At 42.3% G+C, this 127,911-nt stretch overlaps 2 protein-coding genes and 1 long non-coding RNA gene across 13 annotated transcripts; 2 read left to right on the top strand and 1 right to left on the bottom strand.

The window, feature by feature from the left end:
* Positions 1–16,300: 16,300 nt before the first annotated feature.
* Positions 16,301–49,690, bottom strand: LOC117310331 (uncharacterized). Of its 2 annotated transcripts, XR_012329418.1 has the most exons (5): positions 49,535–49,690; positions 34,778–34,892; positions 26,071–26,260; positions 18,225–18,333; positions 16,301–16,546 (listed from the first exon to the last, which is right to left on the bottom strand). It is a non-coding gene; the product is annotated as an uncharacterized lncRNA (long non-coding RNA). The 2 variants fall into 2 exon arrangements; XR_004524502.2 differs by lacking the exon at positions 26,071–26,260 and having other exon boundaries at positions 16,303–16,546.
* A 26,965-nt stretch (positions 49,691–76,655) lies between these two features.
* On the top strand, positions 76,656–84,410 carry TCEANC (transcription elongation factor A N-terminal and central domain containing). Of its 5 annotated transcripts, none has more exons than XM_073798969.1 (3): positions 76,656–76,780; positions 79,454–79,531; positions 83,314–84,410. In XM_073798969.1, exon 3 carries the CDS (start codon positions 83,324–83,326, stop codon positions 84,380–84,382), a length of 1,059 nt encoding a protein of 352 aa, XP_073655070.1. In that variant the 5' UTR covers positions 76,656–76,780; positions 79,454–79,531; positions 83,314–83,323; the 3' UTR covers positions 84,383–84,410. The 5 variants fall into 5 exon arrangements, with proteins under 5 accessions (XP_073655070.1, XP_073655068.1, XP_019781137.1 ...); XM_073798967.1 differs by having other exon boundaries at positions 83,207–84,410; XM_019925578.3 differs by lacking the exon at positions 79,454–79,531 and having other exon boundaries at positions 83,207–84,410.
* RAB9A (RAB9A, member RAS oncogene family) lies at positions 76,665–127,619 on the top strand. 6 transcript variants are annotated; one of them, XM_073798970.1, is made up of 6 exons: positions 76,665–76,780; positions 91,281–91,444; positions 104,965–105,076; positions 122,477–122,569; positions 123,300–123,404; positions 126,505–127,619. In XM_073798970.1, the coding sequence occupies exon 6, from the start codon at positions 126,536–126,538 to the stop codon at positions 127,139–127,141; it is 606 nt and encodes a 201-aa protein (XP_073655071.1). In that variant the 5' UTR covers positions 76,665–76,780; positions 91,281–91,444; positions 104,965–105,076; positions 122,477–122,569; positions 123,300–123,404; positions 126,505–126,535; the 3' UTR covers positions 127,142–127,619. The 6 variants fall into 6 exon arrangements, with proteins under 6 accessions (XP_073655071.1, XP_033704983.1, XP_019781143.1 ...); XM_033849092.2 differs by lacking the exon at positions 123,300–123,404 and adding an exon at positions 123,221–123,248; XM_019925584.3 differs by lacking the exons at positions 76,665–76,780; positions 91,281–91,444; positions 104,965–105,076 and adding an exon at positions 110,287–110,459.
* The last annotated feature ends 292 nt before the right edge of the window (positions 127,620–127,911 follow it).

Here is a 127,911-nt window from a genome sequence, read left to right as displayed (position 1 = left end):
GGAACACAGGGCACTGAAATTCACGAAACTTAAGAGCTGAAAATATCTATCGTTGAAAATGTCTTGAGGTAAGTCACCGAAAAGGACTTGTAAGCAAGGGAGAATGGCAGGAAAGGGATTTGAAGAGGTAGAAAGGACTCGCCATTAAAGCACAAGAAAAGGGGCTGAACATCGCCAGCGATGCAGTTGGCCAAAAAGGGCGTATGCGTTTTTTCTGAATATATTCAAGAAAAGGGCATACGCCCTTTTTAGCCAACCAAGCAGGTGGGCACTGGAAATCAACACTACAAAAGGTATCACTTCGCATCAGTCAGAAGAGCCATCCTCATAAAGTGTAAACACTAGAAATGCAGGACAGGGCGAGGAGCAAAGGGAGCCCTGTGAGGCTGATAGTGGAAATGTAAATTGCCAACGGCCACTCTGGAGAAGTGTATTGTGTTTACTAAATCATCTAAAAAATGAGCTACAGAGCATAGGGCACTTGCACTCATGGGCGTATATCTTGGGAAAAACAAAAATCGACAGGACACTGGCACCCCAACATTTACCGCCTGTCTGTTTAAAAGAGCCTCGACTTGGATATAACCTAAATGTCCCTGGAAGGAAAAAATGGATAAAAGAGATGTGGTACTTATGTAGAGTGGAATATTAGCCCAGAAATTAATGAAATGAGTCCAGTTGCAACAACTCCAAAGGAGTTACGTACGATCATTCTAAGTGACATACATCATAAAGAAAAAGACACATATCATAAGATATCACTTAAATGTGGAATCAAAAATGGCTACACATGAAATAAATTTTAAAAGATAAACATAGTCAAATATGTAGAAAACACACATAAGGCTGCTAAAGGAGAAGGGTAGGGAGGGGTGAGGCATTATCCAGGAGGTTGAAATTAGCAAATATACCGTTCCAAATACCAAATTGATAATCGAAAAGGCCTATACGGTACCTCAAAGAATGGTACTCAGCACAATCAAGTCACCGGAAAAGAATATATATGACTGGTAAGAGTCTGAAGAAGAATTTATTGATGTCTCTCTATACGTTAATCAAGTGGATGTACAGCAGCAAGAAACAGACCACTGAAAATCAGCTGTAACCAATATAATAATAAATTTTAAAAAAGAGAGTGAGACAGAAAAATTCTTACAACTTTTGCTCAGGGGCTGTTAATCAACATGGATTGAATACATATAGACGCACAGCAGGATGAGACATAAGGCTGGAAACTGATCGCGCTAAGAGAATTAGTGAGGTTGGGTGAGGAAATGCAGACCCTTTAAAGTAATACTGCCTGGTACCCATTGCATGGGTCCCAAATCTGCAGGTTCAAGGGCACTGCCTACAGGTAAAACATGCATGGGAAACCCAGAGGACTGTACACCGTGTGAACGGGAAAGGTGTCTAAAATGCACCTCATTTTTCATCTCCTGGTGTTCAGGTTCACCATTCCACCCACTTTACTAAAATTCTCCCCACTAGGAGAATCAGCACCTTTAACCTCCTGTTTCGCACAGTTTGCAATTTGTGCAGAGGATGAACGGGAAGAGGGGGAAACTATGAGACACCAGCTATGGGTGTTTCGACAGGCACATGTCAGTCAAATTTCCCATTGGGAACAAGAATTAACCAAAGGCTCAACCTGCCGGCCCGAAACCAGAATAGGGCCTGAAACAATCCTGCAGTTTTGCAGCCAGCTCAAAAAAAGAGCGAGTTGAAAAATGCAGCTCATGGGCAGCGCAATTCACAAAACTGCAGAGTTATAAATGACACCTAACGACCAAAAATATATTGAGGTAAGACAACGAAGAGGCTCTGAATGCAAGGCAGAATTTCAGGAAACCGATTTCAAGAGTTAGATTGGTCTAGCTATTAAAGCACATGAAAAGCGTCAGAACTTCGACAATGATGCAGTTGGCCAATAAGGGCGTATGCGTTTTTTCCTGAATATATTCAGGAAAAAACGCATACGCCCTTTTTGGCCAACCAAGCAAGCGGGCAATGCAAATCCGCACAATAAAGAAGTCTCACTTACCACCAGTCAAAAGGGCCATCCGAAAAAAGTGTAAAAACCAGAAATGCAGGACAGGCCATAGAGAACAGGGAGCCTTATTATGGGGATGTGCGTGGTGTAAATTACCGAGAGCCACTCTGGAAAAGTGGATGGTGTTTCCAAAAACATTTAAAAAACAGAGCGACAGAGCATAGGGCACTTCCACTCATGGGCGAATATCTTGGGAAGACTAAAAATCAACAAGACAAAGGCAACCCAAAGTTTAGGGCTGCTGTGTTTACAAGAACCTCGATTTCGGCTGACCTTAAATATTCCAGGAAAGAAAACAATGGATAAAGAAGTTGTGGTACTTATGTACAATGGAATATCACTCAGCCATGAAATCAATGTCATAAGGCCAGCAGCAGCATAATGAGTGGATTTACGTCCGATGATTCTAAGTGAAATAAGTCACACAGAAAAAGAAACTTATCATAAGATATCACTTTTAGAAGGAATGTAAACATCGCTACACATGAACTAAATTACAAAACAAAGCAGAGTCACATTTAGAAAACACACTTATGCCTGCTTAAGTGCAAAGGTGAGGTGGGGTGATGCTTAACACAAGAGTTTGAAATTAGCACAGATACCGTTATATGCATCAAATATGTAATAGACAAGACCTACTCCTTGCTCAATGAACTAGATTCAACACCCCCCCTTCACCAAAGAAGAATATATCTGACTAGTAAGAATCTTAAAACCTATGTATCGATATGTCGCCGTAGGGGAATCAAGTGTGTGTAGAGCGGCATAAACACAGCAGTGAAACTCAGCTAAACCCCATTATAAAAATAAATTTCAACCACAGACACAAAGACAGTGAAAGAGAGAGAAATTCTTACAAAATGCGTTCAGGGGCTGTGATGCAAACCGGACTGACCACATCTCATCCAACCACAGCTGGATGAGACATAAGGCTGGACACTCTTATGGCTGAGACGATTGGTAGGGTTGGGTGAGCAAAGGCAGACCCTTTAAAGTAATTCTGCGTGCTACGCATTCCATGGGTCCCAACTCTCCAGGTGTAAGGGAATCTTCCTACAGCTAAAACACGCATGGGAAACCCAGAGGATGGTACACCGTGTGATCTGGAAAGGTTTCTAAAACGCACCTCATTTTTTAATCTCCTGGTGCTCGGGCTCGCCATTCCAGCTGCTTTACTAACAATCTCTTCACTTGAATAATCAGCGCCTTTAACCTACTGTTTTCCACAGTTTGCAATTTGTCCGGAGGATAAACGGGAAGAGGGGGAACCAATGAGAGACTAGCTGTAGGTGTTTGGAGGGGCACATGTCACTGTAATTTCCCATCAGGAAGAAGAATGAACCAAAGGCTCAGCCTCCCACTTCAGAACCAGAATAGGGCCTGAAGCAATCCTGCTGTTTTGCGGCCACCTAACAAAATGCGAGTTGAAAAATGGAGCTCAGGGGCACTGCAGTTCACAAACCTGCAGAGTTATTAAAGGACAACTATCGTCCAAAAATATATTGAGGTAAGGCAACGAAGAGTATTTGAAACCAAGGCAGAATTTCAGGGAACAGATTTCAAGAGGGAGATTGGAGTCACCTTTAAAGCACATGAAAAGCGTAAGAATTTCGACAATGATGCAGTTCGCCAAAAAGGGCGTATGCGTTTTTTCCTGAATATATTCAGGGAAAAACGCATTCACACGTTTTGGCCAACCAAGCAAGTAGGCATTGCAAATCTTCACTACAAAGAAGTCTCACTTCCCACCGGTCCAAAGGGCCATCAGAAAAAAGTGTTAAACCCAGAAAGGCAGGACAGGCCATGGCAAACAGGGAGCCTCGTTACACTGATGGACGGGATGTAAACTGTCAACAGCCACTCTGGAGAAGTGTATGGTGTTTCCTAAAACATCTGAAAAACAGAGCTACAGATCAAAGGGCACTTCGACTCATGGGCGTATATCTTGGGAAAACTAAAAATCAACAAGACACAGCCACCCCAAAGTTTAGGGCTGCTCTGCGTACAAGAACCTCAACTTCGGTACACCTTAAATATCCCAGGAAAGAAAAAAATGGATAAAGAAGTTGTGGTACTTATGTACAATGGAATATCACTCAGCCATGAAATCAATGTCATAGGGCCAGCAGCAGCATAATGAGTGGATTTAGGCACGATGATTCTAAGTGAAATAAGTCACACAGAAAAAGAAACTTATCATATCACTTATAGAGGGAAAGTAAATATGGCTACACATGAGCTGAATTACAAAACAGAACTGAGTCACACATTTAGTAAACGCACTTATGCCTGCTTAACGGGAAAGGAGAGATGGGGTGATGCATAAAACCAGAGTTTGAAATTACCACAGATAGCGTTCCATAAACCAAATATGTAATAGAAAAGACCTGCTCCTTGCTCAATGAACTGGACTCAACACCCCCTATTCACCGCAGAGGAATATATCTGACTAGTAAGAATCTTAAAACCTATGTATTGATATGGCTCCATAAGGGAAACAAGTGTGTGTAGAGCAGCATAAACACAGCAGTGAAAATCAGCTAAACTCCATTATAAAAATAAATTTCAAAAACAAAACACAAAGACAGCGAAAGAGAGAGAAATTCTTACAAAATTCGTTCAGGGGCTGTGATGCACCCAGGATTGACCATATCTACAACCACAGCTGGATGATACATAAGGCTGGACAGTAGGGGCTGAGAGGATTGGTGAGGTTGGGTGAGCAAATGCAGACCATTTAAAGTAATACTGCGTGTTACCCATTCCATGGGTCCCAACTCTCCAGGTTTAAGGGAATCTTCCTACAGCTAAAACATGCATGGGAAAACCAGAGATGGTGCACCGTGTGATGGGGAAATGTTTCTAAAACACACCTCAATTTTCCTGTCCTGGTACTCGGGTTAGCCATTCCAACCACTTTACTAACAATCTCCCCTTTGGAGAGTCAGCACCTTTACCTCCTGTTTCGCACACTCTGCAATTAGTGCGGAAGATGAACCGGATGAGGGGGAACCAATGAGAGAATAGCTGTAGGTGTTTGGACGGGCACACGTCACTCTAATATCCCATAAGGAAGAAGAATTAACCAAAGCCTCAGCCTGCTGCCCGGGAACCAGAATAAGGCCTGAAGCAATCCTGCGGCTTTGCGGCCAGCTCACAAAAAAGCGAGTTGAAAAATGGAGCTCAGGGTCACTGCAATTCACAAACCTGCAGAGTTATAAAGGACAACTATTGTCGAAAAATATATTCAGGTAAGGCAAAGAAGGGAATTTGAAACCAAGGCAGAATTCCACGAAACAGGTTTGAAGACATAGATTGGAGTCTCCTTTAAAGCACATGAAAAGCGGCAGAACTTCGACAATGATGCAGTTGGCCAAAAAGGGCGTATGCGTTTTTTTCCTGAATATATTCAGGAAAAAACGCATACGCCCTTTTTGGCCAACCCGGCAAGCGGGCAATGCAAATCTGCACAACAAAGAAGTCTCTCTTCCCACCGGTCCAAAGGGCCATGCGAAAAAAGTGTAAAAACCAGAGAGGCAGGACAGGCCATGGAGAACAGGAAGCCTTGTTACCCTGATGGGCGGGATGTAAATTGCCAACAGCCACTCTGGAGAAGTGTTTGGTGTTTCCTGAAACATGTAAAAACCAGAGCTACAAAGCATAGGACACTTCCACTCATGCGCATATATCATGGAAAAACTAAAAATGAACAAGACACAGACACCCCAATGTTTAGGGCTGCTCTGTTTACAAAATCCTCGACTTCGGTACACCTTAAATAGCCCAGAAAAGAGAAAAATGGATAAAGAAGTTTCGGTACTTATGTACAATGGAATATCACTCAGCCATGAAATCAGTGTCATCGGGCCAGTAGCAGCATAATGAGTGGATTTAGGTGATGATCCTAAGTGAAAGAAGTAACACAGAAAAAGAAACTTATCATAAGATATCACTTACAGAGGGAATGTAAACATGGCTACACATGAACTGAATTACAAAACAGAACAGAGTCACACATTTAGAAAACACACTTATGCCTGCTTCAGGGGAAAGGTGAGGTGGGGTGATGCATAAAACCAGAGTTTGAAATTAGCACAGATACCGTTCCATAAACCAAATATGTAATAGTGAACACCTACTCATTGCTCTATGAACTGGACTCAACACACCCTATTCACCACCGAGGAATATATATGACTATTAAAAATCTTAAAAAGTATTTATTGATATCTCTCTGTACGTGAATCAAGTGGGTGTAATGCGGCATAAACACAGTGGAAATCAGCTAAACCCCATCATAAAAATAAATATATTCAGGAAAAACGCATACGCTCTTTTTGGCCATGCAAACAAGCGCCAAATGCAAATCAGCACTACAAAGAAGTCTCACTTCACATTCGTCAAAAGGGCCATCCTGGAAAAGTGTAAAACCAGAAATGCAGCACAGGCCATGGAGAAAAGGGAGCCTTGTTACGCTGATGGGAGGGATGTAAATAGCCAAGGCCACTCTGGAGAAGTGTATGGTGTTTCCAAAACATCTAAAATGCAGAGCTACAGAGCCTAGGGCACTTCCACTCTTGGGCGTATATCTTGGGAAAACCAAACATCGACAGGACACAGGCACCGCTACGTTTAGTGTTACTCTGTTTAGAAATGACTTGGGTACAACTTACATGTCCTTGGAAGTAAAAAATGGATAAAGAAGATGTGGTACTTATGTACAATGGGATATTACTGAGCAATTAAATCAGCGAAATAAGGCCAGTTGCAGCAACTCGTGGAGTCTGAGGTACGATCATTCTATGTGACATAAGTCAGACATAAAAAGAGACTTATCATAAGGTATCACTTATAGATGGTATCTAAAAATGGCTACACATGAACTCAATTACAAAACAGAAACAGAGTCACACATTTAGAAAACACACTTATGGCTGCTAAAGGAGAATGGTGGGGTGGGGTGATGCATAAATGAGGAGGTTGGAATTAGCATAGATACAGTTCCATAAACAAAATAGGTAATCGACAGGACCTACTGTATAGCTCAAAGAGCTGGACTCAGCACACTGTTGTCACCGGAAAAGGACATATAAGACGGGTAAGAATCTGTAAAAGAATTTATTGATGTCTCTCTTTAAGTGAATCAAGTGGATAGATGTAGAGCAGGAAGAGAGACAGTATTGAAAATCAGCCATACCCCATTATAAAATTAAATAACAAGAACAAAAAAAAAGACAGTGAGAGAGAGAGAAATTCTTACAAAATTTGTTCAAGGGCTGTGATGCAACCTGGACTGAACACATCTAGACACACAGCTGGATGGGACGTAAGGCTCTACACTCGTGGTTCTGAGAGGCTTGGTGAGGATGGGACAGCAAATGCAGCACTTTTAGAGTAATACTGCCTGGCCCCCATTCCATGGGTCCCATATCTCCAGGTGCAGGGGACCCTTCCTACAGCTAAAACATGAATGGGACATCCAGAGGATGGTACACCATCTGTTCGGGAAGAATTTGGGAAAGTCACCTCATCTCCACTTCTTCTGGTATTCGGGTGCCCCAGCTCCTTTCCTTAGAGTCTCCCCACTTTGGGAAGGCAGCACACTCAAGAGCCGGTTTTGCACAGCTTGGAATTTTCCATGTGAAGAAGGGGAATGGGGGGATGGAATGAGACACAAGCCCTAGATGTTTGGACAGGCATATGCCACTCTAGTTTCCTAATCTGGAAGAATTTCCCTATCCTTCAGGTGCCCCAGTAACCGGAATAGGTCTGTAGAAATCCTGCCCCTTTGTGGCTGCTTCCCTAAACAAGTTGAAAACTGGTGCTCAGGGGCACTGCAATTCACAAACATGCAGGGTTGTAATTGACACCTCTAATGGAGTCATTTCTTGAGCCAAGTATTCCTAAAGGCCTTGTAAGCAAGGCAGAATTGCAGGAAAGGGATTTCAAGAGGTAGTTTGCACTCGCCATTAAAGCACATGAAAAGCTGCTGAACATCGCCAATGATGCAGTTTGCCAAAAAGGCTGTATGCGTTATTCCTTAATATATTCAGGAAAAACCCTTACTCCATTTTTGGCCAACAAAACAGGCGGGCAATGTAAATTAATACTACAAAGAGGTATCACTTCCACCAGTCAGAATGGCCAAGCTCACAAAGTGTAAAACCTGAAATGCAGGACAGGGCGTCGAGAAAAGGGGACCCTGACAAGCTGATGGTGGGAATGTAAATTGCTAACAGCCACTGTGGAGAAGTGGGTGGTGATTCCTTAAAAGTCTCAAAAACAGAGCTTCAGAGCATATGGCGCTTCCACTCCTGGGCCTGTATCTTGGAAAAAACATAAATTGACAGGACCCAGGCACTCCGAAATTTATGCAGCCCTGTTTACAAGAGCCTGTACTTGGAAGCTACCTAAACGTCCTTGGAAGGAAGACTGGATGAAGAAACTATGGTAGATATGTACAATGGAATATTACTCAGCCATGAAATGAATGGAATAAGGCCATTTGCAGCCACTTGGAAGGACATAGATACATTCATACTAAGTGTCATAAATCAGACAATGATAAATATCATATGATATTACTTATCGGTGGAATCTAACAATTGATACAAAGGTACGATCTTACAACACAGAAACAGAGTCCCAGACTTAGAACACAAACTTATGGTTACCAAACTGGAAAGGTGTGTTGAAGGCATAAATCATGAGGTTGGAGTTAGTATATACATACTTACAGAGAGAAAACTTGTAATCAACATGGACCTGCTGTAGAGCACTTGGAACTCTTCTCAACACCCTTTAGTAACCTCCATGGAAAAATAATTCCAGAAAGAATATATAGTCATCTCTGTATAAGTGAATCATGTTGGTGTATATCAAAAACGAACACAACATGGTAAATCAACTAAACTCCATTATAAATTTAAAATTGAATTATAGAAAAGAAAAATGATCACTAAATTCGTTTAGTCTCAGTTAACGTGCTAGTGTCACATCCCTGGACACAGACTCAATTTGGTCCCAAGGCTGGACTGTTGTGGGCCTGAGGACCTCGGGAGGATATGCCAGCTAATTCGACCCCTTGAACATGTAGTACCTGGTCCCCTCTGCATGGGATCACAATCTCCAGATCTAAGTGTTCCCTCATACTACTAAACTAACGCTCTGACACCCAAAGGATGGTGGACTCTCTGGGCTGGATGACATTTGGAAAATCACCTGGTCTCAACATATCCTGGTGTTTGGGTTCCGACCTCCCGACTCCTTCGTTAGGGTCATCCCACTCTACAAGACAGCACCCTCAACAGGTGATTTTGCAGGGGTTTACACTTGTTCGGGGGATGAAGGGTAAGGAGGAAGAATGAATGGGACAGAAGCCCTTACATGTTTGGTCAGGCACATTCCACTCTAATTTAAAACCCAGGAACAGGACTTTCCCTACATCTAAGGTTGTGTCAGTAACCAGAGAGGGACAGTAGAAATCCTGCCGCCTTCTGTTTTTCCCATAACAACAATTCTAAAACTGGACCTTATAGGCACTTCATATTCACAATGCCTGGGGAGCTGTAAATGACAACAGCCCTCAAGAAATGTCTTGGGGTAGGTAATCGAAATAGACTTCAAAACAAGGCAACCTTTCAATAACCCTTTTTCAAGGGGTAAATTTTACTCACACTGTTCAAAAAAAAAAGCACATATGAAGATGCTCACCGTTGCTTTATGTTAGACAAATGCAAATCAGATGTACAAAGAAGTATCACCTGGAACCACTCAGAATAGCCATCCTCACAATGTCTAGAAACAAGAAATGCTTCAGAGGGTGTGGAAAAAAGAGAAACCTACTACTTATTATTATTATTTTTTTAATCTGCGTTGGGTCTTCGTTGCTGCATGCGGCTTTTCTATAGTTGCAGCAAGCGGGGTTTACTCATCGTTGTGGTACACAGCCTTCCGTGTGCAGTGGCTTCTCTTGTTGTGGAGCACAGGCTCTAGGCACACAGGCTTCAGTAGTTGTGGCACGTGAGCTCAGTAGTTGTGGCTCGTGGGCTCTAGAGCGCAGACTCAGTAGTTGTGGCACACAGGCTTAGTTGCTCTGAGGCGTGTGGGATCTTCCTGGGCCAGGGCTCGAACCTGTGTCCCCTGCACTGGCAGGCGGATTCTTAACCACTGTGCCACCAATACTACGTTACTGGGGGCAATGCCAATTGGTAACAGCCACTATGGGGCACAGAATGGAGGTTACCAGATTAAGGGGAGGTAGGAGGGATAAACTGGAAATTGGGATTGACATATACACACCACTATATATAAAAGAGGTAACAAATAAGGGCCTACTGTATAGCACAGGGAACTCTACTCAATACTGTGTAATGACCTGTATGGGAAAGGAATGCAAAAAGGACTGGATATATGTATAACTGCTTCACTCTGCTGTGCAGCAGAAAGTAACACAACATCGTAAATCAACCATACTCCAAAAAAATTGAAATGAAATGAAATAAAATAAAATAGAGCTACCAGATGATCCAGCAAGTTCACTCCTGTGTGCATATCTGGAGGAAAGCATAAATCGAAAAGACACATCTTCCCCAATGTTCACTGCAACACTCTTTACAATAGCGAAGACATGGAAGCAACCAAAATGTCCATCAACATATGAATATAGGTAAAGAATATGTGATACATATATATAATGGAATATGACTCAGCCATAAAATAGAATAAAATAATGCCAATTGCAGTAACATGGATGGACCTAGAGATGATTGTACTAAGTGAAGTAAGTCAGACACAGTAAGACAAATATTGTATGATATCACTTCTAGGTGGAACTTAAAAATTGATACAAATGAACTAACTTACAAAACAGAGGCAGACTCACAGACTTGGAACACAAACTTATGGTTACCAAAGGGGAAAGGTCGGGGGGCAGGGATAAATCAGGAACTTGGGGGAAACATACGAATACTACTATATATAACGTAGATAAGCAACAAGGACCTACTGTATAGCACAGGGAACTCTACTCAATATTCTGGGAATACCTTTATCAGAAAAGAATCTGAAAAAGAATGAATATATGCATATGTGTAACTGAATCACTTGCTGTGCAGTTGAAATGAACACAACATTGTAAATCAACTATACTCCAAGAAAATTTAAATTACAAAATAAAGAAAATCGCCTATATTTCAAAAGATAAAAAGAATTCCCACATATTTTTATGGCTTGATAGCTTACTTTTTTAGTGCTCAATATTATCCCATTCCCAGAATATATTAATACTATATCATTTCATTCACCTATTGGAGGACACCTTAGTTTCATTCACACTTTGGCAATATTGAATTAGGTGCTATAAATATCCATATGCAGGTTTTCGTCTGGAATATGTTTTAAACTACTTTCAGTAAATATCCATGAGAACACTTGCCGGATTATACAGTAAGGGAATGTTCAATATTATAGCAAGTGTCAATCAGACTACCAAAGTAGCTGTATTATTTTTCATTTCCACCAATAACACATGACATTTCCTATTGTTCCACATCCCTTACAGAATTTGTTCTTGTCATTGTTCACATTTTAGCCATTCTAATGGCTAAAATTGTATGTAAATGTATTGTTAATTTGCTTTTTGATGGCAGCATGTAATCTGAATTATTCTTCTGTATACTTATATGCATAGTGTCTATTTTCTTTGGTGAGGTGTCCGTAAAGTATATTGGTCCACATTTTATTTAGGCTGCTTTCATTTTTTTCTACCCAATCTGTATTTGTTTTATTTATTTTCGTGCCTTATTGCATTAGCAAGGACGTGGAGTAAAATATGGAAAAGGAGTCATGAAAGGGAACATCCTTGCTTTTACCTGAACTTAGTGGAAAAGCTTCATGTTTTTGATCATTAATCATGATGTAAGATAAACGTTTCCTGTAGATCTTTGTTATCAACTTGAGAAAGCTCCAGTCTATTTCTTTAACTGAGAGTTTTTATGAAGAATGGGTGTTAGATTTTTTCAAAGGTCTTCTGAATCTATTGATATGCTAATGATTGACTTTAGAGTGTTTATATGATGGATATAATTATTTGATTTTAGAATGTTGAACCAGCCTTGCATACCTGGGATTATTCCCTCTCATTCATGATATAAAATTCTCTCAAAATATTGTTGGATTCGATTTGTTAATATTTTGTTGAGGATTTTTGCATTGATGTTCCTGAGAGATATTGGTCCGTTTTCTTTACTACTCATATGTTCCTCTAAGTTTGGATGTTGTGGATTTAGTATCAGACATTCATTTGGGGGAGATTCTCAGTCATTTTTAAAAAATATTTTCTGTTCTTTGTTATCTTTATTCTCCTCCTGCCATACCCATTATGTATAGGTCACAGCATTTTCATTGTTCCACAATTATTGATTACTCTGTTCTGTTGATTTCTTTCCTGCCCATTTTCTCTTTTCTTTTGAGATTTAAAGGTTTCTCTTGATATGCCTTCAAGCTCACAGCTGTTTCTCCTCAGCCAGCTCTTTGACTGCTAAAACGAAATACGGGAGACTTGGTATTTTATAAACAACAGAATATTTTTGTTTTCTCGTAATTGCTGAGGCTGAAAAGTTCAAGAACAAGTTACCAGGGGCGTCGCTGGTGGCGCAGTGGTTAAGAATCTGCCTACCAATAAAGTGGACACGGGTTCGAGCCCTGGTCCTGGAATATCCCACATGCCATGGAACAACTAAGCCCGTGCACCACAAATACTGAGCCTGTACTCTAGAGACCACAGGCCACAACTACTGAGCTCGTGTGCCACAACTACTGAAACCCGCACGCCTAGAGCCCATGTTCTGCAACAAGAGAAGCCACCCAATGAGAAGCCCGCACACAGCAACAAAGACCCAACACAGCCAAAAAATTAATTAATTAATTAATTTTAAAAAAAGAACAAGTTGCCAGCTGACTTAGTGTCTGGTGAGGGACCAATATCTGGTTCATAACGTGGGTCTTCTCGCTCGGCAATGAAATCATGTGATGGGCATGAGATCTTCTGTGTGCTACATTTATTAGGTCACTAATCCCATGTTTGAGGTGTCTGGCCTCATGACCTAATCACCTCCCAAAAGCCCCACCTGCTAATACCATCAACATGGGAGCTGGGTTTCAAAATTTTAAAATTAGAGGTACAAAATGTTTACACCATAACAGGGACCACAGAGTTCACTGATTTTTCCTTTCATGTTAAAGGTTTGCACATTTATATTTATTATATAGTCCCAAAACCCTTGTTGTTTTTTTTAAGATTCTTTTCCCGTATATGCCAGTACACACCATTGAGTAGAGTTACCTGTGCTATAAAGCAGGTCCTTATCAATACTTATCTATTGTATATATACTAGTGTGTATAGGTCAGTCCCAATCTCCCAATTTATCCCTTCCCCACTTATCCCCTGGTAACCATAAGTTTGTTTTCTATATCCATGACTCTATTTCTGTTGTGTAAATTAGTTCATTTGTACCTTTTTTTTCCTTTTTAGATTCCTCATATAAGCAATATCAAATGATATCTGTCTTTCTGTGTCTGACTTGCTTCACTCAGTATAACAATCTCTAGGTCCATCCATGTTGCTACAAAACCTTTAATTGTTAAGGATAACTCTCAATTTTTTCCAGTATCATCAGCAATTCTTTCTGGCAGACATTTGATAACACTTTTTAAACAGGGATATTGAGACCAAGGCTCCTGACCTGCAAACAAACAAAACATCATTTATATAGTGAAAACTTTGCACGTCAAAGGATGAAAGCACTTGGTCTAAATCCCTTTGCACCCACTGCTGACAGAGGGCAGAGGAGTTTGACTCACTAATCTTCCTTACGTGCACTTCTTCCTAATGGGGTATTCCATCTAAAACTTATAAGAAGCGGGAATGCATCATGGAACACACCAATCTCTACTACAGATTCTGAAGCAGAAAAAAAACAAAAACAAAAACATGATGAATCCATCCAAAGGGTTCTGTCCACATTGTTACAATAGTTTCCCTGGCACTGTGAACCCTTTTCAAACCCTATCACTTGAACCTACTTTCATTTTTTTTCAGCAAAAATAATGCTAATCTGCAGTCACACACTCCAGTAATATTACACTATCCCTTGTGCAAGGATGTAGGGATTCGAGGAGCTATGGGAGGCTATCATGAGAGGTTGCCTAGAGTAATTAGGACATTTCATTTAATGTTGGCTCTACTCCCTAAGATGTCTGCTGTCCTCTTCTTTTTGTAGCTACTAGCATTGAGAAAGTGAGCAAGATAAGGCCCTTCTCTTTTACTGCCCATGAATGTAGCTGTGATTAACCCCACAGACCTTGGTGCTTCCAGAATCCCCTGAACCTACTGACCCTCCATGCATGGCATGACATAGATAAGGATGGTGATGTGTATACTTGTATAGAACATGCTATAAAATTTTTGACTCTTCCCTTCCTCATAATTCCAAAGAATAGATTTCTTTGGATTTCTGCTTAATGCTACTGGAGTTGGTACATAAGTTGAGGGAGGTATCAGGGCACACCAAAAGAGAAGGTATCTGCACAGAAAATACAAGCAGGTACATTTCTGTGTAGTTTCAGCAGCTCATTTCCTATATCAACCATGGTGACAGGTTGAGCCTTCCTCTTTCTACTAGTAGTACAGCAAACATAAAGGATATTTAGGCTGCTTGTTTTATCCCCACCTCTCTCAATTGATCTGCATTCACATATAGGACAATGAAGGGTCCTTTCTACCATCTTAACCAATACTTGAGAACCAGAAAATGTCCAGATTTTTCCAGGGATTATTTTCATATTCCCCAATCAGGCATATGAAGGGATCTTACCTATTGTGTTTGATGAAGTCATATCTCTGATGGCATCCCATCATCAACAAAACTGGACAGAAATTTGAAGGGTCTTAGATTTACCATATTTGAAATTCCAATATTTTAGCCTGACACGTTTTTGGATTTTAGAAAAAAATATTTTAAATGAGACAAAAAATCATTTTTATGACACAAAAAGACAGCAATAGTTTTATATTTTTATCTGTTCCACTTGCACACAAAAGTCTCATGGGGTTATGTAAGGCAGTCCTTTTGGGTGCTGTGCTTGGTGCAAATATGGATTAAAGCTTAGGAATCTTGGGCTTCCCTGGTGGCGCAGTGGTTGATGCAGGGGACACGGGTTCGTGCCCCGGTCTGGGAAGATCCCACATGCCGCGGAGCGGCTGGGCCCGTGAGCCATGGCCGCTGAGCCTGCGCGTCCAGAGCCTGTGCTCCGCAACGGGAGAGGCCACAGCAGTGAGAGGCCCGCGTACCGCAAAAAAAAAAAAAAAAAAAAAAAAAAAAAAAAAAAAAAAAAAGCTTAGGAATCTTAAGCTACAGTCACCTGAAACTTTTAAAGTAGGATGCAAGCAATCCTGTCCAACATTTGAACAGAGCAAGACACTGTCTTTATTTTATTTGTCAGGTAATTAATCTGTCTTTTTCCCCAAGGAGAGAAACAACTGACATCTTCCATCAATGTGTTGTACAAAAATCTTTGAACACAGAGTGCAAGCAGAGGCTGATACAAGATGTGAAAAATAAAATGAGAGACCCTTGTGGCATTTTCTCCTAACTTATTGCAATCTCCCATTTAAAATGTGGGAATAATCAACCTTCTGAGGAAAAAGGCCCAAGGAAGGTTTCTGCTTCTGTGGAATAATGGGATTGCTAAAGATTTCAGGAGGCAAGACGAATTAGTGAGAATGACCATGAGAAATCAGAGAAAAGTCAGACCCATGGATGAAGTGATGTTTACCTCTATGAATCAATGAGAAGTAGGAGCAAATGAAAAGAAAGCTGAATACAACATTTTCTGAATAAATGTAACCTTTCAGCTGTCACAGAAAAATTAATACTCACTATGATACAACATATTTAGTTTAGAAAGTTAACTTAAATTTAAAGATTAATAATTAGATTTATTGAAGAAACGAAAACATATTTGTGATTTAGAATAAATAATGTGTTCTGCTACAGATAAGAAGACTACATAAATAAATAGAAATAAGACTAAATAAATAAATAAATAGGAAAATAACAAATTAGATGTTATTAAAAACTGACACTCATCTAAAGAAAGAGAAGGAGAGACAGAAAGAGAGAAGAACTCATAGCAAGCATATATTAAAAACTCCTCAATAAGAAGTCTTCAGATGTTAAAAAAAAAGAAGTCTTCAATAAGAAGATAATGTAATAGCAAATATGGGGAAAATATACCAAAAGGTATTTCCAAAAAGAGAGTACAGAATGTTAAGTAAACATATCAAAAGATGCTTGGCTTCTTAGTAGTCAATTAAATGCAAAAAAAGTGATACATTTAATTATCACTTACCAACCAGAAAGTTCAAATGAAAATGACAGGTATTATCAGGTTTGACGAGAATGTATATAATCCTTGAATCTCATTCACTGCTGCTGAGGATGAAAAATCATACAAATGAGTGAAGTAAGTCAGAAAGAGAAAGACAAATACTGTATGCTAACACATATATATGGAATTTAACAAAAAAAAACTGTCATGAAGAACCTAGGGGTAAGACAGGAATAAAGACACAGACCTACTAGAGAATGGACTTGACGATATGGGGAGGGGAAAGGGTAAGCTGTGACAAAGCGAGAGAGTGGCATGGACATATATACACTACCAAACGTAAAATAGATAGCTAGTGGGAAGCAGCCACATAGCACAGGGAGATCAGCTCGGTGCTTTGTGACCACCTAGAGGGGTGGGATGGGGAGGGTGGGAGGGAGGGAGATGCAAGAGGGAAGAGATATGGGAACACATGTATATGTATAACTGATTCGCTTTGTTATAAAGCAGAAACTAACACACCATTGTGAAGCAATTATACTCCAATAAAGATGTAAAAAAAAAGAAAAAGAAAAATCATACACGTTTTGAAAATATTTAGAAATATCTAAAAAGATAAACACATGAAAGCTATGACTCGAAAATTTTACTACTACATGTATACTGAACAATAATTTATACACACACCACCAAAGCTCAAGTTCTAGAATTTTTATACCCATGCTATTCTCAACAGGCACAAACTGAAAATCACTCATATTGTAATACAAATTGGAATAAATTAATTGTTAAATATTTACACTATGGAATCCTATGCAACAGTGGCAATGCATGATCACAACAGGAAACCATATAGACATATTCACAAGCAACATAAAATAAAAAAGCCCAATCCAAAAGTGATTTTACTGTGCCATAACATTTATATAAACTACAAAATACAGGTAACATGATCTTTTTGTTAGATACAAGAACAATATTAAACCTTAAGGGGAGTCACTAGAGTGGGATCAGGGGGCCTCTGAGTATCTGGCAATTTTCTGTGTCTTTATCTAGAAGCTATGTATAGAGTGTATTCAGATTCTGAATTTTCTGAAATTTGTCATTTCCTTACAAACCATGCATGTTTTTAGTTGTTTTTTATACATAACAAAAAGTAAAAACGATATACTAGGGAAGGTAATTATATTAGCACTTTAATATCCATGCTTTTCAAGGTGGAACTGAAAGGTATTAAATACTTGACATTGTGATTACTTCTTAAAAGGTGAAAATTTGAGATTAATAAATAAGACATAACTCTTCATATATAATCCTCAAACAGGAGGGGTAGAAAGGAGTATTATTTTTTTTTAATTAATACAGAATTGTTAAGATAGAAAATAATGAAAACAGACTAGGTTTAAAAAAGAGCACACTGGACTTCCCTGGTGGCACAGTGGGTAAGAATTTGCCTGCCAATGCAGGGGACAGGGGTTCAATCCCTGGTCTGGGAAGATCCCACATGCCGCAGAGCAACTAAGCCCGTGTGCCACAACTACTGAGCCTGCGCTCTAGAGCCAGCAAGCAACAACTATTGAGCCTGCATGACACAACTACTGAAGCCCATGCACCTAGAGCCCATACTCCACAACAAGAGAAACGACCACAAGGAGAAGCCCGTGCACCACAACGATGAGTAACCCCTGCTTGAAACAACTAGAGAAACCTTGTGCAGCAACAAAGACCCAATGCAATGAAAAATAAATAAAATTAAATCTTTTGACTTCTGAGATGACTCACTCACGTGGCTGTAGGTAAGAGGCCTCAGTTCCTTGCCACATGGATCTCTCCTTAGGGCTGCCTGAGTGTCCTCATGACATGGTAGCTGGCTTACCCCAGGATGAGTGATCTAGCAGAAACCAAAGCAGAAGCTGCAATGTCTTTCATAACTTTGGAAGCTGCACTTTGTCATTTCTGCAATTTCTTATTAGTTAAACAGTCAGCCCTTTTCAAGTGTGAGGAGCCACACAGGTACATGAAGACTGGGAGATAATTAGGGGATAATTAGGGCCATCTTGGAGACTGGCTTCCAAAGTGGCTGACTAGCCAAACACTGAATTTTGTTTTCTTCACTTCTGTAGAGAAAATGGTCAGTGAATCTCATTGGTGGTCTTTCAGATGTACCAAAGCTACCTCTTGCTCTCACCCCCAGCCGTGTGGCTGACAGGGTCTTGGTGCTCCAGCCGGGTGTCAGGCCTGTGCCTCTGAGTTGGGAGAGCCGAGTTCAGGTCATTGGTCTACCAGAGACCTCTGGCACCTTGTAATATCAAATAGTGAAAGCCTCCCAGAGACATCCGTCTCAACGCTAAGACCCAGCTCCACTCAGAGACGAGCAAGATCCAGTGCTGGATATCCCATGCCAAACAACTAGCAAGACAGGAATGCAGGCCCACCCATTAGCAGAGAGGCTGCCTAAAATCATAATAATGCCACAGACACTCCAAAACACACCACCGGATGCAGACCTGTCAACCAGAAAGACAAGATCCAGACACACCCACCAGAACACAGGCACCAGTCCCCTCCACCAGAAAGCCTACACAACCCACTAAACCAACCTCAGCCACTGGGGGCAGACACCAAAAACAACGGGAACTACGAATCTGCGGCCTGCGAAAAGGAGACCCCAAACACCGTCCCCAAAGCCAAATATGACAGAGGAACACACAGCAGGTGAAGGAGCAAGGTAAGATCCCACCAGAACAAACAAACGTAGAGGAAATAGGCAGTCTACCGGAAAAAGAATTCAGAGTAATGATATTAAAGATGATCCCAAATCTTGGAACTGGAATGGAGACTATACAAGAAACGTTTAACAAGGACGTAGAAGAACTAAAGAGCAAAGCAAACAAACAATGACGAACAACACAATAAATGGAATTTAAAATGCTCTAGAAGGAAACAATAGCAGAATAATTGAGGCAGAAGAATGGATAAATGACCTGTAAGACAAAATAGTGGAAATAACTACTGCAGAGCAGAATAAAGAAAAAAGAATGAAAAGAATTGAGGACAATCTGAGACACCTCTGGGACAACATTAAACATACCAATATTCGAATATAGGGGTCCCAGAAGTAGAAGAGAAAAAGAAAGAGACTGAGAAAATATTTGAAGAGATAATAGTTGAAAACTTCCCTAATATGGGAAAGGATATCATTAATCAAGTCCAGGAAGTGCAGAGAGTCCCATACAAGATACACCCAAGGAGAAACATGCCAAAACATATATTACTTAAACTATCAAAAATTAAATACAAAGAAAAAATATTAAAATCACCAAGGGAAAAACAACAAATAACATACAAGGGAATCCCCAAAAGATTAACGGCTGATCTTTCAGCAGAAACTCTGCAAGCCAGAAGGGACTGGCAGAACATATTTAAAGTGATGAAAGGGGAAAAGCTACAACCAAGATTACTCGACCCAGCAAGGATCTCATTCAGATTTGACAGAGAAATTAAAACCTTTACAGACAAGCAAAAGCTAAGAGAATTCAGCACCACCAAACCAGCTTTACAACAAACGCTAAAGGAACTTCTCTAGGCAGGAAACACAAGAGAAGGAAAAGATGTACAATAACAAACCCAAAACAATTAAGAAAATGGTAATAAGAACATACATATCAATAATTACCTTAAATGTAAATGGATTAAATGCTCCAACCAAAAGACACAGACTGGCTGAATGGATCCAAAAACATGACCAGCATATACGCGGTCTACAAGAGACCCACTTCAGACCTAGAGACACATACAGACTGAAAGATAGGGGATGGAAAAAGATATTCCATGCAAATGGAAATCAAAAAAAAGCTAGAGTAGCAATTCTCATATCAGACAAAAAAGACTTTAAAATAAAGACTATTACCGGAGACAAAGAAGGACACTACATTATGATCAAGGGATCAATCCAAGAAGAAGATATAACAATTGTAAATATTTATGCACCCAACACAGGAGCTCCTCAATACATAAGGCAAATGCTAACAGCCATAAAAGGGGAAATCGACAGTAACACAATCATAGTAGGGGACTTTAGCACCCCTCTTTCACCAATGAACTGATCATCCAAAATGAAAATAAATAAAGAAACACAAGCTTTAAATAATACATTAAACAAGATGGACTTAATTGATATTTATAGGACATTCCATCCAAAACCAACAGAATACACTTTATCTCAAGTGCTCGTGGAATATTCTCCAGGATAGATCATATCCTGGGTCACAAAAAAAGCCTTGGTAAATTTACGAAAATTGAAATCGTATCAAGTATCTTTTCTGACCACAATGCCATCAGAATAGATATCAATTACAGGAAAAGATCTGTAAAAAATACAAACACATGGACGCTAAACAATACACTACTTAATAACCAAGACGTCACTGAAGAAATCAAAGAGGAAATTTAAAAAATACCTAGAAACAAATGACAATGAAGACCCAAAACCTATGGGATGCAGAAAAAGCAGTTCTAAGAGGGAGGTTTATAGCACTACAATCCTACCTCAAGAAACAAGAAACATCTCAAATAAACAAGCTAACCTTACACCGAAAGCAATTAGAGAAAGAAAGAAAAAAAAAAAACAAAGTCAGCAGAGGAAAGAAATCATAAAGATCAGATCAGAAATAAATGAAAAAGAAGTGAATGAATCAACAGCAAAGATCAAAAAAACTAAAAGTTTGTTCTCTAAGAAGATAAACAAAATTGATAAACCATTAGCCAGACTCATCAAGAAAAAAAGGAAGGCTCAAATCAATAGAATTACAAATAAAAAAGGAGAAGTAACAACTGACACTGCAGAAATACAAAGGACCATGAGAGATTACTGCAAGCAACAATATGCCAATAAAATGGACAACCTGGAAGAAATGGACAAATTCTTAGAAAAGCACAAGCTTCCAAGACTGAACCAGGAAGAAATAGAAACTATAAACAAACCAATCCAAAGCACTGAAATTGAGACTGTGATTAAAAATCTTCCAACAAACAAAAGCCCAGGACCAGATGGCTTAACAGGCAAATTCTATCAAACATTTAGAGAAGAGTTAACACCTATCCTTCTCAAACTCTTCCAAAATATAGCAGAGGGAGGAACTCTCCCAAACTTATTCTATGAGACCACCGTCTCCCTGATACCAAAACCAGACAAAGATGTCACAAAGAAAGAAAACTACAGGCCAATATCACTGATGAACACAGATGCAAAAATCCACAGCAAAAGACTAGCAAACAGAATCCAACAGCACATTAACAGGATCATACACACCAAGATAAAATGGGATTTATCACAGGGATGCAAGGATTCTTCAATATATGCAAATCAGTGTGATACACCATATTAAAAAACTGAAGGATAAAAACGATATGGTCATCTCAAGAGATGCATAAAATGCTTTAGACAATATTAAACACCCATTTATGATTAAAAAAAACCTCCAGAGAGTAGGCATAGAGGGAACTTTCCTCAACATAATAAAGGCCATATATGACAAACCCACAGCCAACATCGTTCTCAATGGTGAAAAAGTGAAACCATTTCCACCAAGATCAGGAACAAGACAAGGTTGCCCACTCTCACCACTATGATTCAACACACTTTTGGAATTTTTAGCTACAGCAACCAGAGAAGAAAAAGAAATAAAGGGAATCCAAATCGGAAAAGAAGAAGTTAAGCTCTCACTGTTTGCAGATGACATGATACTATACATAGAGAATCTTAAAGATGCTACCAGTAACCTATTAGAGTTAATCAATGAATCTGGTAAGGTTGCAGCACACAAAATAAATGTACAGTTATCACTTTCATCCCTATACACTAAAGATGAAAAATCTGAAAGAGAAATTAAGGAAACACTCCCATTTACCACTGCAACAAAAAGAATAAAATACCTAGGAATAACCCTGCCTAAGGAGACAAAAGTAGTTTACTCAACAAACTATAAGACACTGATTAAAGAAATCAAAGATGACACAAACAGAGAGATATACCATGTGCTTGGATTGGAAGAATCAACATTGTGGAAATGACTATACTACCCAAAGCAATCTACAGATTCAATGCAATCCCTATCAAACTACCAATGGCATTTTTCAGAGAACTGCACCAAAAAATTTCACAATTTGTATGGAAACACAAAAGACCCCGAACAGCCAAAGCAATCTTGAGAAGAAAAACAGAGCTGGAGGAAGCAGGCTCCCTGACTTCAGACAATACTACAAAACTACAGTACTCAAGACAGTATGGTACTGGCACAAAAACAGAAATATAGAGCAATGGAACATGAGGGAAAGCCCAGAGATAAACCCATACACATATGGTCACATTATTTATGATAAAGGAGGCAAGAATATACAATGGAGAAATCACAGCCTCTTCAATAAATGGTGCTGGTAAAACTGGGCAGCTACAGGTAAAAGAATGAAATTAGAAAATTCCCTAACACCATACACAAAAATAAACTCAAAATTGATTAAAGACCTAAATGTAAGGCCAGACACTATAAAACTCTTAGAGGAAAACATAGGCAGAACACTCTATGACATCAATCACAGCAAGATCCTTTTTTTTTTTTTTTTTTTTTTGCAGTACGCGGGCCTCTCACTGTTGTGGCCTCTCCCATTGCAGTGCACAGGCTCTGGACGCGCAGGCTCAGCAGCCATGGCTCACAGGCCTAGCTGCTCCGTGGCATGTGGGATCTTCCCAGACCGGGGCACGAACCTGTGTCCCCTGCATCGGCAGGCGGACTCTCAACCACTGCGCCACCAGGGAAGCCTGCAAGATCCTTTTTGACCCACCTCCTAGAGAAATGGAAATAAAAACAAAAATAAACAAATAAGACCTAATGAGACTTAAAAGCTTTTGCACAGCAAAGGAAAACGTAAACAAGACGAAAAGGCAACCCTCAGAATGGGAGAAAATATTTGCCAACGAAGCAACTGACAAAGGATTAATCTCCAAACTTTACAAGCAGCCCATGCAGATCAATATCAAAAAAACAAACAACCCAATCCATAAATGGGCAGAAGACCTAAACAGACATTTCTCCAAAGAAGATATACAGTTTGCCAACAAACACATGAAAGAATGCTCAACATCACTGATCATTAGAGAAACGCAAATCAAAATTACAATGAGGTATCACCACACACAGGTAAGAATGGCCATCATCAAAAAAATCTACAAACAATAAATGCTGCAGAGGTGTGGAGAAAAGGGAACCCTCTTGCACCGTTGGTGGGAGTGTAAATTGATACAGCCACTATTGAGAACAGTATGGAGGTTCCTTAAAAACCTAAAAATAGAACTACCACTACCATATGACACAGCAATCCCACTACTGGGCATATACCTGCAGAAAACCATAATTCAAAAAGAGTCATGTTCCACAATGTTCACTGCAGCTCTATTTGCAATAGCCAGGACATAGAAGCAATCTAAGTGTCCATCAACTGATGACTGGATAAAGAAGATGCTGCACATCTTCAATATAAAATGGAATATTACTCAGCCATAAAAAGAAATAAAATTGAGTTATTTGTAGTGAGGTGGATGGACCTAGAATCTGTCATACAGAGTGAGGTAAGTCAGAAAGAGAAAAACAAATACTGTATGCTAACACATATATATGGAATCTAAACAAAAAGAAAAAAAATGGTTTGGAAGAACCTAGGGGCAGGACAGGAATAAAGACATAGACATAGAGAATGGACTTGAGGACATGGGGAGGGAGAAGGGTAAGCTGGGATGAAGTGAGAGAGTGGCATGGACTTATATACACTACCAAATGTAAAATAGATGGCTAGTAAGAAACTGCTGCATAGCACAGGGAGATCAGTTCAGTGCTTTGTGACCACTTAGAGCGGTGGGAGAGGGAGGGTGGGAGGGAGATGCAAGAGGGAGAAGATATGGGGATATATGTGTATGTATAGCTTGTTCACTTTGTTATAAAGCAGAAACTAACACACCATAGTAAAGCAATTATAGTCCAATAAGATGATATAAATAAATAAATAAATAAATAAATAATTTATGCCCCCCCAATTAACTCTTTTTAAAAAATAAATAAATAAAAAACAGCACTCGATAACATGGTAACTCTAAACCTAAGTATTTTCAGTACTATAGTAAATGTAACTGGATTAATATCTCCTATTAAAGTGTAATTTTTTATATTACGTGCAACTAAATTTTTTTCACAATATACAGGTAAAATAAAAGAATTACGTTAGAAAGGAGAAAACATTCCATGTATTTTAAAACAATAAGCATATAATATCATGCTTATAATAAGCATATAAAAAGCATATATAATATCATATAATATATAAGCATATAATACCATGCTTATAATAAGCATATAATAAGCATCTTAGATAAAATAGTCTTTAAGTTCAGAACAATTTGTCATTATTGTAATTAGTATTATTATCCCAATTTGTGAAAAATATCTCAATACATTTTCTATTTGAAAAAATATTTTAATATTTTTTTCTTCACTCTTTTGTGGTCTAATACATGGTAAGTATTTAGGTGCTAACATAACCTAAAAATATATGTGGTTTTTTTTACAGCCAAACAAAACTGAATCAAGAAGAAATAGATAACTTGAACATACTGATCACTAAAAGCAAAATAGAATCTGTAATTAAAAAGAACTCCCTACCAACAAAAGTCCAGTATCAGATGGTTTCACAGGCAAATTCTTCCAAATATACAAAGCAAAACTTACACTGATTCTTCTCAAACTCTTCGAAAAGATTGAAGAGTAAAGAATACTTCCAAAGACATTCTATGAAGCCACCATCACCCTGATATCAAAAACAGATGGGGGGGACTTCCCTGGTGGCACAGTGGTTAAGAATCCGTCTGACAATGCAGGGGACATAGGTTCGAGCCCAGGTCTGGGAAGATCCCACATGCCGCGGAGCAACTAAGCCTGTGTGCCACAACTACTGAGCCTGCGCTCTACAGCCCAGGAGCCACAACTACTGAGCCTGATAGCCACAACTGCTGAAGCCCGTGCACCTAGAGCCCATGCTCTGCAACAAAAGCAAAGCAATGGACACCCAATCCATCCAAAAATAAAGAAAGAAATCTACTGAAACAAACAAACAAACAAACAAAATACAGATGGGGACTTTTCTAGTTGTCCAGTAGTTAAGATTTCGCCTTCCACTGCGGGGGGGGCAGGTTCAATCCCTCATGGTGGAGCTAAGATCCCACATGCCTCACAAACAAGAAACCAAAACATAAAACAGAAGGAATGTTGGAACAAATTCATTAAAGACTTAAAAAACCAACACAGAGAGAAAGACACTACCAAAATAAGAAAATTGCAGACCAATATCTTTGATAAATATAGATGCAAAAATTCTCAACTGAATATTAGAAAACCGAATCTGACAACACATAAGAGGATCATACACCATGACCAAATTTGATTCACCCCAGTGTCACAAAGTTGTTTCAACATATGCAAATCAACCAACATGATACACCCCATCAACAAAGGAAAAACACAAAACAAATGATCATCTCAATAGATGCCGGAAAAGCACATCCATTGATGATAAAAACACTTACCAGGGCTCCCCTGGTGGCGCAGTGATTGAGAGTCCGCCTGCCAATGCAGGGGACACAGGATCGTGCCCCGGTCCGGGAAGATCCCACATGCCGCAGAGTGGCTGGGCCCGTGAGCCATGGCCACTGAGCCTGTGCGTCCAGAGCCTGTGCTCCGCAACGGGAGAGGTCACTACAGTGAGAGGCCCACGTACTGCAAAAAGGAAAAAAAAAAACTTACCAAAGTGGGTATAGAGGAAACATATCTCAACATAATAAAAGCTATTTATGACAAACCCACAACCAATATAATACTCAATGTTCATAGGCTGAAAGCCTTCCCCCTAAAATCTGGAAGAAGACAAGGATGCCCACTCTCACCTCTTCTCTTCAACATAGTACTGGAAGTCCTAGCCACAACAATCAGACAAGAAAAAGAAATAAAATCTAACCACATTGGAAGGGAAGAGGTAAAGTTGTCATTGTATGTAGATGACATGATAATATATATAAAGGAAACCCTAAAAGTTCCAACCAAAAACTACTAGAACTGATAAACAAATTCAGCAAAGTAGCAGGACACAAGATTAACATACATAAATTGGTTGCATTTCTTGGTTTTTCTTTTTTTTTAAATTTATTTTGGCTGCATTGGGTCTTCATTGCTGTGCACGGGCTTTCTCTAGTTGTGGCCAGTGGGGGCTAGTCTTCGTTGTGGTGCGCAGGCTTCTCATTGCAGTGGCTTCTCTTGTTGCGGAGCATGGGCTCTAGGCATGCGGGCTTAAGTAGTTGTGGCACATGGGCTCAGTACTTGTGGCTCACGGGTTCTAGTGTGCAGGCTAAGTACTTGTGGCACACAGGTCTAGTTGCTCCACGGCATGTGAGATCTTCCTGCACCAGAGCACAAACCTATGCCCCCTGTATTGGCAGGCGGATTCTCAACCATGGAGCCACCAGGGAAGTCCCTGGATGCATTTCTTTACACTAACAATGAAATATCAGAAAGGAAATGTAAACAAGCAATCCTTTTTAAAATGGCATCAAGAAAATAAAATACTTAGGAAAAAACCTCACCAAGGAGGTGAAAGACTTATATGTTGAGAACTACAAAACATTAGTAAAGGAAACTGAAGATGATCCAGAGAAATGGAAAGACATCCCATGCTCTTGGATGGGAAGAATTAAAACTGTTAAAGTGGCTATACTACCCAAAGCAATCTACAGATTTAATGTGATTCCTGTCAAATTGCCCATGACACTTTCCCCAGAACTAGAACAAATAATCCTAAAATATATCTGGAACCATAAAAAGTCAGAACTGTCAACACAATCCTGAGGAAAAAGAACAAAGCAGGAGGCATAACCCTCCTAAACTTCAGACAATACTACAAAGTTACAGTAATCAAAACCGCATGGTATTGGCACAGAAAGAGATACATGGATCAATGGAATGGAATAGAGAGCCCAGAAATAAACCCACACACCTATGGTCAATTAACCTTCGACAAAGGAGGCAAGAATATACAATGGGGAAAAGACAGTCTCTTCAGCAAGTGGTGTTTTGAAAGTTGGACAGCCGTATTCAAATCAGTGAAGTCAGAACATACCCTCACACCATACACAGAAATAAACTCAAAACGGTTTACATGCTTAAATATAACATAGGACACCTTAAAACTCCTAGAAGAGAACATAAGCAAAACATTCTCTGACATAAATCATACCACAGTTTTCCTAGGTAGTTCTCCCTAGGCAGTACAAATACAGTAAGTCACCTACATAAGCACCTTCAAGTTGCAAACTTTCAAAGATGCAAACGTCCATTTGCATGTCCAATTCGCATGTAAGTTAGTTCACGTGTCTGGCATACATTGTCACGTGCGTTCATCCTCTATAAGTGGTTGCGCTTTTGTGTTCTTTATAGTACTGTATAGAGTACAGTAGTACAGTACCTTTATTTCAAGCCCAAGATGTCTGGAAGCAAGCGTAAAAGCAGTGGTGATGTAGCTGGTACTGTTAAGAAGGGCCACGCGATAACGATGGAAACAAAAGTGAAAGTAATTAAGAGAGTGGAGCGAGGCAAAAAGATGTTAGACATCGCTCATTCTTATAACATGAATCATTCTATCGTTGTCACGAATCTACAGAACAAGGACAAGATCATGGAACATGTGAAGTCTGCCGTACTGATGATGCTGACAAAACACTGAAGAAGCATGGAAAAGTGATGGAGGAGATGGAGAAACTTCTCAGTGTGCAGATGCAGGATCAACGTTAGTGCTGAGTCCTGCTCAGCTTGATGCTGATTCAAGAGAAAGCTAAAAGCCTTCATGAAGACTTGAAGAAGAAACACGGGAAAGAATCAGAGGGCACATCTTTTAATGCCAGCCATGGCTGGTTTCATCGGTTCAAGGCTAGAGCCAACCTTCATAATGTAAAAGTAAGTGGAGAGGCAGCAAGGGCAGATAGGGTAGCTGTCCGGGAACTCCCGGAAACACTCTGAGAAATTATTGATGATGGTGTGTATTTACCCAACCAGGTTTTTAATGTGGATGAGACCCAACTGTACTGGAAGAGGATGCCAGACCGAAGTTACATCAGTAAGGAGGAAAAGTTGATGCTGGGCTGTAAAGCAGCAAAGGACAGTCTAACTGTTGTTTGGTGGCAATGCTTCCGGTGAATTGAAGCTGAAGCCTCTCTTAGTTTATCATTCAGAGAACCCGAGAACCCTTAAACACATAGCCAAGGGCTCTCTTCCTGTTGCGTGGAAGCATAACCCCATATCCTGGATTACACAGGCCACGTTCCAGGACTGGTTTTGCCACCACTTTATCCCAGATGTAGAGAAATATTGCGTGGAGGAGGACGTTCCAGCAAAACATTCTTTTGCTGCTCGACAATGCTCTGGGCCACACCCCATCCATGGATGACTTTCATCCCAACGTCAAAGTAGTGCATCTGTCACTGAATACTACGTTGCTCATCCAACCTATGGACCAGGGAGTTAGAGCGACTTTCAAGAAATATTATTTATGTCACACTTTTTGTCAGGCAGTAAAGGTAAGTGACAAATCAGTAACAACCTAGGGACAACTTTGGAAGGACTATAACATCTACAAGACCATAAAAACATTGAGTTTGCATGGTGTGAAGGTATAGTGGTCACCATGAATGGGGTTTGGAAGAACCTTTGCCCACAGTTCATGATTTTTTTGGATTTGAGAAGGTAGATCAGAAGTCTGAAGAGATTTTCAGCAATGTAGTGACCCTCAGCGAGAAGCTGGAGCTAGATCTGCAAGAGGACGATTTCATTGAATTCCTTGCTGTGCAACATGAGGAGCTTACTGATGGAATTGGAGGCCCAGAGAAAGGATGAAGAGGGACAGGAGGAAGAAGTAACTGAAGAACTTAAGAGATTCACGACACAGAAAATGGCAAGGGAATCGTCTTTATTTGAGGAAGCACTGTTAGTTTTTGAGGCACAGGACCCGAACCTAGAATGGTACCCAAAGGTGGCAGCAGCCATTCAGAATGCAATCCAGTGCTACCTTGTCATCTATGATGAGAAAAAAAGAGCTACGACCCAGACATCAATGGACCATTTTTTCAAGAGGGTACATAGAATTAAATCCAGCGAGGAACCAGAACTTGCGCCATCAACGTCAGGTATGAGTGAAATGGCAGCTTGCCCTCTGTCTCCTACTGCTGATAACCCTTCACCTCTACCTTCTCCCACCTCCTCTCCCTCCTCTAATCAGCAACTCTTCTCGCCTGTTCCCTCGATGCCAGCCTGAGTATCCCAGCTGTTGTACTGTATTACTGTACTTTTCAAGTTACTGTACTGTAAGACTAAAACTGTTTTCTTTATTTTTGTGTTTGTTTTTTAAGTATCGTTTGTGTGAAGAGTATTATAAACCTATTACGGTACAATACCATATAGCCGACTGTGTAAGATGGGTACCTAGGCTAAGTTTGTTGCACTTACAAACAAACTGGACTTACAAATGCACTCTTGGAACAGAACTTGTTCATATATAGGTGACTTACTGTAAAAGCAAAAAAGAAACAGGAACTAGTCAAACTTATAAGCTGTTGCACAGCAAAGGAAACCATAATCAAAATGAAAATACAACCTATGGACTGGGAGAAAATATTAGCAAATGATGAGACTGACAAGGGCTTAATTTCCAAACTTCACAAACAGCTCATACAACTCAATAACAAAATAACAAATAACTCAATGGAAAAATGGGTAGAAAACCTAAAGAAACATTTCTCCAAAGAAGACATACAGATAGCCAATAGACACATGAAAAGATGCTCATCATCACTAATTATTAGAGAAATGCAAATCCAAATTACAATGAGGTATCACTTCACACTGATCAGAATGGCCATCATTAAAAAAATCTACAATTAACAAATGCTGGATGGGGTATGGAGAAAAGGGAACCCTTCTACACTGTTGGTGGCCATGTAAGTTGATGCAGCCACTATGGAAAACACTATGGAGGTTCCTCAAAAAAACTATAAAGAGAGTTGCCATATGATCTAGCAATCCCACTTGTGGACATATATCTAGACAAAACTATAATTCAAAAAGATATATAAAACCCTATGTTCATTGCAGCAGTATTTATAATAGCCAAGACATGGAAACAAGCTAAATGTTCATTGAAAAATGAATGTATAAAGAAGGTGTGGTATATGTATACAATAGATATTACTCAGACATAAATAAAGAATGAAATAATGCCATTTGCAGCAACATGGATGGACCTAGAGATAATGATACTAAGTGAAGTAAGTCAGAAAGAGAAAGACAAATACCATATGATATCACTTATATGTGGAATCGAAAACAGGCCACAAATAAACATGTCAGTGAAACAGAAACAAACACACAGATATAGAAAACAGAGCTGTGGTTGCCAAGAAGAGAGGGATGGAAAGATTGGGAGTTTTGGAATAGCAGAAGCAAACTATTCTACATAGGATAAACAAACCACGAAGACCTACTGTATAGCGGAGGAAACTATATTCAATATCCTGTGATAAACCATAATGGAAAAGACTATACATATATATATATATATATATATATATATATATATATATATATATATATATAACTGAATCACTTTGCTGCACAGCAGAAATTAATACAACAATGTATAAAGGCTGCAGAGGGTGTGGAGAAAAGGGAACCCTCCTGCACTGTTGGTGGGAATGTAAACTGATACAGCCACTATGGAGAACAGTATGGAGGTTCCTTAAAGCTAAAAATAGAACTACCATATGACCCAGCAATCCCACTACTGGGCATTTACCCTGAGAAAACCATAATTCAAAAAGATACTTGTACCACAATGTTCACTGTAGCACTTTTTACAATAGCCAGGACATAGAAGCAACCTAAGTGTCCATCAAGAGATGAATATATAAATCAGATGTGGCCCATATATACAATGGAGTATTACTCAGACATAAAAAGGAACAAAACTGTGTTATTTGTAGTGAGGTGGTTGGACCTAGAGTCTGTCATACAGAGTGAAGTAAGTCAGAAAGAGAAAAACAAATACTGTACGTGAACACATATATATGGAATCTAGAAAAATGGTACTGACGAACCTAGTGACAGGGCAGGAATAAAGACACAGATGTAGAGAACGGACTTAAGGACAGAGAGCAAAAGGGGAGACAGGGACGTAGTGAGAGAGTAGCACTGACATATATACACTACCAAATGTAAAAGAGCTAGTGGTAAGCTGCCGCATAGCACAGGGAGATCAGCTCAGTGCTTTATGTCCCCCACAGGGGTGGGATAGGGAGTGTGGGAGGGAGCCTCAGGAGGGGGGGATATGGGGATATATGTATACATATAGGTGATTCACTTTGCTGTAAAGCAGAAACTAATACAGTGTTATAAAGCAATTATACTCCAATATACATGTATTAAAAAAACCCCACAACATTGTAAATCAACTACACTGGAAAATATTTCTTAAGTGCAAAAGATTTTTTGAATATAAGTTTTATTGTGTGTGTGTACCACAGGTTCAATATATATGAATTATGTCAAGTTGATTACATTGTTTTTCAAAATAAAGAATTTTTGATATTCTACATCAGCTTCATTATATAAATGCAGAAAAACTATATTATTTTTTTCTAAAGTTCAGACATAACCATTTTGCTCATTCAGTATACTATAAACCACTAACTGTTAAAAAGGGATTCGTGACCTCTTCCTTCCAAAGAAATATTTCTGCACTCACACAAGTTTAATAGAATATTCCACCATGAACTGACTTCCCACCTTAGAGCCACCAGATTTGCATCCTGAAATCTCTTTCTTGCAAAAATGTCCAATTACCATCCTAGCATTACAGAAAAGAAATGCTTTTTTCCAGATCTCAAATTCCATACAATTTTATCAAGACATCATGTATTTTTTTTCACAGACACAGACTGTATTTTATTTTTACAACAGATAAATCAACTGACACCAAGCACTGTAAATGGATGACCACAACAAAAGCAACAATGACTGCAATTACCAAACATGAAACACACTCACACTATGTCATAATATTGACATTCAGTCCAGGAATCCTCCACTGTAAGAGCTCCTTTACTTTGCAGTGAAAGGCATCATGTGTTTTTAAATTATCAGAACTCACCTGAGATCTTCAAAAATCAACAAAAACATAATTTTGTGTTCTCTTTCATTTATTCTGGTTCTAAGTGGTCATTTCTAAACGAAAGTATTTAAGTATGCTAACGTCATCTTATAACATCATATTTCAAATGACTACTGTCTCTCCAAAGATGAAATATGAGGAACTCATAATTAGGCTCTCCAAAGTACTACGCTCTGAATCTGTATTACCCTTCTGCTGAACTCCACACTGTTCATTATTCTCTGAGAATATTCTTTTTTCTTGTATGGCCATCACATGCTCTTTCATTTCATGAAGTGTTTTCCTACAATTTTATGCCTAGTTTATTTCTGAGAATATGCATTATTTCTGATTGATATTTATAGACACAAAGACTTCTCTATAATTCCCTGTGAGTTTCAAGAACTTCTTTTTTTTTAATACCTAGATTCTGAAGCTCTCCACAAAGCATTACTAAAATTGCATTTACATATGTATCTACATATTAATCACACATTAATGCATTTACAATTGTATTATGATTTATTGCTAATTTCGGAGCATAAATGTAGCTGTCTTATTTACCACCCTCTTGGAAATCACTTTAATATTTGCACTTAGGACTTGAAAGAGAATGGACAAATAAAAACCTGAAGAATACAATTTATATATTTCTCATAAAATTAGGTGATTATCTAACCTTTATCCAGAAAAAGGAAGAGCCCAGATACTCTGTAGGCATGATACTCGAGAATGTGTGGTGTTCCAGCAGGAAACCATCCAGTAATCCATGTGGCAGTGTTTACCTGTGACCAGCTGGGATAAGTGACCTATGCATTCCTTACATGCAACATATCAGGAGTGGAAAAAGGGAATTTGTCAGTTGTGGCAATAAGTATAATGAAGATTTGTAGCAGGTCATGCTCATATATTCAACACAGGTACAATCAAAATTTTGCTCAATTCTGGTAGATCTAAGTCTCTATCTGTTACCTTGTCTTTAACGAGGAAATGTCAGAACTGACTTACAAAAAAAAAGTGTTTTGTTTGTTTGTTTTAATTACAGTCACGGTGAGTAAGACACAGCTCAGAACAGCTAATATGACTTAGTGATTCTCTCATCAGGAAATACAGGTTCTACTTCCCTGTTTATTCTCCACATCCTGTAGTAAGTTAAGTTTCAATGAAAGATAAATCTACAGGGCGAAAAATAAAAGGAAACTTTCATGTGTTGATAAGATCATTCTGACAGGTTTTACCACGTATGTCAGTGTTTCTGGCGATGGACACAAGCCAGAGCTCCCTACTCTGACATTTTCACCGACGTCATTCCCCTTGATCCTCAATTTGAAAGTGGATAAATATGTTTTCTATGTTTTCTTCTTTAAGAAATTAAATAATGAATGCTTTCTAGACATGATCCTCTAATGATTTTCAGTCAGTGGTCATCAACAGAGGAAAAACACAGAATCTCATACCCACAGAAAGGTGACATTCAGTCAGGTAAGAAAATTCTCCCCGAAATCAGAGTTTCATCTTTAACATGCAATCAGAGGCTTTCACAGGTTCTTTATCACTCTGCACTCAGCCCTACCATATGGGATTGGCTCTAAGAATCTCACATCAGATGACTGACAAATATGTCACAGTACACTGATCTGGTACCAGATCCTGCCTCTCTAATTGCAATATTCTAGGATATTTCCTGGAGCCCTCTACTCTATACAGGTATACTTCCAAGTAGAAACAGAAGCCTTGATTCTCACTGGGACCCCTGCTCTGTCCAAGCAACCTCTCTAGAAATATGATGTTCCAATCTCTCCTGATTAGAACATTTCAAGGTCTCTTCCTGTGCTAATTTACTAAAGGTAAAAGAGAAACAAGAAAAAGCAAATTATGCAGGGAGAAATATATAAGATTCCTTTACTTAATGTATTTATCTGATATACCCAAATATTGAGAAATATAGATTCATTTCATAATGGTCAAGGAAAGAGGAGGAGGAACCTCCATGCCAACAGTATATATAAAATGGAATCAATATTGCATAAGCTCCAGCTTAAGCTTACCTACGAGGTACTAACTCTTCTCATAAAGAAGCAATAACTCTCCATCATTTGAAGCACACTGAGGACTCAAACAGCTGGACACTGAGGGTGTAGTCTCCTTACTAGAATTCTGTACCTGCAACACAGAGCAATGAAATATTCCCAAAGAATTATTAAGGATGAGGTGGGGAGCCGAAATAAGAAAGATGAATTCATAGTCTGCCCTACCATCTGTTCTGCGGGATATTACCACCATCGTGGCCCAATATGACCTTCCCACTTTTCTCTGGGCCTCCCTACTTTCCACCTCCATCCTCTCATTATATCTTACCTACACTTGGAAACGACTCTAGTTTTTCCACTTATCTTTATCAACAAATAATCCAAAGAGCAACTTTGTATATAACACCTTAGAAACCTCAGGTCTGACTCAGTAATACGTGACCTCCAAAGTCCAAAGTTTTCCTAATTCCCTTTATTATTTCTTTTCTAATTTCTATGTACTTACACTCTCTGGACATCCACTGTTCTCAGGTTCGTCTTCCCTGCAAAATCTGTCAACCTAGACATAGACTGAAGTACCACCCTTTAATTATCTCCTAGGGAATCCAGTTTTTAAAAATGCCTCAGCAAGCCTTATGGACTTTGTTAAAGACTCCTTAAGATAACCCATGGGAGATAGCAGTACACCCACAGATATCTATTTAATACACTCTCAGAGTAACTTTTAATTTTTTTTATAAATTCTCTTCTGGCCAATGAAGACTCTCGCCTCTTCTTATAAATATGCAGTGTCTTACCCTTCTGACTACTCTCAGCTCCATCCCAGATCCACTCCCTGTCCTGATATTACATTCTTTCCCAATTTTTTATGTTGGTAAAATCAAATAACATAAAATATAACATGTTAATTATTATAAAGTGCACCATTCAGTGATATTAAATACATTCATATTATTGGGCAGCCAATATCACCCTTTACTTTCTAATTCTTTTCTATCTTTTAAAACTGTAACTCAATATCCTTTAAACATAACTTTCCTTTTTGTTTCATAACCACATGAAAAGCATCATTACCCTCTCAATTTCTATGGTTGTGACTACACTAAGTACCCCATATAATTGAAATAAGTAGTTGTATTGTTATGACTTATTAAATGTCACAAAAATGGCATTTTTGGTAGCTTAATTTCCTCAAGATCCCTCCATGTTGTAGCATATTCCTAGATCTTTTCCTTCTTAAGACTGAAAAATATTGTATTATATGCGTATACCACATTTTGTTTATCCAGGAACTAGTGGATGAACACTTTGGTTGCTTTCATATTTTAACTATTGTGATTATTACTGCTATAAATATTGAAGTACAAATATTTCTTTAAGACCCTGATTTCAATTCCTTTGGGTACACCTCATAGTACAATTCCTGGATCATGTAGTAATTCTATTTTTCAATATCTGAAAACTTGCCATACTCTTTTGCAAAGCAGCTGTATCATTCTACATTCCCACTGACAGAGCACAATGCTTCCAACTCCCTCACATCCTCACCAATACTTGTTTTCTGCTTGTGTATGTGTCTGTGTGCTTGTGTGTGTGTGCATGCACACAAATATATAAACATGCATTTAGTGATATGGAGCATCTATTCAAGTGCTTAGTCATTTGTACATCTTTCTGAAGAACCATCTATTCAAGTCTTTTATCCATTTTTGAATCAGGGTGTTTGCTTTTTGTTGAGTTGTAGGAGTTCTCTGTATATTCTGAATAGAAATCTCTTCTCAGATAGATGGCTTTCAAATATTTTCTCCTATCTTGTGGGTTGCCATTTTATTCTGTTTACATTTCTTTGATACACATTTTTTTAAATTATGTACTGCAAATTGTTTATTTTTTTGTTAGCTGTACCTTTGTTGCTCCTTCATTTCACATTGAGGAAAACAGTGCCAAATCCAATGTCATGAAGCTCTTGTCCTGTGTCTTCTTCTAAGACTTTTTATTTTATTAGGTCTTATATTTAGTTTCTTAATACGTTTCCATTAATTTTTGCATATGATGTTAGGTAAGGGTCCATCTTCCTTCTTTTGCATGTTGACAACAAGACTTCTCAGCACCATTTGTTGAAAATACTATCCTTTCTACTTTGAAAAGTCTTGGCAACTTGTCAAAAATCATTTGGCCATATATCAGGGTTTATTTCTGGGTGTTCTATTCTATTTTATTAGCCTTGAATAAGGGAGAAAATAGTATAACCTATCCAGGTTGATGAAGAACATAAAGAAAGACCAGGACTGAGAATTAGGAGGGCAATACAAAACAGCAGGGAGTAAAAGACAGTGTGAGAGAAGAGCTTGTATTTGCATGTTCATGGAAATATGATCATGTTTAACCACTAAATGTTTGAACAATACGGTAAATGTGCTAGCAAGAAATATAACACTTACCCATCTCTGGGAAATATACTATGGGCATAAAGATAAAATACACACAAATATATTAAAAAGGGAAGGGTTTTCATGGTGTGAGAATATGGTGGGATTTGAAATACAATTTACTTCTGTTCTACCATTGTCTCTAAAATTTATCAAAGTGTATATACAAGCAATTCCAATTCTGGTAATGTGCTTGACAGGTTTATATATGAACTTCAGCAGACCAGTAAATGTACATTCATAGGAGGACTGTTCCCTAATCCAGAAAACACAACACAAAGACTGGAAAGACTAGAGTTCACTTTGTCAACACACATACAGATGCAGTGATGGTGAACGGTCCAAAAACAGAAGGTGAGCATGGGTGCAAGAGGTTAATCCCCAGGCTGGGGTCGGGTGCAGAGTTTGAGGGTAACACAGGTAGAAAAGGCTTTTGTCCTATCCTGGATTTTTGAGGTATGGAAATTCACAGGTCACTACCTTCATTTCAAAATGAATGAATTCACTATTCAATTTTTTAAAACAGGAGAAGTAAACATGAGTGATAATAAATTTCAAACTGTCGCTAATCAAATAAGATACTAAGAAAAATTAAATAATATGATTTAAGAATGAAGTGGAGAGATTGTCCAAGATGGGAGCATTCAAACACCCAGAGCTTGATGCCTCTCATGGGCACACCAAAGTCACAATTGTTTACAGAACAGCAATTGATGAAAAAGGCCGGGACCTAACATAAAAGATGTTTTAGAGCTAAAGATATAAGGAAGGCACCTCAGCAAGACAAGAAGGAAGGGCAAAATCTCAACAGAGTCAAGACCCATACCACGAGGTGGGTGGCCCATAAATGGGAGAATAATTACAATTTCTGAGGTGCTCCCAGGTAGCAAGGGGTATGAACAGAACATCAGGCTCCCAAGCCCAGGGATCCTGTACTGGAAAGAAGGGTTCCTAGAAAGTTGGGCTTTGAAGACCAGTAGTGCTTATTTTCCAGAGAGCCAGAGGGTTGTGGGAAATAGAGATTCCGCACTTAAAAGATGCTCACAGGGCTTCCCGGGTGGCGCAGTGGTTGAGAGTCCGCCTGCTGATGCAGGGGACACGGGTTCGTGCCCCGGTCCGGGAGGATCCCACATGCCACGGGGCGGCTGGGCCTGTGAGCCACGGCTGCTGAGCCTGCGCGTCACGAGCCTGTGCTCCACAACAGAAGAGACCACAACAGTGAGAGGCCACGCGTACCGCAAAAAAGAAGAAAAAAAGATGCTCACAAAATCCCACATGACCCGATAATCAGAACAGAAGCAGTCATTTGAAAGGATCCTGGGTCACACCTACCTCCTGATCTTGGAGAGTCTCCCAGGGAGGCAAGAGGCAACTACAGCACAGCCTCAGGGACATAGACACTGGCAGCAGCCATCTGGGGGAGCTCCTTCTACCTCGTGGCCACTGGTACCAGCAAGCATAATTTCCGAATCCTCCCTCTATCTTTTTAGCCTCAGGACCTAACCCTACCCATTTCCACCGGACCATAGACACAAGTACTAGGATGCTGCAGGCCAAGCAACTAACTGAGCAGGGGCATAGCCCCAACCACCAGCAAACAGGCTGCCTTCAGACCCTCTCAATGCACAGCTGCCCCTGGACATGGTCCGAGCCACCAAAAGCCCCAGGACCAGCCTCCACACCTCAGTGGGCAGGCACCAGCCCCAGAGTCCCTGGCCCCTCTGACAAGTGAGCCTGCTCTGGACTTGGAATCTGCCTCACCGTTGGCAGGTGATTACTGCACAGGGACTGGATGGAGCTTGGACTTACCCAACAGCAAACCTGTTCTAGCAGTGGGATCAGCCTCCTACACCAACAGGCACGCACCAGCTCCAGGAATACCACAGCCCAGCAGCCTGTGTGACCAGAACACTCACCTGCAGGCCAGAAGCAGCCATGGACTCAGCTGGGTCCTGACCCTGACCATCAGAATGCCAAGACAAGACTCGGGATACCGAAGACCCTGCAGATAGCTGTGTCAGGGACAGTGATCCAACACCAACACTGCAACTCCTGGGCCCTGCAGCCAGAACTCAGGACCTGTGTCTTCCTCCCAGTAGCCATCATAGCCGCAGGACCAGTGACTGGGAACTAGTCCTGATATCACCTGGACTGCAATTCTACCCATAAGTGAACCAGCACTAGATTTGGTGTCCCCCAGCGCTGTGCAGCCAGCTGCCTTATGATTTAGCCTCACCAAGCAGCACAGACAGCCTCCATACAAGGCAGAGCCAGGCAAACAAGCACTCTGGGGGCAGCCAAGCCTACCAGACCACCCACAGTAGTCAGCCCACCACAACAGAAGAGCCCAAGCAGTCCACATAGGGGGTACACCTGGAACATATAATTCTAGTGACCAGGGGACAGTGGGCCGCTGGGACACATAGGACCTCTCCTACAAAAGGCCACTTCTCCAAAGTCAGGAAATGTAACGAACCTACTACATACATAGCAATAAAAACAGTAAGTTAGGAAAAATGAGGTGACACAGAAACACGATCCAAATGAAGGAACAAGAAAAGAACTCAGAAGAAGATCTAAGTGAAGTGGAGATAGGCAATCTCCTCAACAAAGAGTTCAAGGTAATCACTATAAAGATGATCAAAGAACTCAGGAGAAGAACTGACAACCAGAGCAAGAAGTTAATTTTTTTTAAAAAAAAAGAGACCATTAAAGAACAACAAAACAGAGGTGAGGAATACAATAACTGAAATGGAAATTACACTAAAAGAAAACTACTGTAGACTAAATGATACAGAGGAATGAATCAGAAAACTGAAGGACAGAGTACTGGCAATCACTGAAGATGAACGGTAAAACAGTAGATTAAAATGAAATGAGGAAAGTTGAACAGACTTGTGAAACAACATCAAGTGTACTAATATTTGCATTATACTGGTCCCAGAAGCAAAAAGGAAAGAGAAAGCAGTGTAGAACATACCTGAAGACATAAAAGCTGAAAACTTTCCTAACCTGGGAAAGAAAACAGACATCCAAGTCCAGTAAACACAGTAAGGCCAAAACAGGATCAACCCAAAGAGGACCACACCAAGACTCACTGTAATTAAAATGGCAAAAAAATAAAGATAAAAAGACACTATTAAACGGAGCAAAGGAAAAGCAACAAGTTACAAACATGGGAACTTGCATAAAGTTATCAGCTGACTTCTCAGGATAACCTCTGCATGCCAGAAGGGAGTGGCATGGTATATTTAAAGTCATGAAAGGGGAAAATCTATAACCAAAAATACTCTACGCAACAAGTCTCTCCTTCAGATTTGATGGTGAGATCTAAAGTTTTACAGAGAAGCAAAACTAAAAGAGATCAGCATCGCCAAACCAGCTTTATGAGAAATCTTAAAGGGGATTTTCTCAGTGAAAAAGAAAAGGCCACGACTGAAACATAAAAATTAGGAAAGGAAACTTACTAAAGGAAAAACCTCATTGGATAAGACAAATATTCAACAAAGGCAGTAAATCAACCATGTACACAGCTAGTAGGAAGGATGAAAGAAAACACTAATAAAATCATCTATATTCACAATAAGAAGTTAAGGGACACACAAAACAAGTAGATGTAAAATATAAGGTCAAATTCAGTAACTGTGGGGGAGGAGAGTAACAATGCAGATTTGTTAGTGTCCATGTGAAATTAAGAGCTCAGCAACTTAAATAATCACACACACACACACAACTGAAAGAAATCCAAACATAATATTAAAGATAGTCCCCACATCACAGATGAAGAGAATAAAAGGGGAAGAAAGGAACACTGAAGAAATTAAAGAGGGATTCTAAAAATACCCACGACAAATGAAAATGAACACACAATGATCCAAAATCTATGGGACACAGCCAGTGCAGTTCACAGGGGGAAGTTAAGTGATACAAGCTTATTCTTAGGAAACAAGAAAAATATCAAATAAACAACCTAACATTACACCTGAAGGAATTAGAAAAAGAAGAAAAAACAAAACTCAAAGCTGTCAGAAAGAAAAAAATTAAGAAAACAATACCATATGCAATCACACCAAAAAGAATAAGATACCTAGGAACAAACACACCTAAGCAGGTAAAAGTCATGTACTCAGAAATCTATCAGCCATTGGTGAAAGAAGTTGAAGGCAACAGAAAAAGATGGGAAAATATAGCAGGTGCATGGACTGGAAGAATTAATACTGTTAAAATAACCATACTACCAAAGACAATCTACAGATTTAATGCAATCCCTCTCATAATACTAAAGCATTTTCACAGAACTTGAAAAAGTAATTTTAAAATTTGTATAGAAACACAAAGACCCCAAATAGCCAAACAATCTTGAGAAAGAACAGAGCTGGAGGCATCACGCACCTTGACTTCAGATTATACTGCAAAGCGACAGTAATCAAAGAGAATCGGACCGGAGCAAAAACAGGACACAAAGATCACTGGAATAGGATAGAGATCCCAGAAAGAAGCCCACACACTTATATTTAATTGATTTATGACAAAGTAGGCAATATGGAGAAAAAACTGTCTCTTCAATCAGTGGTACTGGGAAAACTGGTCAGCTACATGGAAAAGAAGAAAATTAGAGTATTTTAGCACACCATATATAAAATAAACGCAAAACTGAATAAAGACCTAAATGTAGGACCATAAAACCCCTAGAGGAAAATACAGAACATTCTTCAACATAAATGATAGCAACAGTTTTAGGTTCAGTCTACTAAGGCAAATGAAACAAAAGCAAAAATAAACAAATGGGACTTCACTACACTTAAAAGATTTTGCACAGCAAAGGAAACCAAAGACAAAATGAAAAGACAACCTGCTGAAGGAGACAATATTTGCACATGATAAGAGGTTAACACCAAAAAGATGACCAAGCAAGGGTTCATATCTCAACTACAGAAATAGCACATACAACTCAATATCAGAACAACACCCAAAATCTTTTTTTAAAAAATGAGAACACCTAAATAGACATTTTTCCAAGGAAAAAATACAGAGAGACAGCCAGAACTCACAAAGATGCTAAACATAGCTAATCGGCAATAAAATGCAAACCAAAACAATGAGATATATCACCTCAGTCTTGTCAGAATGGCTGTCATCAAAAAGGTCACAAATAACAAATGTTAGTGAGGATGTGGAGAAAGGGAAACTCTTGTACGCTCTTGATGTGAATGTGAAGTAGTGCAGCTACTGTGGAAAGAAGAATGGAGGTTCCACAAAAAACTAAAAATAGAACTACCATAACATCCAGCAATTTCACTCTTGGGTATATCAGAAGAAAACAAAAACACTATTGCAAAAAAATAACTGCACACCAATGTTCATAACAGTGTTATTTGCCATAGCCGAGATATAGAGTCAAACTAAGTGGTCATCAATAGGTTAGGGGATAAAAAAGATTTTTTATGATGACTTCAGCAAAAAATGAAATTTGCAAGAACATGGATGGACTTGGAGGGTATTATGCTTAGCAAAATAAGCCGCAGAGAAAACAAGCCTGGTAGGTTATCACTTACACGTGGCATCTAAAAAATTGAATACAACAACAAAAACAACAAAACAGACTCACACATTAAAGAAAAAACTAGTGGTTACCAGCAGGGAGACACAGGGTGGAGGAGCAAAATAGTGATAGGTGATTCTGAGGAAGAATCCACTATGTATAAAATCAATAATCTACAGTGACGTACTGTATAGCATGGGGAATAGAGCCACTCTTTTATAATAAGTATAAATGGAGAACAACCTAAACATTTATGAATCACTATGTTGTATCTCTGAAACTAATATAATAATGTAAATTAACTAGAGATCAATAAAATATAAAGTAAGAAACAATAAAGGGGAGACACTGATTACTAGATAGAAATCAATTAAATAAACACAAGTTTTGGAAATCAAGGAATTAAAAAACAACATGTAAGACACAACATTGGCATTTAAAGTGTACGATCTATTCATTTAAGTGGTGAAAAATGGTACCCATTCTCACAATTTTGTATATCTAGGATAAATTATTATCTACAAAAACATGTTAACAAATATTCACTCAAAAAGAAAGAGAAAATTTGGATTAACCCATTTTAGTATACACATTTAATATCAAAGTCTCTATGTAACATTGATTTGAATAAGTTCTGTTAGCCACTTCTAGTTTCTTTGTGATGTAAAATCTTTTAAAGCATAAAAATCAGCCTTTCTACGTTATTCCATTAGACATACATAGAAGTTAAAAGTAATGAGAAGACAACAATCAACCAGGAAGGTGAATTTACTGAGAAACAGTCACTCGTTCTCCCTCCTCCTTTTCTTTTCCTCCTTTTCCAGGTCTCTTTCGGTTCCAATCAAGAGAAGTCTTGAGAATTCTGAGAATATTTCTTTGAGGGCTTCAAATCACCATACCTACATCCTCTGCCACAACTACACACACGGGAACAAAAATAAACCTCTGCTATCTACTCATGTAGGAGGGATTCGTGCAAAATAAACTCCTACATGGAGACCAAGAGGTGAGTTTTCTACCTGTTCTTCATAATGTCCTTCCATTATAGTAAATCCCACACATTACGAGGCAGAAGGGGTTATGTGAACTCTTCCTTGAAGTCAAAAAACTTGCATTCATTTCAAGTACCTGGTGATCATAGGGTACAGCCAGGGAAGGTGCCATCCCCCTTGGGGGGAGGGCGGTGAATGGGCTCCCGCAACCATGCACCTCCTGATGTACAGATTCTGGAGAAACAAAGGGCGGTCACACCGCAGACAGCCTGTCAGGCTGTCGGGCCACTGGGCAACCCCACCAGCCTGGAAGTGCCCCATCAGTTGCTGACAGCAAAACTCTGTCCCCCCTGTGAAGCCAGGCAATTTGGGCCAGAGAGTCAGAGGAGACGGGTAATCAACTCCTCCTCTCTGCTCACCTCCTTGGGGTTACAGCAACCCCATCCCCAATCCCAACTCTGATCCTGGAGTGCCAAAGTGGGAGTGCAGGTGGGCTCTGCCGGTGCTTCAGCGCCCTCTGGGAAGCCCCCTAGTTTGAATATGATTTGAGTTTGATCCTGTGAAACCATCAGAATCTCCCACCAGAGATAAATTAGGAGATTCTGGCCTTTATTAGCACGCACGGTGAACACGGTTGTCCCGGCTGTATTTTCCAGCCCTCCTATTTTACCCACCTACTTTTAACCACCTTCCTCCCTGTGAGTACCTTTGACCAACCCTGAGCTCAGACTCCTGACCTATTACAGTGACTTTGTCAGTCTTTCTTTAAAAATGGACAGGTAGGGCTTCCCTGGTGGCGCAGTGGTTGAGAGTCCGCCTGCCGACGCGGGTTCATGCCCGGTCTGGGAAGATCCCACATGCCGCGGAGCAGCTGGGCCCGTGAGCCATGGCCGCTGAGCCTGCGCGTCCAGAGCCTGTGCTCCGCAACGGGAGAGGCTGCAACAGTGAGAGGCCCGCTTAACACACACACACACACACACACACACACACACACACACACACACACACACACACACACACACACACACACACACACACACACACACACACAAAATTAGGACAGGTAATAAAATGAATTTCACCTAGAAGCAGCAGCTCAGTAAGGGAAATAAAACCATCAGAAGTTATCTCATCACAGCTACAGCCATCCAGGGCTCTGTCTTATCTGCTGGGGCACAAGAATGGGACCTTCCTAAACTTGAAGGGCATCCAAACAAATAAGTAAAGGTGTCGCTCACCTCTGGCTCTTGGAGGGATTGCTAGGCAGTCTACCCAGGGTATACTAACTGCAAAACACTGTCATGGTTTTGAAACACCTATGTTCCAGGAAAGCTTTTTGGGGTGCATGGGGAAGGTTTCTTTTTGACATCAAGCAAAAAATAAATCACCAAGCTCTTTGAGCACAGGGGTTCTTAAGAGGGAAGTAGAAAGAAGGAATGGACAGAAAAGACGATCTCCTCTGAGGTGAAGGTAGTTTTCCCAAAAGAGTAGGATTTAGGCTCAGTTTAAGGAGAACACTTTTAAATAGCTGGGACAGCTCCAAACTGCAGTTTAGGGAACGAGAGCTTCAAAAGAACAGTGCTTTAAAAGTCCTGGCATTGCAGCAAGAGGATGAAGAGTTGGTTTTGCATAGTTTTGAACACAGGAGTAAAGAAGCAGAGGCATCTCTGACTAAAAGGCCCAGAGATCCTATGGCATCAATGGGTCAGTTGCAGGGGGCAGGGGTTGTGGGGGGCGATATTTCTCTCTCAACGTTTCCCAGGGCAGCCACCCCTCCCTACCCCACCCCCCTACTCCCTTCACCCTTCCTCCCTCCACTGTTGGGTCCCCAGGGACAGCACTTCTTAAGCTGGAGCACTCAGGCACCATCTCTGCAGTCTGGATTCTTCCTGGAGCCTGGCAAGTTCTGGGACAGAAAGCCAGGTCTGCAAGGCCGCTGGGGTGCAGTCGGACCTGGAGGCCTGGAGGGGAACTGGAGTCCTGTAGCCCACCCACGTCTTTGAAGCCGAGGGAGGAACACGTCCTCCTAACAGTACTTCTCATGGCTCAGCGTGCTCCCCACCCGATGGTGATCCATAATCACTTGAGGCAGCAAGGACTGCCTCTAACTGGCCCCCTCGATTCCGCCTTAAGGGTCTTCGCACATATGTGAGAGCGCAGGCCCCAGATCTCTTTAGTCAGCTGAGGCCAGTGCTGCCAGGGTCCCTCCGGTCCCATCCCCCAGCCCCTCCCTCTGGGACTGTATCTAATAGAAGAAAGAGCACAGAGGAATTGGATGAATCAAGGGACCTGGGAGCCTGGGTATGAGTTTGAAGACCGAGAACCTAAGGCACAATTACATATTATTGGAGACTCTTGTGGGGTGTGTGGGGGGAGGTTTGGAGGCTGAGAGGCTGAGTCGACCTGGTGAGTGCAGCCCCAGGACACCACACAGCCCCGCCCCCTTTCCTTGCCATCAGACAAGGGGTGCCGCAACTCCAGCCGGGACTCTGCACTTCCCCCTCCCTGATTCTCCTCCAGAAGAGCAGGCGGCCCCCCTCTGAGGGCAGCAGCAAGACAACGCACCAAGTCCCCCTGCACTAAGGCGCTACTGGAAGCTCTTCCTGAACAGCAGTGCTGGCTTGGAGCGAACCCGTGCACCGCCAAAGTTGGTCTCGTCCTGCAGCTGAGGGACGCAGGCTTTAAGTCAGCTGCCCTGGCTTTAAATCAATCAGCCCCCCCCTTTAAGTCAGGTGACCCGAGTTTAAATCACTGTCTGCCCCTCAAGACTGCAACTTCAAAAGTTGGGAACTTCACTTCGATCCCAGCAGCTCACATAGCTGAACGCACACTGCAGTCACCCCCAAGCCTGGCTTAGAGGCAGGATATAAGGTAAGGGGATGGGCGTGCACTCATGGTGATGAGGGTGTACTTCATGTACCAGAAGGGTCTAGGTACTCTGGGGTACAGCGAGCAGTGCACGATACAGCACCTCCCTGGCAAAGCTGTTGATGCACAGGGAGAGCAGGCACACCCAGGCATGCAGAGGTTCCAGGGCGGGAGCTGGGGCACAGCCAGCCGGGATGGTGTGAAAGCGGAGGATCTGAGCCTTCTTGAGAAAGGCAGACACAGAGGATGGATGAGAAACAAAGACCGGATGAAATATGGATTTGAAAAACACACCCTGCTCTTGAAATTGGGGTGGGGAGGCACCCCAGATTTGAGTCTTCTTACTCCCCAGTACCTAGTGCTTTGGCCTTTGCCCAATTACTTATAAAATTACTGATAACATCTAACCCATAGAATACTGCATTTGTAGTGGTATTGCGTGTTAATGTTTCTATAGTGGAATAATCTTTTCTACAAGAAAAATGTACACTATCTGAAATAAATTAAAACCCCTCTTTATAAAGTACTATATCGGACTTCCCTGGTGGCACAGTGGTTAAGAATCTGCCTGCCAATGCAGGGGACATGGGTTTGAGCCCTGGTCAGGGAAGCTCCCACATGCCGCGGAGCAGCTATGCCCATGCACCACAACTACTGAGCCTGAAGGCCACAACTACTGAAGCCCGCGCGCCTAGAGCTGGTGCTCCACAACAAGCGCAACAAGAGAAGCCACCGCAATGAGAAGCCCACGCACCGCAACAAAGAGTAGCCCCCGCTCGCCACAACTAGAGAAAGCCCGCGCATAGCAACGAAGACCCAACACAGCCAAAAATTAATTAATTAATTAATTGTTTTTAAAAAGTACTATATCCTTCTGTACAACTTCTCTGGGAAGAACAGAGAGATGGCGTGGGAGAGTGAGAAAGACCAATATTTAGTGCACATCTCTCATGCAGGTGCTCTGCTGGCTCAGATACACTTATCCCCACTTTACAAAGGAGGAAATAAGCTCAGAGAGGTTTAGTAATTTTCCCAAAGCCAAACAGCTATTGAGTGGCAGAACCAAGATCTGAACCAAGTCTGTTACCTTGAAAGCCTAAGTCCTCATCACAACAAAACTCAATTAATATTTACATTTATAGAATTACATTGCAAACTGGGGAGTTCTTGGCACAATCCTGAATAAGAGTGAGAAAGAAAGAAACAGCATTGTTCCTGCAGTCAACCAAAATTTTTGGAGCAGCTGCTAGATACCTGGCCCTTTTTGGGGTTCAGCAGTGATCACGACAGGAAGAGTCCTGCTTTCATGAACCATGTAGTGGGGAGGAGAGACAGCTGCAACTTGGGTGAGGGATTTCACCTTGCTGGCCCTCTGTTTTCTCATCTGGAAAATGGGACAGGTGTTCCTCATTTTGTGGGATTGTCCAGCCCTCACATTCTCTGATTCCATAAGAAGCATTTGTTTTCCTGTTTCTTTAAAATTCATTCAGGCCATGAGCCGTGATGAATGTTGTTAGCTGCTCCCCAAATCACACTATTCCCACCCTTTTCCTGTGATCAGGTCTTTCCTGAAACATGACTCACAATCAGTCAAGTCACAGAACCTAAGCGGCAACCAGCAGAAAAATTCCAACCCTTGCTTCTCAGGAGCTCTGCGGTCTACCTGCCAGGTAAACTTAACTCACCTGGCACAAGGTGGCCATCCCTGGTTTCACAACAACATGATCTCAGGCACAAACCTCCTTGTTTTTCCATTTTGTCTTTAAGTTACTTGTTGAAACAACTGTACAAATATGACAAAGATATAAAATCAGGCATCTTCTGCCCCCAGTGCCTACTAATAAATGATTTTCTGCCACTTTAATGATAAAGGTAGAACATTTCAACATTCTGCTGCCCTTATTATTAGTCATTTTTGTTGATATTTCTATTGAACACATCTTTCAATATTTTAACAATGGAACATTTATTTAGGTTGTTCCTGATCCAGCCTTCAGTGGTAAAGGTTTTGTTGTTATATTTCTACTATGTTTCCTTTAAAAATCATTATCCTATTTAAATGGATTAAGTCAATTCTATAGGCATTTATTTTATGATTTTGATGAAATTAATACATAGAGGGCAGTAGTACAAGTTGATTGGACTTGAGAACCTCTATTAGCACAGTTAAGTATAAATATTACCTATATGTAAACCAAAGTACATGCTGAGTGAGATTCTCTGACACTTTTTCACTCTCTGCCCCTCGAGCCTGTGAGAAATGGAATATTTCTTGCCATCTCAGTAAACAAAGGACGTCCCAGTCGTCAGCACTTGCAGCCCTCCAGTGTGAGCCGCGGGCCCTACGGAACTCAGGATATGCAAATACAGAATGCAGGCCCCAGAGAGCTGAGGTGCAAATGAAAGGAAGGATTTCAGTGAGCCCAGACTCTGGCATCTTCGCATACAAAGAAAAGCGCTACATTCCTCACGTTGGGAGAGCTGGTTTTCCTTAGTTAAAAATCACCTTTTGATGTTCCCCATTACCTGCGCCAGGCCCCTGCCCAGTCCCCTCCCCCCCCCCCCCCACGGTACTTTAGCTCAGGAAAGAAGGAGCGCAGAGGGACTTGGCTGAATAAGGGGCCTGCGAGCCTCGGGAGGAGATTTCAGCCGCTTTCCCCGCAGTCGGGAGGAGGGGCACTGACGCTGCAGCCGGACCCTGCGCCTCCCTTGCCCCGTTTCCCCTCAGGACGCTCAGGCCGACCCCCTCCCCACGCCCCCCAGGCCCCGCGAGCCAGGCCGAGGGCAGGGGGGAGAGGAGGGACCGAAGTTCCCCGGGACCAGACACTGGGGGCCGCTCTTTCTGCACAGCAGCGGCGGGTGGCAGCGAACCCCTGCCCCTCAGAAGCTGGTCTTGCGCTGCCGCCCGGGCACCGGACCAGGCGGAGGGTCGACGCCCACTTACCCGTCCCGCCGTCTGTCGTGGCTTCGGCCGCCGGGGCCCCTCCAGAGCTGGTAGCCTCAGTGAGGCCGCCCTCCCCTCGGCCTCCGGGGCAGTTCCGTGACGGCGGAGGGAAGAGACCCCGAGCCGGCAGTTCAAGCTCGGAGTTCAAGCTCTACGGAAACGCGGGCTCCGTTCTAGGCGCAGGAGGTGGGACCGCTCTGCCCCGAGGCCTTCTGGGAGGGAGGGGGCGGCGGGGGAAGAAGCCGCCAGGAGCGCAGGGCCCCAGCGGGGGTCCTGGATGGGCCGCCCGGCCTGGGGGCCCCGCCCACTGTGACCGCAGCCCAGGCCTTTTTCCTGGAATCCTACACAAAACAGTTAGAAAGATACACGGTCTAGAGTAAATATTCACAAATGATTGTTGCTGCTGTGCTTCCTATTCTATTAAAGGTGTAAAATCCATAAAACACTTTAAGTTCAAAGTTAACTATGAATTTTTACCTGACCTTATTATGTCTCTGTTATTCCCAATTGTGGTTAATGAATCAGAGACTGTGGCATCACTAGTTAAAAATGAGCTTCCTAAAAAAATAGAACTCAGGCCCACCGGACCTACTGAATCACAATCTGCACTTTTACAATCTCCCCAGTGTACTTGTGTACCCATGGATAGTTGAAAGGCTCATTTCTACCTCGACATGTCTTTTCTGTCTGAGAAATACACAGATTTTATCCAGTTTGATATAAATAAAACACTCAAAAATGCATATGCCTGTGTTGAAACCATCATTTTATCATTTCTTTTCCAGATAAGTATAGTCTCTATACTGGTTTTGTGGATCACATGCCATACTCTTTTCTTGTAGTTAGAAATAAGATAGAGAAACTTACTTTGTAAAAAAAAAAAAAATATATATATATATATATATATATATATATATGTAGATAATTGAAGACACTCTTCTAAATTAAAACCAGTTCTCTTAACTTGCTGTTTTCTTCTTGGGTCACATCATGAACTCTTCCCGTGGCCACACGGCATGTGTACTTTTAATTTCAGGGACTGCTGACATACCAGGATATGGCCATAGGTTTCTCTCAAGAGGAGAGAGAATGCCTGGCCCAAGATCAATGGGAATTGTACAGGGATGTGATGTTGGAGAAGTATAGGAACCTGCTCTCCTTGGGTGAGGATACCTTCCTTCCAGAATTCCTTATCCACCCACAGGATAAGCTACAGAACCCATAAGCTACATATGCATCCAACAAATATTTCCTAAAACAATCCAGCACATCAATACTACTTATAATGGCTATTATCATTAATCTAATATACTCTGGTCAAAGAACACAAAGAATAACAAAAATCTTTAATCCAGCAGCATCCACCCTCATGAAAATCGCTCTTGTCACAAAAGTAGGACTTTCCCCATTTCACTTCTGAGCGTCTGAAGTAACACAAGGCATTCCATGAACAACAGACCTGACGCTATTTACATGTCAAAAGTGCACCCCTATCAGTTTTATACCACATGTCACCATCCATCAACCTAAATATACTATTAATCATAGTGATATTATAAATCATAGCTGGAGGCTGAGGCAGACTTAGCCATACTCACCTGGAGAAAATTACACCCTCCTCATCAATTGCCCATATAGGATGAATATGCTGGCAGTGGACTTCAGTGTTCTGGTAAGTCCACTCGGTCATGGTGTCTTTGCTATTCCCCATGTCTACTTCCCCATGTCTACTTCCTGTTCCTCCCGCTGTGTATGTGTGTGTGTGTGTGTGTGTGTGTGTGTGTGGTGTGTGTTGGGGGGCTGTGAGATGTGTGCACACAGTGTTTGGAAACTTACCTCTGTCTCAGGCTTGTCTTCTTGGCTAGTCAAACCACATCTCCAATTTTCACAGAAGCCATAGGCACGGTGCTTAAACTACAGCAAGCATTCTGGAGGTTCTTCTGGTCACGACATATTTTCAAACACCGAAAATAAGATTTGAGGACAAGTGACACTGAGCAAATGCATCTCTTGGGATAGGCTAAGTGATGGCACAGTGACGAGCAATCCCGAGTTGTCAGTGGCTCAGAACCACAGAAGGTTTTTAACCATGGCTTTTTCCAGAACGCACAACCGAAACCAAGTATGGAGCTGATGTCACTTTATCATGCTCCTCAAGCCTGTATTCACTTTTTTGTTGGCTAGCCGAGTCCCGTGGTTCTTGCTGCTGAATTCCTCAGTGACCAGGTGGTAAACTCTGAAATCGATACAGCGAATGTATAACAAGAAAATGTCAGTGCTGTCCACAGTTACAACAGCAATCACAGTTTCTTTGTCACTCATGCTATATCTGGAGAGAGTTGTCAGGGTGTTTCTTCTCCGTGTTGTCACGTAGGAACCCAGGCTGACAGAGGCCCCACCATCTTATGATACCACGGTATCAATCTGAGGCCGTAGGGTTTGTCACAGCACGGAAGGAAGTGTGGACAGTCACCCACCAGTTCTTACTTAATTCAGCTTGGAATCAGGGGCAAAATATATATATAATCCTGCTGTGCATCCCAAAAGAGAAGAAAACTAGAGATCATGGTGAGACCCGGGAATGTCTACCAAGACAAGCCAGCAACGATTACAGCACTGTCCCTCCCCTGGCCAACCGTGTCCCACTGTGTTTAGTCATCCAGGTTTATCCTCTGATCATGTGCCTTTTAGCACTGGCTCATCACGTGCCTAGATTTGTTAATTGCCCTGACCCTGCTCTCTCACAGGCCCCTTAGCAGCGTTCCCACATGTTCCAATAAATGCGGTCACAAACGGTCCCTTGACCTGTATCCCATCCCGTGCCCCCATCTGGCTGATGCTCCCAGTGTCACAACAGAGCAGCCACTCAGTGATGGGAAAAATGAATGGTCCACACCATGACGGACACTGAGCCCCACACCCATAAAAGGTTCACCCTACCCCAGTGGCGCTGGGCGAGATGATGTACAGAAGAATATAAGCAAAGAAAGTGAGTCTGGAAATCACATTCTATGAAGAACTGCCAAAAGAACCGGGCAGCATTTAACCTGGAAGGGAAAAAAAAGTGTTGAAAAGCAGACATTGTGCCTATAAATATCTTGACGAATGTAAAATAAAATTGCCTTCCCAAAGCCGAAGAAGGCCAGTGGGTGGGGTTGCATTCTCTCTTACAGATTTTCCCACTGTGTATCTCAGAGTGGAGCAGGGGACCCCGTGGAGTGGGGACCGGGGCCTCCGGGAGGGACTCCCGCCTTGGGCTGGAGTAGAGATTCAGTGGCTACTCAGTCTTGATTCTATGGTTTCTGTCCCTCTGTGTAGATGTACCCATGGTGTCCTTCTGAAACTTTATTCAAAGAAAGAGAGAGAGACTGGCTGCCTGTGCAGGGCTCTGCATGGGCGGGATGGGGGGAAAGATGCCATAATTTTGAGAGGCCCTCAGAGAAGAGATGGAATAAGTCAGCTTTCCACATAGGATCAGTGGTCAAGGGCTCCTTCACGCCACCAAATTTGCACATGTCTGTTCCGGCCTCACTTGTCTCAGGCTGTGTGATGTAATGGTCAGCAGCCCAGGCTCAGGGGCTAGGAAAGCCTGAACTTGAACCTGAGCTGTGCCCCATACTGGCTGTGACCTTTCACAAGTTGCTCCCCCGTTCTAAACTCAGTTTCCTCCTATCCAAAATGGGGCTCCTGGTGGTCCTGTGGTGGGTGCTCATAAGGGGCCAGGCCACAGTCCCTTGAAGACTCCTAATTTCAATGACGCGGGTGGACAGTTCTGTGCATGCCCCTAGCCCTGGTGCCATGGATTCTGTCTGCATCGTGGCCTTGTGGCTTCCTCTAGAGGGTGCCCATCCCCCGGCAGGTACACCCCTGGGGGCAGTCCTCAAGCTGTGAAAGCCAGGGGTCTGTGCGTAAATCCCCCAGCTTCCCCTGTGCAGTGGAACAGTTCTGAAGTGGGTTCTATGCTGGTTCCCAGATGTCCCCTGCAGAACTGAGCCCCACTCACCCACAGTGATTACCTGTCCATTGAGGTACCTTTTCGACTTTTCTCCCTTCCCATCTCACTGTGCCCTTTCCCCCACTTCAGCCTCCTGGAACCACCTCCTAAGTAAACCACTTGCACCCAAATCCTCCTCTCGGGTTCTGCTTTGAGAGAGCCCACATTCCTCCCGGTAGCTCTCTCATAGGTTCGTTGCGAGATTTGAATGAGGTAACTAATATAGGTGGAGAGAGCTGGGCACATAGTAGATGCTCAATAAAGTTAGCTCAGGCTGTGACTGTTATTAGCACAATTTCAATCATATTCCTTAAGGTCTAGCTCCTCTTGACTCTGAAATCCTGTAAAAGTGAATGTAAAAAAGAAAAAAATGCCGTGCAGAGAAAAAAACGGTGCCTTGGGAAAACACTTGTGTCAGTAAGTGGGCAACTCACCTCCACGTACCCACCCCTGCCCGCAAGCTAAAGAATCAAAGGGATTAGGAAGAAGTGGCCAGAGTAAATCTGGTGTCCTCTTCCTTCTCGATCATTTGCTCCCTCTTGAAACCACAGTGTGTTATCAACATCGAAATGAAGACACTGTCTTTAAGCATGCAAGGGGGTAGGTGTTTGCAACCCGCATTTTCGATGTTGTAGCCCGGTGTTTAGAAATTATAAATCCTACATCAACCCAAACATTTCTTTTTAAAAAAAAATTTTATTGGAGTATAGGCGATTTACAATGTTGTGTTAGTTTCAGGTTACAGCAAAGTGATTTAGTTATACATACACATATATTCATTCTTTTTCAGATTCTTTTCTCACATAAGTTACCACAGAACACTGAGTAGAGTTCCCTGTGCTATACAGTAGGTCCTAGTTTATTATCTTTTTTATATATAGTAGTGTGTATATGTTAATCCCAACCTCCTAATGTATCCCTCCCCCCACCCCGTTTCCCCTTTGGTTACCATAAGTTTGTTTTTGAAGTCTGTAAGTCTGTTTCAGTTTTTTACATAAGTTCATTTGTATCATTTTTTTAGATTCCACATATAAGTGATATCATATGATATTTGTCTTTCTCTGTCTGACTTACTTCACTTAGTATGATAATCTCTAGGTCCATCAGTGTCACTGCAAAGGCATTATTTTGTTCTTTTTTATGGCTGAGTAATGATCCACTGTATATATGTATCACAGCTTCTTTTTCCATTCGTCTGTCGATGGACATTTAGGTTGCTTCCATATCTTGGCTATTGTAAATAGTGCTGCAGTGATCATTGGGGTGCATGTATCTTTTCGAATTATTGTTTTCTCAGAGTATATGCCCAGTAGTGGGATTGCTGGGTCATATGGTAGTTCTCTTTTTCTTTTTTTAAGGAACCTCCATACTGTTCTCCATAGTGGCTGTATCAATTTACATTCCCACCAACAGTGTAAGAGGGTTTCCTTTCCTCCACAGCCTCTCCAGCATTTATTGTTTGTAGACTTTTTGATGATGGCCATCGTGACTGGTGTGAGGTGATACCTCGTTGTAGTTTTGATTTGCATTTCTCTGATAATTTGTGATGTCGACCATCTTTTCACATGCTTTTTGGCCATCTGTATGTCTTTGGAGAAACGTCTGTTTAGGTCTTCCGCCTATTTTTTGATTGGGTTGTTTGTTTTTTTGACATAGAGCTGCGTGAGCTGTTTGCATACTTTTGTCAGCCCCAAACATTTCTTACGTCAAGAAAACTTAACGTTTTTCTTTGACCATCCAACTCTAACTTTAGTAGAGGGGGGTGGGTAAAACAAATTCTTCCTGATTCTTGGAAACCTCAAATGCATCACAGTGTTCTGTTTGATATCTGAAAATCATTCATTTTGTTACTATCCATTCTGCAGCAGAATCATTTCTTTAGTCTTTCGCCAGAATATTTATATACAAGAGAAAGTTATCTTTGGGTCATTCACTGTATTACTTGCCCAGTCCTTTCCATTCTGCATCGATTGATTCTCTGTAAAATAAACAGCCATGTCTCTTTTAAAAATTGATCTTAAAGTCTTAACACACATTGCTTAAAGGATGGCCAAAAAATACACCCTTATGTGCAAAGAAAAGTCATACAAAAATGAGAGAATTGCATCCAATTGGCATCCAGCATTATAAGATGCTGTTATAAAATACATTTGTATCCATGTAAATTGTATTATGTAATAACATAGCAACTTTTATTATGAGTTCATTGTTTTGGGGAAAGTTTAGGCCCTACGTGGCAGTACAGAAGAGGAGTTAGTCAGTTATCCTTATGCACCGTCTGTACCCAAAGGACAAAGCAACCTAAATGTCGATGTATGTTTTGTTTTTTTTTACTGTTCTAACATATGTTAGTATTAACAATACACTGTTCGATAATTTGGTCTTAATTTGACAGCAGCTATGTGTCATTCTAAGGAAATCAAAACTTTAGTACTACCCGACTTGGGTAGTACCAGTCAATTTAGGAAAGGACCTAAAGTCATTTAGTTACCAGGAGCGTGGCTTCTGGAATCAAATTGCCTTGGTTTGATTCCTCGCTCCCTAGCCTACTGCCTGTGGACTGAAACTATTTAACCTTTCAGTGTCTCAGTTTCCACATCTACAAAATATACATAATAGTATCTGGCCTATAATATTGTTTTGATGATTACATGAAATCATCCATATATAATCAATAAACATTCACATATAGGGCTTAGCTCCAGCCCAGAATTATTAAATATTTGATAACCATGCACTAGTAATAGGAGTAATAGTGGCAATGGCTTCTTTATCAAAATTCAACGATCGTTCCCATTGGAAAGCAGCTTCTTTAGTCATTAGGAATATGCTTTGGTCATTATTAATTCAGTTTATACAGAGCATATTCAAGAGCATAGGTATCGCTACAACCAGGTCATTGAATATTTTTTCTTTCAGTAATAACATAAACAGAAGTTTGGAGGTATGGCCTGGAATAAATTTTTTTAACTCAGTAGAAGATTTTCAACATTCTGGTGATGAAATCTAAAAATAATAGCAAACACAGGCCAAATATATGTCAGGCACTAATCTTAGTAATTGATATGTGATCACTCACTTCAGCCTCACAAGTACCCTCTTCTTAGCCCAGCTTTATAAATGGGGAGACTGAGGCAAACAGAAGTTAAATATGGCCTTGAGGACATAGGACTAGAAGTAGTGGGGACTTGGGAGTCATACCCAGGAAACAGGGCTCCAGGGCTGTGTGCCTGAAGGCAGGATAAGTGTGTCCAGGACCCACGGCTACTCCTCTGGGGTGGACACCTCTCCTGGACTCCTCCCCAACAAACTCTCCTGGGTCAGCTTCTCTGCTATCCAGCCCCTTCCTGATGCCTGCACCTCATGGTGCAGTATATTCCTCATTCATGATTAAGCCTCTCTGCCCATGACCACATCTAAAGCTCAGATGAGAGGAGAGTTTCCCCTGACAGGTGATAGGAGATCATGTGGTGAACTTGGCACAGGTAAATGAATGTCAAAGTCATGTTGCTCCTGGGAAAGATGTTCTCACATCATAGTGGTCTTCTCTAAGCAAAGCAAGGATTTTCAGGTAGGTAGAGTTGTTGACAAAGTGGATATTTAGAGAAATCTCAGATCGCTCCGAAAGAGAAATTGTCAACCTCATTTACAGAAGACTGGCCTGTGAATCTGAAAACTGTGGAATTCCCTGTTTTTATGTCTGAGATCCCCAAATGTGCCAGATCCTCCTACTGTGGCAACTTCCTCCCACGTTTGTGTATCCTCAAAAAAGATGTTGCGCTAATGAAGAAATTTTCAAGAGAAACAGTCATCAGCTGTGTCAGATTTGAAATAGCAACACCTAGATACAGCCAGATGTATCCATTCATAGTCGTGCATATGCATAGTTTGCTTTATCCTTGCCCCAGCTCTTTACATACCGAAGGAGTGAAATTGTTGGCACCACAAAAGTTGTAATGGTTTGATCTATTTTTTTTCAATAGGAAAAATCAAAACTTCAAAACAGAAAGCAAAGGCAGATGTTTAGGTTTGCCTGGTGTGGATTGAAACCCTGTCCTCCTTATTTATTAAAGGTCTTCCGTGTTAGGTTACTGACTGCATAAAGGAAATTTCCAGGGAATGGGTATATCCTGTTAATTTTTCATGCTGGGTCCTGGGAAAAGAATCAGAGACCCTTAGACAGAATTGCACAGTGGGGCCTTCAGAGGAAGGTGTATATATGCACATTACAGTCAGAGCTTATGCAACTTCTGGCAAATCAGCTGAAACAGGCCATCTGAAGTTCACGAAGATGAATAATGGTGGATTATTTGTATTAGTAGTCATTGGTTTCGAACCTGTAACTACAGGCTGTCACATTGATAAATAACTAGGACATTTCATTGAAAAGAGAAATGTACCTCTTGTCATCACAACCTTAGATTGATTTCAAAGTAAGAGCAATGTATTAATTAGGAGTATATATATTTTCAAAGCATTTTTCTTTTTCCTTTTGATTACACAAAATATTGTGGACCTCTTCTTATTTATTTTTCTACCATTTTGGTACAGAACGAATCAGCCAAATGTTGGAGAAGGAACTGAGCAGAAGAGATTAAAATATTGCCAAGAAAAATATTCTAACAAACTCTCAATCCAATGTCTTTTTGTAATATTCTTTTTGGACACTGAAATTGGTGCCTACTCCCTTATTTCATTTCCCTCTGAACTCTATCCACGTTGTAGAATTGAGTGAATTGATTCAGTGGTATTAGACCCTTTTTGCTTACTCTTAGACTAGCACATGCCTAGATGTTTTATAAAAGGACAATATATTTGATCTTAAAGGTCGGGGTTTTTAATCTTTTTAAATAAGTTTTTTAATATTTTTGGCCGCACCAAATGGCTTGCAGGATCTTAGTTCCCCAACCAGGGATTGAACCTGGGCCTTCGAGAGTGAAAGCGTGGAGTCCTAACCACTGGACCTCCAGGGAATTCCCTTAAATTACTTTTTCACATCAGTTTGGATATTCTTTTTTTTTTTATTGAAGTATACTTGGTATACAATGTTGTATTAGTTTAAGGTATACATCAAAGTGATTTATATATATATATATATTTATACATATATATTCTTTTTCAGATTCTTTTCTGTTATAGGTTATTACAAGATAATTGAATATAGTTCTCTGTGCTGTACAGTAGGTTCCTTATTGTTTACCTATTTTATATATAGTAGTGTGTAGTTGAATACTCTTTATTATCACTATTTGATCCCCAGAAAGGGGGCATGCATCTTTAGACTCTAGATCTCGAGGAATTTGAGGCAGTTAGAGAAAAGTAACCCTTAACCCTAAAGCAGGAAGAAACATGCCATGGAAATAGGACTGGAAAAAGACTCATTCATCTGCTTTACCCTCAAATCTAGCTCTGCTCCTGGGTAGCTGAGTTACACTGCGCAAGTCATTTAACGTTGCCCAGTTGCCTCATTTACAAAACAAAGATGCTGGGCTAAAAGACCTTTTTCTTCTACCTCTGAAGTTCTACACTAACATTTTCCCCCAGTGGTCATTGATCCTCTGAGGAGTATGAGGAATCACCCTAGAGATACATTTTTTAAGGTAGAACTACTTATACATACAAACATGACAGTATCTCCAGACATTCATGAATAAAAAAAGCAGTTGTCAAATAGTACAGAGAGCATGAGTCCATTTGTGTGAACCGAAATGAATAGTGTGGACAAAGTCTGAAGGATGATTTCCACCCTGATAACAGTGCTTAGCTCTGGGGAGAGCTCTAGAATTGGGGATGATGGTCAAAGGAGAGTTTGTTCTTATCCATATGGTTTGTATTTTTTTTAATTGAAGTATAGTTGATTTACAACGTTGTGTTTGTTTCAGGTGTATAGCGAAGTGATTCAGTTATACATACACACACACATATATATTCTTTTTCAGATTGTTTTCCATGATAGGTTATTACAAGATTGTTTTGTATAAATTTATTTATTTTATTTTTGGCTACGTTGGGTCTTTGTTGCTGCATGTGGGCTTTCTCTAGTTGCGGCGAGCGGCGGCTACTCTTTGTTGCGGTGCGCGGGCTTCTCATTGTGGTGGCTTCTCTTGTTGAGGAGCACGGACTTTAGGCACGCGGGCTTCACTAGTTGTGGTGCACGGGCTCAGTAGTTGTGGCTCGCAGGCTCTAGAGCACAGGCTCAGTAGTTGTAGTGCGCGGGCTTAGTTGCTCCATGGCATGTGGGATCTTCCTGGACCAGGGCTCGAGCCCACATCCCCTGCATTGGCAGGCGGAGTCTTAACCACTGTCCCACCAGGGAAGCCCCATTACAAGATATTGAATATAGTTCCCTGTGCTATACAGTAGGTCCTTGTTGTTTATCTATTTTATATATAGTAGTGTGTGTCTGTTAATCCCAAACTCCTAATTTATCCCTCCCTTTCCCCTTTAGTTATCATAAGTTTCTTTTCTATGTCTGTCAGTCTTTTTTTTTTTTTTTTTTTTTGTGGTACGCGGGCCTCTAACTGTTGTGGCCCCTCCTGTTGCGGAGCACAGGCTCTGGACGCACAGGCCCAGCGGCCATGGCTGACGGGCTCAGCCGCTCCGCGGCATGTGGGATCTTCCTGGACCGGGGCACGAACCCGCATCCCCTGCATCGGCAGGCGGACTCTCAACCACCGCACCACCAGGGAAGCCCCCTGTCAGTCTATTTAAAGGTGCATTTTAAAAAAGATTTTAATTTAGTGATTAGAAATAGGAAATGAATGTAAAACTGTAAATATAGATGCCTCTCTATAAATAGTCAATAAGTAAAATCATTTAGCTTTTCATAGTAGTTGACTGAGGTGAAGAAATTCGAAGGGGAGAGAGAACAGGGAAGACAAATTAGGTATGTATACATTGAATCAAAAATCACTGTTCTGGGACTTCCCTGGTGGCGCGGTGGTTGGGAGTCCACCTGCCGATGCAGGGGACACGGGTTCGTGCCCCGGTCCGGGAAGATCCCACATGCCGCGGAGCGGCTGGGCCCGTCAGCCATGGCCGCTGGGCCTGTGCGTCCGGAGGCTGTGCTCCGTGGCGGGAGAGGCCACAGCAGTGAGAGGCCCGTGTACCACAAAAAAAAAAAAAAAAAAAAAATCACTGTTCTGTAGGTCACAAATGGCCCATTATTGGCAATTTATATGGTTCAACATAATGCTAGCCATAATCTTTGAATATCACAGTTAAACAAATTACAGGACCACCTGGGCCACAGCAACTTTGGCGAATACCGCTGTGAAAGCAGAAATATTAGAGGATCCTGGAAAATCCATCACGTTGGAATCTGTAGCCCAGCTTGGTAGGAGCAGGTATTTCATTACCGTAGTCTCTGAAGCAAAACAAAAGTTTGTCCTCTTAACAATTAAAGTCGTTAAGATCCTACCGTAACATTGGAACTGCTTAAAACAGCTGCAAATATAGTTCTTCCTAAAATATCAAATGGTTGAGCCTCATATGTGTTGATTCTGGGTTTTTTGTTTGTCTGTTTGTGGTACGCGGGCCTCTCACTGTTGTGGCCTCTCCCGTTGCGGAGCACAGGCTCTGGACGGGCAGGCACAGCGGCCATGGCTCACTGGCCCAGCCGCTCCGCGGCATGTGGGATCCTCCCGGTCCGGGACACGAACCCATGTCCCCTGCTTTGGCAGGCAGACTCTCAACCACTGCGCCACCAGGGAAGCCCTGTGTTGATGCTGGAAGCATTCATGTACTGCACTTTGACGCTTTTTAAATGCTCCATTTTTTGTGAGAGATCTAATTATTGGCCAATGTGGAACTTCTCTTTTACTGTTGGTTTTAGTTATCCCTGAAAATTCTGTGAAGGAATTCCTCAGAGCACCTGGTACCATCAAAGACAGAATCAAGAAGTTGCTTGCTCACAAAAATAACATGAAAAAGAAGGTAAAAATGAAAAACATCGCAGAACCTGGGGGGACTCCTGCCCCTAAGGTTGACTCGCAGCCCTTCAACTCTGAAGAGAGCATTTCCAGAGATGGGAACCCTCATGGAACAAAAAAGAGGAATGAAGAGAGAAAGAAAGAGGGGCTGGAGGAAGAGAAAAGAGATGAGAAAGCGCTGGCAAGCCATGTGCAGGAGGAGCAAAGCCTTCTGGGAGATGTGTTTTGTATCACTTCTGTGAATTTATACATCTTATGAAAAGTGCATTGTAGTTTCTCCTGGCAAATGAAAGAAAAAGGGAAGACAGTTCCACGCCTTAAGTAAGGTGGGGTCAGCTTTAAGTCCTAAGAAGCAGGGTTCTCTATAAGGTCTGGAAACTTAGTCTTCCACAGATACCAAATCCAATTTGCTGCCGTGGGACGCGCGGAGTGTCAGGCCTCTCCCCCTGCCTGGGGGGTTCCCTATTTGATGCAGACCCTCTTTCTGCTCCCGGCCAAGGAAGCCCACTTGTCCTGCCAGCACGGTTGTCTGGACGCCCAGCTTTGCATGAAGCACACCCCCAGACCCCAGAGAGCGCCCCCTGGTGGATCTGCCTAGCTCTACCTTTTTCCTTCGTGGAGGCACTTTTTACAGGCACACTCATGAAAGGAGATTTTCAGAGTTGTGTGGTTATGATCTAAAAATGCAAAATAGACAGTTGAAGGAAAGTTCTGTAGAGAGGTTAAGCTTAAGTTTTCTGCATGAGCTGGAGAAACTGCCCTTGTCCCTGGTGGCCGAGCAGAGCCCATCACCAGCCTCAGCCCCTCCAGGGTGTTTTCCGAGTTAACCTACCCTGGATCCCAGGTTCCAAAAAAGACTAATGCCTCCTTTTCTGTTTCTCTTTTCTTCTGAATTCAAGAACTGCTTTGTGTGGTAATGAATCCTGAGTGTATTCCCTGAGGATGAAAGTATATTCTGTTTTAAGATTCTAGGTCAGAAAGAGGTTCAAGAGAGCTCCCAGACAGAAGATTCCCCAGATATTTGCCTGTTAGCCCGAAAGCAATGAAGGCATTGAGCTGTAAAAGGAAGGAAAGCAAGATGGTGTCCACTTACTAATCTTTAAAATTTGTAGCCTTACTCTTAGAGTTTTTTTATACTGAAACTCTTAGTAATCCTTCTTCCTTGTCTTTTTTTTTAAGTAATCCTTCTTCAACAATGTTCTCTTTAATACAACCAACACATACAACCTCTTTAGATGGTGGGAAAAAAATACATTGTTTTCCCTTAGTGTGAAGTTCTTTGGCCATAGAGTCTATACAGCACTGTAGCTGTATATGTTAGAATAACTTCTAGTTATAGAAACCCCCAAAACAGTGTTTCTAGTAAGACCACATGGAGAACTACCTGGCTCAGTCAAATCAGCCCACAGAGTTGCAAGAGGTAATAAAATAGTTGTGTTAAGATGTGAAAGTTTGGGGTGGTTTGTTATACAGCAAAAGCTAACTGAGACAGGTGGTTTCTTTTTTTTTTTTAACACATTTATTGAGGTATAATTGCTTTACAATGGTGTGTTAGTTTCTGCTTTATAACAAAGTGAATCAGTTATACATATACATATGTTCCCATATGTCTTCCCTCTTGCGTCTCCCTCCCTCCCACCCTCCCTAGAGACGGGTGGTTTCTGACACTGTGCTAGAACTTGAAGAAGGACCCCCCAGTCCCAGGCCCCATCTCTTCAGTGACCAAGGAGATTTGAGAGCATAGTTTGGCTTAGATTAAAGGGAAATAGAGGGGAGACCTTGAAGTGAAGGACAGTGCCCCAGTAATCCAGGTTACAGGAAGAGATATTGAACCAGAAATGAAATAGGGAGGCCTGCAATTATGTTACGTATGGGGGAGAAAATCAATACACAAAGATGAGTTAAATTGAATAAAAATATTTCATGTTTCTGTAATATCTGTAGCAGAGACTTCTAGTTGCCTATCCCATATCCATTCTCACCTTTTTCTTTACTAGTATAACCATATACATGGGGGGAATGCAATGTGCTCAGCTAAAAGGCTGTATTTCCCAACCTCTCTTTCAAATCGGGGAGCCCACTGAAGTCATTGGTGGGGCTTCCAGGAAGGATCATTAAAGAAGGCTCTCGGTTAGCAGCCCCTTTTGCCATTTCCCTTCCTCCTTCCTGCCTGCAATGTGGCTGTGAAGGCAGGAGCTCTGGGAGCTGCCTTGTGACCATGAGGGCAAGGGCCACAACCTATGGAGGAGTACATAGCTTGAGGAAGCCTAGGTCCCTGATGACAGGGTGGCATGTCTACCCCATCCCATACTGGTCACTGCTTGACCTTAAGTAAGACAAAAATAAACCTCTCTTGGCCTATCTAGTATTTCAAACGAAATACAATCCAAAGTCAGGTGACCACTCTTCCCTGACCACTGGTGGGCTCCCCTGCCATTTCTACCACAAGACCACAGTGTTTGGGATTAACTTCTTGGACCTTAAATACCAACATATTATTTTGAATTCCAGTCAATGGCCAATAGCATCATGGACCTCCAGCCTGAAGTAGCATGGAATCATACTTGGGTTCCTTTGGGGAAACTAAGGTCAGATGATTCAGCCATGACTCCCATAAATGTTGACCCTGGCCATCATCCAACATGCAGCTGCCCCTTGTCATCCATCCTCTCCCACTCTCTCATCCCCTCACTGTTATGGGCTCCCTCCTCTGGACACTAACTCCCACCATTTCTGCCCCCTCCCCATCACACATACTCCATTGTCTGGTAAACAGACTCCGTCTCTCAACCTTAGCTGAACTGAGCTCTCCCAGGGCCACTGCTCCCCCTGCGTCCAGATCACATGAAGCTGCTCATCCTCCTCCACTGCATGCTTTTCAGGGGTTGGAGTTGAGGGCAGCATCCTCATTGCTCCAACTCTTGTCCACAGTCGCTTCTTTCTCTACTTGCACGTCAAGGCCACTGTTCCTTGAAGGAGCAGTTAAATAACTCTTTGGCCCTCCGTCCTTCTAACCATAGCCATCAACCATCGTGGTGACATCTAGCCAAATGACCCATTCAGAACCTGCCCTCATGGTTCTTTGACCTCCTCTATTCCAGTAACCATCTTCTCCTCCTCAGTCTCTGCCCTGTGGCCCCTCTTGAACTTGATCATCACCTCTGAACTCTTGAACGCCAACATCAAACTTTCCTGATTGATCTGGCTTTCTCTTCTTAATCTCCCCATGCTTATCCTTTGACCTTTTTAAAATGAAACCCCCATTCCCTTGACATTTCCATTTCCCCCCCATCTCTTGGTTTCTTCCTTGTTTGACTCTCCTCTCTAATAAAACACAACCTAGACCCCAAGGCCCACCATACCTTCAAAGACACCCTTGCCACTGCCTCCCCAAGGCCCGTGCTCTGGTGTCTTTCTGCCACAGCCACCAGGCAGAGCCCCAATCTGGATCAAGCCAACTGCTTTCTTTTCTCCATCTTGTCTCCAGGCTGTGAAGCACTGTGAGAGAAAAGGACAGACTGTGCAGACTGGGTCTGCAACAACACCAAGATCTTCAACCTGCCACAGGCCCTGAGTGCTGTCCAAATTTCTTACCACTGAATGGTGCTGCCTGTCTGCTGTATAGACTAGATTACCTTCACCAGCATCTACCACAACCTCCAGCCTCACGAGTGTATATATTAACATTGAAATAACAATGGTGTGAACCCCATTTTTGCCTCCTCAGGAGGCTGAATGTCAGCGGCTGCCCAAAGCACTGAGTTAAAGATTTGAGACCACATCTGGGCCTCTGTCCTAAGCAAGGAAGGGTACTGAATGACCCCTTCTTCTCGGGCACTTGGTGCCTCCCTAAAATTGCACTCATTCCTAATGTGGCCTGATGTAGCCTATATTTTTGGTACTTTTCTTTTTTTCTTAGGCACAGAATACTTGTGGGATGACTCAGGGATACTTTTACCTGAAGATGTTTACAGATGTCAAGAACTGTTCCCCTACTTGCAAGCTAACAAGTTGGCTTGTCACAGTTTCATAGATGTCAGTAGAAAACACGAGACTCCTGGGTCAGAGGTGGACTTTATTACCCACGGGACAACAGGTAGCATGGGCCTCAGGGTCACACCACTGCCCCTTGTCCCCCACCCCGAGTCTCAGAGGGGGTGGGGCAATGCAGAGGCGGGTCCAGGTGGATGCCAGGTACACAGTGAGTTTGTGTCACAGTGAGGAACTCTGAGTTGAGGAAAGCCCCAATCTTATAAGGGGACCAATAGCCAACCTGCCCAAACATTGCCCCAGAAGGAGATGAAATTTTTATCTTTGGCAGGAAACGAATCTGCTCTTGAGAAATAAGATACTATCTCTATTCTCCCAGGCTCTACCAACGTCCTTGATAAGATAGTACAGAACAAAAGCTGCCAATGCCTTTGTGCAGACGATAGGTGGAAACACAAGAGGCCCATGGAGAATGGCCTCCCTACATCTGACTCTTATTACCTTTCAGGCTTCAGTGAGATGAGGTGATGGCAGTGAGAAAGACTGGGTAGCAAGGTTGGCTGCTTATAAATTTATAGCTTTGCAGATAACATTCTCACCTTTGATACTACTGCTTTCTTTTTCAGGACAGCTATTTAAATCTTGTTCCAATCAGATCATAAGATATCAGGTAAATTAGTTTCTGCAAAATAAACATAGAGCAAAATCATTCTACATTGTGACAGAGAACTATCAAAATTTTATTTTTTATTTGTTTAATTTAATTTTTTTTGTACATTGGTGTATAGTTGATTTACAATGTTGTGTTATTTTCAGGTGTACAGCAAAGTGGTTCAGTTATACATACACATATATCCATTCTTTTTCAGATTCTTTTCCCATATAGTTTATGACAGAATATTGAGTAGAGTTCTCTGTGCTATACAGTAGGTCCTTGTTGATGATCTATTTTATATATAGTAGTGTGTGTATGTTAATCCCAAACTCTTAATTTATCCCTCCCCCTCCCCCTGCCTTTCTCCTTTGGTAACCATAAGTTTGTTTTCAAAGTCTGTCAGTCTGTTTCTGTTTTGTGAATAAGTTCATTTATATCATCTTTTTAGATTCCACATGTAAGTGATATCATATGATATTTATCTTTCTCTGTCTGACTTACTTCACTTAGTATGATAATCTCTAGGTCCATCCATTGCTGCAAATGGCAACCAAAAGTTTTAGAATATGTTATAATTTGATAACTTTCCTCCAATAGTGGTTGTTTTTGAATCAAGTATTCTTGCCTTTTAGAACATTTAAGAAATCTGACAGGGGCCAATTGGATAATGACCATTTAGCATCATTTCAAGTAAACGCAGTTCTTTTGGTAGGTGGAGTGCTATCACACTGACAATCCAAATCACTAATAGTTTCTCCCCAAGCAAGAATGAGGGGCAGGGGTAGTGGCTAGACATATGTTTCCCTTTTAAAAACTGGCTTTTATAGAGAAATGCCCCTAACCACGTTTGTCTGTAGATTTTTTTCAAATTCCTTTAACGGGCTTGAGGCCCTTCAAGAAGGCTTAGACCAGGTCAACATTTAAAAGGCCATTGTAAATGAATTCGACCTTTTTTTTCTCTTCCAGTCAGTAAAACAGTGACTGCAAATGCCAAATAGCTGTGTTCTGTGTCCATTCAAAGCATCGTCCTGGCGCTGTGCGGATGCAGCTTCATTCTGTTGGGCCAGGGAATGGCAAGGCAACAAACGATTTGGGATTCCTGTAAATGTGTACAAATAACGGTCCTTCTTTTTCTGTGGAGAATGGAGTTGTAGATTGGAGTAGTTACTTATGACCTCTGGGGAACTCTTACATCTTTAAACATCCTGTCCTGCTTCATAAAAATTCTATCCTTAGCATACACGTGAAAAGATTCTGTACAACAATTTATAAATAGACTTAGAGGCAGTAGTAAGGGGTGGTGAGAGTCTGGCCTGGAGCTGAGAAGGGCTGCCCCAAAGTGGGTTTAGGATTAAAAGTTTACATATGCATATATTTTTTTAACATCTGTATTGGAGTATAATTGCTTTACAGTGTTGTGTTAGTTTCTGCTGTATAACAAAGTGAATCAGCTTTACGTATACATATATCCTCATATCCCCTCCCTCTTGTGTCTCCCTCCCACTCTCCCTATCCCACCCCTCTAGGTGGTGCCAAATGAGGTATCACCTCACACCAGAATGGCCATCATCAAAAAATCTACAAACAATAAATGCTGGAGAGGGTGTGGAGAAAAGGGAACCCTCTTGCACTGTTGGTGGGAATGTAAATTGATACAGCCACTATGGAGAACAATATGGAGGTTCCTTAAGAAACTGAAAATAGAACTACCATACAACCCAGCTATCCCACTACTGGGCACACGTATGCTTTTTTTTTTTTTTTTTTTTTTTTTTTTTGCGGTACGCGGGCCTCTCACTGTTGTGGCCTCTCCCATTGCGGAGCACAGGCTCCAGACGCGCAGGCTCAGCGGCCATGGCTCACGGGCCCAGCCGCTCCTGGGCACAAACCCGTGTCCCCCGCATTGGCAGGCGTACTCTTAACCACTGCGCCAGCAGGGAAACCCCATATGCATATTTTTGACAAAAACTTGTCCTATGTATATGTCTAACCAGTTTGGGAATGTTATAGAAATTGTTTCCCATTTCTAGGTTGTGGTTTTGTTTGTTATGGTTTCTCCCACCCTGTGGCTACTTTTCTAGAGCATGATGAGTGCTGGATTCAATGAAATTAGGTAAGAACTAATTACTCTTTCCTTCTCAGTAATTTCTTTGAGAGCCTATATATGTATTTCAGTGTTGCTTAAAACACATTTGGAAGTGCCTTTTTCAGGTACAAAAATCATACAGAAGATTTGGTATGTCGATTTATGGTCATGTGTCATTTATGACCGAAAGCAGTACATATTACCAGCCCAGAATTCCAGTCCTAGGTATATACTCAATAGAAATGCATCGCGGCTCTTTCTGTAATAATCACAGTGGAACGACTCAAATATCCATACTGTCCCTTGCGAGCAGAATGGATAAATCAACTGGTATATTTATTCAATGAAATATTACCAAGAAATGAGCATGAACAAACTCATGCTACTCACAGCAACACAGATGAATTTTTAAAATGTGGCATTGATGAAAAGAAGCCAGGGAATTGGCTGGCGGTCCAGGGGTTAGGACTCCACACTCTCACTGCTGAGGGCCCGGGTTCAATCCCTGGTTGGGGAACTAAGATCCCACAAGCCTTGCAGTGTGGCCAAAAAATTAAAAAAAAAAAAAAAAAAAAGCCAGAAAGTACATACTGTATGGTTCCACTTATATAAGTTTTTTCCCCTCTTCACTTACAAAAGTTTTGAGATCAGGGGCAATAACTCTATGATGGAGAAGTTTGGACTGTGTTTACCCTTGGAGAGGATGCTGCCAGGGAACGCAAGGGGGGGGACTTTTGGGGGGAGTGGTCATTGTTTCTTGATGCTTTTTAAAGGGACATGTTCACTCTGTGAAAATCTTTGAGCAGCACACTTATGATTTCTGCCCTGACTTTACTATGTATGTGTTAGACTTCAATAAAAAATTTACTTTAAAAAGTAAAAGTATTACCCCCCTCCCTTTAAGATGAACCTCATCTATGTGACTTGGTGCCAGTTGACTTGGGACACCTGGAGTGAATTCGTCTCTTAATACCAGGCAGGTTGTGACTGAAAGCAAATGGCACTGGAGTCTTGAGGAGTCATTCGGCAGGAGCTAAGGCCTGAGGGTTTCCTTTCCTGCTGCCCAGGAGCCTGGAACACAGGCTCACCTTCCCCACATCTGTTGCTCTTTCTGCACAGTGATAAAAGTTTGTGCCTCCCCTTTCCTATCCCTGTTACTGTCCTTTTAAAAATATTTTTCCTCCTGAGTTTGAGCTGCACTCACACAGCTCCCCCGCTGAGAGGGAGACACTTTCTCCTTGCCTCATTCGGTTTCCAGACCCTCTCTCAGAGTTCCAGCAGTGCCCCCTCCTGGCAATTTATGTGCATGTGTGTGGCTGCCAGCAGGCAAGCAGCAAAGAGGGCTGTCTTCAGCATCTCCTGCTTCGTCTTGGCTCCGTTTCTCTTCTCCCCAGTGTCTTGTGAACTCATGCTTCTGGGTACCGAGAACCTTCCAATCAGTCACCCGTGGGATCTTGAAGAATCTGATCTTGCAGACCTCTCATTCTCTCCCAGTTCACCCCTATCAACATTTACTTGTTCAAGTCCCATTCTGCTGATCTCTGACAAGTAAAGAGAAACGACCCTTATAAGAAAACTCAGGTGTAAGGAGTAAAGAGCTGGCAGTGTAACCTTCCCTAAGTAATATTTGCTCTTTTGTAATAGCAGCTTCCAATGCCTTCATACAAAGGAACGAGTAAGAAGGTGATTTCAGCACCGTGTAAGATCAGGAATTCTCTTCCGATGACTCAAATCACACAGCTTCATCAAGACGGGCTGAGTCAATGTTTGCTTGTAGCAAGCAACAGAAGCAGACCTCCACTAACCTACAGCAAAGGGAAATTACAGTAAGGAAACAGGAGTGTGCAGGTGGATGGAAAGACCAGAAATCCAGCCTTGGAAATGAACTACAGGGTTAGAAGCAGAATAATGGGAAAAAGCCATTGCTGATCAGGAAGCCACCATGGCAGGAATAAGCTCTTACTATGTTAGTCTCCACATTACTGTGCTTAAAATTCACATTCCAGGGAGGAGTGTGCAATCAGCCCCCCTTGGGTCATGTAGCTGCCCCCTGGCTAGGGCAGAGCGGGGCACCTGATGGGCTGTTCTGAAGGTGGGCTGAAAGCCAGGTGGCCAAAACCCACCAAAATCCACCACGTAGACCCCATTACATAAAAGCTGGTATTCAGTACATGTAATTGTCCCAGCCAACATACCAAACTATGTGATTTACTCTTGTCATAACTAAGGAGTTGACACCTTCATTCTCTTCAGCAGGTAGAAAACTAGGTGGTGTTTGGGTCAGGTTTGAAATGAATAATAACCAGCAAAAATAGTATTGTGTGCGCCAAATCATGTGGCAACTACAATGCATTAGGTTGTTATGGGGGAAAATGAGGCTGAAATGGAAAAAATGCTCCTCTTGGGCACCATAAATCAGAATGGTACACTTCTGGCCAAATGTGTCTCCCACTGAAGACTTAGAAGACCTGGGATGAGCATGGTTCCCCTTTATATTGTCGTTTCTGATGAATGGTCCCTTCTGGCGCACGCCCAGGTCATGTTGGGAAAGGGGGGCTGTGGATGGTGTGTACAGTGGTGAGTCCATGAGAATAAGCCTTGAGGCTACAAGGGTGCGAGCACGAGAGACAAAAGAAGCAGCACAGACCAATGGTTTTCAGTTCAGTGCTCACTTCTTGTTCCTCGGATGAACTGCTGTTACAAAACGACCTCCTTTTAAAAGAAAAACCTGAGAACCAAAATGCGGTGAGGCATTTCATGGAGCAGTCCACATCCCTGGCAGGCGCATTCCTCCTGGTACCAAGCCACTTGGACAGAGTGAAATCCCAGCGGCTGGGCTTCGGTTCAGATTTGTTAACCACAATGCGGGAGGCAACTGAGTAGACAGGCCGAGGTGTTTGAGTTGGCATCCTTTTATCCCATCTCTTTTTGTACGTTTTCTCCATTTTTCTGATTACATGGAATTTTGAAGCATCCCCAGTAACAAACTAGTATAAATATTGTTTTACTGCCTCTGAATTTCCATCGTATGATATGTACCACCAACTGATGGAAGCCAGGCTTCCTTCATTCTCTACCAACGTGTTGCCATAAATCTAGGGTACAATAACTTACATTCTAGAGAAATGGCAAAATGGGCAAATGGTGTGGGAAAGGAGAACAAGAGGTATGGAAACGAGCTAAAGATTACTCTGAGGGGCTTCCCTGAGGGTGCAGTGGTTGAGAATCCGCCTGCCAATGCAGGGGACACGGGTTTGAGCCCCAGTCCGGGAAGATCCCACGTGCTGCGGAGCAACTAAGCCCGAGCACCACAACTACTGAGCCTGCGCTCTAGAGCCCGCGAGCCACAACTACTGAAGCCCGTGTGCCACAACTACTGAAGCCCGCGTGCCTAGAGCCCGTGCTCTGCAACAAGCGAAGCCACCGCAATGAGAAGCCAGCGCACTGCAACTAAGAGTAGCCCCCGCTCGCGGCAACTAGAGAAAGCCTGCACGCAGCAATGAAGACCCAACGCAGCCAAAAATAAATAAATTTATAAAACAACAAAAAAGATTACTCTGGGTACAAGAGGATGTTAAATGGGACTTTTCCTGACTTGGAGTTTCACCCAAATCTGAGCCCAGTGTTAAGTGCCTGCTGGGTACTTTTATAGAGAGACATGCTAGACCATCTTCACACTGCTAAGTGGGGAGCCCAACACTATGTCAGGCACCCATGGCCTGTCACCCCTTTTCAGCTGATGTACAGGAGAAGGCAAAATTGGAAGATGGCCTTTAGAATTCTAGAAGCTTCCTCCCACCTTCCCAGCAAGTGGAGGGGAACTTGAGAGAACCGCTCAGAGAAATTGACAGGTGCTCCCGAATTGAACTGAAAGGGACAAGAAGTGGTGCATGACTCGCCCAAAAAACTCAACAGTTGAGCCAGCTGGGACTGCTGAAGTCTAGTATGACTGCAGAGGGCGCGGCCTCTGCCTCCAGGGCTTGGTCGGGGCAGAGCTGCTGGGACTTTGCCAAGGGCTAAGTGCACATGAAGCAAGTAGCTGGGTTGTTCTGGAAGGACCTCGCCCAAGAGGCCTGTCTGCAGGTGAGCTGACCCAACAGAAAAAGGCTGGGGGGACATGCCACCAAATGCAGGAGCTGATGGTCAACCACTGTATCATCTGAACCAGAAAATGGGTAAGAAGGGGCCTCCCAGCAAGGGGGGGTCTCCAAAATATCCCCAAAGTGAGCGCACAAAAAGAACAAAAGAGGCAGCCTTTGGATATCAGCACACAGAGAACTCCAATACTAGGTAGCAACATCATTAACTGAATTCGTTTCCTGTGGCTGCCATAAAATACTGGGTGGCTTAAAACAACAGAAATGTATTCTCTCACAGTTCTGGAGCCACAGGTTCAACCTCAAAGTGTTGGCAGGACCATGCTCCTCCCAAAAGCTCTGGGGAGAATGCGTCCTTGCTTCTTCCAGCTTCTGGTGTCTCTAGGAGTCCCTTGGCTTGTGGCTGCATCACCCCGATGTCCACCTTAATCTTTACGTGGCTTCTCCTCTGTCTCTGTCTTCTCCTCTTCTGTCTCTTCTAAGGACACTTGTCATTGGGTTTAGGGCCCACCCAGGTAATCCGGGATGATCTTACTCAAGATCTTTAACTTAATTATACCTACAAAGACCCTTTTTTCGAATAAGGTCACATTCACAGGTTCCAGGGTTAGGAAGCGGACGTATCTATCTTGGGGGGTGGGGGGACCATTCAATTCACAATACTAATCAAATAAGACCTTTTTACCACTCCTTCCTCCTCCTGCCCTCACCCTGGGGAGACCAGAAAATAGCGCAGGAAGCAGAGACAGGGTACAGTGAGGAGAGTGAAGAAATTAATCCACGTGTCTTTCCCTTTGCTGGGCCACAGAGTTACAGATCACACCTGAGCTGAGCGAGGGTCAGCACGTTGAATTGGTTGAGTAATAGAAGTTCTGATATTAGATTAGAATGGATTTAACAACATAAAAATAAGATTGTTTCTTTATACCTGAAAGTGACTGGGAAAGCTGTGTGGAGGCAGGGGAAGGGGAACTGGATGAAGGTAGTCAAAAGATACAAACTTCCAGTTATAAGATAAATAAGGAATGTACAATATTATAAAGATAATTAACAACCGCTGTATGTTAAATATGAAAGTTGTTAAGAGTAAATCCTGAGAGTTCTCATCGCAAGGAAAACATTTTTATTCTTTTATTTTGTATTTATATGAGATGTTCACTAAACTTATTGTGGTAATCATTTCATGATGTAAGTCAAATCATTATGCTTTGCATCTTAAACTTATCCAGTGCTGTATGTCAATTATATCTCAGTAAAACTGGAAGGAAAAAGAAAAGAAAAGCTGTGGGATTTGCTCAAGCCTCAAGCTCCAGCCCTAGAGCAGCCGAGGGGCAGGAGAGAACCAACAGAGCTTGTTTCAAGGCAATGGTGAGAAAAAATTAAAAGTTTCTTCTTTCTTACACCCTACAGAGCCCAGCCTGTTCAATAAAGTAGATTAATAGGTGTCTCACTTTGGTCTTGTGATAGAAGCAATTTTGTAGCAATAGCCTTTTGAAACTAGTCTCTGAGGTTACATCCAGGATAAACTTGCAACGTTTCAACAGTTTTTAAAATGGAGTCGCTGCTGCTGCTTTACTAATTACCGCTTTAGTCTTGGTCCTGTCTTCCCTACTTCTAGGTAAGGTTTATTACATTGCTCAGTCATAGAATCACCCTGCTTCCTGACAGCATCCAATCCAGAGCAAAACCCTGCTTCCTTTAACCTTCCCCCAAGTTACCCTCCAGTATGGGGTCAGCAAAGAAGGCTGCCACTTTCTCTAGTTCTACCAACACTTTGTCTTTATTGGACCCTTGCGGGTAAAGAATGTGTACAAGTGGAAAGTGCAGGATGCACAAGGCTACTTAATGAATGTTTTCTACTTTCATATCAGCTGATGCATGCCAAAGGTGCAGTAGGTACTTGTTGAATTAATTACTGCGTTAAGTAAATAGATAATTCACAGTTTTGTCCAAAGTTTTGTCAACATTTAGTTGAGCGCTGTCTTGACTGGAAGCAGAAAGGGTAGGTGGCAGAGTAGTTCAACACACTTCGATGCTCAAAAGCAATAGTAGGGCAAGCTTCTTTCAATTCAGGGCCCGGTGCGGACCGTCGGCCCCAGACCACAGGACCCCAGACTGGGAGCTGCGGGGATGGGGGTGTGTGGCGGGGATGGGGTGGTGGGGGGTGGTGGGATGGGGTGGGGGGGTTGGGGGGGTGGGTTGGGGGCTGGCCCCGGGCCCGGCCCCCGGCCCGGCCCCCGGCCCGGCCCACTGGGCCGCCGATCGCTCTGCGCAGGCGCCATTTCCCTAGCACGCATGCGCTGGGTCCCGGGCAGTGTTCTCCAGCTTGCGGGCTTGGATTGGTTGAGCTTTCGTGGTCCCGCCCTGAGACTGGAAGTTCTATCTGGACGCCGAGGCCTCCCGGGCTTCGCCTGTGCTTCTCGGTGAGCTATTCTCTGTGTTCGCCGGCGTGTCTGTCACTGCAGTCAGGCGAGTCCTTGTTCCCAGTGGAAGCCCACCCCTGCTTGGGGAGGTTCTCGGTGTGCCCAGGGCCGGTAGACCGGAACGTGCCCTCGCCCTCACCTCTCCTCCAGCCGAGATCTCCCGGGTGGGCCGCTCCTTCGGGGCCGCCGCTGCCTGTGTGCTGGGTGCCAGGCTGTCACCCTTGGACGGCTTGCAGCAGGCTTTGCTTGTCGCTCCACCCCACCCACTGGTATCCGAACCCGGGCCAGAGTGGGCCCTTGTGCAGGTCCCTTCCCCTCGCTGCACCTTTGCTAGGAGTCGTCGTAAGGCGAAAGGGCCCTAGAGCAGTACTGCGTGACTTCAGAAACTGCGACGCCCCTACCAACATTTGGCATCATTCCTCTCCACAGAGGAAGGGGCTCCCTGTGTAGCCGGAGAGATGTATGTGGGTTACGGCTAGAAATTAAAATTTTCTCTTTAGATCTTAGATCTAAAGATCTAAACAGATCTAGGTTATTGCTGATTTGTTACCAGCTTTTGGAAATTTCTCTTTGATCTTTCATCAGGTTTTAGGGCGGATGTGTGCACTTTGTCCATGTATCCGTTATGTCAGTTAATATTTACAAGGTTTTGTATGCATTCAGTCAACAGATATTCAGGGCCTACTGTTGTTGGCACTGTATAAACTGTTTTTAATATGTATCAGGAAGCTAGGGGTATAGGTGTGTATCTCAGCATTATCTGTACTAGCATATGCTCTAGAACTGTGTTGTCCAATATGGTAGCCGCTAGCTACATAAGGCTGTTGAGTACCTGAAACGTGCCTAGTCCGAATTGAGATGTGCCTTAAGTGTAAAACAGCGAATTTTGGAGAATTAGTATGAAGAAGACAATGTAAACTATCCCAGTTTTTTTATATCCATCAACGTGTTGAAACAGCAATATTTGGGATACACTGGGTTAAATAAAATGTATTATTAATTTCACCTGTTTATGTTTTTTACGTGGCCACTAGAAATTTTACATTATTCCTTTGGCTTGCATTATATTGCTATTGGACAGCACTGCCCTAGAAAGGGGTCAGCAGACTATGGCCTGCAGCCAAATCCAGCCTTCCTGTCTTTGCAAAAGAGATCTATGGGAGCGAAGCCATATCCATTCATTTCTGTATTGTCTGTGGCTGCTGTTCCTGCTACAAAAACAGCAGAGTTGAGTAGTCCATACAGAGGCTGCATGGCCTGCAAAGGCCAAAGTATTTACTATCTGGCCTTTTATAGAAAAAGTTTGCCGACACGCTGCTCTAGAACAATGCCCGGTATGGTCGATACAAGGAAACCTTTTCATTGTAGTCCTGTGTAATTGTCAGTTAGGCTTAGTGTGGGCCATAGTTCTAAGGACTTTATAAGGACTCTCTCGTTTAATTCTCATATTAATTCTGGGATGTTGGATTCCCCTCCCCCCCACATATACTTGACACCCCCTACTTCTGGCAACTGTACCTTCTAGACCCTCCTTATCCCCAAATGGCCTGACTCCTGGAGCCCACCTGATTAGCCCACAGGAGGCACCATGCTTCTGTTTTCTTTTTTTGAACTAGAATATTTTAAAATGATTTTCTGAACTAGAATTGAGATGAGGTTGGGCTCCCGTGGAAGAAGCTGAGGGGCACTGGGCTTAGTTAGACGCAAGTGGGTACAAGCAAGCTTGTCCGTGGTGAAAAGGATGATGCTCGCAAGCAGAGAGGAGAAAGTATTTGTTGAGTAATAGTAAGCCCTGACCAGGTGTTTGCCAGGTGTGTAGCGGTGAATGAAACAGACGTCGTTCTTCTGTGGTCTTGTAGGAAAGGCACACAATAAAAAAAACTTTTTCGTGTGATATGCACCATGAAAAAAAAACCAGTGTGCAAATATTTGATGTTCTTAATAGGTTTCATCATCGTAAGATGGAGCTAAGTGCTATACCTGTGTCGGGGGTTTTGTGAGGATGGAGATGACATGAGTGTATACGGCACACAGAGTTGCTCGATGTGCACTGTCTTCTGCTGTTAGAAGGTAAGTGCGGGAATGACTGTTCGGGACTCTGGGTGCATCGTGACACTTAAAACATTGCAGTCACCAGTTGTGGTTTGTAGAGAAGGTTCTCAGGTGAGTTGTGCACAGCAAGCGTTTTTAACATTTCCTAATTTAATGAGGCTCCTCTAGCAAAATGCAAAGTCAGAGAGGTTGTGCGCGTTCAGTGTGGGGGCAGGATGGGAGCTGCCTTCCGGCTGATGGCAGCAGAGCTGGGTTGGTCTTGCTGCGGGAGGGGGGTTGTGCCTGTGTGTACAGGGCAGTGGTGGCAGCTCTGGTTTAGATCACAGTCACCTGGAGAGCTGCAAAATACCCAGGCCTGCCCTCAGAGATTCTAATTCATTCTGTCTGGGGTGAGGCCCTGGCATTGCTTTTGCTTTTGCTGTTTAATTTCTCCAGATGATTCAGATTGGCAGTCAGGAGTGAGACCCACTCCTGGTGAGAGACAGGCAGGCAGGCTCAGGGAGCTAATGGGGCAAAGGCATCGAGCTGGGAGGTAGGCAGTGTCTGTCAGCGATGCAGCGCGATCACACTGGAAGCTGGAAGGGGGCTTTTCATCACCTGGCCAGGGACCGTGGGCTCCATCCTGAGACCAGAGGGGAACCTCTGAAGGGCTTTAAGCAGGCTAATGGGGGAATCTCTTGCTGAGATCTGTACTGGAGGATGATCCCTCTAACAAAATGTTGTGAATCAGAGTGAAAGCAGAGAAGAAGTAATTGGAGCCGGCCAGATGATGGGAAGCCCAGGTTTGCTTTCTGTATTCCTCCTACATGTGTCCCTTAGCAGCGGTGTCTGTCCTTGTAATTGGCCAGCTTCTTGTCTGTGTTCCTTCCGCTGGGCTGTCAGCTCCTTCAAGGCAGAGAGTAGCTCATTAGGCTCAGCATTTATCGTGTATGAGATACATAATAGATATTTATTGAATGAACTGTGTAGAACTCTAAACTGGACACACAGCCTACTTTGTCTTTTTGTGGCAGTTCTCAAAATTTTATATCCCAGGTGCTTCCACACTATAGCCTCCTAGGGCAATAAATTGCTTTATATTTACGTGACTGTCCCACAGGGAGAATAGAAAGTTGGACAGCATTTAAATGCTGTTAAAAATATGGAGGAGAATGGGAAACAGTATGGTGGTTCCTCAAAAAATTAAAAATAGAATGACCATATTGATCCAGCAATCCCACTTTTGGGTATATACCCAAAAGAATTAAAAGTAGGGTCTCAAAGAGATATTTGTACATTCATGTTCATAGCAACATTATTCACAAAAGGTAGAAGCAGTCTAAGTGTCCATCAGTGGATGGATGGATAAACAAAATATGCTCTGTCCATACAATGGAATATTATTCAGCCTTGAAAAGGAAGGAAATTCTGACACATGCTCCGACATGGATGACCCTTCAGGACATTATGCTGTGTGAAATAAGCCCAACACAAGAAGGCAAATACTGTATGATTCCACTTATATAAGGCATCTAAAGTAGTCAGATTCATAGAGACAGACAGTAGAATGGTGGTTGCCGGGGGCTGCAGGGGAGAAAGAAATGGAGAGTTGTTGTTTAATGGGTGCAAAGTTTGTTTTGCAAGACAACTAGCGTTCTGAAAGTTGGTTGCACAACAGTGTGAATGTACTTAATGAACTGTCCTTGTAAAAATGGTTAAGATGGTAAATTATATGGTATGTGTATTTTACCACAATTCAAAACAAAAAAATATGGAGGAACAGTAAATAAAAGGACATATGAAGGGGCTTCCCTGGTGGTGCAGTGGTTAAGAATCCGCCTGCCAATGCAAGGGACATGGGTTTGAGCCCTGGTTCGGGAAGATCCCACAGGCTGCTGAGTAACTAAGCCCGTGCACCACAACTACTCAGCCTGTGCTCTAGAGCCCGCGAGCCACAACTACTGTAGCCCGTGTGCCTAGAGCATGTGCTCCACAACAAGAGAAGCCACCGCAATGAGAAGCCTGCACACCACAACGAAGTGTAGCCCCCGCTCGCCGCAACTAGAGAAAGCCCGCGCGCAGCAACGAAGACCCAACACGGTCAAAAATAAATAAGTAAATTTATTTTTTAAAAAAAAAGGACATATGAAATGCAGAGCAGAGTGCTAATATATGAATCCATTAACTTCTGTAGATTTCCATGAGTAAAGAAAAAGTTTTACTATTAAGACAAACAGTGCTCCCATCGCCCTGAAGCCCTGAAGCCACAATTAAATTCCCCTTCAGAATCTCCTTGAAGCTCTGACCCTTCATTGAGAAATTCGACCTGAGTTAAATATTGCCTAACCTCGTTGTGGGCACTCTAGACTGGTCTCTTATTAACCACCTTGCTGACATCCAGCCAACTTCAATCTTGCTTTCTTTCTTTGGTAGTGATGCATATAGAATGAGTATAGACGCGGGTACGTTGAATACTTGTTAGGAAACTTTCCCACAGCTGGGGGGAGGGCTCAAGTTTATTGAGCTGCTTGAGACCTTATCATTGTGACGCCCCTGCTTGACTTCCTCCAGATCCCAAAATCTCAGGCAGACAATGCTGAGAGCAGTATTCAGCAATCGAGGATGTGTGTTTTTAATTTTTCTGTGCTGTCTTGCCTGTTCTTTGTTTACTGAGTCTTTGATTCTTAGAAAGACCTCTTTTACTGTTTTCAGTCTTTAAAAGTGGAATTCAATGAAATAATGCCATTTGCAGCACCATGGATGGACCTAGAGATTATCATACTAAGTGAAGTAAGTCAGACAAAGACAAACACCATATGATGTCACTTATATGTGGGATCTAAAATATGACACAAATGAACATATCTACAAAACAGAAACAGACTCACATAGAGAACAGACTCATGGTTGCCAAGGGGGAGGGGCGATCGGGGAGGGATGAATTGGGAGTTTGGGGTTAGCAGATGCAAACTATCATATATAGAATGGATAAACAACAGGGTCCTACAGTAGAGCACAGGGAACGATATTCAGTATCCCATGATAAACCATAATGGAAAAGAATATGAAAAAGAATATATATGTATAGCTGAATCACTTTGCTGTACAGCAGAAATTAACACAACATTGTAAATCAACTATACTTCAATAAAATTTTTTTAAAAACTACGTAAGTAAACGGGCAGGGCTATAAAACTTTATTTATAAAAAAATAAGTAAATCAATACATCTTCATTCTGATCATTCAAAAAAAGAAAGTGGAATTCAAAAAGGAAAAACAATGATCTTGAAGTACCAATTCTCGATAATTAGAAAATGCCACTTAAGATCCAGAATCAGTGGCCCATTGAGTTATTGCTAACTGACTTTAAAAAAGAAATAGAGAAAAAAAAGACTGCCCAGGCGGTAAAAATGCAAGACCCAGAATCTTGGTCATCTGAGCTGTGCAGTGGGGAAAACCAGTAGGAACCTCAGAGTTGTAGTCCTGGGCACTTAACTGTTCACATTTGGGGTAGAGCTTGAGGGAAGATGGAACTGGTTTCGATGCAGCAGTGGACTTGTGAGGAAATCGTGAGGGCTGACCTGAATGCAGAGCCACGGGTGGGGTGAGGCGGCTGCTTTGTGGTGCCCTGATCTCTGAGGGCGGTGAAGTGGAATGAGCCATTTACCATGCCGTTTTCCAGTGGCCACATATCTTAAATGTATAGGGTTTATCATGAAATTGAACTAGACTAATCACTTTTCTGAGTAGGAAAACAATACATACACATTAGAGGAAATTCAGGAAAGAGTAAAAGAACAAAGGAAAATCACGTAAAATCTTGCCATTCAGAAAATGCCTCTGTCTGAAATTTTTTGTATCTATTTTTGGCCTTTTCTCATCACATGTGATTTTTAAATAAAATTTGGATCAGACTCTAGATGTTGTGTTTCTTTTTATTTATTTTTAATTAAAAAAACTTTTTTTTTTTTTTGGCTGCCTCACATGGCTTGTGGGATCTCAGTTCCCTGACCAGGGATTGAACCTGGGCCCTCAGCAGTGAGAACACGGAGTCCTAATCACTGGATCGCCAAGGAATTCCCTAGATGCTGTTTCTTAATTTTTATTATTAAAACTTTTTTTTTTTTTTTTACCGTGCAACATGTGGGATCCTAGTTCCCCGACCAGCAATGGAACCCGTGGTCCCTGCAGTGGAAGCGTGGAGTCCCAACTGATGGACCACCAGGGAAGTCCCTAGATGCTGTTTTTAAATAACAGCTTTGTTCAGATATAGTTTATGTACTGTACAGTTCACCTACTTAAAGTGTACGATTCAGTGGTTTTTAGCTTATTCACAACTGTGCACCCATCACCACAGTCAACTTGAGAGAAGATTGTGCACCTCCCCCAAGAAAAACTCTGCACCCATTAGTAGCCACTCACTTTTTTTTTAACATCTTTAGTAGATTATAATTGCTTTACAATGGTGTGCTAGTTTCTGCTTTATAACAAAGTGAATCAGTTATACATACACATATATTCCCATATCTCTTCCCTCTTGCGTCTCCCTCCCTCCCACCCTCCCTATCCCACCCCTCTAGGTGGTCACAAATCACCGAGCTGATCTCCCTGTGCTGCTTCCCACTAGGTATCTATTTTACGTTTGGTAGTGTATGTATGTCCATGCCACTCTCTCACTTTGTCACAGCTTACCCTTCCCCCTCCCCATATCCTCAAGTCCATTCTCTAGTAGGTCTGCGTCTTTATTCCCGTCTTACCCCTAGGTTCTTCATGACTTTTTTTTTTTGCCACTCACTCTTCATTCCACCCCACTGGTTCCCTCCCCCTTCCTTCCATCCCAGCCCTGGTCTACCACTAATTTACTTTCTGTCTCTACAGATTTGCCTATTCCAGACATTTCATGTAAATGAAATCGTACAATAGTGGTCTTCTGTGTCTTTGATTTAACATAGAGCTTTGAAGGCTCATCCATGTGTAGTCTGTATCAGAGTTTCCTTTAATTGACAAGTAACATCCCATTGTATGGATATACTATGTTTTGTTTATCCATTCCTCAGTTGATAGACATTTGGGTTGTTTCCACTTTTTGTCTGTTACAAAGAATGCTGCCGTGAACATTCATGTGCAAGTCTAACCATTTGGGACCTCATAGTTTCTTCTAAGTTTGCAGGAAATTCTTACAAAAACAGCTTCCACATCTCTTATTTCCTTAAAGTAAATTTATAAAAGTAGAATTGCTAACTGCAAGGACCTTACGTTTTACAGCCCTTGTCAGATGGTGTCTAGGAAGACTGCATTAACTCTCCCTGTAATCGCTTCAGCGTTGTTAGCCTGCGTGTGATCGGTGATAGTTTATTTAATATCACGTGCTATAAAATGAGAGTCCGTGGAGTGTTGAAAAGACAGTATCCCTGCCATCAAGATGCTTATGTTCACGTTTAGACCAAATGGGCAGATACAGATCCAAGGGTATTTGGTAGGCAAGGTTATGTGCATTATGTGGATGGAAGAAGAGACTGGTTAGATAAAGTGAACATTCGCCTCCCCAGGATGAGATTCACACAGACATAACCATTAAGCAACTTTTTACACCTAAAAGTTAAAAAGAAGAGAAAAGTTAATGGGCCCAAACTCTGGCCTAGGGACCTGTTAGTCCAAAGTAATAAATCCCCCCGTTGTTCAGAAGAGTCGGATGTCAGCACAGTGTGGCCTGTTGACTTTGGGGCCCATCTGACCTGGATCCAGCTGCCTCCCAACCTGTGCCGCTTCATCTTTAGATTCCTTGGGACTTCTAAACAGCATCCACTTTTGGCCGTGTTTCTCATGCTTTTATATTCAGAAAAGTACTACTTCAAGACTGTAAAATCAGCAAGGACTTCGGTGAAATAGCTGAACACGAGGGAAAATAGTCCGGCCTCCTGAGCCTTCCCCCATTGACGCTGACACTGGCATGTTTTCATCCCCAGCATAACCACCAAATTCCACAAAAAGGAGTTGACTAATCTTGATTTGGAAAGATCATTCATTTGTAAAATTAGGGATGGGGGGCTTCCCTGGCGGTGCAGTGGTTGAGAGTCCGCCTGCCGATGCAGGGGACACGGCTTCATGCCCCGGTCCGGGAAGATCCCACATGCCGCGGAGTGGCTGGGCCCGTGAGCCATGGCCGCTGAGCCTGCGCATCCGGAGCCTGTGCTCCGCAACGGGAGAGACCAAGGCAGTAAGCGGGCCGCGTACCAAAAAAAAAAAAAAAAAAAAAAAAAAATTAGGGATGGGAAAGTTACAGCAGATCTTTCAGCATGCTTCTATCAAGCAATTGTTAACGCAAAAGCTGTTTACAGGGATATATATATATATATATATATATTTTTTTTTTTTTTTAACTACTGAGAATCAAACTTTTGAGGCTAAACCATACTACATTGCAGATTGCATTTTCTAATACATTGCACCCATTTTTATTACAGACTCTTTCTCTGCATAGGTAACTGGCAGAGAGCGCTGTGCTCCTATCAGGAAGCTGCGCCTGGCAAACGCAAGCTTGAGAAAACGGAAACCTCTTTTTTCTTTGCAGCCGTAACAAGATGTCTGACAAGAAGCAGATAGCTGCCAGAGCTTCCCTTATTGAGCAACTGATGTCTAAAAGGAATTTTGAGGATCTCGGCAACCACCTTACTGAGCTAGAAACTCTGCGTGTGACTCCGGAGCATCTCCAGGAGACGGATGTGGTCAGGGCTGTGTACAGAGTCCTCAAAAACTGCCCCACGGCGGCTTTGAAAAAGAAAGCCAAGCGTTTGCTGTCAGAATGGAAAGCTCTGTATAAGGATACTCACTGCAAGCCACGGGGCAGCCCTAAACCATTTCCTCCAGGTGGAAATAAAGAAGAAAATCAAGGCCTTTCTCCTGACCCAAATCAGGATGAGATACCGGGCAGCTCCCGCTGTCATTCTCTGCACTCATCCCAAGATGTTGCAGGAGCTGTTGAAAGGATCGTGCCAGAAAATAGCCCTGGTGGAGCGGAGCCTAAGGCAGCGCATCTCAGGGCCGGTGACCCTCAATCCCCCGACGAGAGAGCGAGTGGGCAGCCGGATCCTGCAGCGCCCGTGAGAGCCAAATGCACAGAGCTGCTGTATGAAGCTCTAGCTGGTCCTTGCACAGAGCAGCCCAGAGCCGATCTGTGGCACAAGTTTGCACGAGAAATCGAAGAGCACATTTTTACCCTTCACTCCAAGAACCTCAAAAAATATAAAACTTGCATCCGAAGCAAAGTCGCCAATCTGAAAACCCCCCACACGTCTCACTTACAGCAAAACTTGCTCTCTGGGACCATGTCTCCAAGGGAATTTGCCGAAATGACCGCCTTGGAAATGGCTAGCCACGAACTGAAGCAGTTGAGAGCCTCCTACACGGAATCTGGCATACGGGAACATTACTTGCCCCAAGTGGTGGAGGGCACGCCGACCAAGAAAATAAAGTGCCAACGCTGCGAGAAATTCAATTGCCAGGTCACCGTCATCGCCAGAGGGGCACTCTTCCTTCCAAGTTGGGTGCAGAATTCCAACCCAGATGAAGAAATGATGACCTACGTAATCTGCAATGAATGTGGGGAGCAGTGGTACCATAGCAAGTGGGAGTGCTTGTAATTGTAATAAATGTTCTCTTAACAGATAACTGGAGTGATCCCTTTTATTCATACCACCCTTTTATGCTTGTTTTTAAAATCTTGTACATGCTATCCTTTTTTTTAAATTGAGGTATAGTTAATTTGTATATATATATAAAATAACCTATAATGGAAACATATGTATATTATTTTTCAGATTCTTTTCCATTATAGGTTTTTACAAGATAGTATAGTTTCCAGTGCTATACAGTAGGTCCTTGTTGTTTATCTATTTTATATATAGTAGTGAGTTATACATACTATTTGCAAAACTATCCTACGAGGAAGGAAGGAAGGTTGTTTGCTGAAGCTCACACCACTGTCACTAAAAGTTGATAGTTTGGGGAGAGAGAGTGGACGCCTGTTTGCATCATGCTTAGTGGCTACTTAGTACTTTGCTGTACTCAGACATAACCTAGGTGCCCGTGAGAAATGCAGACTCTCCGGTCCCATGCTTCTGAATCTGCATCTGCATTTTGGCAGGATCCCCAGGTGATCCTGTCCGAGGTCATTGGAGAAGTGCTGCTTCTGCAATAGGCCTGTAGTTCCCAGCACTGGCTGCATATTAGCAGGATCTGGGGAGCTTTGAAAACCCACAGTGCTGAGGACATACCCTGGGACAATTACATCTGGATCTATGGGATGCAGCCCAGGCATCAACATTTTGGTTTTAATTCCTCAAGTTATTTTAAGATGCAGTCAGAGTTGAGAACTACTCATCCATAGGCTCTCACTTGATCCTTTTGTCACCTTTAAGAAAAGAAAGTTATTCTATACACTTCACAGTTGAGGAAACATCCACAGAGGCGCCATGACTCGCCCCAGTGACACACCATAAATAGTCAAACTTGAACTGCTGCCGGATTTTCTTCCTTCCAATTCCCTGTCCGAGACTGCTTCAGTATTGACTTCTGAGAAATACAGTCCTGGAGATGTGGAACTAAATGAATAGTGTCTTCAAGCTCTAACATTGGGGAACAAGAGCTTTGTTATTTTCCCCTCTCTTTTCTCTTCTCACTTTACAGGTGTCCCGTGAACCCTGAAAATTACCCTGCGACTAATCCCACAGTTAGAATTTTATTTCCAGTCTTCTTGCTCAGTCGAAGGAGTCATGTATTTTTTTCCATCACACAAGTTCTCCAGGGTTTATAAACTATGACATTAGGTTCCTGACGTTAGGGAGTCTTCATGTTATCAGGGGTTAGGTCTGTAGGGGAGGGGAAAAAATCCTGTAGCTGGGACCACGAAAACTAGACTGACAAAAGACAGATCAACAAGAGAAAAGTAGTTTATATGTGCAGCACGCATACCCGCAGGAGAAATTTGGTAATGCGTAACTCAAAGGGATGGTTACAACTTGGGCTTATATAGCATTTTAAGAAAAAATAGTATGTTTGTAGAGAAGTAACAAGACAAAGGAAAAGGGCTTTAGGCTTTTAGTGGCAGCAAACTCTGGGAAGGTAAATTAGCGTGTGCGTGTGTGTGTGTGTGTGTGTGTGTGTGTGTGTGTGTGTGTGTGTGGCGGGGTGGGGGGAACTAATGGAAGATAATGGTCATTTAGTAAGGTTTGTTTGTGTAGACTCTTTCCGGTGCCATCTTGCCTCCAGTGAAGACGTTGTTACCTCCTTCCTGGTAGGGAATTCACAAGGGGAATTTGTGTTCTGTTTTCAGGCAGGTAGCGGGAGGGCAGAGAGCTCACCCTGTGTTTGATTTTTCTCATTTGCTTTCAGCTCCGAATGATCCTTATGCCATTATATTTTGGGGGTGGCACGCTCTGAACCCCTTTAGGTCTGAATTTCCAATTCTGCTTTTGTAAAAACTGACATTAACCTCTCAGAGGAAGTCCATTGCCTCAGCCTTTGAATCTACCAACGTTTCTCTGATAAACGAAGAGGAAATTACTTCTTCGAGGCCTTTGTAAACAGTGTTTAAACATACGTTTGTGTTTTCAAATGGTTTTGAAGAAATGGGCTTGAGGCCATTAATTATCAATTCTATTTTGATACCTTTGTATCTGTGGCTTCCCAGGGCTGCCTATTATGATGTAACGGTCTTTTAAAGAAAAACTTGCAAAGTCACCTAAAACTTCAAGTTTCACAAATTGTGGTTTCATGTGACTTGGAATGATCTTAGAAACTATTCAGTGGTTATAAAAGAGGACAGCACATGAATACCATGTGTGATTGGTTCATGTCAGTGTTTGTTTTTTGCTTTAGGGTCTTTGGGTGTGTTTTGTGGGGTGGGGTTTTTTGGTAGTTTTTATTTGTACTGGGCTTTTGCAAACTAAATTTGCACACAAATAAAAGCACTTGAAATGGAAATTCCTTTACTCTCCAAGCTATAAAAATCTGGGTAGTCTTCCTCATTTCGTATCAACTTTGTCAGTGACTTCTGCAACTATAGATAGGAAAACAGTAATCTGATTTGTTTTTTTTTACTTTTAGTCAATGAGAGAGCACTACATTTTCTAAGTATAGATAATAATTCTTTTATATCCTATGCTTATCTCCTAAAAAGAAAGCGTTTTTGTTGTTGTTGTTGTTTTTTAAGTGCTCATGAGGTAAAGGATCTTTCATTTCATTTAAAATCATTTTTACAAGAACAGCAAGTACATAGACCCCAGGATGGGAGGGTGCCTGACACAGAGGCAGCACAGCAAGAGTCCACCAGAGCTGAAGCACAGTGGCAAGGGGAAGAAGGATGAGAGGTGAAGTCCAAGAGCCATCGGGTTCGTGAGGGCCCTTGTAGGTCATGATAAGGACTTTGGGATTTTTCCAAGCCTGATAGGAAGCCATGGAAGCCAAGGGGTTGGTAGTGATAAGACTTGAATGACCTTTAAGAAGCATCCTTCTGGCTGTTGTGTTAAGTTAGATGAGGAGGGAAGCAAGGACAGATGCAGGGACACCAGTTAGGTGGCTGTAGCAATGGTCCAAATGTCATTTAACTGGTTTCAAACAAGAGTACACAAAGACTGGTCTCCCTGCATCCGTATAGTTGAGAAAGTCCTTGGTGATGGGGTTGAGGACACACTACCCCCAAATCTGGCACTTTGGCATAGTGAATATTTTAAGCTGAAGGAATTTGAGAAACTATAGGTGCAGGAAGTCCTCTCTGACCTTCCCCTGAGGGAGGTCATAAGACCCTCAAGTGAGAGGTGCCCTCTCCATACCGAGGAAAGGAGCATCCTTATCTCTGCAGATGGAGGGATGCTGGAGGGAATCGCAGTGAACGGGTCTTTCTGGGTTTCCCCCAGTTGACCACCCTTAGCTCATACTCTTTGTCCCTTCACATTTTCCCACAACTTTCCACTCTTCATCAAACCGAGTATAGAAACACCCAGGTGTAGCTGTTTCTTTGGGGGTTCATTTCCTTATAAAGGCTCCCAGGTCAGATAAAATTTGCATTACATAAATGTGTGCTTTCTTCTTTTTTAAAAAATTTTTTATTGGAGTATATTTGATTTACAGTGTTGTGTTAGTTTCAGGTGTACAGCAAAGTGAATCAGTTATACATATACATATATCTACTCTTTTTTAGATTCTTTTCCCACATAGGCCATTACAGAGTATTGAGTAGAGTTCCTGTGCTATACAGTAGGTCCTTACCAGTTATCTATTTTATATATAGTAGTGTGTATGTGTCAATCCCAATTTATCCCTCCCCCTGCCAACCCCCTGGTAACTGGAAGTTTGTTTTCTACATCTGTAACTCTATTTCTGTTTTGTAGATAAGTTCATTTGTACCTTTTTTATTTTTATTTTTATTTTTTTTGCGGTACGTGGGCCTCTCACTGTTGTGGCCTCTCCCGCTGCGGAGCATAGGCTCCGGACACACAGGCTCAGCGGCCATGGCCCACAGGCCCAGCCGCTCCACGGCATGTGGGATCTTCCCGGACCGGGGCACGAACCCACGTCCCCCACATCGGCAGGCGGACCCTCAACCACTGCACCACCAGGGAAGCCCTGTACCTTTTTTAAAAAAATTAATTAATTTAATTAATTAAATAAATATATTTGGCTGCACTGGGACTTAGGTGCGGCACGTGGGATCTTCGTTGCTGCGTGCAGGATCTTCGTCGTGGCATGTGGATCTTTAGTTGCAGCATGCAGGCTCTTAGTTGCGGCATGCAGGATCTAGTTCCCTGACCAGGGATCGAATCCAGGCGCCCTGCATTGGGAGCGTGGAGTCTTAACTGCTGGACCACCAGGGAAGTCCCTATACCCGTTTTTTTAGTTTCCACCTATAAGCGATATCATATGATATTTATCTTTCTCTGTCTGACTTACTTCACTCAGGATGACAATCTCTAGGTCCATCCATGTTGCTGCAAATGACATTATTTCGTTCTTTTTTATGGCTGAGTGATATTCCACTGTATATATGTACCATATCTTCTTCATCCATTCCTCTGTTGATGGACATTTAGGTTGCTTCCGTGTCCTGGCTATTGTAAATAGTGCTGCAATGAACATTGGGGTGCGTGTATCTTTTTGAATTATGGTTTTCTCTGGATATGTACCTAGGAGTGGGATTGCAGGATCATAGGGCAACTCTATTTTTAGTTTTTTAAGGAAGCTCCATACTGTTGTCCATAGTGGCTGCACCAATTTACATTCCCACCAACAGTGCAAGAGGGTTCCCTTTGCTCTACACCCTCTCCAGCATTTATTGTTTGTAGATTTTTTGATGATGGCCATTCTGACCAGTGTGAGGTGATACCTCATAGTAGTTTTGATTTGCATTTCTCTGATAATTAGTGATGTTGAGCATCTTTTCGTGTGCGTTTTGGCCATCTGTATGTCTTCTTTGGAGAAATGTCTATTTAGATCTTCCACCCATTTTTTGATTTTTTTTTTTTTTTGATATTGAGCTGCATGAGCTGTTTGTATATCTTGGAGATCAATCCCTTGTCGGTTGCTTCATTTGCAAATATTTTCTCCCATTCTAAGGGTTGTCTTTTCATTTTGTTTATGGTTTCCTTTGCTGTACAAAAGCTTTTAAGTTTCATTAGGTCCCATTTGCTTATTTTTGTTTTTATTTTCATTACTCTAGGAGGTGGATTGAGAAAGATCTTGCTGTGGTTTATGTCGAAGAGTGTCCAGCGTTACATTTAGGTCCTTAGTCCATTTTGAGTTTATTTTTGTGTACGGTGTTAGGGAATGTTCTAATTTCATTCATTTGCATGTAGCTGTCCAGTTTTCCCAGCCAAGTGTGCTTTCTTCTTGTTAATCTGTCTTTTGTTACAGAGCCCCAACCAAGAACCTAGACGGTTCGGAGAAAAAAAGATTTTTTTCCTTCCCTACATTGGCAGTTTTGCAAATGGTTGTTTCATAAAACACAACCAACCCTGAATTCCCAACCCATGGCCTATAATAAAAAACAAACAGCACAGAAATTCAGCACAGTATAGCCTGGATCCTCGTTGCCATGGTTATGGGTGATACCTGCACAGGGCATAAGCATCAATTGTTATACCTGAATGTAGAAGGGCTCTCTTCATGGGATTTCACACATCACTCTCCTTTTGTCCATGTTACTTTTTTTTAGACTACAAATTGGATACAGTTGCAGCTCTGTCTCTTCTCTGAGCACTTCCTGTGATGAGAGGTTCCTTTCATTCCCTATTACCATTTCTAAACACCAGTCAGGAAGCCTGCAGCTGGCAGGGCTCCATTGCCTTTGCAAGGGTTGGGCCTTCATCTTTTAGGTCAGATTTGCTTTATTATTTATAGCTTCCGAGTAAATGCAAAGTATTTTACTAAAATATTCTTACATCCCTCAGAGGTATTTACTGTAAATACCTAGATTATAAAAGGTGCCTTCTTGAGGCTTGCCTGGTGGCGTAGTGGTTAAGAATCCGCCTGCCAGTGCAGGGGACACGGGTTCGAGCCCTGGTTTGGGAAGATCCCACATGCTGCGGAGCAACTAAGCCCGTGCACCACAACTACTGAACCTGCGCTCTAGAGCCCGTGAGCCACAACTACTGAGCCTGCGTGCCACAACTACTGAAGCCCGTGCGCCTAGAGCCCGTGCTCCGCAAGAAGAGAAGCCACCGCAATGAGAAGCCGATGCACTGCAACGAAGAGTAGCCCCCACTGGCCGCAACTAGAGAAAGCCCGCGTGCAGCAGCGAAGACCCAACGCAGCCAAAAATAAATATAAATTAAATAAGTAAATTTAAATAAATAAATAAAAGGTGCCTTCTTGCTTTCAGAAGAGCCTACAGTCTGAAGGGAGAACTGATGACAACTTCATATAATCCCATTTATATTATTTTTTAAAATTAGGTTTCCATAGACGTTACTAAGCATTACCAGAAATGCTATGCCATAATGATTGCACGTTGCTTTACACTCTGCCAAGTGCTGGGGGCCAAGAGATGAGCTAGATGCCATCCCAGGCCTCAGGCCCCCAAAATGCAGGTGACATAGCCACAATCACTTTACAGTTCAAGAACTATAAGAGAGACAGACTGTAGAGGCAGAGGTGCAGGGGACCCAGGAGGATCAGGGAAGGCTTTACAAAGGCTGTGACCCTAAGGGTAAATCTTGAGATGAGGTAAGCCAGGCAGAGAAAGCCGAGACGACAATGTTCCATCACTGGACTTGCTAGATTCCTGGCACTTTATATACAGCATCTCAGTTAAGCTTCACAACTACCCAGCCAGCACTTTAGAGATGAGAAAACTGAGGCTGAGAGACATTAAGTTACTTGCCCAAGGGTACATGGAGAGAAAGCCAGGACTATTCATGATGAACAGGTGGGGTTTTTTAATTTTATTTTTGCATATCAGTTTGCTTCCAGAAACATGCAGGCTTCCTGTTAATTCCATGCAAGGTACAACTGTTTTTCAATTGTGGTTTGTTTTTCCAATGACAGGAGTGTGTGGTTTGCAGACTACACTCAGCGCAGTGCTATGCACGCTTCCCTCTGTGGAGAGATCAGCCAGGAATGCTTGGCAGTGGTTGCCAGCTCTCCTGGCACAGGGGAACCTTCCCGAAACTTCTAGTGGCACCCATGTGATTTATCTGATGTTCTGAAAAGTAAGTGATTTTTAAAATACTTAAACATATGAAAACATGTAGTTTTAAAGTGACATGCATATATTTTTTTGAATTTGAAGACTGTAAGTATATAAATGCAGTTTCAAATGCCATTCCCTATAAAATATAGTGGCCTTTACATTTTCACTGTCTTTATTTATGACCTAGGGAAACTATATGATACAGATAATCAATTTTGACAAAAGAGGCAGGCTGTTTTGCATCCTTTGTTAAATTATCACAGACATCCATGCTGGACAGTGAAAAAAATAGAATTAAAATAAATTTTTTGGATATATTCTTGCTTTCTTTTAAAAATATAAACAAGGTACAAATAGGAGTAGGTTCTAAGTAGTCGTTAGTCTTTTTCATGTGATGACATACATTTAAAAAAATCTAAAACAGCCATGGAAAAGTTACAGACCTGATTAATAAGCAAATGAGAACCTGGCCCATTCAAAAACTTCTTATTTTTGGAATATATTCAGTTTCAAAATGTATATAAACAGAGAGAGCTCCCAGCGGTTGCTTTTAAATAATCAAAATGGGATCATAATAGGCAAATTTCACCTTTGTGGGTGGAAACAAAAAATTCAGACATTTCCAAGGGTGCCCGGGAAGGCCTGAGTCAACTGAAGTAGACCTTCACCCATGTCCGAGGGGAAAGAACTCCCAGGTTTCAGTGGACTGTATGTTGGCGTCTCTGTGTCTACTAGGCCATCTGGTCTGGTCTTTAGTGTCTGCTCAGACTGAGGACTTCCATCTCTGCAGAGTTTTTTCATGCAACAGATGGACTTTTACCCCCCAGCTTTGTGAAATCTCAACAATGGCTGAGCAGAAAGTTTCCAAACATCTTAGTGGATTTTGATATCATTTTTACATGAGATGGTGGCTCAAGGGCTTGGGGATTTCTTTCGGGGGGGTGATGAAAATGTTCAAAAATTGAATGTGGTGATGGTTGCCCAACTCTGCCAATATGCTAAACACCGTTGAATTATACCCTATTTTAATTATATTTTAATTATACCCTATTTTAGTTCTGTGGTCTGTGAATTATATCTCAATAAAGCTATTACAAAAAAATCAAATGGACTGAGGGAGGGAATTGGAGACAGGATCTCTGCTGGATATTTATCTCAGTGAGTCTTTCTAAACCTATAGTATCCCAATTACGCATACATATTATCGAGAAATACTGGCAGGCTTCCTCAGAGAGGCCTTCTGGGAGGCGCCCTGCCAGTTCATACTGACAGCCATCCAGCAGGCAGTGGCCTCTATCCAGGCAGTGTGCTGGGCCCTGGCCTCTGCATTTCTGCGTAGAAGCCCCTCCCTCTTTCAGTCACACAACAAACAGGGCTAAAGCTTCCATCCACAATCATTGCCCCTTCTTTTTCTTCCCTGTTTCTCAAGCCACAGGTTCGAGCCTCACTATCAACGACATCAAGCCCCTGGAACATAGCAAATCATGTAGAATCAACCCAGAGCAGTTGCCATTTATGTCTCTGGTTAGATCTGCACTCAGAAAAGAAACAGCAGATAAAATCAGCCCTAGACCCTTGCTACTCATAGTGTGGCCCTGGCATCAGCAGCGTCAGCATCACCTGGGAGCAAATACAGAAACGGGGGCCCCATCCCAGACCTATTGAATCCAAGTCTATCTCTTCACAAAGCTCTCAGTGATTCTAGTGCATATTACTGCTGGTGAAATGCTGACTCATCCTCAGGAACTGGGCCTATGAACTCTGCCTTCCTGCTTATATCTTTGGATGAAATGCCCGAGTTCCTAGCCAGCACTGGACTTTCCACTGTCTCGGTTACCAGCCACCTCCACTCTCCACGTTGCTAAATCCAAGCGACAGTTCTCAGCCCTGAAACCTATCAGCAGCAGTTGACACACTGGGTTCCTTCTTGAGAACACCTTTTTCCATGTGGCTTGCAGTAGGTTGTGCTTTCTCTGGTTTTCCCTCTAACTGGCCACTCCATCTCAATATTATTTGCTGCTTCCTTGTTATTTTCCTGACCTCTTAATTTTGGAGTGTCCAGAATTTAGTCTTTGGACACCTTAGATATCTATACCCATTCCTTTGTTGACTTACCTAGTTCCATGGCTTTCTGTAGCATTTATGCTGATGACTTCCCTTCCTTATCTTCAGGCTAGCATCTCTCCTCTGAATTCCAGGCCCATAAGTCTAACAGCCTACTTGAAAAGTCTACTTGGATGTCTAATAAGCATCTCACCCTTAACATGTTTAAAATCAACCTTCTGATCTTCTCTCCAATACTGCTTGTCTACTTAATGGCAACTCCATACTTACATAACTTGAGCTAAAAACCTTGGAGGCATGCATGCTTGATACCTTTCTTTTTCTCACATCGAACTTCCAAGCAATCAACAAATCCTATTGGCTGTATTCCAAATACATATACAGAAGCCCAACTTAAAAATGGGCAAAAGATTTGAATAGACACTTCACCAAAGAAGATGAAATAAGATACAGGAATGGCCAATAAGCACAGGAAAAGATGCCCAACATCATTAGTCATCAGGGAAATGCAAATCAAAACCAGCACGAGATACCACTTCATACCCACTAGGATGGCTATAATAAAAAAAAGTCAGAAAATAACAAGTGTTGGTGAGGATGTGGAGAAATTGGAACCCTTGTACAGTGCTGGTGGGAATGTAAAATGGTGCAGCCACTTTGGAAAATAGCTCGGCAGTTTCTTAAGAAGTTACACAAAAATTTACTACACAACCCAGCAATTCCACACCTTGGTATATATCCAAGAGAAATGAAAACATACATCCACACAAAGACTTGTATGTAAATGTTCACAGCAGTATAGTTCGTAATAGTCAAAAAAGTGGAAACAACCCAAATGTCCATCAACTGGTGAATGGATAAACAAAATACGGTCTACCCATTCAAAGAAATACTGTTCAGTAATACAAAGGAATGAAGTACTGATACATGCTGTAGCAAGCATGCACTTTCAAAACATTTCCTAAGTGAAAGAAGCTAGTCACGAAAGACCACACTTTCTCTGAGTCCATTTATATGAAATGTCCAGAATAGGCAAATCCATAGAGATAGAAAATAGATGAGTAGTGGCTGGGGGCTGGGAGTGGGACTGGGAATTGACTGCCAGTGGGCACAAGGGATCCAACCGGGGCGATGAAAATGTTCTGCAATTGGATTGTGGTGATGGCTGCACAAACTCTCCAACAATCATTGAACTATGCACTTAAAATGAGTGAATTTTATTGTATGTAAGTTATACTTCATTAAAGCTGTTAAAAATATCCAGAATCTGACCACATTATGTTCTCTGCTACCATCCCGCATCTCAGCCAGCATCATCCCCCACTTGGATGACCACAGTACCTTGCTAAGTGGTTGCCTGACTTCCACTCTTGTCCCCTAGGTGTATTTCCAATACAACAGCCAGAGTGATCCTGGGAAATATGCACATCAAATCATGTCACCCTTCCACTCAAAATTCTCTGTTGGTTCCTGTCTCCAAGAGAAAGGCAAAGTCTTTAGAGCCTTACCTATCTGGCCCCTCTGCTACCTTTCCTCGACTTTTTCCTAACTTTGCCAACTCAACTACCACTTCCCTCCTTGCTACATCCTGCACTCAGTCACACTGGCCTCCTTGCTTAGTCCTTGACTGTGCCAGGCACGTGCCTGCCACAGGACCTTTGCGTGAGCTGTTGCTTCTGCGTGGAATGCTCTTACCCCAAATTCCCAACAACTTAACCAACCTTTCTCAAGCCCTAGGTCAAATATCATCTTGGGCAGTGAAGTTTCCCTGGCTGTTTATTACGTTTCCTAGCACCCTTTCTGATTTTTTTTCCATAGAGGTTATTCACCATTTAAATACAATGCCTTGCTTATTTATATGGTTTATTGTCTGCTTCCCCCCTCCCCCCCAACTAAATTGTACACTCCATGGGGGTCAGGGATTTTTGCCTTTTTGGTTCACAGCTTATCCCCAGCCCCTATGACAGTTTCTGGCACATAGAAAGCCCCCAACAAATATTTGTTGAAGTTATGTGCTTAAGAAAACCAGAAGAGCCAGGAATATAACCTATCAATACATACGTACATTTAAACAAAGGATTAAAAACAAGTTTACAGGGTGTGATTGTAGTTTACAGTAGGCAAAACAGTTTCAGAGTGGAGTGAATGGAGAATTGGAAAAGACAACATTTTTCTTCCCGGAATATTTTTGAGCTTTTCTTCCCCGTGTAGTGTCTTTGAGTGGGCATCAGATATACCATCAAGTATTAGGCTACGTGCTCAAACTAGCGTACAGACAATTGTCCAGTTGTCTTATAAACTTTCCCTTTATTTAGCATTTTCCATTTTCATGTTCAATAGCATTGTCACCAGAAATAAATATGGAAAAGGAGATCAAAAACAAAATTCTGTTTGTTCACTGTTTTACTTGCTTGAAGACCCTACAAATATTTGATAAGGAATAGAATTTAAAGAGTTGCTTGGTGATTTCCTTGTTGTTTTTGTTTTGCTTTGTTTTTGCGGTACGCGGGCCTCACTGTTGTGGCCTCTCCCGTTGCGGAGCACAGGCTCCGGACGCGCAGGCTCAGCGGCCATGGCTCACAGGCCTAGCCGCTCCGCGGTATGTGGGATCTTCCCGGACCGGCGCACGAACCTGTGTCCCCTGCATCGGCAGGCGGGCTCTCAACCACTGCGCCACCAGGGAAGCCCTTCCCTGTTGTTTTAACTTAATTATCTATGCATTACAGACTGTACTTGGCTGTATGTCAGTAATTTTAAAAGTGGCTCTTTGAAAATAATCATCCCCAAATCATATATAAATACCCTATTTGCAACTTAAGAGTTTATTTTAACCTTATGTGTGTTTATTTTTTGTTACAATTCAGTGGTTTTAGTGTTTTCACAAAGTTGTACAACCATCACCATTATCTAATTTCAGAACATTTTCATCACCCCCAAAAGGAACCCTGTACCCATTAGCAGTCCCTCCTCATTCCCCCTCCCTCCAGCCCCAGGCAACTAATCATCTACACTCCGTCTCTATGGATTTGCCTTTCCTGGGCATTTCCTATAAATGGAATCATGTAATATGTGGTCTGTTGTGTCTGGCTTCTTTCACATGAGTGGTTTTTTGAAAACTCAAGTAGTAAACTAATTTACTAACCAAAGGAACTGTACTGACCTTTATTTAAAATGCAGCTTTAACTGAATTTACATAAATGATTTAGCATTTACACTGTCACAATTATACTTCTTCAAGCTTTTGTGTCAATAGTTGTTTTTGGTTAACCACATGCCAAACTTGATATTTTTTTAACATCTTTATTGGAATATAATTGCTTTACAATGGTGTGTTAGTTTCTGCTTTATAACAAAGTGAATCAGTTATACATACACATATAACCCCATATCTCTTCCCTCTTGCGTCTCCCTCCCTCCCACCCTCCCTATCCCACCCCTCTATGTGGTCACAAAACGCCAAGCTGATCTCCCTGTGCTATGTGGCTGCTTCCCACTAGCTGTTTTACATTTGGTAGTGTATATATGTCCATGCCACTCTCTCACTTTGTCACAGATTACCCTTCCCCCTTCCCGTATCCTCAAGTCCATTCTCTAGTAGGTCTGCGTCTTTATTTCCATCTTGCCCCTAGGTTCTTCCTGACCATTTTTTTGTTTGTTTTTTAGATTCCATATATATGTGTTAGCATACAGTATTTGTTTTTCTCTTTCTGACTGACTTCACTCTGTATGACAGACTCTAGGTCCATCCACCTCACTACAAATAACTCAATTTCGTTTCTTTTTATGGCTGAGTAATATTCCATTGTATATATGTGCCACATCTTCTTTATCCATTCATCTGTTGATGGACACTTAGGTTGCTTCCATGTCCTGGCTATTGTAAATACATAACTCTTTTTGAATTACGATTTTCTCAGGGTATATGCCCAGTAGTGGGATTTCTAGGTCGTATGGTAGTTCTGTTTTTAGTTTTTTAAGGAACCTCCATACTGTTCTCCATAGTGGCTGCATCAATTTACATTCCCACCAACAGTGCAAGAGGGTTCCCTCTTCTCCACACCCGCTCTAGCATTTATTGTTTGTAGATTTTTTGATGATGGCCATTCTGACCGGTGTGAGATGATATCTCATTGTACTTTTATTTTATTTATTTATTTATTTATTTTTTGCGGTACACGGGCCTCTCACTGTTGTAGCCTCTCCCATTGCGGAGCACAGGCTCCGGACGCGCAGGCTCAGTGGTCATGGCTCACGGGCCCAGACGCTCCGCGGCATGTGGGATCCTCCCGGACGGGGGCACGAACCCGTGTTCCCTGCATCGGCAGGCGGACTCTCAACCACTGCGCCACCAGGGAAGCCCCTCATTGTACTTTTGATTGTTGACCATTCCTTCATGTGTTTGTTGGCAATCTGTATATCTTCTTTGGAGAAATGTCTATTTAGGTCTTCTGCCCATTTTTGGATTAACTCAATCCAAAATAGGGTTAAAAATTGTTTGGTTTTTTTTTTTTTGATATTCAGCTGCATGAGCTGCTTGTAAAGTTTGGAGATTAATCCTTTGTCAGTTGCTTCATTTGCAAATATGTTCTCCCATGTTGAGGGTTGTCTTTTCGTCTTGTTTATGGTTTCCTTTGCTGTGCAAAAGTTTTGAAGTTTCCTTAGGTCCCATTTGTTTATTTGTGTTTTTATTTCCATTCCTCTAGGAGATGGGTCAAAAAGGAACTTGCTGTGATTTATGTCATAGAGTGTTCTGCCTATGTTTTCCTCTAAGAGTTTGAAAGTATCTGGCCTTACATTTAGGTCTTTAATCCATTTTGAGTTTATTTTTGTGTATGGTATTAGGGAGTGTTCTAATTTCATTCTTTTACATGTAGCTGTCCAGTTTTCCCAGCACCACTTATTGAAGAGGCTGTCTTTCCTCCACTGTATATTCTTGCCTCCTTTATCAAAGATAAGGTGACCATATGTGCGTGGGTTTATCTCTAGGCTTTCTATTCTGTTCCATTGATCTATATTTCTGTTTTTGTGCCAGTACCATACTGTCTGGATTACTGTAGCTTTGTAGTACAGTCTGAAGTCAGGAAGCCTGATTCCTCCAGCTCCATTTTTCTTTCTCAAGATTGCTTTGGCTATTCGGGGTCTTTTGTGTTTCCATAAAAATGCTGAAATTTTTTGTTCTAGTTCTGTGAAAAATGCCAGTGGCAGTTTGATAGGGATTGCATTGAATCTGTAGATTGCTTTGGGTAGTAGAGTCATTTCCACAATGTTGATTCTTCCAATCCAAGAACATGGTATCTCTCCATCTGTTTGTATCATCTTTAATTTCTTTCATCAGTGTCTTATGATTTTCTGCATACAGGTCTTTTGTCTCCTTAGGTAGGTTTATTTCTAGATATTTTATTCTTTTTGTTGCAGTGGTAAATGGGAGTGTTTTCTTAATTTCACTTTCAGATTTTTCATCATTAGTGTATGCAAGAGATTTCTGTACATTAATTTTGTATCCTGCTACCTTACCAAATTCATTGATTAGCTCTAGTAGTTTTCTGGTAGCATCTTTAGGATTCTCTATGTATAGTATCATATCATCTGCAGACAGTGGCAGTTTTACTTCTTCTTTTCTGATTTGGATTCCTTTTATTTCTTTTTTTTCTCTGATTGCTGTGGCTAGAACTTCCAAAACTATGTTGAAAATAGTGGTGAGAGGGGACAACCTTGTCTTGTTCCTGATCTTAGTTGAAATGGTTTCAGTTTTTCACCATTGAGGATGACATTGGCTGTGGGTTTGTCATATATGGCCTTTATTATATTGAGGAAAGTTCCCTCTATGCCTACTTTCTGGAGGGTTTTTATCATAAATGGGTGTTGAATTTTTTTGAAAGCTTTCTCTACATCTACTGAGATGATCATATGGTTTTTCTCCTTCAATTTGTTAATATGGTGTATCACATTGATTGATTTGCATATATGGAAGAATCCTTGCATTCCTGGGATAAACCCCACTTGATCGTATGATCATGGTGTATGATCCTTTTAATGTGCTGTTGGATTCTGTTTGCTAGTATTTTGTTGAGGATTTTTGCATCTATGTTCATCAGTGAAATTGGCCTGTAGTTTTCTTTCTTTGTGACATCTTTGTCTGGTTGTGGTATCAGGGGGATGGTGGCCTCGTAGAAGGAGTTTGGGAGTGTTCCTCCCTCTGCTATATTTTGGAAGAATTTGAGAAGGATATGTGTTAGCTCTTCTCTAAATGTTTGATAGAATTCGCCTGTGAAACCATCTGGTCCTGGGCTTTTGTTTGTTGGAAGATTTTTAATCGCAGTTTCAATGTCAGTGTTTGTGATTGGTCTGTTCATATTTTCTCTTTCTTCCTGGTTCAGTCTCGGAAGGTTGTGCATTTCTAAGAATTTGTCCATTTCTTCCAGTTTGTCCATTTTATTGGCATAGAGTTGCTTATAGTAATCTCTCATGATCCTTTGTTTCTGCAGTGTCAGTTGTTACTTCTCCTTTTTCATTTCTAATTCTACTGAGTTGAGTATTCCTCCTTTTTTTCTTGATGAGTCTGGCTAATGGTTTATCAGTTTTGTTTATCTTCTCAAAGAACCAGCTTTTAGTTTTATTGATCTTTGCTATCGTTTCCTTCATTTATTTCTGATTTGATTTTTATGATTTCTTTCCTTCTGGTAACTTTGGGTTTTTTTTTGTTCTTCTTTCTCTAATTGCTTTAGGTGTAAGGTTAGGTTGTTTATTTGAGATGTTTCTTGTTTCTTAAGGTAGGATTGTATTGCTATTAACTTCTGTTTTATAACTGCTTTTGCTGCATCCTGTAGGTTTTGGGTCGTCGTGTTTTCGTTGGCATTTGTTTCTAGGTATTTTTTTAATTTCCTCTTTGATTTCTTCAGTGATCTCTTGGTTATTAAGTAGTGTATTGTTTATCCTCCATGTGTTTGTACTTTTTACAGATTTTTTTCCTGTAATTGATATCTAGTCTCATAGCGTTGTGGTCAGAAAAGATACTTAATACGATTTCAGTTTTCTTAAATTTACCAAGGCTTGATTTGTGACCCAAGATATGATCTATCCTGGAGAATGTTCCATGAGCACCTGAGAAGAAACTGTATTCTGTTGTTCTTGGATGGAATGTCCTATAAATATCAATTAAGTCCATCTTGTTTAATGTATCATTTAAAGCTTGTGTTTCCTTATTTATTTTCATATTGGATGATCTGTCCATTGGTGAAAGTGGGGTGTTAAAGTCCCCTACTATGATTGTGTTACTGTCAATTTCACCTTTTATGCCTGTTAGTATTTGCCTTATGTATTAAGGTGCTCCTATGTTGGGTGCATAAATATTTACAATTGTTATATCTTCTTCTTGGATTGATCCCTTGATCATTATGTAGTGTCCTTCTTTGTCTCTTGTAATAGTCTTTGTTTTAAAGTCTATTTTGTCTGATATGAGAATTGCTACTCCAGCTTTCTTTTGATTTCCATTTGCATGGAATATCTTTTCCATCCCCTCACTTTCAGTCTGTATTTGTCCCTAGGTCTGAAGTGGATCTCGTGTAGACAGCATATATATGGGTCTTGTTTTTGTATCCATTCAGCCAGTCTGTGTCTTTTTTTTTTTTTTTTTTTTTTTTTTTTTTTTTTTTTTTTTTTTTGCGTTACGGGGGCCTCTCACTGTTGTGGCCTCTCCCGCTGCGGAGCACAGGCTCCGGACGCGCAGGCTCAGCGGCCATGGCTCACAGGCCCAGCCGCTCCGCGGCATGTGGGAATCCTCCCGGACCGGGGCACGAACCCGTATCCCCTGCATCAGCAGGCGGACTCTCAACCACTGCGCCACCAGGGAAGCCCCCAGTCTGTGTCTTTTGGTGGGAGCATTTAGTCCATTTACATTTAAGGTAATTAACGATATGTGTGTTCCTATTACCATTTTTCTTATTTGTTTTGGGTTTGTTATCGTAGGTCTTTTCTTTCTCTTGTGTTTCCTGCCTAGAGAAGTTCCTTTAGCATTTGTTGTAAAGCTGGTTTGGTGGTGCTGAATTCTCTTAGCTTTTGCTTGTCTGTAAAGGTTTTAATTTCTCCGTCAAATCTGCATGAGATCCTTGCTGGGTAGAGTAATCTTGGTTGCAGGTTTTTCCCCTTCATCACTTTAGATATGTCCTGCCACTCCCTTCTGGCTTGCAGAGTTTCTGCTGAAAGATCAGCTGTTAACCTTATGGGGATTCCCTTGTGTGTTGTTTTTCCCTTGCTGCTTTTAATATTTTTTCTTTGTATTTAATTTTTGATAGTTTGATTAATGTGTGTCTTGGCATGTTTTTCCTTGGATTTATCCTGTATGGGACTCTCTGTGCTTCCTGGACTTGATTGACTATTTCCTTTCCCATATTAGGGAAGTTTTCAACTATAATGTCTTCAAATATTTTCTCAGTCCCTTTGCTTTTCTCTTCTTCTTCTGGGACCCCTATAATTCGAATGTTGGTGTGTTTAATGTTTTCCCAGAGGTCTCTGAGAGTGTCCTCAATTATTTTCATTCTTTTTTGTTTATTCTGCTCTGCAGTAGTTATTTCCACTATTTTATCTCCCAGGTCACTTATCCATTCTTCTGCCTCAGTTATTCTGCTATTGATCCCTTCTAGAGAATTCTAATTTCATTTATTGTGTTGTTCATCACTGTTTTTTTGGTCTTTAGTTCTTCCAGGTCCTTGTTAAACGTTTCTTGTATTTCCTCCATTTTATTTTCAAGATTTTGGATCATCTTTACTATCATTATTCTGAATTCTTTTTCAGGTAGACTGCCTATTTCCTCTTCATTTGTTACCTTGTTTTTACCTTGTGTTTTTATTTCTTTTTACCTTGTGTTTTTACCTTGTTCCTTCATCTGCTGTTTGTTTCTTTGTCTTCTCATTTTGCTTAACTTACTGTGTTTGGGATCTTTTCATAGGCTGCAGGTTCATAGTTCCCGTTGTTTTTGGTGTCTGTCCCCAGTGGCTAAGGTAGGTTCAGTGGGTTGTGTAGGCTTCCTGGTGGAGGGGACTAGTGCCTGTGTTCTGGTGGATGAGGCTGGACCTTGTCTTTCTGGTGGGCAGGTCCACGTCTGGTGGTGTGTTTTGGGGTGTCTGTGGCCTTATTATGATTATAGGCAGCCTCTCTGCTAATGGATGGGGTTGTGTTCCTGTCTTGCTAGTTGTTTGGCATGGGGTATCCAGCACTGGAGCTTGCTGGTCATTGAGTGCAGTTGGGTCTTGGCGTTGAGATGGAGATCTCTGGGAGATTTTTGCCATTTGATATTACGTGGAGCTGGGAGGTCTCTTGTGGACCAGTGTCCTGAACTTGGCTCTCCCACCTCAGGCACAGCCCTGACTCCTGGCTGGAGCACCAAGAGCCTGTCATCCACATGGTTCAGAATAAAAGAGAGAAAAAGAAAGAAAGAAAGAAAGAGAGAGAGAGAGAGAGAGAAAGAGAGAGAGAGAGAGAGAGAGAGAGAGGGAGGGAGGGAGGGAGGGAGGGAGGGAGGGGGAGAGAGAGAGAGAGAGTGGGAGGGAGGGAGGAAGGAAGGAAGGAAGGAAGGAAGGAAGAAAGGAAGGAAGAAAGAAGAAGATAAAATAAAATGTTATTAAAATAAAAAATAATTATTAAAAAAATTTTTAAGTAATAAAAAAAGAAAGAAAGAAAGAAGAGAGCAACCAAACCAAAAATCAAATCCACCAATGATAACAAGCACTAAAAACTCTACTAAAAAAAAACAGACAGACAGAACCCTAGGAGAAATGGTAAAAGCAAAGCTATGCAGACAAAATCTCCCACAGAAGCATACACATACACACTCACAAAAAGAGGAAAAGGGGAAAAAATAATAAATCTTGTTCTCAAAGCCCACCTCCTCAATTTGGGATGATTCGTTGTCTATTCAGGTATTCCACAGATGCAGGTACATCAAGTTGATTGTGGAGATTTAATCTGCTGCTCCTGAGGCTGCTGGGAGAGATTTCCCTGTCTCTTCTTTGTTCGCACAGCTCCCTGGGTTCAGCTTTGGATGTGGCCCCGCCTCTGCGTGTAGGTCACCTGAGGGCGTCTGTTCTTCGCTCAGACAGGACGGGGTTAAAGGAGCCGCTGATTCGGGGGCTCTGGCTCACTCAGGCCGGGGGGAGGGAGGGGTGCGGATGCGGGGCGAGCCTGTGGCGGCAGAGGCCGGCATGTCGTTGCAGCAGCCTGAGGCACGCTGTGCGTTCTCGCGGGGAAGTTGTCCCTGGATACAACGGGACCCTGGCCGTGGCGGGCTGCACAGGCTTCCGGGTAGGGAGGTGTGGAGAGTGACCTGTGCTCGCACACAGGCTTGTTGGTGGCGGCAGCAGCAGCCTTAGCGTCCCGTGCCCGTCTCTGGGGTCCACTCTGATAGTCGTGGCTCTCACCCGTCTCTGGAGCTCCTTTAAGCAGCCCAAACTTGACATTTTGAAAGCAAAAAAAAAAAAAAACAAACCAAAAAAACCCCTCTTATCTCTAAGGTAAAGGTCATAAAATTCTTTTTCTTTAAGAAAAAGGAAATTTGGATATTTTCCCCTAGTTTCTTAATTTAGTTGACAAAGATGAGTTCAATCAAATGTCATCACTCTAACCGTTGTAAGGACTAAAGTTGGGAATTCTTAGCAACATATTGGATCAATCTCTCCTCCCCTGCACATCTCCATCTAAACACACATACCCTGTGGTGTAAAATTATTGTGCATTTGAATTGTATGCCTTGTTGTAAAGTGGTCCCTTCCTCACATTTTCATAGGCTGAATTACATTATATCTCTAGGGTGGGGGATTTCACACTTAGCTAATCCTATGAATTTTTCTCTATTGTATCTCTATTTTATCATTGCCTTATATTATTTGTGGACATTTTTTTTCCCTTGAATTGTCCATCAAGTTTTTAGTTGTATTTATATCCTTCAAAGCCCAGAGGCTAACTCTGGGCATGGTAGATGCTTAATGAAACTTTGTAAAATAGGTTTTTACTTAGAGCGGAATTTCAATATGAGTTCATATGTGTTTCTGTTCTGCATATTCCACCCCACACTTTGGAAGCCCGCATCCAACTTTAATAAACTAGATCAAATGTTACTGTTGTTCATGTTTCAAACTCAGTCTCCAGAAAAGGAACTTATTCAAAATCAATTTATTTCATTGATGTTATGCAATTTGAAACTTATCAAATTAATAAAACAAAGCCCTGAGTTGTAAGAGTTGTGTTATATTGTGTTACTGTTCAAATATTTGGTGACCCTCCCAGTGGGCCAGTTCTAGAACACCACACCACTCAGATCAGATTTGCCATGTGACTTGCAGTGCCCCTCCCTTTGCAAGGATTGTACATCCCAGTGTGTGACATGCTTTTTAGCCAATGACATGGGTGGAAATAATGAACACTGCTTCTGCGTGGAAGCTTTGAGAGCCAGCAGGGGTATTACTTTGATCTCTCTTCTTTCAGTCAATGAGATATATCAGACAGAGGCTGCTCCGCTAGCTCAGGTTCATCAGTTTGGGTCCAGAGGGATGATGACATGGAACGGAACCACAGCTGACCCATAATGGACATTAAGGTAAGGAATAAATCTTGTTTTTGTAAGCCACGGAGATTTGAGGAGGGGTCATTTTTTCTACCACTGCATGGCTTAGCTTAAGCTGGCTGATCCAAAAGTGTTAAGAGAGTGTTAACAGCTTATGGAAAACCCAAATGAACTTTGTGGCCAACCCAATAGTTGCAAATAAAGACATCAACTCCTTCTAACTTAGAAAAGGAGTTTCTTGGGGAGATGCTGGGTAGCTCTTAGAGGCAAGGCTGGAGTGTTGAGTTTGGACAGTGGGCAGGAAAACAGGAATCCAGATCATGAATGGCTTAATTAAGATGCTGTCACTGCTATAGGTACTAGATCCTGCCACTGGCATCATCACCACTGCCATTATCTGTGGTCACTGGGTACCAGGGGCCACCACTACCCATGGCAGAATGAACTCTGAGCTGTTCCAGCATCTCCGTGTTGCTTTCCCAAGACTCAGATCTTCAAAGAGAGGATCTGATTGGCCGGAGTATCACATTGGTGGTTAGGATTTCAACCTATGAATTTTGGGGGGATACACACTTTCAGTCTATAGCAAGACAAGTTGTTAAACTCTTTGAATGATAAGTTTTCTATGGAGTCCTTTGCATTTTCTAAGCATATCATCTGTGCTTAATACAGTTTTGTTTCTCCCTTTGCAATCATGATACTTGTTCTTTTATTTCTGTGTGCTAAGACCTTCAGTGCAATGTTGAAGAGACATACTTATCTTTGCCCTGCTTTAAAGGGCATACTTACAGAGTTTAACTATTAAGAATGAATGATGTTTTGGTATAGGTTTTCAGTAGATATTCTTTATGAGGTTAAGAACCTTCCCTTTTATTCCTGCTTTGCTGAGATTGTCACGAATGGTTGTTGAATTTTATTGAATGCATTTTTTTCTTCGTCTATTGATTTGATTGTATGTTTTTTCCCTCTTTCAAACTGTTAATGTTAAACCACCCTTGCATTCCTGAGATACATTTAAATTGTCATAACATATTCAATTCTATTGTTTTGTTTTCTCTTGACTATGTGTCACTTTTTGCTGCTTCTTGGCATGTCTAATATTTTTTTGTTGCATGCTGTGCATTGTGTATAAATGAAACATAAATGGTCTAGATAATATCTTTCACCATTGAGAGTTCCCACAGTCCTTCATTAGGCAGACAGGGTGAGGGATTTATCACTTTAATCCAATCAGGGATTGAGTTTAGGCTGAGCCTAGCTACAGCTGTGGCCAGCAGCCTGAACCGGCATGGATTATTTATGCCTATGTGGATGGCACTGACAGGAGGATGTGAGAGGAAAGAAGTTGCTTATGTGAGCACAATAGTCGTCTCAGCTTTTACACTGAAAAGGTCAAGAAAGCTGTTGATGGGCATTGGGTACTCAGACGTATGGCAACGGGGAGGTGGGAAGAGCACACTGCAGCATTACTGTCCTGAGTTCTAGGAGCGGCTCAAACTTTTATATGTTTCTGTGGATTCGGAAGGGCTTCTGTCTGAAGGAACGAGTTGGTAAGATAACTGGATTTTTGTCTGGCCCTTACCATTGAAGCCTAAGGCAAAGATTACATTTGGATGTCATAGAAAGTATTTCGAAAGGTTGCTTAAAATTGCTTCATTAAAAATTTTCCACTTACTGCTCAAAAGCATATTGTAACATGGGATTCAAAAATTCAATAAAAATTACCCAGATTTCTACTCCCCTAACAATTCAGCTGTTTTGAGTTTCCTACTTCCTTTCCATTCTTTTTTTTTAATAAACACTCACGTGCACAAACACCCATACAAACACACACAAACATACTATTTACATATCGTAACCATGGTGTGCCTGGGATTTTCCTCCTACTGCCTTTAAAGGTGAAGTTCAGTTTATGACTCACATTCACCAGGACATCAGGAAAGGGATCAAATTCCCCACTTCATTCCTGAAGGTTAATGCCTGTGTCATTCTGCCCTCTGTAATTGCCCAGGTTAAGCTATGTTTAGAGTGTGGTAAAGAAAGAGCAGCGCTATTCAACATGTACTTATTACTTTTAAGAGAGCACATTGGATTTAGTTATGGATAGAGAAAAAATTATAATTTCAGTTTTTCCATCAGTGATGAAGATCTTGTAATAGTTTGCATCTTTATTTAGAATTTGAGTGCAGCTACATGCTAGGTTCTTGGTGAACTGCTGTGCCCTCATCCTGCACCAGCCCTGCCCACTGCTACTTGCTCATCATGAGTTACCTCCTCACTCATGCCTTCTCTGGTCCCATCACCCTGTATTCCCACCAGCCGCACCTTGTTTATTTCCTTCAAGGCCCTTAATCCAATTTATAACTGCACATTTATTTAGTTGCTTATTGAATGTCTTCTCCACTCTTCTGAGCTCTCTTAGGAAAGGGACTGAATCCAATTTATTCAGCAAGGTAAGGTCATATGATATAAACACAGCTGGTGGATAGAAGCAAAAATGAGGGAGGGTGCCTGGGGACACCCCTGAATTCCTCCAGTGTCTTGTCTACCCGCTGTAGTCTCAATGCCTGAGAGGTCACATATCTGATTATTTAGATATGTCATTTAATGGTCAAATTGCCGACCATTGAGTCCTGTGTTTTTTCCCTGTATGTGAAAAGTATAATCAATTTAATTTTCTTTCTTTTTTTTCTGGCCGCGCCACGGGCCATGCGGGATCTCAGTTCCCCGACCAGGGGACCAGGGATCAAACCCGCACCCCCTGCAGTGGAAGCGTGGAGTGTAAGAAGTCCACAGTCAGTTTAATTATAATCAATATTTATTATACCTGAATCTGGGGTTCACTTACTTGTAGCTTTTCATCAGAGACACCAGAGGTGATTTCTTTCAGACTCCAGCTTGAAATGGAGTATTAACTCCCAGTGCTCATAGTAATAAGTAGGTGTTATTTAAGGAAAGGAATCATTAATGCCCAGCAGCCTTGATCTCTTTTTCCTCCTTGAGTGATGCACTAGATGTTTACAGAATATAAAGGCGAAAACCCTAATTAGATGAAGGGGGCCAAAATACGTCAGTTCTTCAATGTTTTTCGTCAGTAAACAAGCTCATGGAGCAAGAGTGATAGAGACCATCTATCTAAGTTGTGTCAGCTTGCCAGCCACACATGTCCAACAACAAAAATGCCCCAAACTTGCCCTTCAGGGAAAAATCTTTCCACCCACCCTACTCTTGCACTGTCAAATCGATTAGGTAAAGAAGTGGATGGTGGGGACTTCCCTGGTGGCGCAGTGGCTAAGAATCCGCCTGCCGATGTAGGGGACATGAGTTCGATCCCTGGTCTGGGAAGATCCCACATACCGCGGAGCAACTAAGCCCGTGCACCACAACTACTGAGCCTGCGCTCTACAGCCCATGAGCCTCAACTACTGAAGCCTGCGCCTAGAGCCCGTGCTCCACAACAGGAGAAGCCACCGCAATAAGAAGCCCACGTACCGCAACTAAGAGTAGCCCCTGCTCACAGCAATTAGAGAAAGCTCGCGCACAGCAATGAAGACCCAATGCAGCCCAAAATAAATAAGTAAATTTAAAAAAAAGAAAAAGTGGATGGTGGAAGAGACCAAAATATACAAGTATTCTTAAGAGTCAGCTGGCTAGTGTCCAAGTAAGAGTTATTTCAGAAAAAGTAGCTTTCTGCAATTCTTTCTTCAGGTGCTGACTATGGCTACACTCAGATATGTTTATATGCCTCACTCACATTTTGGAACAGCGTAAGAATCACTTGTAGGACCTTCTTAGGGCCCTTTTTCGAAAAATCTTAGCTTTCTCAAGGCTTACTTTAAGTCAAGATACAATAATTTCGTAAGTGCACCTGTTAATAGCTGGTTGGTATTACCGGTTACAGAGATAAACTCTTACCCCGTCACTCCTTGGCTATGATTATGACACATGATTTTCAGGTAGCATTTCCTTAGTGACCCTATGGAATGCTTGTTGCAGTTTAGTCCAATGTATCTGACACTACGTATTTTTATTTTCTTTTGGAAAATTAACTCTAATGTTCTTATATGTTTGTTTTGTTGTGTAGTTTTAATTATGTGTTTTAAAATAAGATAATGAATATCTCTTCCTCCTCCCTATTGTCAATAGGTTTGTATTTTATAAGCCTTTACTCATGTTTCCTTGGGGAAATAACCTATATGGATAAGATTTTTTTTTAATTTAATTAATTAATTTATTTTGGCTGCACCAGGTCTTAGTTGCAGCATGTGGGCTTCTTGGTTGCAGCATGCATGTGGGATCTAGTTCCCCCCACCAGGGATGGACCCCAGGTCCCCTGCATTGGGAGTGCCCAGTCTTACCCACTGGACCACCAGGGAAGTCCCTAAGATTTTTTTTTTCTATAAAAGAAAAATTCATTGAAGCTCAAACTAGAACTCAGTCTTTATTACATGTCCCACTTCCACAAGTATTCTAAAATTGTCTTTTATATTGATACTTGTGACAAACTCTCTCAAATAGAACCGTTCTAGTACTGAATGAAAAGTCTTAAATTAGATTCATTACCTGAAAATGACTCCCTAAAGAGCCAGAGGTTAATGATTGTGGGCCCAGGAAATAATAAAAGTGAGATCCTTCTCTTGGAAAATAAACAAACTAAATCTGCGCTACAAAATATATTTAGAGGGACTAAAAATCCCTCTTTGGTCTCCAGGAGCCTGTATCGGAAGACCCGTGCGATCAACTCCATGTTTAAAGTGAGGAATTAAGATGAGTTTCCTCAGTACCCCCTTTTCCCACTACTGCTTTTTATTTGGAGAGGACAGAGGCAGTAAAATTTTTAACAAGAGCAAGGAAATTTAAAAAATGTACTCAAAAATCCTGTTATTTCACAGTATCACAGCTGTTCTCATTTTTCATCTACTCGTTTGTCTATTTGCATATTCATTTCTCAACGTAATCACAGCATCCTGTGATTGTGCTTATGCGATCTGTATATTTCCACTTTACGTCACCCTTTAAAGATAACTATTATTTCGTGCTCTCTCTCGCGGAAGCGTAGCCGTAGGACCAGAGGAATAGCCGACCGGAGGAGAACCCGGGATTTAGCTAGAACTGACAGGCACGGAGCGGGTGAGGGCTGGGCGAAGGAGACCTCGAGGCCCCGCCGCCCCCGGGCCCCCCGACCAGGCCCCGCCCCGCCTTCCCAGGGTTCCCGCCGGCCAGGCCCCGCCCTCTTTTCCCCGGCCCCGCCTCGTCGCCATGTTGTTCCCTCGGTGCTGGACGGGAGCAGCTGTAGTCGGACCCGGACAGTGCTGCGGACGTCAGCTGGCCGCTGGGTCCTCGACCCTCTCTCTTTCCTCACTGCACCCGGACGGGCCGGCCCGGAGCTCCCGGGCTTCCTCCGTGTGGCTGCGAGGTGAGCGGGGCGCTGACTCCCCTCGGGGCCGGGCGGGGGCCTAGGCGGGCTGCGCGGGCGTCAGAGTCTGAGAGGAGCCCGCGGGCCGCGTGTGCGGCCTGGGCCTCGGGCAGCTGGGGCGGGAGGCGTGCGTGGCCCGTGCGGGTCACTCTCCCGCCCCCGGGGTGGCGGGGCGGCCTGTTGCCCCCTGCCTCCTACTGACTGACGCAGGTGGAAAGATGGGGTCGCGCACCCGGGGAGAGAGACACACGCCCCAAGACAGACGCCCAGACGTCCTGGAGACACACACACGGGGAAGGAGATCCATCGACACCCGGTGACACATACCCAAACACCCAGGGAAAGGGACACATCCACACCAACCCCCGGGGAGACACACAGGGTCACACGGAGAAACCCACCCAGGCACGCCAACCCAGCGCACTCCCGCATGACTCATGGAGAGAAAGCAGAGGCGCGCACGATTTGATATTGGCGACCTCCGACCTGCTTCCCAGGTGGATATTTGCTAAGGTGTTGGGGCCACTCGGAAGACCAGTTGGGACGTGTGGGGTGTTATCGGATTCAGACTCTCGCTAGGGTTTCGTAATCGTGTTCCTCTCTTTCTTCCAACTTAGTATGTAGGGAGGCAAGATGAAAATTTTAAGTGCTGACCAAATAGTTGTGGAGGTATCAGTTGGTTTTTGGGTGGAGGTTTTTTTCTTTTCAAATGATGACACATCCCGTGACCGGGGTTCTTTTTAGGAATGAGTTTTCTGCTAGTTTCCAAATTGTCACGTGACCACGCTCTTTTTGTAGGATTTCGGAGGCCTGATAAAAATCAATAGATTTTGGTTCCTTTTAAAAAAATCAATTAAAAAAATTTTTCTTCCGGGTTTGTCTTTCTCTGGCATCATTGTAGTGGAAAATACGTAAATTGCCCGTAATCTCAAAAACCGTTGGGTGGAACAAAACTGAAGAGATGAAGGAAGCTCGGTATTCTTCAGCCAGGGACTTTTAAGAAGACTGTTCTTTGTTTCGCTTTTAGAAGCTTAGGTTGAAGTTATCTTCACTGCTTGCCTCCTACTCTGTGCATCTGCTGTGGCCGTCTGGGGCTTTGAGTATTTTTGTGTGGACATTGTAAATTCCTCTTGTTTGTACTAAAAAGTTTCTGGCTTGCTGACTTATTTACTTTGGAGAGTTTTGTGAGTTGGGGATATTTTTGGTTTATCATTTGTGAGGTTAGAATAGACGGAGGAAAACTAAGTAGAACATTGCTGGCCTTGACTCCAAGCCGGGTTCTTGGAGACTAAGGAAATACTTCAGTGCTCTTCCCTCTTGTCCAGCCTCTCCTATTTTCATTTCTTTCTTCCTCAGCCACTTCTTCCATCTAGACTGTGGTACTCTGTAGGCCTGCAGATAAGTTCCTTTGGTTCTAGAGACGAACTTTTAGTCTACCCTCATTTCTTACCATTTCTTGGGCGGCCACTCCAGCACTGGGAGGTCTGTGCATGTCAATCCTGTAAGTACATCATTTCATTTACTTCTCACAGCATTTCTGTGGTATTAGCTCCATTTTAAAGATGAAGAATTTGCTGGGGCGTAGGAGGGGTAGGTCTGGGTGGTGAGGGGGCAGAGCCGGGATTCAGAGCAGGGCTGTGTGAGTTTAGAGTGGTAGTTCTCAGTGGGGGGTGGAGGGTATTTGACAGTGTCTGCAGGCATTTTTGGTTCACACCTGAGAGGGTGTGCTGCAGGCACCTATTGGGTGGAGACCGGGGATGCTGCTCAACAGCCTACAATACACGGGACCCACGGCAAACAGTTGTCTGGCCCAGAATGTCGCTCGCACCCAGGTTGAGAAGCCCTGCTTGACCTCAGTCTGTGTAACTCCAGAGCTCACAGTCAGCGCTTCTCTAGTTCTTCAAATGTGATGTTGGTTCCTATTTAGGGTACCGCCTCCTCATTTTTAGAAAGAGCAGGGGGTGGGGAGGATTTGAGAACTTGAAGAGATTTCCCTTGATTAAGGGACATATTCATTCATTTGAAAGATTGACCAAAAAATTTCTGATAACAGAATCTCCCCCCACCCTTTTTTTAAATATTTATTTATTTGACTGTGCCGGGTCTTAGTTGCGGCACTTGGGATCTAGTTCCCTGACCAGGAATCGAACCTGGGCCCCCTGCATTGGGAGTGTGGAGTCTTAGCCACTGGACCACCAGGGAAATCCCTCCCCCCCTTTTTTCTTCCGAAGGCAAAAGTGTCAGAACTTGAGAGTCACTGAGAGCCCTTGAAGCAGACATAGGGAATTTGGTTTCTGTATTATTCCACTTGTCAACAAACATTTTCTGAGTAGCCCGTCGGTTGCTGATACAAAGGTGCTGGTGATATGAAGGGCAATGGGGAGTCCCCACCTCCCTGAAGCTTACAGTCTAATCACAGTCATGAGATCACGTTCTAACTTTGTCCTAGAACAAAATTTATTGCCCAGCCAAGGTCATGGGCCAGGTGTCTTTAAACAACACAGCTGGGGCTTCCCTGGTGACGCAGTGGTTAAGAATCTGCCTGCCAGTGCAGGGGACACGGGTTTGAGCCCTGGTCCGGGAAGATCCCACATGCCGCGGAGCAATGAATCCCGTGCGCCACAACTACTGAGCCCGCGTGCCACAACGACTGAAGCCCGTGCACCTAGAGCCCATGCTCCATAACAAGAGAAGCCAACGCAGTGAGAGGCCCCCGCACCTCAACAAAGAGTAGGCCCCGCTCACCGCAACTAGAGAGAGCCTGTGCACAGCAACAAAGACCCAATGCAGCCATAAATAAATAAATAAATTTGTTAAAAATTAAAAAAAAAATAGCTGCACGCCAGCACATAGGTACCTGGGTCATGGCATTTACTGTGGGTGGACTTAGGTGAAATGGGGAAAGGTTGATGTGTTTTTCTTTTAAATTTTATTGGAGTATAGTTGATTTACAACGTTGTGTTAGTTTCAGGTGTACAGCAAAGTGATTCAGTTATACATATATGTATATTCATTCTTTTTCAGATTCATTTCCCATATAGGTTATTACAGAATATTGAATAGAGTTCCCTGTGCAGTACAGTAGGTCCTTGTTGGTTATCTATTTTATATATATATATTACTGTATGTATGTTAATCCTAAGCTCCTAATTTATAAGGTTGATGTGTTTTTGATAGTTTTGTCAGTTGACCACATGTGAATATTTACAAGAAACAAATTGGGAAGCCATTCTTGTTGAGCATAAAATTCTTCCTTGAATTAGCCTAAGTAGACAGTAGTTCTGCATGCATTTTATCATTGAAATCAAGAAATATGGGGCTCCCCTGGTGGCGCAGTGGTTAAGAATCTGCCTGCCAATGCAGGGGACACAGGTTCGATCCCTGGCCCGGGAAGATCCCACATGCCGTGGAGCAACAAAGCCCGTGCGCCACAACTACAGAGCCCAGCCACCACAACTATTGAAGCCCACGCGCCTAGAGCCCGTGTTCCGCAACAAGAGAAGCCACCGCAGTGAGAAGACCACGCACTGCAACTAAGAGTAGCCCCCGCTCGCCGCAACTAGAGAAAGCCCATGCACAGCAACAAAGACCCAACACAGCCAAAAATAAAAATTAAAAATAAATTTATTTAAAAAAAAAGAACAAATAAGCGGTGACATTTTTTTAAATTGAATTTTGCATTCTTCCTCTGGCATTCTCCAGCCTGTTTTCACCATGCCTAAATCTAGCCCCTTCAGTCCATGTAGTGCTTCATTCTGGTGGCAGATATAACTCTTAGGTGAACTTTGGGAGTGAGTGAGAGGAGTCCAAAAGGGTTGGTTCTGGGAGTTCCCTGGTGGCCTAGTGGTTAGGATTCTGGGCTTTCACTGCTGTGGCCTGGGTTCAATCACCGGTTGGGGAACTGAGGTCCCACAAGCTGTGCAGCACGGCCAAAAAAAGGGTTGGCTCTGTTTAGCAATCACTGTGAGTGTTATTCTGTTATTCATGCGGTCGGCACGGCATCTTTTGTGAGGAGCTTTGCTTTTTGACTCGTGCTGATGGACAGTGTGTTGTTCATTGCTAATGGATAGATTTCTCTGCCTCTTATCAATTTTTGTCTGCTGTGGGGTAGAGGGGATGCTAAATTATACACCTAAAAATGATTGCTATCGCGTGGCGTCTAACAAAGGGATGTGTGCTCTGTTACTACTGGAGGGGTTTTATTCTGGGAAGGATCAGAGGAATTGGTGCAGGAAGAACATCCACTTGGAGGAGTCTTGCTGGATCTGCAGTTGGCTTGCTTCTCTGGCCAGGTTAGGTCACCACATTTCTTTCTTCATAAAATGAGATGCTTTTACTTTATAATGTATGTGAATGAGAATACATGACACCAAGTAAAGACGTCACATAATTGGCTTCCAAGTACAGGCATACCTCGGAGATATTTTGGATTTGGTTCCAGACCATCGCAATAAAGTGAGTCACACAAATTTGGTTTCCCAGTGCTTATAAAAGTTACATTTATACTGTACCTGTCTATTAAGTGTGCAGTAGCATTATGCCTAAGAAAAACAATGCTTGTACCTTAATTAAAAAATACTTTATTGCTAACAGATGTTAACCATCATCTGCGTCTTTAGTGAGTTGTAATCTTTTTGCAGTACTGACATCAGTGATCACAGATCAGCATAGCAAACATAATAATAATGAAAAAGTTTAAAATATTGCAAGAATTATGAAAATGTGACACAGAGACAAGTGAGCAAATGCTGTTGGAAAATGGCGCCGATAAACTTGCTCCATGCAAGGGTTTACCACAGACCTTCAATTTGTAAAAGCCCACAGTATCTGTGAAGTGCAATAAAACGAGGTGTGCCTGTAGTTCTGCCTCAGGCAATTTGCTGGTCAAGCAGAGAGAGAGAGAGAGAGAGGGAGAGAGAGAGAGAGAGAGAGAGAGAGAGAGAGAGAGAGAGAGAGAGTGTGTGTGTGTGTGTGTGTGTGTGTGTGTGTGTGTGTGTGAGAAACACATCTCACTTGAAAGCTAGCTAGGTAATAAATTTGTTAGTCAAAACCAAGGACAAGAAAACAGGGCCTGTGACTAAGTAGGTCTTCAGCAGAACATTTATTAAGGATTTTTTTTTTTGAGGGGGTGAACTCACAAAACGCCTCAGCGAGTTTGGAAAGCTGTGATGCAGATGAAAGGTCAGGGTACCTGCGGGAAGGAGGGGGGACCCAGGAGTGTAGGTGGAGAGGGGCCGGCTACCCTGGGTTAGGGAGGTGAGGCCAGAGCTTGCCAGAAAGCCTGGGCGTGCCCGCTGGGGAGAGAACTCGGAAAACTCTCCATTTCCCAGCGTGAATCTTGGTATTGTACGTAGTGAAGTTGAGCTCTCTGTGTTTCCACGTTCTGGGTTCTTCCATTACTTTCTGTTAGTTTTTGACCGTGGCCGGTACAGGGTTTAGGATGCTGTTGCTTATCATGAACACAGAGAAGATGAGATCTAAGTGAATGTAGGCGAGGTCATAGCTAGATCAGCATGGGCTCGGGAGAGCCGGCCGTGCGTTTTGGAAGAAATATAGAAAGAAGCGAAGCAGGCCATGGAGGCTTCACGCTGGCTTCACTGAACCCGGCTCATTTCATCACGGGGAGTCTGAACACAGGCTCCACTTGTGTCCGAGGCCTGATGCCTTACAAATGTCTACTGTGTTTGATGGGGATGGAGAAACAGTATGGAACAACTTTCTACATTCATCCCGTGGCCACATTTCATTATCCAAATGTGAAGGACAGCAGAGCAGTGTAGCCAGTGAACTGAGCTGCTGGGTCAGCGTGAACTGTTTTCATTCCAGGTTCTTATGAACTGGATTAGGTTTGGGGGTACAGAAGCCAAGCTCGTTTCCAGAAGGTTTGTTCTCTTGAGAGTGGTTGTGTTATCAGTGTTAGAGAAGCCTGAAAGACGCCTTACAGATTCCTGTTTCTGGAACTTGCTCTGTAGAACTTTAACAGATAGGGAGTGTTTAAATGATTTAACAGGTTTGCAAATGCTGGAACTCCCTGGGGTGTGGTGTGTGGCTAGGCGATCTCTCGGGTGTGCGCAGTTTCACACTTGCATGTGTAACCAGAGCAGTGATTAGGTGAATACACCTGAACATACATATGTGGTTTAGTTGGAAGTCAGAACAGAAGAGCTGCTTGAAGGCCACATGTTGGTGAGTGCAGAGCATTTTCTAGAATGAGTTCCAGTACTCTTAAATAAAATTTCAGCTATGCTCTTTGGGAGCAAACAGCTCCTACCCTCATATCCTCTTCCACATTAATATTTGCACAGTACCTGAATTTTATCACACTAGCCCTGGGAAACCCCGCCTCACAAAGATACGGTGTCATCGAAAGGAATGTGGTGTGAGCTAACGTGGGGACTGAACTCCCTTGAGCGCCAGTTGTGTGGCATCCTGTGGGCGGCCAGGACCTCTGTGGTGCCCTCCAAAATATCACATACCCTGCCCTGCCTGGTTTCCTGTGTGCACTGTCGCTTGATCTCCCCTCCCTCATCGTCCAGAGTGTTCCATCCCCAACTTCTGCTGCACACAGTTTATTAGGAAGTGGGTCTGCTGGTGGAGAAAGGGGCCCCTGGGTGCAGAGGAGGTGTCATGGGGTCTACCCTTGTGCTTTCCGCCCAGCCAGCCTGTCTCAGTCAGTGTTGAGAAGTGCCTCGTGCCCTTTGGGGTCTGTGTGCTCTCTGGGGCTGGTTTCTCATCGTCAGCTGCTTCTCCCCAAGTTAGGATTTCTGTCTCTTCAGTTTGTCACTGCTGGACCATTTGCTTTCCATCTTCTCGGTTTTGTTGTCTCTCATCTACAGTTGTTCTCTCTTACTGTCCTTTTTGGGTTTGTACATTTTTTAGACCTTTCCTGTCTTCTGATGGGAGTGAAGGTCACACATGTTTGACCTGCCCTGTTTAATTAGACCAGGGGGAAGTTATTTAATCTTTATGAACTTGGTTTATTGATCTATAAAACATGGGTGGTAGTGTCCGACTTGCAGGTGACTTCAAGGTGCTCTCTGCCAGGTACCTAGTAGACATTCAGTGAACAGTGGTGGCTGATGTTACTATGGTCATAGCGTTTGTTATTTGAGCAAACAAAAGAATGGCAGTAGGTAGGGAGGGAAGTGGACATGTTTCTTGTGTGGGTGAATGAAGTGGGTAAGACAGAAGAAGAAAGAGATTTTGAAAATGGGGGAAATACTTAGTTTGGTGTTAGATATGTTGAATTTGAACTGCCATCAGAGTACCAGATGAATATATTATAAAGGGGGTTGGAATTCTTATCTGGTGCCCAAGGGGTGGGAGGGTGGAGGTGGGCTTTAGTTTAGGAATCACTGGGTTTTATATCCCAGGAAGATATGGTTTGGGAAGAGGTAAGCTCATCAACCTTGTGGTACATCTCCTTAAGAGCCCGTTAGAAAAGGGAGCCATCTAGGTTGCAGAAAGCCAACGGGGTGAGGGGAAGAGAAAGCAGAAACTATTATCAGAGTAGTTTTATGAACAATGAAGTAGGAAGCATTTTCAAGGTCATTGCCAGGCTGTTTAGACCTAATAGAGGCAGTAATGGTGGCTGAGTCCTGGCTAAGACTTGAAGGTCCTACTGAGGCCTCCAGCTATGGATGTGATACTTACAAGACCCTTTCCTAGTTGGGCCTCCATTACCTTATTTGTTTAAAAAAAAAAAAAAAAAAGCCTTGTGTACCCTTCTGAGATTTTATATCATGTACATTCAGATAAATCTCTACATCTCAGAGTTCACTGTCAACTAGGCGGGCCTCTGGTGAGAACATTGGTCAACCATGAGCGTGTGTCTCTAGAAGTGTACACAGGGAAGTCCTAAGAGAGGCACTTTTTTCATTATTTAGGGCTGCATGTGCCTTAGGGCATTTAGATGAGGACCGAGGAGAAGCCAATGGACTGGCCATTAGGAGGTCTCTGGTGACTTTTGCTGACATTCAGGGGGATAGAGGGGTTGAGAAGCTGCGTTTAGTGAGAGGGTAGAGGGTTGATCAGGCACAGAGCCGAAATGGGTAGTGATGGCAGAGTAAGTTGGGGCTTGGAAAGCTTTTTGTAAGCGAAGTCAGCTTCAGTACCTTGGTGGGGACAAACTGGAGCATCACTGATGGAGAAGTGGGATGAAGTGAACTTTATATTTCTTTAATTGATCACACGAAATATACAAAAGCTACCTGCAGTGCTCTTAAATTTCTTCTCATTTTGACTTGGTGACAACTTCCTTGAAGAATGGGAGCCTCTAATCTAGTTGAGTCCTGTATGCCAGACATACAGCTGTTCTCTTTAAATAGACCTTGGGAAATTCCACTCCTCTTATTTAATTTCTCTAACAGCCAAAGAGTTCTACCTGCTGTGGCCCTCGTGGTCAGTGTTGCTATACTAACTCTTCCCTGAGCTTATATGGAAGTTCTCCAGCTCTTAACCTTTTCTGCTCCAAATTAAAGATACCAGTTTTCTTATCTAACTTGAAGAGACAAGTCAGAACCAAGGTTCCCTTAAGTTACAGCAGATCATTTAGGAATCACATTTAGTTTGTGTTTTGCTGCTTTAATGTATTTTTCTAACATGCATATTAAAATTCATTTCTTTCAGGACTTCCTTGGCAGTCCAGTGGTTAAGACTCCGTGCTTCCAATGTAGGGGGCGAGGGTTCGATCCCTGATCAGGGAACTAAGATCCCACATGCTGTGCGGCATGGCAAAAAAAAAAAAAAAATCATTTCTTTCATAATGCAGTCTTCTTCCTGAAGTACCTAGGTGTACTTCCCAGTATAGTTTTCCTATTTTGTGACCTTTATCCATTTCTTTGCATTTTAATTCTGTCCCCCAAAGTGCAGCCTTTAACTATCCCCACTCTTTTCTGTCAAGCATTTCAAGTGCCTTTTTCAGGTGTCTTATTATAGGTAGATTTATGCTTGTTCCTTTTAAGGACTTCATTAAATAAAACAAAGAACAAAATGTGATCCTCACTTATAGGATTAGCAGTTTCCTGGGAATAAGTCTCTTCATTGAACTGTCACAGTTCATGGTCAAAGTGTAATATTAGGAAAGTCTTATGGGTGAGGGAAATAGTAACGCCACGTAAAGATGAAAGTCTTGAGGGTGTTATGAACTACACAGATCGATCACACGAAATATACAAATATTGCAGACATGTATTGATCATTTCTTGAGGTCCAGATTCCTTTAAGAATCTGGTGAAACCTTTTTATACTCTTTCCAGAGAAAGGCTCAAGTACATGCTTCCATCCGTACCCTCATCCTTATTTCACATGTGATTCTAGGAGGTGCATTTTCCCCCTGCAGCTCCTTCATTAAGCACACTGGATACCTGTACTGTTTAATACAATACTCATGTAGCTATTTAAGTTTAAACGAATTGATATGAAATAAAATTAACAATTCACTTCTTCAGCTGGACCAGCCGCATTTCAAGTGCTCAGGAGACACATGTGGTTAGTGACGACGGTATTGGGCATAAGAACATTTCCGTCATCACAGGAAGTTCTGTTGGATCATGCTGCTCTGTACTTTCAGGATGATTTAAGAAAATTGAATTCCTTAACCAAATCTGTTTTTTTCTCCTCTCTTCTCCCTTCCCACTCTCTCCACCACTGTTAATGGTTAGTATACCTAACTACAAAGGTGCCTTGTTTTAAGCAAAATTGAAAGTATGTATTTCTTTAAAGTTTAATTAGCTCATCTTCATAAAAGAGTACTTACTGAAACGAGTTCCTTAAGTAGAGTGAGCTGCTCTGATATCGTGGTAGTGTGGTTTGATTTACACAGCATTTTCCTTGTCTAGCTGTCTCTGAGGTAATGCTCAGTGGCCACCTAGATAATTTATTTCATCTGCCAAGTTGTGCCTCCAGTTTGGTCTGTTCTTGTGGAATTTTGCTTAATTCTTTTTGTTTTGGTTGACCTTTTGCTGTAAGAGATCACGCCCATTATTACACTTAATGACTTCCTTGACTTGCCTCTCTCGTGTGTTTCAGCAAAGACGACCAGGAAGACTGGAAATAAAGGGTGGAGCTAATAGGCTGTTAAGAGAGACACCTGTATTAAGATATGAGGAAACAAATACACCTCAGGCGAAAATAGAAATAATGTAGGGATTATCCATGCTTTTGTTGCCTTGGTTAGTTTCTTCAAGCCTCGGTTTCTCAAGCTATGAAATGAAGTGGCGGGCTTCCCTGGTGGCGCAGCGGTAGCGGCCCAGCTACCTTTCTGGACTCCGCATCTGTTCAGGTTGTGGGCTGCAGAAGCCATTTCAGGGCTCCGCTCACTCCGAGGGTGTCAGCAGAAATCCTTCCGTGGCTGCTGAGGCCCTGCCCCTCCAGTCCCGTCGTCACAGCTTGCTCCGCTCTCCGCGGCTCCAGGTGTTTGGCCCACCCTGGGCTCTCCCAGGACGTGCGGGGTGCCTTGGCAGGGCCTTCGCACCACTGGTCCCGCTTCCTGGTTCTGGCCCCTCCCCCTTCTCACAGGTTCCTCCTCCTGCTGCTGAGCTTTGTCGGTGGTCAGACCAAATCCCCCAGCAGTGGACTCAGCCTTTGGGGAGGCTGGTCCTAAGGACAGCGTGCGCCTGACATGGTCATGGAGACGCTGCTTTTGAACAGCCCACGCTGGAGACTGGTGCATAGTCTCGCGCTAACGCAGGTGAACACTGCCGGTGGTCCTCTGGCCTTGGAAGTTACCACTTTCTTTAACTGAGCAGCAGGTGAAGTAGCTCTCTGTGTTACAGGATCGTGTTGGATGAAAATGTAATTCCCTTGATAGCTGGAATCACGCAGCTCCGTGAGATGCTCACACCTGGGGCCTGGTCTGACCTAGGGAGCCGCAGGGGCAGAATCCCTGCACTGTTTAAGCTGTTCTTTGGGTTTTGGTTGGGTGTTGTACTCTATAGCACGTACCTCTCATCTGTAAGACTTGCATCAGTTGTAACACAAGAGGGTTTGTGCCCGGATTGTCAGCTCCCCCAACTACTAGCCCCACCTGCCAGGGCCTGAGTGTGGCCTGCATCCTGAGTGCCTGGGCCGGGGAGGCACGCACTGAGGACTCCTGCAGAACTGCTTTCCCACCTGCTCCACGCGCTTCTGGGAGGCGCCGCAGGGTTCTGCAGATGTGTGATTGCAATTGCATTTAAAACATGTTCAAACTGTGGAAACTCTAATAGAACTCAGATGTGCTTTATCTATGTGTCAGTGGATTGAATACTAGTAGTTCTGTCAGATTAACTTGTTTTTGTGCAGGTCTCGAAATAAAGCAAGCAAGTGGAAGACGCTTGCCATTGCTACCCCTTCTTTTCATTGTACGTACGAGAGTAACAGGAGAACCCTCTGAAATAAATGCAAAGGCAGCCGAGACTGCCGCGCCTGTGGGTTAACTACTGCGCTTTGGAGTCGGTCGCATTCCGATCTCACTCCCCCCGTGCCCCCCCCACTAGCTGTGTGAGCTCAAGCAAGGACCGTAACGTCTCTGAGTCAGTCTTCATCCATAGGGTAGGGATAATGAGAGGCTTGTGAGGAGTGAACACAGTGAAGCAGAGTCAGTGGCTTGCAGGGCTCAGTCAGTGTTAGCGTGGTGATGGTGGTGATTTTATCCTTAACCCCCAAATATCAAGATTCTGAAGGGTAGCATTTTTTTCATCGATTGAATTTATAAGTTGAAGGCTGCTTTATGTAAGTCCCACAAAAATGCCCTTTGCTTTTAAAAAAGGGAGGGACAGGGGTTTGGAACTGTGGGTTTAGACCGAAAGAGGCTAGTACTTCAGCACAGCTCTGCCTACTCGGCACAGGAAACCTTCACCCTGAATTTGGTCTGTAGGACTGGGATCCTTTGGCTTCCTAATGTCTGCCTGCATTGCCCTCTCGTTTGTTCTGCCCATGACTCTTCTGAAATTTGACTGAAGAAATGGCCATAAAAGAAATCTACCTAGTTTCTGTAAAACTCCCAGTAAAGACTTCTTCATGCGTCCATTCCACAGAAACTCCCTGCACTCCTATAATGAGCCTGGCACAGTGGTGAACCGCTTTCCCTGTTGTCCATGTCCAAGTGGATCTCCCCGACAGCCCTAGAGGTAGGTACTGCTGTCACCAGAGTCCCCAGAGCTGCAGGATGTCAAATAGCTTGTCCACAAGTCTGTGCTCTTGGCCTTTGGCACAGGGAACCAGTTCTCCTTTCTGACGGTGGGCCTCCATTTGCTCACAAAGTTTCCTGTCTGCCTTGGCTGCCCAGAAAGAAGCTTCACGAAATTCTGCACTGCCTTTAGTCTTTGCCTGACGTTTCCTGTGTCACATTGGGTGCCTCTCCCTTGAGTGGTCCTTCTTTTTTCCTTCTTTGTGTTAGCTTTATTCTGTGGAATATGGTTGTTCTGAACCACTCAAAATTTGGGCAGATTTTGAATAATTTATATTTTACATTTCATCTTAACCAAATTTTATAGCTGTCTAAATGGGATACTTAGAAAGGTAGGATGGGTGGGGGCAGGTGAAAAACTTGTTGGAAAACAACAATGGTTAAAGTGTAGTATTTGATTCTAGGGCTATTTTTAGGCTGAGAAAGGTCATGGGCAGCTTTCAGGTGTAGTTTTCCTTTTAAATTAAGAATCTAGCTACTAATGGAAGTCAGACATTTCTTTTGCATTTTAATTCTTGTGTTTACTCTTAAAGTTATGAAAACAGATTGAATGTACATTGCTAAGGTGTGCTTTATGATTTTTTCTTTGCAGATGATGATGTTTGAACTGAACAATTAAGGTAAGATTATGGCTTATGTGACATGCTTTTCTTATGCATATTTCTTTGTAGGGTTTAGCTGATTGCTAAAGTCATGTTTTAGCTTGGGTGAAGAATATTGCCTTTGGGCAGTCCTTCTAAACTGGAGTATAAAAGGCCTTCATATTACATTTTAAGGTAAGTTTTGAAAAGAACGTATCAGGATACCTTTATTCATTCAGCTTATACTAAAGAAGTTTCAAAGCATTTTACTGTTTTCAGAGAAGAAAAAGGGAACATTTTTAATGTTCATAAACTCATTATGTTAATGTAGAGATTGCATGAAGCTAGCTTTTGTTAGATGTCAGTGGGAAATAAGATAGTTTGTATAATTATCTATATCACCATGCATGTTTATATTCAATGCTGCAGTTAGACTCGGAGAGCTGTTTGTGTCTGCATTAGTTGTTTGAGCAAATGCCAACGTACCCCCAAATAGGGTATCTGGGAGGCCCCAAACTATAGATGAGAAATGTAAAAAATTGTACCCTATTTCCTGGTGTGTGGGTCTAGCATATCCCAAATTTGTTTGCTCAGAATAAGGGCACAAACTAGGAAATCCCACATTATTATGAAAAAAGAAAAGAACTATGAAAGTGTCCTGATAGAGTTAATGAATTACAAATCTCAAGGAATTTCTAAGACTTAATTTGGTAGATGTATGTAACCACACATCTGGGTGGAGGTTGTCAGATTGCACAGTCTGGTTTATAATTTGATGTACAGATCCTAACAAGTTGATGCTGTACAATGAAACTTTGTGTCCAGTGAGGCAGTTAGAGACTTATTAAAATCCTGAGATAAATGATAGACTAGAATTCAGCACATCTGTTACACCCTTGTAACACAATGTGGAACGTCTGTGTTTATGTATCTTCAAAATCATGGGAAAGGAACAACCTTGGGATGGGGGGCTGCTGGGGGAGGTTCCCAGTGTGGGGGATGACTGTGCTGAGCGGTTCTGAGGGCCCCGTGGTTAGTTCGTGAAGCGGGGCTGGGTTCGCCAGCAGAGCAAGCAGCACGTGTCGGGACGAAGGCAAGGGCGAGCGTGAGGGCTGAGCCCGTGGATCTGAGTTTCACTTCCCTGTAACAGTGCGTTTCTGAATGGCTGATGCCAGGAATGGGGAGCAGGGTCAGGTGTCTTGCCTTAGAAGTTGGCCTTAGAACTGAATCTCTGGAGAAGCACTGAAGAATGTTAAGGAGGGAGCATTAGATGCTTTCCTTATGTCAGAATAGTTGGTGTGCTGTTTTGGTTTTGCTACTCTTTTTTTCTAAGTTGAAGTCGTGTAATCAAGATTCCAAAGAATTAAACAAAGGAACCGATTTAGTGCACTGTTACTATGTCAGGAAATTAAAGGGCTTGAGATAGTTTGAGTTTCCTCCCTAACATTAATTTAGCCGGGGCATTGGGCAGAGCCATCCACTGAAGTCGAAAAGTCTCCAAGTAGTACGCACTTTAACTGCCTCACACTTTTGTTGGCCAGTTTAAATTGTATTAATTATAGTAGTAATTACTGTAGTAATTTAAAAACACCAATAAGAGTTAGGGACGAGTTGCCACATATTTATAAGAATAGTGTGTAGCATGTAGTAGGAAATGCAGAATTCTTGCACGTTATGGGAATTGTTCAGTTACATTATACTGGGTCATACTTGCATATAACCAGGCGATTGCCAGATAGTGTTTGTTTACTGCAGTGATTTTGCAAATTCATCCTAGTCAATACAACAATTATTGTTCATGCCTTTATTACCTTCCCATTGAGGGATTCACAATATCTACTTTCATGTTAAAGTTAATTACCAATTTTGCTCTAGGGCTGTGCTGTCCAATACAGCTGTTGGCTCTTTAAATGTGACTATTCAAATTAGTGAAAATAATATAAAATATTATTTTATATAAATTCATTTATATATATGTATATAATTATATAAAATATAATTTTATATAAATTCATTTTCATTTTATATAAATTCATTTCCTAGCTCCCACTAGCCACTTGTGGGTAGTGGCTGACAGTCCAGATGGAGGACATCTCCATCATTGCAGAAAATTCTGTTAGTGCTACTCTAAAGGTTGTCTTCCTTTACAAATATCTTAAAAGCCATTTAATACTGAAATATTTACAGTTTAAATGATATAATTTGATTCAGAATAATTGGGCAGAGGGAGAATGGGACGCTGTGGAGGAAACAAGATTTGCTGTAAGTTGATAATTGGTGAAGCTAGGTTTAGGGTCTGTGAGGTGTCATCATATTATTCTCATTATTCAGAAATTGTGTATGTTTGAAAATTTTCATAATAAAGAATTAAAACAGAAGCCTTAAATAGGAACAGTGCTCCCACCAGCCTACAAAAGAGCGTCTGAATCTCCGTACCCCCCCAGCCCCCCCCCAGGGGACTGGTGGTGGGGAGGGGGAGTTAGTCCTGCCCCAGGGCTTCCCCTAAAGGGTACGCATGGTACCACATTTTTGTTTAATGTTCATTTCATTCCCCCTCGAAACACACGAGTAACAGCCCAGGCTCACATTTGTTCAGAAGAGTTGGAGCTGCCCAAATGAATCTTGTGGGTAGAATGTGCTAGGTTATAATATTATAACAAAAATTCGAGTGGTGCTGACATTAATGTTAGCCAACTCAAAATAGTGTTCCTAATGAAAAGAATAGAGTCCTTTACTCGGTGGTTGGCTTCGGTCTGTTCACAGCCAGATCAGTCAGTTCTGTCTCTGGTTTCCTGCTTACCAGCTCCTATGGTGATGGCGCTGGGAGAGAGAAAGAGGGGGTTGTCTAGAAACCCGTTGGCCTGAGAGGAAAGCCATCAGTGAACACTGTCACCATGCCACCAGAGGGCTGTTTGCAGTTGCTACAGAAACGTGCCCACTTCGGTGTCCTACTGCATCTCTAACAGATGGTGGCAGGGCTTATTGTGAGCCAAGAGGAACGGTTGAGAGGACAGTCTTTGGGGTCAGACTTGGCCTTGAGTGCTAGCCTCAGTCAACGGTGGCCCGAAGAAGGGGAAGAATGAGCCCTCAGCAGCTGTCAGAGAGAGTGACGGTCGGGTGGTGCCTGGCACGAGGTGGAGGGCTCAGTAGGTGACGTCTCTTGCCGTCCGGTATTCCCTGTGCAGAAAGGAATTGGGGCTCTGTGTTTTATTTCCCTTAGACACTGACATTCATAGAGGCATGTAGAACCATGTACAGGTCTAAAGGAATGTAATGGTACCCTTTTATTTTACAGGGTTCCGAAATCAGAGATCTTGAGATTAAAAATGGCAGGAAAATCATCGCTTTTTAAAGTAATTCTCCTTGGAGATGGTGGAGTTGGGAAGAGTTCTCTAATGAACAGATATGTGACTAATAAGTTTGATGCCCAACTCTTCCATACAATAGGTGTGGAATTTTTAAATAAAGATTTGGAGGTGGATGGACATTTTGTTACCATGCAGATTTGGGACACCGCCGGTCAAGAGCGGTTCAGAAGCCTGAGGACGCCATTTTACAGAGGTTCTGACTGTTGCCTGCTTACATTTAGCGTCGATGATTCTCAAAGCTTCCAGAATTTGAGTAACTGGAAGAAAGAATTCATATATTATGCGGATGTGAAAGAGCCCGAAAGTTTTCCTTTTGTGATTTTGGGTAACAAGGTTGACATCAGCGAGCGGCAGGTGTCTGCAGAAGAAGCTCAAGCCTGGTGCAGGGACAACGGCGACTATCCTTACTTTGAAACAAGTGCAAAAGATGCCACGAATGTTGCAGCAGCCTTTGAGGAAGCAGTTCGAAGAGTGCTTGCTACCGAGGATAGGTCAGATCACTTGATTCAGACAGACACGGTCAGTCTGCACCGAAAGCCCAAGCCCAGCTCATCTTGCTGTTGAAGTTCGAGAGGTTGCCCTTGCGATCTAACCAGGTCACACACATGCACAGATAAGCACAGGGTGGAGACAAGAATTCGTGTTTGCAGCAATGGATCGTGTACTCATAAAATTAAACTAACCATATTGCTGCCTTGTTAGTGGGTGGGAGAAGGGACACATCCACTCACAGGAGAATCTCTTTACGCAGTAATGGCACCTTACCTTTATAAGTTGTAACGGTTGTCTAATAATGTTTAATTTAAATATGTATGTCACAGAGCTAATAAATGAGATGACCAAGACTTTATAATTAAAACAAAACACTTGAGTATTCTAGAAGTTACTGTTTTTTCCCCGGGAAAATGGAGAACTACTTTTTCTATGTGTATATTTTTATGTAATTAGCACTCTGTTCCTGGTTCAGGGAAAACATGTCCTAAAGCAATAATGTTAGATATTAAAGATTAAAATCCAGTGCATTTGCCGTGTAGTCATGTGATTTGAGGATGTGTTCATTCGGTTTAGAATTATGTGCGTGTTCGCTTTTTCATTCTACGTATCAGGATTGATCTCACTTGTAATCACTTGTCGTTTGTGTGCCCCCCTCAACCCCCAACACAGAAGCCGGCTTTATCACTCTTGGAGGAGGTACTGCTTCTGGATTGTACTGTGTGTGCGGGTAAATGAAGACATCTTTATTTGGTCATGTATTTATTCTGTGTCTTCTACGTCACTGAGCTTTGTTTAGTGATTTGGTCTCAAGGAAATTTTTCGTCATTCTGCTGCAATGA

This window comes from Tursiops truncatus, chromosome X (assembly GCF_011762595.2).
Source record: "Tursiops truncatus isolate mTurTru1 chromosome X, mTurTru1.mat.Y, whole genome shotgun sequence".
NCBI classification, from domain to species: Eukaryota; Metazoa; Chordata; class Mammalia; order Artiodactyla; family Delphinidae; genus Tursiops; species Tursiops truncatus.
The sequence above is the reverse complement of the archived record's forward strand: the minus strand, read 5'-3'. Positions and strand labels throughout refer to the sequence as shown.

Excerpts from the sequence above, each read along its gene's own strand:
- TCEANC (XM_019925578.3), top strand. The coding sequence starts at position 83,324 with ATGTCTGACAAGAAGCAGATAGCTGCCAGAGCTTCCCTTATTGAGCAA.
- RAB9A (XM_073798970.1), top strand. The coding sequence starts at position 126,536 with ATGGCAGGAAAATCATCGCTTTTTAAAGTAATTCTCCTTGGAGATGGT.